At 39.9% G+C, this 134,897-nt stretch overlaps 7 protein-coding genes and 2 long non-coding RNA genes across 15 annotated transcripts in view; 3 read left to right on the forward strand and 6 right to left on the reverse strand.

The window, feature by feature from the left end:
- Positions 1-11,955, reverse strand: part of LOC125557256 — a 24,648-nt gene extending 12,693 nt beyond the window's left edge. The window contains exon 1 of the long non-coding RNA XR_007305189.1: positions 6,939-11,955. This is a non-coding gene — a long non-coding RNA (uncharacterized LOC125557256). The remainder of the gene's footprint in view (positions 1-6,938) is intronic.
- A 2,005-nt stretch (positions 11,956-13,960) lies between these two features.
- On the forward strand, positions 13,961-21,523 carry LOC5503316 (UPF0676 protein C1494.01). The gene is made up of 7 exons (XM_048719790.1): positions 13,961-14,177; positions 14,825-14,940; positions 16,288-16,366; positions 16,778-16,891; positions 17,235-17,411; positions 17,866-17,976; positions 21,113-21,523. Exons 1-7 carry the CDS (start codon positions 13,965-13,967, stop codon positions 21,281-21,283), a joined length of 981 nt encoding a protein of 326 aa, XP_048575747.1. The 5' UTR covers positions 13,961-13,964; the 3' UTR covers positions 21,284-21,523.
- A 3,541-nt stretch (positions 21,524-25,064) lies between these two features.
- Positions 25,065-31,384, forward strand: LOC5516862 (protein singed). Its single transcript, XM_001636847.3, has 2 exons — positions 25,065-26,003; positions 29,938-31,384. The coding sequence occupies exons 1-2, from the start codon at positions 25,214-25,216 to the stop codon at positions 30,612-30,614; spliced, it is 1,467 nt and encodes a 488-aa protein (XP_001636897.2). The 5' UTR covers positions 25,065-25,213; the 3' UTR covers positions 30,615-31,384.
- Positions 31,385-39,224: 7,840 nt separating this feature from the next.
- Positions 39,225-60,274, reverse strand: LOC116620880 (FAD-dependent oxidoreductase domain-containing protein 2-like). Its single transcript, XM_048719462.1, has 23 exons — positions 60,098-60,274; positions 59,608-59,679; positions 57,496-57,558; positions 56,854-56,969; positions 56,560-56,717; positions 56,087-56,142; positions 55,919-55,987; positions 53,985-54,051; positions 53,487-53,534; positions 53,332-53,390; positions 52,937-53,050; positions 48,086-48,144; positions 47,893-48,013; positions 47,744-47,815; positions 47,373-47,488; positions 46,728-46,773; positions 46,094-46,156; positions 45,129-45,201; positions 44,668-44,771; positions 43,843-43,921; positions 43,304-43,400; positions 43,145-43,199; positions 39,225-40,146 (listed from the first exon to the last, which is right to left on the reverse strand). Exons 1-23 carry the CDS (start codon positions 60,216-60,218, stop codon positions 40,079-40,081), a joined length of 1,896 nt encoding a protein of 631 aa, XP_048575419.1. The 5' UTR covers positions 60,219-60,274; the 3' UTR covers positions 39,225-40,078.
- Positions 60,275-64,126: 3,852 nt separating this feature from the next.
- Positions 64,127-77,977, reverse strand: LOC116619737 (FAD-dependent oxidoreductase domain-containing protein 2). The gene is made up of 23 exons (XM_048719457.1): positions 77,709-77,977; positions 77,233-77,304; positions 75,013-75,075; positions 74,002-74,117; positions 73,708-73,865; positions 73,174-73,231; positions 72,744-72,810; positions 72,155-72,221; positions 71,391-71,438; positions 71,239-71,297; positions 70,857-70,970; positions 70,165-70,223; positions 69,973-70,093; positions 69,820-69,891; positions 69,485-69,600; positions 68,589-68,634; positions 67,764-67,826; positions 67,515-67,587; positions 67,251-67,354; positions 66,872-66,950; positions 65,499-65,595; positions 65,353-65,407; positions 64,127-64,713 (listed from the first exon to the last, which is right to left on the reverse strand). The coding sequence occupies exons 1-23, from the start codon at positions 77,827-77,829 to the stop codon at positions 64,646-64,648; spliced, it is 1,896 nt and encodes a 631-aa protein (XP_048575414.1). The 5' UTR covers positions 77,830-77,977; the 3' UTR covers positions 64,127-64,645.
- Positions 77,978-80,273: 2,296 nt separating this feature from the next.
- Positions 80,274-88,826, reverse strand: LOC5516857 (cytosolic Fe-S cluster assembly factor NUBP1 homolog). 4 transcript variants are annotated; one of them, XR_007305178.1, is made up of 12 exons: positions 88,445-88,502; positions 86,946-87,050; positions 85,909-86,042; positions 85,495-85,563; positions 85,381-85,413; positions 84,633-84,723; positions 83,288-83,442; positions 82,453-82,563; positions 82,022-82,124; positions 81,440-81,523; positions 81,052-81,171; positions 80,274-80,853 (listed from the first exon to the last, which is right to left on the reverse strand). XR_007305178.1 is itself a non-coding variant. In XM_048719459.1 (12 exons), the coding sequence occupies exons 1-11, from the start codon at positions 88,485-88,487 to the stop codon at positions 81,131-81,133; spliced, it is 969 nt and encodes a 322-aa protein (XP_048575416.1). In that variant the 5' UTR covers positions 88,488-88,502; the 3' UTR covers positions 80,274-81,031. The 4 variants fall into 4 exon arrangements, 3 of the variants coding, with proteins under 3 accessions (XP_048575416.1, XP_032242691.2, XP_048575415.1); XM_048719459.1 differs by having other exon boundaries at positions 80,274-81,031; positions 81,131-81,171; XM_032386800.2 differs by lacking the exon at positions 88,445-88,502 and adding an exon at positions 88,723-88,826 and having other exon boundaries at positions 80,274-81,171.
- A 46-nt stretch (positions 88,827-88,872) lies between these two features.
- LOC5516861 (ubiquitin domain-containing protein UBFD1) lies at positions 88,873-95,551 on the forward strand. 2 transcript variants are annotated; one of them, XM_048719460.1, is made up of 9 exons: positions 88,873-89,029; positions 89,103-89,372; positions 89,741-89,776; positions 90,484-90,630; positions 91,741-91,772; positions 92,181-92,246; positions 92,844-92,949; positions 93,194-93,276; positions 94,001-95,551. In XM_048719460.1, exons 1-9 carry the CDS (start codon positions 89,002-89,004, stop codon positions 94,109-94,111), a joined length of 879 nt encoding a protein of 292 aa, XP_048575417.1. In that variant the 5' UTR covers positions 88,873-89,001; the 3' UTR covers positions 94,112-95,551. The 2 variants fall into 2 exon arrangements, with proteins under 2 accessions (XP_048575417.1, XP_048575418.1); XM_048719461.1 differs by lacking the exon at positions 89,741-89,776.
- Positions 95,552-97,286: 1,735 nt separating this feature from the next.
- Positions 97,287-127,319, reverse strand: LOC5516858 (polycystic kidney disease protein 1-like 2). 3 transcript variants are annotated; one of them, XM_048719464.1, is made up of 18 exons: positions 126,986-127,319; positions 123,569-123,608; positions 121,230-121,853; positions 119,807-119,973; positions 113,330-115,592; positions 112,281-113,094; positions 111,521-111,812; positions 110,834-111,106; positions 109,445-109,648; positions 108,708-108,833; positions 107,150-107,374; positions 106,379-106,615; positions 104,946-105,563; positions 104,055-104,285; positions 103,431-103,603; positions 101,311-102,631; positions 100,103-100,268; positions 97,287-99,892 (listed from the first exon to the last, which is right to left on the reverse strand). In XM_048719464.1, the coding sequence occupies exons 1-18, from the start codon at positions 127,043-127,045 to the stop codon at positions 98,448-98,450; spliced, it is 9,279 nt and encodes a 3,092-aa protein (XP_048575421.1). In that variant the 5' UTR covers positions 127,046-127,319; the 3' UTR covers positions 97,287-98,447. The 3 variants fall into 3 exon arrangements, with proteins under 3 accessions (XP_048575421.1, XP_048575420.1, XP_048575422.1); XM_048719463.1 differs by having other exon boundaries at positions 119,807-119,988; XM_048719465.1 differs by lacking the exons at positions 119,807-119,973; positions 121,230-121,853; positions 123,569-123,608; positions 126,986-127,319 and adding an exon at positions 118,743-119,795.
- A 3,847-nt stretch (positions 127,320-131,166) lies between these two features.
- Positions 131,167-132,276, reverse strand: LOC116620886. Its single transcript, XR_004297278.2, has 2 exons — positions 131,693-132,276; positions 131,167-131,569 (listed from the first exon to the last, which is right to left on the reverse strand). It is a non-coding gene; the product is annotated as an uncharacterized LOC116620886 (long non-coding RNA).
- Positions 132,277-134,897: the final 2,621 nt, after the last annotated feature.

Raw genomic sequence — 134,897 nt, forward strand, 5'->3', positions numbered from 1 at the left:
GCGTTACCTCCGAAGTCAACAATAATCATATAATCATTATGAAGGTCACGGAAAGTCCAAGGGTAACCCACTGGCATGCCTATGTTGGAATGTCGTTCTTCGAACACCCATTGGCTGAGAACCTTTATCCAAACGAAACTAAACGTTTGCGGGGTGTCAGTGAAGGTCTCTTGTTTGGGCTTGCCGTCATTAGAGAGCATACAAAAGGGGTGCGGTAGAAGCCGCAGTCAGATCTGGTAAAACTCCAGCTGGTAACAGCAAAGTAAAGCCCGGCGGTACCTGTACTGCCCCCAACTACAGTCTACTCTCGTTGTTACACAACTATGTTGACAAAATGACTTTTTGGGATTTTCGCTCAAAATTTAATTCTGACTCTAAAACCCAATATTTTTGGCTGAAATGGCTGAAACCACTCTTACACTTAGAGACCTTGCCTAGGTCTATGAAGTTTTATTGAGTTAACCCCAATGGTAAGGAATGGTAACGAAGATAACTCGTTTTAAATTTTGAAAAAATGGAAATATGCTCCAATATGCTCCAAATCAGACAAACTATACGTTGTTGGAAAGCCCATACCATGGTCTTTCACCTCCCGTTTACTGCTTAGAAAAATATCAAAAAACAAAAAAGTATTTGCGAAAAAAAACAGGTCGGGCGAAAATCCCGAGAAATAAAATTAGGTTTAGCGAGGGAGTTTGGTCGGATTCGAGGTCCGAGCCCATTTCCTTGATGTCCTTGACATAACGATTCCAACGATACCAAATTTGAAGCAATCCAATTTCAAAAAATTCACTTTTTGCAAAAAAGTTCTACACAAGGTCCTGTATGGATTAGTAGTACACATAGTGGGTTGCCGGCCGAAGTGGAACCTCCGCTTCTAAGGTCGTGTTTAAGGTCTGATCTTCGGGTTCCCAAGTATGCTTGACATTTTCTACACGATAAGACAACTGATGTTTGGAATGGACGCTTTGTACCCGAGACCTGGAACAAACCTGGAGAAAGTACCCTTCACTTAAGAGGCTTTACACCAGCTGTTTATGGGGTTGACTCGATGATCTCCCACCGTTGGAAAGAGGAAGGATTGGGCTTCCAGAATACCTAAAAACATTTCTTAGTTGGACTTCAAAAATAACCGGAAACCTTGTCAGAACTTGGCCCAAAAAATGGGATATTTGCCCAGGGTTATAATGATTTTCATCAACACCATTCATGACAACAACGTGAACTTCGATCAAAAGATTAGGGTGGAAATTGCCTTCCTAATCGATTGAAGAATATTGCAGCAAATAAAACAAAATTTCCTTTTTATCTAGCTGCTCTTCAGAGATATTTTCTTTCTATTTACAAACCCAACTTTGAATTACGAGGATCATAAATGAAGGTGCAGAGGAAAAGTTCGACGCAGACAGGTACAGCGGCTTTTCTTTTAGACAAAGGCCATTGTTAGGACTTTTTTATTATAACTCGACCTTCTAACTTCCCAGCTACGGCCCTGTTAATCCAATCCCATATCGACGGTATATGCAATAGGTTATTTTCTGTTTAATTCTAGAAACTCACCCGAAGGACTCGTGTTAAAAAAAAAAATCAATGTAGCATGTTGAAGAAGAGGGATACGGTAGAGATTCTAATATTTAAGTGTATGTCGAGAGATGGGCATCGTTTTGGTGTTCCCTCTTATTCATTTCTTAAAAAAAAAGTGGATTTCTATTCTCTATTGTTTCCCAGCTAGCCTTCCAAAATTTTGCAGTTTTGTTTTAACAAACGTCGAATAATTCCAAGCACTTTTAGCATGCTTTTTTTCAAAATTGTATGTTTCTTTGTATCTATGATATTTCAGATGCCATAGCTGCAATCGCAGCAATTCACTTGCGCGAAAATGTTGTGAAACATTTCCTTCCCCCACAGAAAAAAGAAATGAGAGGGGATGGGATGGGAACGTGACCCACCAAAGAAGACATCTTTTTGATAGGGTAAATTTTTATTATTATAACGGAGCCAGCGAAAGGGGAGGTGGGAGGGGTAAAAGAATTCTGCCGGACTTACCGAGTTTCAAGGATATATTGAAAAGCCACGAAGCTCAGTCAGATGTTTCTTAAATAGGCCCATACTTTACAAATATCTGCATACCATACACAGGAATGTCCTTAGGGAGATGGACGGCAAACTTACTCAAGCACGGTTGCATCTCACGGCATATTCATCAGGAAAATAGAATTTTAGTTGCTCTCACTATCTCTGTCAGGAAAATGACTTGGTTACACGACGGTAAGTTTATTCAATCCAAAACAATTCGCGCTGTTTGAACGATTTTCTGTCACTTTGTCTTAACTGATGATCATTCATTCAAACTGGTGATTTGGTTGAACCAAAACCAGAATACTAACTTGCTACTTTGATTTTCTAGTTGTAGTTTGCATTATCTCAGTCGTGGCTGTGGTCGTGGCTTACGTTAAACCTTCAATAAGCCTCTTCGGCTCTTCTGTCGAAGAGGGAGAAGATCTCCAAGCTATTTTTTTAGAGAACTTTCTATCCGGTTGGAAAACTCTGATGATTTTTCCGAGAGAAAAAGAGAGAATAAAACTGGCTTGTTTGGAGAAAAAACCAAAGAATTATTATCTTGGAAAAGCTTTGTCCATTTCTTCTTTGATGAACACAAAGGATTCTGTCCAACATGTTGCAAGACTCCTTTCAAAACTTCAAGCGCGTTCTCTAGTCATTATTATAGAAAACACATTAAAATAAAAGTCAAGGAAAGTGATACGGGTGCCTGTGAGAGCAACAACAACGTTTTGGTATCTGATCTCAGCGCTATAAGGTATGAATTTGAGGGTTGTTCCAATAGACTTATCAGGAGTTGGAACAACTGCAGAATACCCCTTCACAGATAGCTGTACCCCCTTTTAAACTCATCCACACGTCAACGCGTCAACTCAACAACGCGTAAACTTAGCAATGCCTCAACTCAACACAGTGTCAATTCGTAAATGCGTCATCTCAACAAAGCCTCAACTCAAACAACATGTCCACTCAACAACTAGTCCTATAGTAGGGGGGCTCACTACTACTAGTGTTATATGTAAAGTATACAACTTTGTGGCCACATCCAAAGTAGTACACGAGGTTAGCTTGCCAATTTCGAACAAGCCATTCTATAAAGTTGTGTGAAAACTGTATTTTCTTAACTCAGTTTATTTTTGGACACTCGGTCACTGGAAAAACAACAGCAGAGAGCTGTGCATTTTTTTAAATAAATGAGGCACACCTCGGCCTAACTTCATCGGTAGTGGTGCTCGTAAAAATGGGGAAAGAATTTGAGGGGGAGGGGATGATGGATATAGCCCGCAACTATATGTTGTTTATTGCGGAAACTTTGGCTGATTCAGATCTTAGTCGCAACATACCACATAACCGCGCAAAGACATCTTAGGTAAGCGACTCATCGCACACTACAACAAGTTCACTGTCAAAAACCAGTGACGTCACACACGGTTCTCGAAGAAAAAAAATGGCTTACAAGCAGTTCATTACTATAGCAGCAGACGACTTCTCGTTCGCCAGGAAAGTGGAGTTGCCATACATGAGAGCCCTAATTCAAAATCTTTGACGATTCCAATATACACATACCAGGACATATGGGAAACGTTGGCAACATCAGCGGTAGGCGCTCATTAGTCACGGGTGGATTTTTGCAGACAGTATGGATCACACTAAGATCTGGTACACAGCGCTTGCTCTTAGGATGTGTTTTGGGCCCTCTCTCCATCGACAATATGTTGGACTGAGACGAAATAGAGGATAACCAACAACAAATTTTCTATGCACTGAAATGAACACCAACAAAAGCAACCAAAAAATCTGAATACCCGAAACTGTGAATGGATTTTAAGGCCAGGCGTGGCGCTTTCTGAACTCTCCCAATGTGTAAACGAGAATTACGACCTAATCACTAATACAGATATCTTGCACAAACTAGAATCGATTACTGACAAAATAGAACCTTTGATAAAGACACTGACGAATTTGGACACAACGGACAAACAGTCATCGGCGACTGTAAATGACATATACGTTGCTACTTTCCTTATTTTCACAACAGTGATTATTAATTGCGTCATTTGCATGTACATGACAGATCCTATCAGGATTATATTTTGGGTCTTAAGTCTGTAGCTTCCCATCCCATTTGTTGAATATTCACACATAAAAGACAGAAACGCCACAAGGCACTAGCACAAGCCGTTCCTTAGCTCGATGAACAGAGGCCTGCCCCCTGGAGAGCAACGTTGCATACATTAAAATGATGTGAAAGAGGAAGTAAAATAAATTCATTTTTTCCCATAAAAATGTGAGTATATGTATCTATGGATGAAGGCCCTACGAGTCAGGGACTTTCTTATGTTCAACATCAATATACAAAATGGGAACTGGGCAGGAATTAACAGTCGAAGATGTGATGAAGGGGAGTGAGGAGAGCAAGGTAGTGCAAATGCCAATTACCGCCACAAGACTGCACTTTGGGGGCATGGCGCAACCTTCATAACAGTCACGCAGAAGTTACTGGTAACTGTTGAAGTTATAATATATAAGGTAAAACCTCTTTCCTAATCAACCTCGTGTGTTCTGCTCAATCACATTATATACATAGATAAAGCTTATGTTGCCTTTTTTTAATGCATCCTACAGAAATATCAGACCAGCTCTATCCTGTAGTGATGAGCACCTGTTTATGACAATTTCCGGTGGAAAAATTTGTCCAGCAGGTGTTTGCGTGGGAGCGGGGGCAATAGAGAAATCCAAGGTGACGCAGCTCACCACAACGCTCTTAAGAAAGGTAAGACGAGAACAAGTGTAAATCTGATTTATTCACAATGCTGAGAATCCTCATAGAATCCTTTAATGCCAGAGTATTTCCACAAACTTAAAGATCAGATCAAAGACAGACAAAATAAATAGGAGGATACCTTGTTCGTTTTGAATGAAAAAACACACACACAGGAATGATACCCTGTGACGCTGGAAATACTTCAGTGGATATTGTTACATGACAAGCAATAACTGCCTCTCATGGAAACAAGTAAAACATGTATGCACAGTCGTCAGCTCAGGTTTATTCAGCACCTATACAAACCTGGAGACTTCCTTTTGTATACTTTCTTTCCAATACATTCAAAAATTCGCCCTCTGAGCACCAAAACCAGCATTCAACACACACATGGTATGAGAAGAAAAAAGACAGACTCACGCACAAAGAGTTACTAGCAAACAAACTGTTCATTTATCTTGCTGTTAAATAGAATGGTCATAGCGATGTTAATGTAGACTCAGAATCAACCAAAAATATTTTCCTTGATACCAAGGGCTCTGCATGTGGCAAATGGGTACAGTCCTGTTTGGATATAATGCCAAAGAAGCATACAAGATGAACTGGCTTCGACAATGAGACTCTGTATACACAATGTGTCAAATGTGTAAACTTTTATCATAAAATGATCTACAGTACGCCCAGAAAAAGACCTCACAAACTAACCAACTCGAAGAAAAGGGAGGAACAGAATATGTACTACAAACAAACAGGACTACACCTACTCTTCTTGATACAGAGATAAGTAACATGCCTTATTTGGCTCAGTCCTTTAGCTTAGTGCTATTACAGTTTTATCTACTAATAATCAAGAACTTCAAAATATAATTAAACATGTACCAGTCCGTTTCCGTGTTTAAAAGTCAAACAAAACTTATATCAGGCAGAGATAATCATTTGAACAACATCATGGATCAGGTCCCATTTATAGATGATGCAAGAACTGGCCCAAGGGCACATGTCTGTGTGTCTGTGGCTGGCCAGGGAAAAGGTTATACAGGCTAACCTTGGTTTTCCACCGTGCAACAGTGAAAGCTAAATTCGTATCGTGATTGTAGAAATGTAACCTCTTTCACCCTTTATTCACTTAAAAAACAAGTTTATAATAACACCAAAACTCAGAAAGATTTGAAAAGCGGAAAGCCAAGCAAACGTAACAATGCCACAACACTGGGCATGAGATGAGCCACCTATTTAGATGAGAAACAACCATTTGTATGACCTGCCACCTGGAACAAGGCTACACACAATATGAGCCAGCTATTTAGATGAGAAACAACCATTTGTATGACCTGCCACCTGGAAAAAGGCTACACAGAAATCTTTTTATATTCAAGGATGCACTATTTTTGAGTTTTCAAAATAAATTTATTATTCTTCACATTATCATTTCATCATTATTTCTATTTGACCCTTTCACTATCAAAACGGCCAAAAGCGGCCAAACGGAAATGTGACGTTTTACCTGGAGCGGGAAAACGCGGCCAATTTGCATACAACTCAAAACAATCGTCCAACTCCTCAATAGGGAATTCATGCAGCAGGAAAACACGTGAACTATTGTTCTTACGACATTAGCCAATCGGTGCGTGAGCGCCGACCGAAAACTTATCAGTCACCCCTGTACTGCCAACATGGCGGAATCTTTAGCGATCGATGCGAGCGAATTTAGAGCGATTTTTGGTGTTAATCCTGACGAGAATGATGATGTAAACAATTCGACGAGATCGATGAAGATAGTGTTAAAAATTGGTCGGAGCAACTCACGCATTTCGACCTCGAGGACTTCACCGGGCAACAAAGGTTGAAGAAAACGGTATCAGAAGATGCAAAAGCTGAAGACTATTTTAGCTTGATGTTTTCGGATGAACTTATTGGTTTAATTTCTGACGAAACTAACCGATATGCACAATTTATTATCGGGCAGAAGGCCAATAGAGAGGCACGGCTGGCGAAGTGGAAGGACGTCACTCCCGACGAACTCCGCATGTTCCTTGGGGTAGCGCTCGTGATGGGGATTAATTCCTTGCCACAGCAAGCCCTTTATTGGTCTCAAAACCCCCTATTTGGAAACCTTGGGATTCAGGACGTGATTCCCAAGACAAGGTTTGAAGAGATCGCCCAATTCCTGCACTTCAGCGATTCGAACAACGAGCCACAACGTGGGGACGCCGATTACGACCGTCTCTTTAAAGTTCGCCCGGTACTGAGCGATGTCTTAAAAAGTATCCAGCAAACTTACGAGCCCTCAAAGGACATATCAGTCGATGAGGGATTGATTGCCTTCAAGGGAAGACTTGGCTTTCGCCAATATATGCCTGCAAAGCCGACGAAATACGGCATAAAAGTGTGGATGGCGGCCGACGCGAACAACGGCTACGTGTGCAACTACAAAGTTTACCTTGGGCAAGAAAACAGACAGCGTGTCCATGGACTCTGCTACGATGTGGTTATGGATATGGCTAAGCCTTTCCTTAACAGTTACAGACACATCTTCTGTGATACCTTTTTTACAACTGTTCGGCTTTTTGACTACTTGCTGGATCAAAAAACCTATGCATGCGGGACTCTGCGCGTGAATCGCAGGGAATTGCCGCCATGTGCCAAAGAGAAGTTGAAGCCCGGTGAAATGCTTCAGCGTCAGCGAGGCCAGCTCCTCTTCACAAAATGGCACGACAAGAGGGATGTCAGTCTTCTTTCGACAAATGTTTCCCCTCTTGAGCCGGGTCGCACAGTGAGAAGTATCGCAGCCGCGAAGAAATGGACATCGAAAAGCCGAAGGAGACACGGCGCACATGGGAGGAGTTGACCGCCCGGCCCAGCTCTGATCGTTTTATTCCTCGGGCTGGCAATCGCGTAAATGGTATAAATACATGTTTTGGTTTTTGTTCAATCTGGCAGTGACCAACGCATTCGTCCTTGAAGGATTTAAGCGCCAATTACAAGGAAAGGCGAAGAGGACTGTTATCGTTTTCAAGACAGAACTAGTGCAATCACTTATTGCTAAGTTCAACTCGAGAGAGCGCCCACGAGTCCCTGCTCCCCCAACTCCCCAGAACATCCCAGCCTCAGCTCATGTCGCCACTCATGTAGAAGGAAGGAAGAGGGCATGTGTTCTTTGCAGCAAAAAGGGAAAAACGACCCCGAAAGGCTACAAGATCGAGACGTACTATGAGTGTGCGGTCTGCAAAGTCGGTCTCTGCCGTAAAGGTTGCCACCAGGCATTCCAAGAAATGGACCATGGCAAGGCATAAACTATCATAGTACAGACTTTATGTTTACACTATTTCTTATGACTATATGCTTACAACTACCTTTACTATATGTTCTATTTATATTTTGTGTCTAAGATAAACAATAATTTTGTAAATGATGCAAAATTTGAGATCATTGGTAGATTAGATGGCGCGAAATTTGAATTTTTGTATGAAATTGTAAATTCAAATCATTATAGCTCTAAGCAATAGTGGCAAAAACGCAAATATTTCGGTTCATTAAAAACTTCATTATCTGCACTACTTGTTTCTGTGCTTTATTCTTTACAATCTGCCTCCAAAACCTACTGAGCATGCATGTTTTGTTTTGGTGTGTAAATTAGTGGGGAATGCTAATTAGGCTCCAGGAACAGCAGGATGTGACACACATTGGGCTTCAGTAGTGAAAGGGTTAAGTTAATTTTTCTAATATAGATCTATTAAGCTTCAAAAGTATAAATATCATATATTAACATATATAATGTAATTTAATTGTGCTCATGGCTCCTGCAGATTGTTATCTGCCTCTAAGGCATCTGATAGCAACACCCAAATACTCATAAACATTTTATGTTGCCTGACTTTAACACTTAGTTGGCCAACTATAGGGAAAATATCCTACTAACACAGACCAAGGTTCAAACTCATTTGCTGCAATTTTCCTACTATTTCATATATTGATTGATAAGTGTTGTCCAAGCAATTGTGGTGAACTAAAATGCAAACACATCCACAAGCAGAGGAGCCCCCCAGCTACAAATTCCTTGCTGTAAGATTTAACGTTTTAACCCCACAACCCTGGTCTATGGGTTTATAGTATAGCCTGAGTGAATAGTTTTATTTTACAGATCGCTGCATAGGAAAGCATATGGAAGGTTAGCTGACATAACGTTTGCAAAAAATCATACCCCCAACATTCTGTTGTGTAAAACAGAAGGAACAGAACTGTGCTGTCAATGAACTAGAGTTTTAAAGTGATACATTGCTAAAACTAAATTGTATAGAATAATGTTGCCTTGCTCTACTTTCACAAATTACCATACTTGCAATCACTGGTACAGCAGATGCAATCGCCCTCCAAAAAAAATTGCTGAGGTCCTTTTTTTAAGTCCAAATCGAGTGAATCTGAAGTTTGATGTCTGCAAGATGAAGAAAAAGGACTTGATCGAAAAGCTGATGTGGCTTGTAAAGGAAATCAAAAAAAAGAGCCTGCTACTCCACAAACATTGGGATCTATTACTCCCTCACGACGGACAGTTGCAAGGAGAAAGTGTTTAGGGATTTAAAAGAAAATTAACCTAGATGGAGCTAGCAACAACAGCATTCAGAATGGGAGTTAATTAGGCATGTGATCATGTATGTTCTCCCAAGAAGCTAAACGTGGTGGTAGAGACAGATTGTCGGCCAAGTGCTGCCTAGTGCTAAAGGTTACATGCCTGAGAAATCACATCAAGTTTGATTTGAATATTATTTTTCATCTTTTTTATACAGATTGTAGGCTAGTGAGGAACATTTTTGTTGTGCTTCCTCAGTTTAAAATCAGCAAAAATTATTTATTCTGGGCAAAACGGGGAGGATGCCATAACAAGCCTTTGAAAGCTGTTTGATGATTTCTTCCCAGCTGAGAAACTGATGTAGGCCAAGAATTTTTTGGTCCAAAATCATTCAAGCATTGTGTTAGAGATTGTGCTGATGAGTCTATCAAGATGGCAGCATTTTACTGAGCTTCTTACATTGCAAGCATCAATCCTCTATAGCCATCTTCATCCTATTTAATTCGAGTCTATGAAAATAACATCTCAATGCCGACATCTCAGCTATTAGATAAATACAAGATTAAGACAACTATTTTTATCACTTTCCTACTCTGTGTCGCAATTTCCAAATGGAAAAAAACACGTTTAATCAGAATAAATGCACTCTACTGTATGCAGAAAAGGGAAAACAAGAAAACCCTAAGTATACACGGACAAGCCACAGTAAAGCTTTAAAAAGATACTATTTGCACAAAATAAGAATTTGAAGGCTCAGGAAAAACTAAAAAATAAATAAACTTGATTGATTGACTATCAGGCTGGGGTCATATTATGGAAAACACATGTGCCCATGAAAAGAATCACTTTGGCAAGAAAACCTGAATCCTGGATGAGAATCCTGCATGAGAAAATCACAGCAGAGAAAAATGCTGTATAATATTTTCAGAGATTGTAACTTTGCAAATAAAAAGGACATAATGACTAAAAATGATAAAGAATAAGTGCATCTGATTTTGCAGTTGTCACAAAAAATGCAACTTTTAATTAACTTAAGGTCACACTAGAATAAAGCATTAAGGCATTTCACCTTCCCAATGAGATACAGTGAGCTCTCCTCCAAAGATAGGAAGTCAGCACGCTTTGTCACCCAGTTTGTCACAGGAATGAATTTTGATCTTGCACCAGGATCGAGCATCCCCCATGTAAAGCTTGGGCGTGTCGTCAAGGGTTGGTACGACATCTATGGTCAAGGAGGGATCGTGGCCTACAAGGGTGGTAACTGCGAACGCAAACTCCTAACGGGGCTCGGTATCCCCTTTGTGAACATGGAACTGTTTGGTTGCCCCAAGTACAAAATTAACTTAAGGTCACACTAGAATAAAAATGACTCAGGACCAACAATGACCTGGAGGGCTACCATAATGCCTTGATAATTGTGCTAATGGATGATACCATTCACCATTCTATGTACTCTTCAAGCACCTCGACAAAGAAGCAGAGCTCTGTCAACTACAAATCCATCTTGTAAGTGCAAAGCGAACTCAAGCAGCTCCAAAGAAAAAAGTACCACAAAGTACAATGGAAGTTTTTTAGTGCGTGGGAGGACTACACGGCAAACAAGCTACAGTAGGCAGTTACTTAGAGCATGTAGTTATAATAATAAGCCTTGAACATATACTTACAGTTATCTTTTTACTGGCTTGAAGATTATACTTTTTATTTTTCATGTTATTTGTCATTGTAGAAACTTTAATGTTTTTTTTAATAAGGATATATAACTAAAGGATAAATGGAGACTTGTTTATTATAATAAACTAGAGTTAAAAGTAAATTTGATATATTTACATGAGGAATTCAGCTCAGGTTAAAAATTCACTTAAGTTGATTTGTCAATCAGCAGGGCCCGCAATATTCTGTAATGTTCCGACAAAAAAACTTTGCCAAAGATTTTCCTAGATCCAAAGCGGTCCATGTGGGCGTCCCCTGTTTACCCGACGTAACTAATTGATAAAATTAATATATCGGGTGTCAAATAACAGTTCAGTGCAATTCGCTCAATGAACAAAGAAGAATCCAAAATTACAGGATACACCAGTCCTTCTATCTCCTCTACAAGTGATAAAAAAAGTACACCAAGCACTGTGTTTGTGTTGTGGACGAGCTAACGGGTTCGGTCCGAAGAAACTGATCTCAACGCAATACGAAACAACAAACAAACGCAAAATACACGCGGCTCAATGCTTAATACAAGCAAAAATAGCTTGAATATATTAAGAAGGCGTCGGAAATAGTACACCTCTTACCTGGAGGCAGGTACAATCAGTGGTTCGGTTCCCTTCAACTGGTTTCTCTCAGTTGTGTCCGAGATGTGAAACCAAACTCCGCAATGTCCAACTCGGAATTGAATGACCGATGGAATTTGAAGTTTATCGCTACATTTCGAGGCAAAAATTCAATGCCTACTATCTGCTACAAAGACTTGGCAAAGGAAAAGAGCAATAAATTGGCGAATTCACTTCTTGAATGTTGAAATACCAGCCGGAGATGAGCACCACGCTCTCCTCTTCGCCGTCTTGTGACTGATGCGGCATGCGATGCGCGAAAGCATGGGGAGTCACGTGGGAAATACCGACCGCTGACCAGGAACCTCCCACAGTGTTACACAGGCATACCATCCTTAAATTGTTATTTTTTTTTTATTCCATTTCATTTGTTATTTTAGTTACAGATCGACACATTGCATAGCTAACAGAACATAAGTCCGATTTTCTTTTATAGATTAAGATTAGATCAAGCTTCACTTCGTCGCCTTCAATAAAGGGGGAGGTCTTCTAAATGTACTCGTAGCTACAAGCGTTTTCGCTCACGATTTGAACAGAAAAGAAAAATAAAGAGACAAGACAGCAATTTCCAAAACAAGATACTGTACGCGTTTTGGTGTAGCATATTTCGGCGGACTGTGAAAACATTTGGTTGCTTTTGTCACGCGGGAAATTATCGCAGGGTGTGAGGGATAAGCTAGTACATATCACGCGAGAAATTAACGCAAGTTTATCATTTTAGACAATTTACGGCCAACTTGTGCCGGGAGTTAATGATGCGTTTTTGTTTAGTTAGGGATCAATGGGAGTTGGCCCCTCTCCAATTGTAGGCGCGTCCACATTGTTTTCAAGTGATAGGCGAAAATCGTATATCAAGCGCCTATTCGCGTTTGTACTTGCCGTCTAATGCTGTGGACTTTAAAAGCACACTAGCATACACACATTGGCACCTGTCGGGCCAAGACGGGACGCTAGCACAGTCTATTACCCGTGCAGTTCGGCAACCATAGACAGCTGTTTCGTCCTTATTAGGACTCGTCAGCATGGCATAGCCGGTTTGCCTCAGTTAAACTTCATCGGTTTAAAGCACTTAAGTTCGAGTCGAAGTCGCCCTGCAGTTTTTTTGCTGATGAAGTTAAACTGAGGCAAACCGGCTATGCCATGCTGACGAGTCCTAATAAGGACGAAACAGCTGTCCATGGTTGCCGAACTGCACGGGTAATAGACTGTGCTAGCGTCTCGTCTTGGCCCGACTGGTGCCAATGTGTGTATGCTAGTGTGCTTTTAAAGTCCGCCGTCTAATGCTGCATTCACACCAAAACCATGTTTAGTTAAACAAGGTTTTTTTTTGCCTGATAATTTGCCAAGTTTCTCATTGTGTTGAATTCTTACTAGCTAAATGATCACTTAGTAATATGTACAGCACAATCTATTCAGTTTTGTTCTTGGTTCTGTTCACTCTTGGGAGATTTAAACTGGTTTTTAAACTTGGTATTAGGGACACATAAAAGGGATGCGGTACTATACCCCCAAATCATTATTCTTAAAATCTTATTGTAATCATTTTGTAATCATCTTGTACATCCACACCATGTTTTAACACTTAAAAGTGTTCTTGGATTCGTCTTCTATACACTGTGTAAGGCGTTCAGTTTGTAACAGCGAACAAGTAAAACCGGTACCCCCCAGCATAGTGATTATAGTCGTCATTTAAAGAAGGCCGTTTCAACTGGTAAGAGAACCCAAAAAATAGCTGTTATACTTTTATGTAGACGATTAAACATTCCTTGTGACGATGATGGGTATTTTAGATGAATATATTAATTATTTTTCTGATCATTGCATGGATGGATTGAACTCAAAAGACTCTACTGTCCACGTCCCCTTAAAAAGCACTTCGGATACCATCGCCATCGCGAGGATCGAAAGGATATACGCAAAAATGCCATACGCATCAGTCATTAATTATTCGAATACTCTGTATTATTTTTTAGCGGTCACGGTAACGAATCCTGCATTCTGATTGGCTAATAGAGCGGTCCGGAGACCCGGCAAAAACCCCTATATAAGCGCCAGGGCGCATATTTAATTTTGTCCTTTTTAGGGGGGGGGGGGGCGCTTATTAGAGAGGGGGCGCTTATTCAAGCAGGGCGCTAATATTCGAATCATTACGGTATTTTAAGTACACCGTAACGGCTCGACTAAGAGCCACCGTACTCATCATGTCCCAGGTAAGGCGCAGGTCACGCAATATAGTGTTTTTATCGGAATGACGCACTACATATCACGCTACTTTCCCTTCGTAGACATGTCTGCCGCCACCAAACTACCAGTCGTGGACTTCGACGCATTTAGCATCGCAAGCAGCACAAGGCCTGATGCGAACAGCGATGAGGCCCAGCAACTAGCAAATAACGTGTTACAGGGCTTTGATACAGCAGGCTTTATATACCTGAAGAACCACGGCATACCACGGAACAAGGTGACATATATACAATATAATTTTTTTAAATAGGGAACGAGGCCTCCATAAATATAGCAAAATCCTATCATGATTTCGGATAGAAGGTATTGTGGTCCATGTTTAGTATAATTGTGTTGGCATATATGAAATCAAATATAATAAGTACGGGGGATATATCACATTGCAAAGAAACAAGCGTCAAACTGATCACACACCTGGTACAAAAGGCACCACAAAGATAAATAAATTTAGTATAATAATAAAAAAGATCTACCTTCGCATGAAAGTGATAACATTCCTGTCCATATGTCACTATTAGAAAAGTCTATAGGATAATTTTATTTCTCGATTACCAGGAATGCCTACGTCAACATAGTCGGCTAAGCTGTCGCAAGCGTCAACAACAAAGCCAGTTTTTTTACAATACACTCAATCTTGACTGGTTGCATACTTGTCATCGCCTCTTTCTTAAATAATAACCTTCCTGCAGTGCCGTGGCTTTGAAATATTGGGGGGCACAATACAGAAACATTTAAGACTATACTGTCCTGTCATTGTCATTCTATCATCGTCTTTGTCATCGTCATCAGCATCATACAATAATCTGTAAAGTTATAATATTTTTTTGCGGGCCAGCTTTTTATCTTTATGTTGTACCTCCACAGTTTGATTCAGTTGTCCACGCATGGAATACGTTTGTTGCTCTACCGACTGATGTTAAGTCCGCTCATCAATTGCAGCCTGGCGGTTTCAATGGCTGGGGCAGCATAGAGGGCGAAAGGTTTGTGTTCAAACATAATGATGTTCTTTATAAACAAAATAATCGCTGAAAAACTCCGAATGTGTGTATGCCTGAGTGTCAGGCCCACAAATTTATTAATTACCCACACATGTAAAAAAAACTACAAATGTAATGTAAGAAGTTGCCCACAAATAAACCCACAATTATAATAACATGTTGCCCACAAATGTAATAAACTTACAATCATAATAGCAAGTTGTCCACAAATGTAATAAACCCACATTTATAATAGCAATTTGCTGTACTAAGTACGTATAATGTCAATCAATCTTGACCATCGGGTTCGTCTACACAAGTGACAATCAAACAATACAGTTCAAGAGGATCACCATGACTGTATGTTAGACCAATTCAGTGTATTTATAGCAATTTTTACAATACCCACACTTCTGTTTAAACCGTGAATTACCCTCTTACAAAAAGTGTTCTCAAACACGTTATTACAATCGAGGGTTTATTAAATTTGTGGGCAAATTCTTCTTACATTTGTGGGCTCTTCAACATACTCTATTTAATATAAAAAAAAAGTCTTCCCCCCAAGGGTAATTTCCGAAAATGTACTACAGACGCAAGCTGTAAGAAATTAAGGTTAAATAAATATATTCATATATTCAATGTTATACATGTTCATGATGTCGTACATATCTAGTTCAATATCTAGCTTTTATTGACTAATTGCAAATATCAGCATTATCACCATCAGCATCATTATGACCTCCACGCTACCAGGGGCATACCCAGGATTTTAACATTTTGCAGTCAAAGCATTCAGAAGCTAAATGTGGGCGAGGCCCCTTATCCCGCACCCCCGCTTTTGGGTTTGAAATTGGCGTCAATGCGTCAGACTATATTACTCGATCCCCTGTCATCCTCGATCTGAAATAGGACTTTAGTCGTCACGTGGCACTGAACGACATAACAATGTTTGGAAATCATCTGTAGACTAACATGATTAAGAAAATTATAGTTTTTATCCTCATCATATATATAAAACTACGTACATAAAAATGAACGCGTAAACATTTGATTTTTTCCCCCTCTTAATGCAAATAAGATCGCTAAATTTTTGTGCAGTCCAGTGACTGCAGGCCTATAGGCTGCGTACGCCCCTGGTTACCATTCTCTAAATACACAGGCAAAGTATGTAAGGGTGAGGCCCTCCGTGTGAGTTGTATTAGGGTTTAACTTTCTTGTTGTGCGTTCTTCTCGTTGATATTACGGTGAAGAAGTGTTGAATGTGTCTAATCGAGTACTGTAGTTTTGTTTGATTTGCTTTGTGTTTGTGTATTCAGATCTATGCCGATTATCAGTTTTTCTGTCTTTCAGACACTCCGTACATAGACGTGTGGGCGATTTAAAAGAGGTGTTCCATGTTAGTGCTATACACGATCCTGCGTTTGAATGGGTAATTATTGCCTGATACAGCTACTACCCAGTAATAGCATTCAAAACACGGCAAGACTTGGAACCGCTGAATTTAGAGAAGGGCCAATTAAGAGAAGGGTCACTCTGGAGCTAAAAAATAAAGTCTTCCCTTGACCTTCTACATACAATTTATCCAAGCATGATAAGATTTCTTTTGTGTTGGGAGCCTAGTCTATGATAATACCTGTCAACACTCCGTATTCCTGTTTTCTAGTTCGTTGGTTCTGTCATTGATTTTCCGGCTTTTGGGTGTGATTAACTTAACTATACTCTCCACACACGGCTATTGCGGGAATCTAAAGTGCTTTTATCGATCGCTTAGGCCATGCCATTTTATATCTATTTGGATTTGGGATAATACCCTTGACATATATATCATACTGTGGCATAGATATGGCCAGCAAAGAGCGTACCTGAGTTTAAACCAGCGGTTCGCTCGCTCTATCAAGACTTTCATCTCCTGTTGAAGAGGGTGTTGTCGGCAGTTGCCATCGGCCTTGGCTTGGTAAGTGTTCCTCTTTGCACAGGCGCGTACACAGGGGGTGCGCGCACATCCCCTCCCTGGTTGCCAGGAAGTGGATCGTCAAATACTATTTTTTATAATTAGACCTATCACTGTGTACTCAATCCTTCCCAATCCAGCCAATCCTGGGTACTTGAAGGAGAATTGCTATATTATGGCAAGAAAAAACACCGGGACCATGCATAACTCTCCCTAATGGTGCAAGGGAAGAACGGATGACGAACATTGAATGGTGTGTCAACTAAACAATTTATTTATTCAAGAGTAAGTTACAGTGAGTAATTTGAGGTTCTAATTTATTTCGTTACTTCTAACTTTTTTCCAGCCCCCTGACATCTTTGACATACCTCATCTCAATATTGGAACATCCAAGAATATGTCCGAAATCAAGTGTAATTTTTATCCAAAACCAGTCGAGGCCAAGCCAGGCCAAATAGGATGTGGGGAGCACTTTGACGCTGGGAGTCTCACTATTCTCTACCAGGACTCAGATGGACTCCAGGTAGGTAGTGATGTGCTGAGACGTTTGCATCAGGGGAGTAGAGGGGGATAGGCGTGGCTGTCAGAGAGGGAAAGAGGTAGAGGGTTTCGTGAGCACTTTGACGCTTATAGTCTCACACTTCCTTACCAAGACTCCAGCTGGGCAGGGGCGTGGTTAGAGGTTTGCCTAAGGGGAGGGGAAGTAGAGGCGTAGCTCCATCTCCAAATATCGGTGTCAGCGTTGTTTAAAGTATCGGGATTTTGTGTTAATCTTTTATCTAGTTCCTAGATTTCCTGATTGTGAAACAAATATGGTAAACGGGTTTACATATAAACGGTTTCCCTTGACTTTTTAAAGTATTTGCCAGTTTCCAAAGTAAGAAGACTTGTGTACGATTCTCCAGAAGATTGTGTTATACTAAAGGTCATTTAGATTTTCCTTGAAGGTCCGAGTTAAAACACCTTTATTTATTTAGGTAGAAAAAGAAGATGGAACATTTATCCCTGTTCCATTCATTGATGGTACTCTGGTCGTCAATATAGGGCACCTGATGCAAAGATGGACTTCGGACCGCCTCAAAGCGAATGTAAGCTTTTCCCAAACTGGGCGAATCTATCGTTCATTTTTATGTTATTCCAATGATAAAGACCTTCTCAAAGCAAATCGTAAGCTTATCCCAAACCCTCACTAACGTCCTTTTTTTATGTCTTTCAAATGGACAAGGACCGTTATATAATATATAAGGAGTATATATGTTGTGGGTTTATTATGATATTGGTTCAACAGTAGCGGATTTAGGGGGAGGGTTTGGGGGTTTAAACCCCCAACCCCTCCCCTTTGGGCTGCCAGAAAGCCATATAAAACAATACAAAAATACCTCCCCCATTTGGCACTGAGCAAAAACCCCCCTTTAGCGAAAAGCTAGATCCGCCCCTGTTCAAATATATTCAAATCAGATTCAATATATTCTTAAACCAGCTTCACTATCCCATCAAATTGATGTTCCCATAATTACATTGGTTAAATCAGTTTCAAGATTGGTTCAGCACAGGGTCTGGATGGGGGGGGGGGGGGGGGGTCTGAATGTCGGTAGTCAATTAAAATTTCCATAATTTGTCGGTACTCGTTAAATCTAAGTTAGTGTTCGCATTTGTACCAGATTTTATGTATAAACTAGACTAACCGTTGTTTAGAATTGATTAGTAATTAATGATTTATTGATAATAAATTAATTATGGATTAATAATTGACAGAAAAGTTGATGCAACAGGAAATACATAGTACATACTGAAATGGCTGAATTTAAGAGTAGATTGACCGATGGAAGTAAAACGTAAAAATACGGGGGGAAAATCAAATTTCGGTAATCGGCAAATATTTTTTGTCGCTAGTCACTAGTTTTTCTCATGTTTTGTTGGTAGTCGGTTACTTTTTAAGCCGTTTGTCGCTAGTCGGTTAACCCAGACCCTGTCAGCAGGGGTTAGGGAAGTTTAAACACGGGGTCAGCTTTTTTAAATATGAGGGGATAGGGTTAGTTTAAACACGGGGTTAGCTTTTTTAAATATGAGGGGATAGGGTTAGTTTAAACACGGGGTTAGCTTTTTTAAATATGAGGGGATAGGGTTAGTTTAAACACGGGGTTAGCTTTTTTAAATATGAGGGGATAGGGTTAATTTAAACACGGGGTTAGCTTTTTTAAATATGAAGGGATAGAGTTAGTTTAAACATGGGGTCAGCTTTTATGAATTAGAGTTTTGGATTAGTTTTTCATTGACATCATTATTAAGAAAGTAATACACTTCTTGTAAGGGCGTGCTTTTTTACTGGCTGTTGTAAATAAAACAGACATTTTTTTTAACTATGCGACATTCGTCGATTCGTTCATGCAAATGTTTACTATAAATTACCTCTTTCCCTTTAACTTCGAGAATGCAATAACATTAAAAAATGTCTTCAATAACTGATCTCACTTATTAGGACATAGTCTTTTGACTTTCTTTTAGTTACTTTCCTTTAGTGCGCTAAGAACTCTTCGCAACTTGCGTGTAGTAGCGGATTTTTGTCGAATGCTAACTGTATTTATGGACCATGATTTACATTGAAGTTAGGAAGATCACACATTAAATTCTTTTGAATTTTAACTATAGGAACTTTTAACGCATTTTGTTATGTGCAAGCTTAAAAAAATTGGTGTGTAAAAATGTTGCGGGGGATTAGAAACGTGAGCTCATTTGGTCATCAATCAGTTCCCATCATGTCATCACATGACTTGATGGCAAAGTGGTCTGGACAGTAGCCGATCGATCCGTGGTTATAGCAAAAGAAGATTCTTCCCTATTCCTATGTAGGATTTGGAAAGTATTAGAGCATAAGGATAGTGGAAAGGTTCGTAAGAATTTTTCTACGCTACTTCCGATTAAGTGGAATTTCGCTTAATGTCAGAATGGCTATGAATCTCCCAAAATAAAAATACCTTTTTAGAATATATTAACTAGATTAACTATAATGAAACCAGCACTTACATTGAAACCACAACATATATTTTCTAAAAGGGATGGAGTAAGAAGGTTCGCGTCAGAATTTGTCATTTGTGCAGATTAGGGAGCAACCTAATCTATTGTAAGATCCGTCCATAAAAGGATAGCAAAGTCATTGAAAATAACCATTTTCATATCGCCGAACCTTAATAACTTTTTTTCATAAGCAAAGGTTACATTCCCTATAGAAAGCTATTCCTTGGATAAACTTCAAAGGGCACAAGATCAGGCCCGTAGCAGCGAATGGGGCGCTGGAGGGGCGTGCCCACCCAATATTAAAAAATATGAGGAAATGATGGCGCGGCTGTGCCCCCCCCCCCACCCCCTAGTGTTTTTTAATGTTTCTGTATCGTGCCCTTCCTCCACCCCCTAGTGTTTTTTCAATGTTTCTGTATCGTGCCCCCCACCCCCACCCCCTAATGTTTTCTTAATGTTTCTGTATCGTGCCCCCCCCCACCCCTAGTGTTTTTTAATGTTTCTGTGTCGTGCCCTTCCCCCACCCCCTAGTGTTTTTTTAAAGTTTCTGTATCGTGCCCCCCCACCCCTAATGTTTTTTTAATGTTTCTGTATCGTGCCCCACACCCCCACCCCCTAGTGTTTTTAATGTTTCTGTATCGTGCCCCCCCTACCCCCTAGTGTTTTTTTAATGTTTCTGTATCGTGCCCCCCACCCCCACCCCCTAGTGTTTTTTAATGTTTCTGTATCGTGCCCCCCACCCCCACCCCCTAGTGTTTTTTAATGTTTCTGTATCGTGCCCCCCACCCCTACCCCCTAGTGTTTTTTTAATGTTTCTGTATCGTGCCCCCCACCCCCACCCCCTAGTGTTTTTTAATGTTTCTGTATCGTGCCCCCCCACCCCCTAATGTCTTTTTAATGTTTCTGTATCGTGCCCCCCCCCACCCCCTAATGTTTTCTTAATGTTTCTGTATCGTGCCCCCCCCCCACCCCTAGTGTTTTTTTAATGTTTCTCTATCGTGCCCCCCCACCCCCTAATGTTTTCTTAATGTTTCTGTATCGTGCCCCCCCACCCCCTAATGTTTTCTTAATGTTTCTGTATCGTGCCCCCCCCCCCCCACTCCCTAATGTTTTCTTAATGTTTCTGTATCGTGCCCTGCCCCCACCCCCTCAGTAATTCGGTGCCTGCTACGGCTACGAGTATTATTTCGAGTATTATTCTATCTCCAGGTGCACCGTGCGGTCGTGCCGGATAACGCACGAGTGTCCAGGAACTCCGTGGTGTTCTTTGGGGTGCCTGACGTGGATCACCTGATCACGTGTCTCGACGGGTCCAACAAGTACCCGCCCATAACAGCCGGGGAATATTACGCCTACCGGCTCCATGAGCTATTCAAGTAAAGAGAGAGTCGCATAGTCATATCCCGTTAAAATTTTGCCATTTTCAAATATATGATATGCTCATTATTATTGAAACTTAAATAGAAAAAAACATCATCTTCTTCCCAACTGAAATATTTTTACACATCTATTCATACGATACAATCTGAAAGGTTAGTAAGGGGTGACTTTGACATGAATTGAAATTGGTAAATTCAAGGATGAAAGTTAATAAAAACCAATACTGTAAAATATAAAAAAGTAGAAGCCACACATTAAGGGATAGTGTATTTCAATGCCAGGCAAATGAAAGTCACGAAAGTGCATGCAAAAGGCGCATTACATCCATTTATCTATTTTATATGGGTTCTGCAGTTCTCTCCTGAAAGAAAATTAAAATTCCAGATATTTAGGGGACTCGGAAATTGATCAGAATACCTGTTCAAAAAATCGCAACCCTCTCCCCAAACTTAGCAGCCCTCCCCCTCTTCCCCCGTTAAATAATTACCCTTCCCTAACAACATAAGAGAAAGTTAGGACACAGGACCTCCGGCAATACGAACGCGCGCTATAAAAGGAATCGCTCCGCCCCCTTTTTCGCAAGCTCTTGCGCAGGCCGTCGCCTTTCAAAGCTAGACTCTAATGGGTAGGACCTCTAGAATTGCCAGAAGAAAACATAGCAAAAAGTAAAGCCAACTTCGACAACTTTAAAGTGCAAGAGATTGTTAAAGAACTATCAGGCATATTCGGGAAAGTGTTTGAAGTCAATTCTCTACAAAAACAGGAGCAAAAATCGTCATTGAGAAATTAAACTCAGCGCGCGCTCGTTTGGATTGAAAAGTTGGAAAATAAAATTCAAAAACAGCGTGCGTGCGCTCATTGGAGATGGCGTCATTCAGGTGCGCGCGCGAACAAACAACAAACTTTCAAAATTCATCACTTCAAAAACCTATCTAATCCCAACTTGTTATTCGTTTTGTTATAACAATATAAATAGACTCTGTTTACTTCAATGATGTGTTTTCGACCAATCTTGAGCTCTATTATACCTTTCTGGCTCTTCTCTACGGAGCTCTGCACTGAGTGAAGTCAGATGACGAATGACAGCTTGCCTAAGGCGAGTCCCTTTTATAGTGCGCGTTCGTATTTGTCCTTCTCCGAGAATTCGAGAGATCTGCAGTTTCTAACGTAGAGAGCCAGGATTTTACACCTTTCATAAAAACTTGAGATACGCTTGAGAAGAGAACACTGAAACTCCCTCAGGCCACGTGATCAGATACCAAGACACCATGCTCGGAAGGTCACGTGATCAGATACCAGGAGTGTATGCTCGGAAGGTCACGTAATCAGATACCAGGAGTGTATGCTCGGAAGGTCACGTGATCAGATACCAGGAGTGTATGCTCGGAAGGTCACGTGATCAGATACCAGGAGTGTATGCTCGGAAGGTCACGTGATCAGATACCAGGAGTGTATGCTCGGAAGGCCACGTGATCAGATACCAGGAGTGTATGCTCGGAAGGTCACGTGATCAGATACAGGACACTGTGTTCGGGGACGAAGAGTGAATGAAGCCATATAAATGACTGATATAGCAACAAAGTAATCTCATTTCTAACAGATCAATGAAATCGACCCTCCCATCCCGACTTATCTATTATTCATGTTGAAAAAGTGCGCTAAATCAGTGGTTGATAATCGTTTCAGCTGCAGCATCAAGATAAACCTTTCCGGATAGGATTTGACTGATTTAAATTTTACGTTTCGCATTAATGTGCGGCTATCGACGTTTCGCATTAATGTGGCTACTAGCACTGATGTCTTCAGACATTGCGTTACCACAACATTCCGGTACACGCCCAAGCCTAGAGCGCCGACAAGGAAATTGTGCCCTAAGTTATATCATTCACTAATTCGCTGTGCCCAAATGAGCGGCTAATTTTCCTGCTGTTATACCTTTAGGCGTCATTTTGTGATGATAGACGCATTGTCTGCTGTATCAAAATGGCTTTTATTTATCAGAGTTGGTCATTCGACATAGATGTAAAGTATTTTAGTATAAAGACAAAGCTATTCGCGAGGAAAATAAAGAACAATAATAAAAGCGGTGAATCGCCTTCCTTTCCCGTGTTTTTCTGTTATAAATAGAGCTGGGTAAACCAAAGTTGAATTTGTTTCTAGATCGGTTCAGCATATTATCAGAACATGTAAAATCAATAGGGCAAAACAAAATGGTGCGGTTTATTTGTGTCCAGACTTTTATTTAGAAATGAGAAAAAAAAGTAATGGCATGTAAAAACTAGCTCTACACACATCAAGTTCACTTGGAGTAAAGGATCTAATAATATAGATGCAGAGATGCAGATTTCATTTCTCCACGCGCGGAGTTTTGCGTATTCTCACTTCTCGACATTTTTGCGCGTTTCTACTTTCGATCGTATGCGATCATATGGAAACACCCTGCGATCGTGTGCGATTATATGGAAAACATTTTGCGATAAATTTTTCCTAAAAATTCCCCTATCTTCCTTTGTAAAACTGTATTTACAAACGACATTTTAACATGTACGACATTCTAACATGTATCCATTTCTTACAAGTCCATGCGAGAGAGTGGAGGGTTAGTGGTCACGTGGTAGTAACAAACCAATGGGTGACTCATATCCGGCGGGAAGTTAATCAGCTGACGCGCACATTCTCAGATTAGCCGCAACAATATGTTCCCCTGACTTGCTCATGACTTTTTAAGGGCATAGATTATATGTAAACGCAGCGCTTCCGCTAACGAGACAACAGTAGACAAATCTTATCGCAATAAAACGGAATTTCTTTTGTGGTTTAATCAACAAAATAATAATGCCTTATTATTTGCGTTCACTTTTTTGGTTTAAATTTTCCCTTTTAGTTATCGTAAAAGAGTAGTCAGAATTACTTCGTCACGCAAATATATCCAAATTTATTTTTTCCTGTCACAGTTTGAAGTAATAATTATTCTGTGATAGAAGGCTTCTACACACGTAGTCTTTGTCGAAAGTCATCACGATTGACCAAAACAAACACATATTTTATCATTCTATCGCGAGGGAATTATTTTTGCTTTGTCATTGCCGTTTTTGCTTGGGGAAAACCTAGCGTCGCTTGCTCTGTTTATAGCACTTTTGGCAGAGCATTATTAAACATATTCTCTTATTCAGACAACCCGTTGAAAGGATAATTGCTTTGAATAAAAATCACAAGAAAGAAGGTTCCCCAAAGCCTTGAATGAATGAGTCACCGGGCGACGTGACCAAGTAGCGTGTCGTTTCAAAGAGATTCTCCGTCTTCAAGCAAAGCGATTCCTTTAATGCTGAGACCAATGATCTCTCGGAAGGAATTGAATGAAAGGTTTTCGCACCAGTAAATGTTTAATGACCTGGAAATTATTGATTTAGCCACGTCGTATTGTGAGGCGGTGGTTGCTGAATCACCCGGCTTCAGATTCATACTTTGTCACACAACGATAGCATGTGGAGAGAATTTAGCATTTGGTCAATAAGGCATGCTACATTAAATCGAATAAGCATTGAATCAAAAGAAAGTATCTTTGAGTATGAAAAAAGGCTATGCGACCGATATCATTTTGGCCCAATTACTACTCGTTGTTGAATTTTGCATGAAGCGTCTTCGCTAGTTTTCTAACTTCAGAAAGAATTCCAATTGTTTTCTTTGTGTTATTGTTGATATGATAAGAAGTGATTTTCTCCTAACAAATGTCCCCTCGTGTGCGTTTCATTTCTATTCTTGCCGGCTCCACGCCTCCCTCGGCTATCGTATTTCACGGCTGAGCTCAATAGTTGCGTCCGGTTTCTGTGGTATTTCAGCTCACTCAGGCGGAAAAGAAAGTCCTTGTTCTGTATCGTCCGTGTATCCAAGTCAAATCCCTTCAGTCGTTCTTCGCTCTTGTCTGAAAAAATGGTCGAACCATCTAAGTGGAATATCGGTCTTATGAATGATAACTCGTCCAAGTATCTCACCGCTGAGACATTCGGATTTAAACTGAACTCGGATGGCGTTTCCCTTCGAAAGAAGCAGACATGGTCTCTTGAGCAAGTTGACGGGGAGGCGATCTATCTGAAGTCGCACTTGGGAAGGTATCTGACGGCGGATCCTAAAGGCAATTTGTGTTGCGAGGCGGAAGAAAGAGAGAGCAACGCAAAGTTTACAGTCGAGATAAAAGATGGGAAATGGGCACTGAAAAGCGTCCACGGCGCGTACTTTGGTGCGAACGGTGACCAACTAAAATGCGTGGCGAAAATCGGGAAAACGGAGTTATGGACAGTACATTTGGCCATGCACCCTCAGATAAACCTGAAGAGCGTTTTGCGCAAGCGATACGCGCATTTAGACGAAGAGGATAATGATGTGAAAGTATCCGAGCTGATCCCGTGGGGTGCTGATGCCACCATCACTTTGAAATTCTCGGGAGGAAGGTATTTTCTCGTCACGAGTAATGGCAAATACGTAAGTGCAAGCGGGGACTTACAGGACGAGCCTAATGATGATTGTTCGTTCTCCGTGGAGTTCCACCAGACAAGCATTGCATTTAGGGATCACAAGGGCAAATACTTGACGGCTGTTGGTACCGGTAAACTTCAGTCTAAGAAAGAAACCGCGGGCAAAGATGAGCTCTTTCAGTTGGAAGACAGTCATCCGCAGGTCTCCTTCATCGGTCACACAAACAAGAGGGTTTCCATAAAGCAACGTGAGTTTTATTTGATTTTAATAGTGTTTGTGAAATACTATTACTGTGTCCATGTCTTTGTTTGGGCTGTCTTGAAGCACGTTCATGTTATATGCAAATCGCTAATGTTTTGTTTGCATAAAATCATCTGTGTTTGATCTGCTAAGCAGGTTATAAACTATTCCACGTGCCAAGCACACATAAAACTTTTGTGTCTCACCCTAAAAGTTTTAGTGCATGCTGCTTTTTATTCTTTGTGAATGAATACATCCCCACTACATCGCCTCCGGGAACCCATTCATGTTTACGACGCCGAACTAAAACAGCACAACGGTTTCCTTCATAAACACAAAAAGTCCATTCCGAATATTATAAATTACCCTAAATGCCTTAATTAGCATTTTATATTAAGTCGAGCGCGTGGTTGACAGGGGTACAGCTGTCCTGTGTATTTATCACCGTGACTATATCGATATAGTTCGTCTCGCTTGCTGATTTTACAAGGTTAAATATCTCTTCCTTATAATCACTCATAATTATTGGCTTGTTGTTATCAATATCTGTTACGCTTGTATGCACACAGTTGCTCTCTAATTACTCTACGCATTGTATACAGGTATTCCTATACATACTGATTTTTTACACCCAGCGGAAATGAATTCTTGCTTGCGTTATTTATGCGTCTGGCTTTAGCGCCGATAAGTCGCGATTCACTTACGGCTAATAATCCAAGGCGTAAGGAGTAGTCACGTTCCAGTTTCGGTTGTATTATAAATCATGGTTAATTTCTTGGCGATACAGCATGCTGAGACCACGGATTGCTATTGGATTTTATCAGACACGACATGCGAGATAAAAAGGACATATTTTGTTGACCCCGTGCCTTCTATTAAAAATGCGACAGCTTTAAATTCAACAAACCATTCTTGTGTCTCTCTTTGTTTTATGCCCTTTGAAGATGATATCGCTTTATTCCGAAATTAATGTTAAATTTGCATGCTGGGAGCTAATTGTAAAATTGATGATTAGAATTTAGCATTGTCAATCCCTCCTGCACCCTTATGTAGCCTTGTCCAGATATTCGCTTTTCTCATTTACTGATAAGCCACCCTGAGCCTTCTAGGAGCTTGAAGCACCTTGTAAACACCAACTAGTTATGTCCGAGCCTCGCATTTGCCTTTTACTGAGAAGCCGCATTGAGTCTTGGGGAACTTGAAGCACCTCTTTAAGCCGCATTGTCACCAGTTTACTTCCGGCGATTACTTAACAATCTTCGATGATTTTTAACGGAAAACGCAAAAAATATTTCAAAATATTGAAAGCAGTGTGTCTTTTGAAAGTTTCTTTGAGGATGTGACTGATAATTTAGAGCGGATGGCCTGTTTAATATCTCGGATTCTAATAGATTCTTTTGACGGTTGAGGTTTCCGTCGGACCTCCGGAAGTAAACTGGTGACAATGCGGCTTTAAGCACAATCTACTTATAACCGAAACAAACCCTAGCTAGCTTTGCCTGAGGCACTTAAGAGGCCATGGTAAATAAATGCAGACATTTTTGCCCACACTTAGAGTGTGGTGACGTTTTCATCGGTTATTGCCCAGCCTTTGAATGCTGCTAGAACCCCCTCCTCCTAAGTCTAATGTTTACAGATATTGTGTAACCTTCTTCTATCTGCTTGTGACTCTTGCCATGGCTATGCAGTTTGCCTTATCGTCTGAAATTTATACCCATGTTCCCATCCCTTTCGATCTCTTCTCGCATGAGCAACCAGTAACGTGTAGGAAAGGGGGGGAGGCAAAGTGTGAACACATCCCCTCAACCACCAAAAGTTTTTTTTTTTGTAATAAAGGATTGTCAAACTATTCCTATATGATATCTATGACTACGCGCTCCCCCCTCTAGTTTAGCAACTCCTAGAAACATCCATGTAAAAGACTCCCTCACCCACCCACTCCCATCCCTCATTGAGGCTTGGCTAGGGACTTCACTTTATAGAAGACCCTCCCTCTTCCCACAAACATTTCTGCCACCACTATATCCCTCCCCCCTTCCCCTATGCAGGCTGCTTAGGACTTTGGTCCTCAAAGACCAATTTAAAATAACAGGCGAAGAAACATTAAGATGTCAAAGCCCCTTTAATGAACTAATGATGAATGACAGTCACATTTCTATAAGACTCATCGCTAAGGGCTATCACATGTTTATTATCGCGATAAGCCTGGTATAAGATGTGATCCACTTCACTCTGAAAACAGGGGATTTCATATATGTACATATATGAAATCCCGTTATCACAGTGGAGTGGATAGCATCTTAAACCGGGGCTTATCGCGATAATGTGATTAACACATACTGGGGATACTATATAGTTACCCCTTTCCAGAGAATACTTCAAAGAAAATTGCAATCAAGAATCGTTGTGGTTGGCGTTTATACAGACAAATAAGCAAATATGCTTACATAAAAGGATATTTGAAAATCTGTAACTCTTTAATTTATGGGCCTCTCAATATGGCTTTCCTAGACGTGACGTAAATGTGATTTTAAATAAGATTAAGCACGCTGTAAGGCTTGCAATGAAGATAATACTATTAGGCTGTTTTTTTTAGCTATCATATTTTATTCAGCACAGTTACATGAGGGTACATGTCATTCGACACTAATCATCTCGTGACTTTCAGGTTTTGCTCAAGTTCAATATCAGCTTTCAATGAAAACAAAATACAAAACATGCTTCGACATGCCCTGGCGATTTATTGGTTAACAGATGCGTATCGGTATTTAACGGGATTTGCTCACTTTCCAGATGGAGTACACGGTCCGCAGAACTCTTTTATTTGGTAATCTGTGATTCCCCCAAATTGTACAAAGTTAAAGTTCGTTAATCTGACTTGCGTGACTCGTATGGTTTCATAGGCTATGAAACTCTATGAAAATGCAGGCCCGTACCCAGGATTTTTCTTTTTTGGGGGGGGGGGGGGGGGGTGCGAAATCCGAAAAAGTGGAACTTTGGGGGGGGGGGGAGGGAAGAGCTCTCTGATAAGAATCTGACCATCCCCTAAAGAACATTTATGCCTTTGCAGTATCTCAGCTCGACGGGACGTTTATTGTCGGATTTGGCTACATAACAGAGTGATCTAGCTTATGCTTTATAGTTTGTCTACGAATAGCGAACCGAAAGCGGACCTTCCGCCGTTATGGAGGGGGGGGTACGATCGCACCCCCTGCACCCCCCTGGGTACGGGCCTGAAATGAGATGTTCATCTCAGTAGTGAAATAAATCCGCTTCGATTACTGTAAAGATTAAACCATCCTAAAAAAGACATTATATTTCTTTATACAACGACACTCGTTAATCCTGTAAATCATGCGCTCTGATTGGTCAAGGGTCCATGTGTTATTATAGGACACACGCAAGCATGCGCGCGCGCTCCCCAAAACTAGATTTTAAGACATTTTCATTGTTGTATAAAACCAATAATTTTTTTTTTCTGTGCGTCTGTCCTCTAATAGATGCCAAACAGACGTCACTGTGTGTTATGAACAACAGTCTTGCAGCTCAACTGCGTTTCTTTGCGAACTTGTTTGTTCTTGACACGCTGTGACGTCATCTGTGCATCACTTAGAGGGCAGACGCACTAAAAGATGAGATCTATTTTGTTTTATACAACAATAGAACAATAAGAAAATGTTTTCTAACGTTACAATCTAGTTTATGGGAGCACACGCGCATGCTGGCGCCAAGCGTACGTGCTAATAACACATTAACCCTTGAGTGACGTTGTATAATATAGTGTCTAGCGCTGCCACTCGTAACCCCCCTCCTCCCCCCCTTAAATCCCAGACCATCCTCTGCCCCCCCCCCCCCCCTGCCACGTTATATCATTCTATGAAAGAACCTGTATTTATAACCCTGTTCGTGTTGCGTGTGTAACGAGTTTCTTCTTCCCGCAGACACGGACCTCCGCGCCAATCAGATGGACATGGGAGACACCGAGATCTTCCAGCTCGAGTTCAACGAAGACGGCAAGACCGTGTCCCTGCTCGGTAACAACGGCATGTACTGGGTTGCCAATGGACCCGTCTCCGCCACCGAGAAGACCATCACCCCGAAAGCCCAGTTCACCATGGAATACCATAACAATCAAGTAGCGTTCAAGGCGCATACTGGGATGTACCTGACCTCAAACAAGCAGGGACAGCTACTCGACGGCACACCAGAGCTTGAGGAGGCCGGCAAGTTCTCCATGGAGATCGTCAATCGCCCGCTGTTGATCCTGAAAGGCGAGTTTGGGTTCATCGGGTGCAAGACCTCGACTAACCGCCTTGAATGTAACCGCGCCGCCTACGACGTCTTTACGCTGGAAGTGGAGGAAGCGGAGAGCGAAGAGGAACGAGGGACGTGGTATAAGATTGGATCTGAGAAGGGCAAGTACTGGCGCGTGGAGGGAGATGGGAGTATCTCGGTGTCTGGCGAGGCGAATAGCGCTGATCTGTTCGAGATTTTCCTGGAGCGCAGGAATTATCTGTGCATCAAGGCGAAGAACGGGGCGTACCTCAGAGGCCAGCAAAATGGAGTGTTCAACGCAAACGGAAAGAGCATCGCGAAGGACAGTCTTTGGGAATACTAGAAAGGAGGGGAGGTTGCCAGAGAAACGGCGTATACAATAACGCAAAGTAAGGTCTTGGGACACCTTAAATAGCTATAAATCACATGCCAAGAGGCAGGAGTGCCCAATAGTAAAATTACTTACTTGGACATAGATAGAATAAGGTATAAACGATTTCAAATTATTCCAGTGTCAAATGTAGGCTATGTCTTTAAATTAATGGATCATAAGGGTACATATCTTACTATCCGACTACTAGATAATTATGTTTATTTTCTGTGATTATAACTCAAGAACAAAATAATACCCCTGTTTCGTATCTTTCATTATTTTTGTTATATTTTTGTCCTCTTACAAAGAGAAACCTGAAGAATTCCGTAAATAGAGGTGTTTTGCTTGAAAGAAATCAATTGTTAGATCTTTTTTAATGTGAGTTAAATTATTTGTCTTAGAAATATTTCTAAAAAAAAGTATTATTTTCGTTATCAAATATTTTTGTGATTGCGATTATCTGCTCCTTTCACTAGTCACGTGATCATCAAAATCCGAAATCTTTAGTGTAGGGTATCAGATCAGAGTTTTTTTCCTTTTTTGTCGAATTAAGACCTGCAACAAATAACGTAAACAATTGTCAGATAAATTAAGGAACTCTCGATGTATTCGATATTACAATAGCGTAGTTATTGTAGAATGTTTCAATATCTCAGACTTATAAAAGAGACGAAGTTTGAATTGTGTTTTTAACCCTGTAACCATCACCTTTTAATAATTAAAATGGAGCGAAAAATGAACTAGTGCCAAAACTGGTAGTTTATGGGGGGGGGGGGGGGGATTTATTATAAAGGGGCAAAAGCCTGGTCCCTGGAGTTCTGATTGGGTTATGACGTCACAGGATGAGAGCTCTAACTTCCGGTGACGTGTTATCTGAGAAGGACTAGGCACAAGACAGAGAGAAGTCCAGACAATCTAAGGTTTTTGGTACAACGTATTGTAAAAACAATGGAATTAAGCAAATTAAAATTTTTAGGCCTGCGTCTTTCGCTTGAATTTCTTAGAATCAGATTCCGGAAGAGCCGCTTCTTCTTTAGAAACTGCGAGCTTTTGATCAATGTATGCTTTGGATTTTTCAAAAACGTTAGGGAAATATGTAAGGGGGCTACGTTCTTTTGGGCGCCGATTTAGGGGGGGGTCATTAAAGGGGGGTCACATTTTTTGGGCGCCGAATTAAAGTCTGGTTTTAATATAATACTGAGCAAGAGAGTCATTGTTCAAATGAAAATTTAATTCAGTTTACAATGTTTCCTACAATTTTATATCTAGTTCCATATTGTTTCAGGTACCAATCTTGTCTTTATATAAAATTTTTTTGAGAATCCCTCTCATGGTTGACAGACAAAGCTGCCCGTTCTAATCAGTTGAACAAAACGAATTTTGGTATGCTTACCTTCCCGACCCTCCTATAGAGAAGCATTTGGTGAGCTTGGGCCCGCAATGACCACAGTTATTGCTCAGCAGTCTATCCTAAGGGATTATGCGTGCAACAGGGTGCAAGCAGAGCTACATTTTGCCATTCTTAGCGTGTTTAGAAAACATGTTACGTTGAGCGATTTTGCCTCATTTATTCGCATTTTTCTTGGCCGAAAGCATTCGTATTTCAATAAGACATTCGGTGAAATAATGAAGAGCATTGTACTCTGGAAAGAAGCACCTAAAATGGGGAGCAGAGGAAAGGAAGACAGGAAGAAAGAAGAGTGCAGAAAATAATAGCACACAACAAAGGGGTGTCTACAAAACGAAACCTAAAACCTAAAACCTGCGACCCCAAAAGCTACGACCCCAAAAGCAACGACCCCCAAAATTTTGCCGTTATTAGCCTACCTTGTTTCCCAAAATGGCTACACAGCGTGGAAGTTTCATGTGAAATCAGTGATCCTTATGAGAGAATAAGCTTATTCAATTGTTTTTTTTTAATTGGGAAATAGTGAAATACTTGTGTTTCAAGTGGTCGTTTCTTAAAACGCCAATAAACTCAGAAACCCGGAATGTCACCCGGTAAACTTTTTCGGGTGTTTCCTCCAAAATCTTAATTGCCCGCTAACTTTATACGGGAAATCGCTTCATGTTCTAGTTGTGTCGAGTTGTAGAAAGTTTTCATCACAGAGAAAACCATTCCACTGCCCGGAAAAAGTGGGCCAATAAAGGCTTACATCATTTTATCGGATTTCCTTCCAACCAATCAGGTTTCATCTCTGTCAAATGATTTGACATTGAGCTGTCTACATCTCATCTACATCTACATTTATTAAGTCGGTAAAAATCTTGCGATATCACACCAACCTTAAATAAAAGTATTTACATATAAATAAATAAATAAGGAGATAAGTAAATAAAAATATATACATATATACATGGATAGGTACTAAGTATATATAGAATATATAAAATATTAAATAATGTAAAGAAAATTCAATAATACAATTCAATAATATATAGAAATAAAATTATAAAATTAAAATTCAATTCTTATTATTATTAAGATAGATTTCGAGGTCATGCTTAAAATGTTCGATTGAGCCTAGCTCGACAAGTTCATTAGGTAAAGTGTTCCAATGTCTTATCGTTCGGGGGAAAAAAGAATAAAAATACTTATTCTTTGTAGCTTTTTCTTGATAATATTTAAAATTATGACTATTTCTAGTTCTGAGATCTTGGTGTGGCCGGAGATACATGCTTGTGTCAATGTCAATTTGGCCTCGACTCAATTTGTAAAGGAGGGTAAGTCGTGCCATTGTTCGTCTTAACTCCAAGGTGGACCACTTGAGATCACCTAGCATTTCGGTGACACTTGCAGTAGGGATGTAATTTCTAAGGCAGAATCGTGCTGCTTTCCTCTGAACTTTCTCGAGGGAGGCGATGTCCTTCTGGAGATGAGGGTCCCAGGCGGCGCTTGCATATTCTAACATAGGACGAACTATTGCTGTGTAAGCAGTAACTTTTACTCTTTGGGGGCAGTTCCAGAAGTTCCTTTTTATCATGCCCATGACTTTACTTGCTTTTCCTGAAGTTGATTTAACATGTTTTGACCACTTTAAGTCATCATTTAGGATGACACCTAGATACGTAATAGATTGGACCTGCTCTAAGTGTACCCCGCAGAAAACATATGACCTCTGTGGTGGGATCTTCTTATTGGATATGCAGATGGTCTTACACTTGGAAGGATTAAATACCATTTGCCATTTGCTTTGCCACATTTCTAATCTCTTTAAATCTTCCTGAAGCTGGTCACCATCTTCTTCGTTTACAATCACACCGTATAACAGGGCGTCGTCAGCGAAGAGTCTTATTGAAGACTTCAAATTGTCAGGCAGATCGTTCACATACAATAAGAATAACAAGGGTCCTAACACTGTCCCCTGAGGGACCCCTGATGTTACTAGTGAGGGGCAGGATCGTTTACCATCGCAGACAACAGTCTGGGTACGGTTCCTAAGAAACGACATAAACCAATACAGCAAGGGACCATGGATGCCATAGTATTGTAATTTCTTGATAAGACGCTCGTGGGGAACTTTATCAAATGCTTTGCTAAAATCTAGCACTGCCGCATGGATAGACTTATTTTCTTGAATGGCCTTGGCCATGTCATGGATTGTCAGAATTAGCTGGGTTACTGTTGATCGTTTAGCTCTAAAGCCATGCTGAACATCAGTGAGAATTCCGTAATGCTGTAAATGTTTCATCACATGACTGTGGATAATATGCTCTAGAACTTTTGATGCAATGCAAGTTAAAGAAATGGGTCTATAATTTGCAGGATCTGATTTTTCTCCATTCTTATACACACCACAAACATTAGCATGTTTCCACCTAGAGGGTACAAGTCCAGTGTCGATCGAAGTTTGATAAATAGATGTTAATATAGGACCAATTTCCAGAGCATAATCCTTAAGAAACCATGGGGGTATTTCGTCCGGACCACTCGCCCTGTCACAGTGCGCCTAAAAATATAAACAGCTTTGCGAAATTATTAGAAGTTTTTCTAATGAGACTTTATTTACTTGTTCTTTTTCTTTTTTTTCGAAAAATGTTGACGCCACAGCCATTTTTGAGATGCAAGTTGTCTACAGACATCGACAAAACTTGGATTTCAATAACTATTTAGCCAATCTATTCAAAATTTGGAAATTATAATTTACTTGTCGGGAACCCGTATCGGCACGCTACGCAAAAACTTTGTTTTGATTAACACTCTTCCTCGCCAGGGAGTTCGAAAACTTTTCTGGACGCATTTTTCTAAATTACCGATAATTGCCGGGTCTGTTAGGTTACCAGGAGAGTTTTTGGAAAAATTTTTCAGGCAAAGGAGCGGGTATAAAAAATGAGTGCAACTACGGCGATTAAAATCGTTGATTGGCGCGCACGTGAGAATATTTCCTTCATGAAAAGCACAACAAAATCCGCTGAATTACCTCATAAGGATCACTGATTCCTTTCTCTGGTGCCATCCTGCTGTTAGTACCAGACTTCTTGATCCAGAAGATAAATTAAGGCTAAGGGAATTTGTCAACTTACCCTCACCACCCTATCTGTCATTTATAAGTATACTCAACAGAGTCCTAGGTACACCTTTTGAATAGGGAGTATAGTGCAGTCAACTTGATTTGTTGGAGAGCACTTGGTCATTACCATTGTGCCCTCGTGTTAATTTATCAGATGCAGGGTTAAAAGTAGGGCTTAGTTACGTCCCAATAAAATGCAACACTTACTATTTTTCTGTACAAAACAAGGGATTGGTATACAATAAAAAAAAACATTTGTTTCAATATTTTTTATAGTGCATAACTGGCTCACAGAAACAGCAGAAACCCTTTGTACAATGTCTCAGCTTATATACTTACACATATATGTACACCAAACAACTGAAAGGCTACAAAAGAAATGCCTGATATCCATCTAAGTGAGTCTTTCTACTTTTTAGATCAGAATGCACCTGTATAGTATTTTGTTTTTATCTTGCAATCTATGATGACTACAAATGACTACAAATGATAACAACTGAATTAGCTATGTGTTTCATTTTGTTGAAAAAGGGTCTGGATCCTTAGTTTTATGAAGGGGTTGCCCAAACATGTTTTATACTTTATAAGTTAAATTATACAAAATAAAGACATAACTTTTTCTGTTTTGATTCCATGGATATCCCCCCTGTATCTAAACTTGCTTTTACTGTAAGAATGAGAAGTCTTGAACTGAATGGATAAAAGACAAGGCATTTTGGTTTATTCAAAAGTATATATATTATGCAGTTTATAAAATATGACTGGTAGCTAAACACTTCAGTAACCATAAATCAATTTGATAGCAATGGAACATGTTTCCTTTATAAAGGAATGTCGATGATTTAAAATCACAGGGAAAATGTTATACTGTATATGTCTATGTATCTGCTTTTTCTTGAGGAATATATCTTGTTGATTATTCAGATGTCACTATGACTTGCTTCTTGGGTATAGCTAGGATGAAATCATATAATTAATTAGAAATTTTATATAATAGATTCAACATTCATGTTCTGCACTCAATCAATTTAGAAAGATTTACTAAACTGTTTAGTTAACATTACTAGAATACAAATAATGGACTGCTTTCTCTGATGATTTATGTGTATTGATAGAAAGATCCCAAAAATAAAAAAAAACAACCATTTGAGTACTACATATTTATACTTAAATTCCAACTCATAGTAGCTTGTAAATAGCATTAAAACTTCACAAACCACAAAACAATCTTGTCCGAGCTCGAGGCGATGAAAAAAACAAACAAAACAAACAACAGTAAAGTTAGATTTGATCTACAAGCAACATCTTTTCTATAGAAGGCCTGCATTACTTCTATCGGCAGTTATGTGGACAAAGTCAAGATGCATTTTCTAGCAAAACAGATTTTCCCCGCTACTTTAAGTGCCTATTAACTTTTGATGACTAATTTAAATCCTGTTTTCTGAGTTTTAAAGATATGAAAAGTACATTTTAGGCAAAAAACTCCCCTTTTTCGAGGTTTGCAATCGTTGTTTTCTTGTAAGGCGTTTGCTCCTATTTTTTTCGTAAATCATCGATGGTTTCGTAGCTTTATTTCTACTGAGTTTCGTTATTTACACATTCAATCGGACTAGAAGGTAGAATTGGCGTTTTTATACATCAGAAAGCGCTTTGAAACCTCTCCCCTCTGTGTTTTGTACTTGACTCGGGCCGCCATCACTCCACGGCGGTTGATTGACAAATGAGCCGATGCTTCCCTTTTATAACGCGCCTTCGTGTTTAAATCAGGGCTCACACCAGCACATATGGTTGCTTAAGGGTGGCTACCCTACAATTTTTCAAATAAGGTTGTACTCGAGAATACATTTGAATAGATAAAAGTAGAATGCATCCTGTCAACTATAACGTTAGTCATGATAGTGTAAAAAAAAAAATTTACGACCTCATTGTCACGCAGGAATAAGTCACACATGTAGTGAAGACATACTTAGCATCTAGAAATAATATACTGATTGGCTGTCAGCATATTGAAGTCCACGAAACGATTAATAGCATTTTGTTTAGTTTGCTTATCGCATTTAACAGGGAAATCTAAAACGTTCACATGGAATTTGCTCAGCAAAGCAGTTCATATTTTTAGAAGATTGACCTTTGGCTCGGGAATTTTATAGGCGTACCGTTAGTTCTCAAGTTGTACTCGAGAATAGAGTTTTGAGCATGTGTTTTGGTCATGTGTCCGTTAACTACATAAGGAACGTTAGGTCTGAGTTCACACAAGGTTTACCCTAATAGGCTTCAGACCTAGCCGTTGGTACAATAAAGTTTTGGTAAGTTTTAAGATTTTTGACTGCAAAAATGATTGGAATGCTGTCAATCATAATAATCACGTGTGTAGCTTGACATGCGCACTAGCAGTGTAACAAGTTAGTGTGTGACATTGGTAGTCAGTAGCCAGTCATTCATTATTATTTCAGAATCTGATATCTCTTCTTCAGAACTTTCATAATTTCATTTTTTTGGTGTAAAATCATAAAAAATGGTGCAGGATTGGGTTGCAGGGATATTTTTTCCTTATTAATCAGTTGCTTGCAGGAACTTTTTTTTCAAAATCACTCCCCCCCCCCCCCCACACACAAAAAAAAGTCACATAATCCGCCCCTAAGGACGTCTGTGAAGGAGTATACATTTGCAGGCGCGTACTAAGGATTGTCTGGGGGGGGGGGTGGGGGGGGTGTGCAGTGTCATAGGTATCTCGTGAAAAAAAGCACAGTATATGAAGATTGCTTTACAAAAAAAAAAGGACCCAATTTTTGGCGGCCAAGGGCGCCTGCATTTGTTCAAATTTAGTTTTAAGAATATTTTTCGGTATAAAAAGGGATAAAATGCCTAACGTATAAAATATTGTATGTATATCGTTTTGTGGATTTGCATGCTCCACCACTGTTTAGAAGTTTATTTCCATTTGTTCCTGTTAACTGATAATAAACAGTATCGGTAAATCCTAGTTATATACTGAAAGCTGGAAGTATCTATATCATACGAAGTATATATATAAAACAAAAATATTAATAAAATAAAGTATTAAACGTTGGTCATTTGGCTTAATATTCAATCTGTATTTGTGCTTCAAACTAAATCATATCCAGTAAAACATTAAAGCTGAAAAGTACGTCTCCTAACAAATTCAGAGCCCCCCCTTTAGAGGACCTTTTTCGGAGCCCCCCCCTTAGAGGACCTTTTTCGGAGTCCCCCCTTTTGGTGGTTAAAAATTTTAGGAACCCCCAATATCTCCCCCCCCCCTCGGTGTATTCAATCATGTCAAACATATTCCCCATTGATAGTGTCCTTCGTTTGTATTGCCTTTATATGGGCATTGATGCCCATATTTAGAAGAGCTAAAGTTTTCCCACTTGCAGATCTCCAGAAAACATGGAGAAAAGCTGATTCCTGTCAATTTGAGACTCGCGGCACAAATTTGACAAGAAAAACTTGATCGCTTGGTCAAATCTTTCTCACTAATCTTGAAAAGCCCCTAGACCCAGGCCTCCAAGAGATTGACCGAGCGGGTTTTAAGGTCACCCAAATTTTGATATGGAACACTCCCTTAGGAGTGTGAAATTTATAGCGAAAGGCACGGCGGAAAGAGGAATCCTCCCCCCTTGTTTTTGGCCAACTTATTAAAAAACAATGAAATGAATTCCACGCTTAGTTATATAAGTTCTGCGCAAAGGAGTACGGGAAGGGTAAAGGCTTGAGCAAAGAGTACGGGAAGGGTTATGCCTGCGCAAAGGAGTATGGGAAGGGTGAAGGTCTGCGCAAAGGAGTACGGGAAGGGTAAAGGCTTGAGCAAAGGAGTATGGGAAGGGTAAAGGTCTGCGCAAAGGAGTATGGGAAGGGTGAAGGTTTGTGAGCAAAGGAGTATGGGAAAGGTTAGGCCTGTGCAAAGGAGCATGGGAAGGGTTAAGGTCTGCGCAAAGGAGTATGGGAAGGGTTAAGGTCTGCGCAAATGAGTATGGGAGGGGTAAAGGTCTGAGCGCAGAAGTATGGGGGATCAAACCTTTATCCAATCACACAACATATGAGTTACCAATCACGTCAAACAAACTTTATTCATTTTCAATCTGTAGTACTATGAACTATTCGAACATCTGATTGGGTGAGATTAACTAAAACATATTAAACCTTAAGATATTTTAAAACCACGAAATATTTTTTTCCAGCAGCCACCCTTAATATAACTTATAATTGTAAATAAGCAAATCTTCATCGCTAGTATTAACACTGGACTTAAGCTGTTTTGATAGCATTTTAAGTCTGATGATTTCACTTCTGCACCAAGCAGAAGGGGTGAAAATGAAATCCATCTGTCTCCTACCAATTCCACTCGTAAGAAACAATGGCAACAACAACAGTGGCAAAAATAGTCTAGGTGTGTACAGAAAACTACAAGGCGGCCAATCCTGGGTACGCGCCTATGGGCGTGGTCTACCCTGTGTTAATATCCCCCTATTGAGAGGCGTCTAGCCAGTGTTTCTCGATGTTATAGTTCTGTTGCACACGCAGTTACTAGCGCTGTACTTGGCTCGTTTACGACGCGAAAACCCAAAGACTGCTAAACAGAGAGAGAAAGCTCCATTATTGGTTTATACCGCCTTCGTAATCTAGGTGGTGTAAGCCAATGATTGTTGTTGTTTCATCGGGTCATGGTATGGGTTGGCTCTAGATATCTAGCAAACATAACACATTTATGCTATGTACTTTGCTGTTCATTTTCTATATTTTGTTTAGTCATCAATATTTACTTATTTACTATTTATTTTAGTCGCAAATCAAGTAATCATGTCATGGTGTTTCTATATTATGTTTCTAAATTAATATCCTGGTGTATATTGGGGGGGGGGTAAGATGGTAAGATGTTGGTAAAATGTTGTGAGGTATTTGGTATCACGAAGACAGCAGTTGCCTTTCCCTTGCAGTGTTCAAAAGCAGGTAGGTTCCAGGAAGACTTTGGCCTGAGCAAATAACAGAACAAATGAAGGGTACACAAAGAAACATAGTGCTGATTCTGTACAGGCAACTGAGTCTCTTAAAAAGAGATTCAGTGGCATCGACAGTATCATCATATAATTAACATCAACAACAAAGCTTACTATAATCATCACCATCATCATTGTCATCATTATCATCATCAAGTACCAATCCGTCATAAACATCGTCACATAAAACCTGTAACTGTCATCACTTGGCCATCTTCCATCTTCAACATTTTCATGTCCATCAAACACCATCATATAGCAGTCTTCTCCTATACCCATCTGTAACCGTCGGAACTGGACATTAAGAACCGTGCGGTTAGAAAAATGTAGAAACAAATGCAATACTGAGAGGAAAACTATCAGGTTATGACACCAGCCAAAAAGTAGGCAAAAAAAAAATGAAACGAAACGAAAACGATCGAGCGAAGGCAACATGAGAACGAATACATGATGAAAGGCATGGACTTATAAGTATTTATTAAGAAATAAAGAAATAATACATTTTAAATAATAATGAACGTAGTGTAAATATGAGAAAAGGTAACTTAAACCGAAGGTTAGTTTTGCAAGCAAAGTACTTACAACCGGTAAATCAAACTGAACACAACTAGCATGACAGGCCCGTACGGCAGCGCTCTAAGCTTGTAGCTTATCTCTGCTGACTGTCTTCCCTGAGCAGCTGCGATTGAAGTATGTATGTCGATCTATATTTATAGAGTGCGTTACGTGAAGAATAAGTATGTGACAGGAAATGAGATCATAAGTACTAATCTGATAACAAAATTGACGAATCTTAAGCGTCACGCGTTATGGATGTAACAACAGGAATTAGAAGAACGAACTAGAATTCCAACAAGTGTAACTGTGACAGAACAGCTAAAGGACCTAAATCTAGTTACAGAGCAAAAACATAGTTAAAGCACGAACGTAAAACGTTATTATAACAAAAAATGAAATGGACTCTAAAAGTGATAAAAGATAAACGTGCTACAAAAACAGATCGAGTGTTTAAACTTAAAGTGTTTACTAACAAGACAAACAAACATCTTTTTATCACGATAAGAAAACAGGATATGATTAATTTTAGCACGTTGAAAGTAAATACCTAAATGGGAACGGATCAAATTAGAATCACGTTTGAGAAACAATTGGTAAAATACGTGAAACAATTATAATCGCAATCCAAAAATCGCTGACTCAAAATCTTTGCAAAATCTAAAATAACCAAAAATACCATGCGGTCACACATCACTAACATTATCATGTTACACATCACTAACGTTATTATGTCCATCAGATGCCATCATATAGCAGTCTTCCCCTATACCCATCACTAAAATTATCATGTTACACATCACTAACAGTATCATGTCCATCAGACGCCATCATATAGCAGTCTTACCCTGTACCAATCATCAACATTACCATGTCCAACATACACCATCATATAGCAGTCTTCTCCTATACCCATCACTAACATTATCATGTCCATCAGACGCCATCATATAGTAGTCTTACCCTATACCCATCACTAACATTATCATGTCCCTTAGATGCCATCATATAGCAGTCTTACCCTATACCCATCACTAACATCATCATGTCCCTTAGATGCCATCATATAGCAGTCTTACCCTATACCCATCACTAACATTATCATGTCCCTTAGATGCCATCATATAGCAGTCTTACCCTATACCCATCACTAACATTATCATGTCCCTTAGATGCCATCATATAGCAGTCTTACCCTATACCCATCACTAACATTATCGTGTCCCTTAGATGCCATCATATAGCAGTCTTACCCTATACCCATCACTAACATTATCGTGTCCATCAGATGCCATCATATAGCAGTCTTACCCTATACCCATCACTAACATCATCATGTCCTTCAGATGCCATCATATAGCAGTCTTACCCTATACCCATCACTAACATTATCGAGTAAGTACGCAGCTGCTTTGTCTCCTATTATCTTTCTTCTACAAAGGGGTTCTATTGTCTCTATTATTCTCGTTCTTTGTGTCGAGGTGCGGATATTGTTCATTTGCCCAATCAAATTGCATCTTGTAAGAGCTGCGTACTGACCCACATTATCATGTCACACATCACTAACATTATCATGTCCAACAGATGCCATCATATAGCAGTCTTACCCTATACCCATCACTAACATCATCATGTCCATCAGACGCCATCATATAGGAGTCTTACCCTATACCCATCACTAACATCATCATGTCCTTCAGATGCCATCATATAGCAGTCTTACCCTATACCCATCACTAACATCATCATGTCCTTCAGATGCCATCATATAGGAGTCTTACCCTATACCCATCACTAACATTATCACGTCCCTCAGATGCCATCATATAGGAGTCTTACCCTATACCCATCACTAACATTATCGTGTCCCTTAGATGCCATCATATAGCAGTCTTACCCTATACCCATCACTAACATTATCATGTCCAACAGATGCCATCATATAGCAGTCTTACCCTATACCCATCACTAACATTATCATGTCCATCAGACGCCATCATATAGGAGTCTTACCCTATACCCATCACTAACATCATCATGTCCTTCAGATGCCATCATATAGCAGTCTTACCCTATACCCATCACTAACATCATCATGTCCTTCAGATGCCATCATATAGGAGTCTTACCCTATACCCATCACTAACATTATCACGTCCCTCAGATGCCATCATATAGGAGTCTTACCCTATACCCATCACTAACATTATCGTGTCCCTTAGATGCCATCATATAGCAGTCTTACCCTATACCCATCACTAACATTATCATGTCCAACAGATGCCATCATATAGCAGTCTTACCCTATACCCATCACTAACATTATCATGTCCATCAGACGCCATCATATAGGAGTCTTACCCTATACCCATCACTAACATTATCATGTCCATCAGATGCCATCATATATCTGCCTTACCTTGTGCATAGTGCTCACGACAACTTTCTGGAACTGTGCTGTGTGTCATCATTAACTATAAGCAAAATTCAGAAATAAAGATTTTAGAAGAATGAAGTCAATACACTTCCAAGCCATTGTTTAGTGAACCTCAGACTCGTTTCATCCATAAATCAATACCTTGAAGCAAGAACTTGCAAAGAATTGTCTCAGATCCTGTCCATGTATTGTCTCAAGAAATCGTCGCAAGGGGAGAATATGTGTGAGAGGCGCTTGCCTGGAATGGTCAATAACAAATATCATCCTCATCATTACACCACAACAATCATAGCCACCACAATCAGCACTATAACAATCATCACCATCATCATCATCATCATCATCATCATCATCATCATCATCATCATCATCATCATCATCATCATCATCATCATCATCATTGTCATCATCATCATCATCATCATCATCATTGTCATCATCATCATCATCATCATCATCATCATCATCATCATCATCATCATCATCATCATTGTCATTATTGCCAAGAAAGGACTGGATAATCATCATAAATATCATAATCATAATCCGCATTATTATCATCATGATTATCAATATGAAAATCATCATTGTAATCATTATCATTATCATAATTATCATCAATATCATATTCATCATTATCATCATTTTTAGAATCATCATTATCATTTATTTCTTCTCACCATGAAGTCAAAAAGTCCTCCACAATGTGATGTATGCGGTCAGGTCTAGGTAACCGGATGTCTTTCTCAACATTCATCCCTGAAAACATACAGATATTTCTCATAACTTTGAAAACAATAACAAAAGTTAGAGTACTCACCACCAAGTGGCTATGTTTTATAATACTCACTTTGGGGTCTATGGTATAACACTTATTCTTAGAAGACTATGTCATAATACCCATTTTTAGGATCTGGTACAACACTAACTTGTAAGTGGCCATTTCATACATCTTAAGGTCTATGGTTTAACACTTCCCATGCAGCTATGTGATAATACTCACTCTAGGGGTCTATGGTATAACACTTATTTCTTATGCCATTATACTCAGTCTTGGGGTCTATGGTATAACACTTATTCCTAAGTGACTATGCCATAATACTCACTCTTGGGGTCTATGGTATAATACTTATTCCTATACGTGACTATGCCATAATACTCACTCTTGGGGTCTATGGTATAATACTTATTCCTATACGTGACTATGCCATAATACTCACTCTTGGGGTCTATGGTATAATACTTATTCCTATACGTGACTATGCCATAATACTCACTCTTGGGGTCTATGGTATAATACTTATTCCTATACGTGACTATGCCATAATACTCACTCTTGGGGTCTATGGTATAATACTTATTCCTATACGTGACTATGCCATAATACTCACTCTTGGGGTCTATGGTATAATACTTATTCCTATACGTGACTATGCCATAATACTCACTCTTGGGGTCTATGGTATAATACTTATTCCTATACGTGACTATGCCATAATACTCACTCTTGGGGTGTTTCTTGTAGAAGTAGAAGACGGGGTGAAGGAAGTTGGACATATGGGCCTCTGTCGCCTCCCCATGTGCACGATCTGGTCGAAAGATATCTTTGCTGCATATGGCAAAAGAAAAAATAGATCATCAAAGGAAATATTAATTTTAAGCCAGGATTTGTTGTTGTTTAGGTGGCTGTAGCAACAGATATTATACAAAACTGGGCAAAATCCAGTGATTTTAAGAGCTGTAGCAGGCCTTGAATTATTGGGAGGGGGGACGATGACACAGCCATGCACCTTCTGGTCTGGTCATTTATTTATAATTTTCAAAAATAATAAGGGCTCCCCAGCCCCTGATATGGGAAAAAGTGTATACTTTTCCATAGCCTACTAATAGATCATTTAGTAGTTTGCACTATTTGACACAAAAAAATATGCAGTTCTTAGTTATTCCAAATTGGTACCCATTTTACCCAGCTCCAGAGAAGTTCGGGCCGTACTCCATGTTAAGCACAACCATTGGTCCTGGCTTGTAGCCTGTAATCTCTAGAGAACAAGAAAACAAGATCAGCACTGCATGGTCAATGATTCCCTGTAATATGATCAGCACGGCATGGTCAATGATTCCCTGTAATATGATCAGCACTGCATGGTCAATGTTTCCTGTAATATGATCAGCACGGCATGGTCAATGATTCCCTGTAATATGATCAGCACGGCATGGTCAATGATTCCCTGTAATATGATCAGCACAGCATGGTCAATGATTCCCTGTAATATGATCAGCACGGCATGGTCAATGATTCCCTGTAATATGATCAGCAAGGCATGGTCAATGATTCCCTGTAAAATGATCAGCACAGAATGGTCAATGATTCCCTGTAATATGATCAGCACGGCATGGTCAATGATTCCCTGTAAAATGATCAACACGGCATGGTCAATGATTCCCTGTAATATGATCAGCACGGCATGGTCAATAATTCCCTGTAAAATGATCAACACGGCATGGTCAATGATTCCCTGTAATATGATCAGCACGGCATGGTCAATGATTCCTCTAATATGATCAGCACGGCATGGTCAATGATTCCCTGTAAAATGATCAACACGGCATGGTCAATGATTCCCTGTAATATGATCAGCACGGCATGGTCAATGATTCCCTGTAATATGATCAGCACGGCATGGTCAATGATTCCCTGTAATATGATCAGCACAGCATGGTCAATGTTTCCTCTAATATGATCAGCACGGCATGGTCAATGATTCCCTGTAATATGATCAGCACGGCATGGTCAATGATTCCCTGTAATATGATCAGCACGGCATGGTCAATGATTCCCTGTAATATGATCAGCACGGCATGGTAAAAAATTCCCTGTAATATGATCAGCATGGCATGGTCAATGATTCCCTGTAATGTGATCAGACATACTTTTAAAAGCGTTTAATGTTTTGATCGGGTACTCTTCAAAGTAGTCAACTTTTCCATCTTTACCTGCAAAAGATAAATATGAAGGATGTCAGTGCTTTTAAGCACTTAAAAGAGTGGTGACATATATGGGCGTCATTGCTTGACAAATAAAAGTTCAATAGGTTATTGGGTAAACTCTACCAAGAACAGACTATAAAAATTTGAAGATGTGAAGCGCTAGAGAACAAAACTAAAGAAGTGCAATCTGGATCATGTTGAAGTGATTTCAAACAAAGGGAAATTTGCATACATATCAACAAAACAAGAGAATATTATGTCTGTCTATAACTGTGTAAAAAAAACAAATCCTGAAAATTGCCTGAAACAGGGTCAAAATCACCCTTCCCAAGGTCCTTTGCATAATCCTTCCCATGATGCATAGTAAAGAGCTTTGGTCTATTTATTCGAGACGGCCTGGGACAAGCACTGGAACTTCACTGCTTCACATCTTGTGGGCATGCTCCAAATAAGGAGCTGCAAATAGTACTTAATAGGATGCCTAACACAGGCTTATAACAGGCCTGGTGCATGATGGGTATTTTAAGGTAATAGGTAGTTTAAAGTTACAGTATGATATCTTAGATAAAAAGCTTACGGAAGACAATGACATCGCCGAGGACTCCAAACATCTGGTAGATTCCCTACAAGACCAACAGAATAACATCATCAGTAATCAAGATACATGGAGCAGTCGAAACGTAAAGACAATGGTTATCACGGTGTTCATGAAGTAAGGGGAGACATGCAAGGGGACAGGGGATCCTAGGGGAAACAGTTATCACACACACTATAGAGATTGAAACTTGTAACAAAAAATTGGGGCAGCTAAGGCCAGTCAAGGAGAGATTAGAGGAGAGATAAGAGTTAAGGATACTCTAGACAAACTTATTTTCATGGATACTCTTCTTTGCAACTTGCATGGAGGCAGGTAAGGGGAGTCAAGGAGAGAGGGTAGTAGACAGGGATATTCTTGCAACTGGGAGGGAGGCCAAGGCTGGTTAAGGAAGATAAGAGTAGACAAATTCATTGTGTCAACTGGCAGAGACGGGGAAGGGCAGTTAAGGAGAGGGAGGAGTAGACAATGCCATTAATACACTCGTTTATGGCCATTTTAGGCAGGACATTTTGAGGGGCTGTTCATAATAATGAAGCAAAAGAATAGAAATAAACTCGAAAGGGAAGCAAGTGAGGAAGTACAGGGAGGGGGGAACAAGGCAGGAAAAATGGTAATCATACTCACAGAAGCCTCATTGATGCGTTTTATAATGTGATTCATAAGGTCAAGGTACGGTATAGTAATGTGTGACCAGATGACCTTGTTAAACTTCCACTCAAGATGATGGAACAATGCACGTGCTGGGGATAAACAAAGGTATGTAGGTTGATGAGATCAAGTGTTGCAAGAGACAGTGCAATCCTGTCACTAGCCCAAACCAGAAACCAGAAACCATTTTTTTTCAACATATGATAAAGAGTGAATCTCCCATGTCTTTATTATTAGATGAAGATGTTATCAGATGTTAACAACAATGGATGATGGAAAAACATTTCTATATCTTTTATTCTTGACTTCTTTTCTTACTAAGGTTAAGGATTTGTCGGAATACGTACTGGTGTAGCGGAACCCATGGATGAATCCTCCAGCAGACTTACGAAAATCCACAGAATGAGTGTTAGTTCCAGCTATAAGATAAAACACAAGTCAGTCCAAGTGTTAACTGTTTATGACATCCTTAGACAAGCAAAACCCTGTAACTCACCAAAGAACATCCCAGGAACAGAGACAGACTCGTAGTTCGGATAGACCTCAGGGTATTTCTTGGAGCGCTTGCCCATGCATGGTTTCGGAAGAGATGAGTTGTCAAAGATTGAAAAATCAAACTGCAAGAAAGAAGGAATTTTCAGGTATGAGTTAATCATATAACACTTAAGGAAAATGATTTCTTACGTTACCTTGAATCCGAGACAGCGAATGATGCGGTCATAGGGATCACGCATTGCATAGTTGTCAGCTGTAGAGAAAGAAAATATGGACTATTGATGCTATAAACCAGTTGGTTTGGTGATTGAGAGCAGCGGCAGCACATGGGGAGAGGCAGGGGCGCTATCAGAGGGGGGACGGCACTCCTCACTTCACAGACACAAGGGGTTGATCCAGACCTAAATATGACTGATTTGAAATGGTCACGGTCATGCCCGATTTGGGGCTTTTGCACCTACCCCCTACTTTTGGGACGGCTCCCCTTCCCCTGGAGACTAATGATTGACTGCCTGACTAACTAAATGGCCAAAGGCTTCACTTATAATCATAATTGAATTACTAAAAAACTAGAATACTGACGGACAACAAATAGGCTTTTACTGTAGGATCTGTTGTATTGTGACACCGCATTTTCAAAACATTGATTTGTTTTTGTCTTTTGTGATTTTCTGTTCCGGCAGTCAAAATATTCTAAGCCGATCAGATTCTTGCCATCTCGCCTAGTGCAGTTGCCTGGCATTCTGTCGCGACACTGTCTGGTTTTCGTCCATAGGAAAGCCAGGGAAGTGCACAAGGTGAGACTCTGATTGGCTCAGAATGGTTTGACTGACAAAACAGAAAACCAAAACAAATCGTGTTTTGAAAACATGGGTCGCAATACAATGGATTCGACAGTAAACAGCTGAATGGACTGATGGCAAAACCGACTCTTTGACCGGATAGGTGAACATGCATAACGTAACCTGACTGAAGATGTCTGGCTTAGTTGCATAAACAAAATACACGAAGAAAAAACAAAATACAGGAGAAAATACAAAATACAGAAGAAAATAAGACAAATAAAAATACTGTTTCACTGGTTATAATCAAGCGGCAGTAAAAAGTGACAGACAGCTTAACAGACCGATAGATGTCAAAAGAATGACTGCTGTTTTAAGTGATAGTCTCCTTTATTCCTAAAACTCGAGCCCATGATGTCACAGGACGTCTTACAAATATGGCCAATCATACAACACCTCCCTTCATAATGTCACAGGACATCTTACTAATGTGGCCCATCCTACAACACCTACATTCAAGTTTACACTAGGGTGGTTCAACAGTAAACTTGATAACAAACAAATAGTAACAAAATTGTTCTTTCACTTTCTAATCTACCTTCTCTAATAATAAACCATGTCTGGCCGCTGGTTCAATCTAACCAGTCTGCCTGACTTACGAACTGTTGTAACGCATGGATTGGGGTAGGTAGCAACTGGATAAGGGGCTTGGACGTGGTGTTTCTGTGATGGAACTGGATCTCCGCAATTGGCGGCTGGTAGTGGGTCATTGGCCAAGCTCTTGGTAGCCTCGTCGGTCTTCTCTCCTAGGTGGATGAGATGGCGTCTGTTTCGGCGGACACTGGATCCTGCATCTGTGAGAACCTAGCAGGATCTGGGATTGCTTAGCCTCTTTTGTACTTCTCCAAATCTTCCTTGGTCTGTGACGTACACTTTATCTCCTTCCTCCAGGGCTGGGAGTGATATAACCCGGTGCCGCAAGTTGTAGCTTCTTGTCTAGGCCTCTCTGTATGCCTCTTCTTTAGCTTTTATCTTTTCTTTGTCGATCTTTGTGGTTTGCATTGCTTCTGGAGGTGCTGGCAGTCTGGTACTGAGCTTCCGGTTCATCAGAATTTGACTTTAAGACAGACTCACTTTGCTCCTCAACTTCATCGACAAGCTTTAAATCTTCCAGCGTTGGCTTGCTTGTCAGGGCACGTGACAGGGCGTCCGCTGTGTTCTGGTGGACCCCCTGAACATACTTCACGTCTGGTGCGTAACTTGCCATCCTCAGTCGAGACCTGAGGATTCTTGGCGGGAGCTTTGATAGATCGGTGCTTGAGAGTAAGGTTACTAACGGGCAGTTATCTAATTCTAAAGAGAATGTTGTTTCCATGATGTAATCTGAGAACTTGACACACACCCGTGTGGCTGCTAGTGCTTTCTTTTCGATTACAGCGCACCGCTTCTCTGCATCTGTGAGTGAACGGGAAGCGTAAGCTATAGGGCGGCGGTCGTCAAGGTCATCAATCTGCATAAAGACCGCTCCAAGTCCATCTTGACATGCGTCTGGGGCGACAATGCTTCTCTTTTCAAAGGCATAGTGTTCTAGGACTTCAGTAGATGCCAGCTTCTTCTTGATCTCTTTGAAAGCCTTTTTTTGTGGCTGATCCAAAAGCCATTGTTGCCCCTTTCTTAGCAGCTGGTCTTGGCAAGGTCTGGAAGGAACTTGGCAAGTTGATTGATCGTGCCGTTGAAGCGCTGTAGCTCTTTAACTGTGTTGGACCTTGGGAAGTCTTTGATAACTTTGTTCTTCTCTGGGTCAGCTTCATCAGAAACTTAATCTCGTGCTTCGAAAATTCACATTTCTCGTTCAACATGATTCCCGCCTTGAGGAGACGCTCGAGGACTAGACGTACACGTTTGTTGTGAACTTCTTGCGTTGGTCTATGGATCACGATATCGTCAATGTGACATACGATGCCTTCTAAACCTTCCAATGTCATAGACATGGTACGTTGAAGGACTTCTGGGGCAGAGCTTATCCCGAATGGGAGACGATTGAAGCGGAACCGACCAAAGGGGGTCACAAAGGTGGTAAGGTGAGCTTAGATTCGTCGTCGAGGGGAATCTGCCAGAAATAGTTGGCATCAAGCTTCAAGAAGATCTGGCTTTCTTTCGTTGATTTCCTTCTTCAAGGGCTTGTTAAGCGAGGTGAGGTTCACACAGATCCTGACGTCTCCATTCCTCTTGGGGCAGTGACCATCCCCTAGAACCAGTCAGCAGGTGTGGTTACAGGTGATATGACTCTCTGGGCCTTCCCTCCAGCTTCTGTTTTACCTGGGTAACAATGGATGTGGTATACGGCTTGGAGTGTACAGACAGAATGGTAGTGCGTCTTCTTTCAGCGGTATCTTAAAGGGCTCATCATGCCAAGGCCAAGGAAATTCTTCCCCAAAGTTTGGCACCTTTTCCATGTTATTTACCTTAGGTGCTGGAACGGGTAATCTAAGCGCCTGGATAGCTGATTTGGACAAAAAGTCAAAATCAGCTATCCAGCTGATTAACAAGGTTACTCATGACGTAGACATTCTCGTGGTGCGCCTTATCTCTGACATGAAATGTTGCGTTCGTAATCTGCCCCTTCATGAGGTGAGACAGTTTTACTCCACCGGGACTTCTTAACTTCAGTCTTAACTTCATCGAGCTGCATGTTTTGATCCAAGGTGTTGGGTCGCTGACGACTGTCACCTTAGACCCTATTGACAAGCAATTACACTGACCAGAAGTTCTCGCTGATACAGTTTACTACGCCCATCGTGTAGAAGGTGGCAAAGTCGCTGTCCTCATCTTAATCCACTTCATGGATTTGTTTAGCTGATTGGCACACTGTTGCGAAATGGCCGCTCTTCTAACAGTGTCTTCCACCAGCGGCAACGCGGAATCTGCTGCTGGTTTCTGGCGGTTGTGTGGATTTTCCGAAATGGCCAGAAACTTTCTGTTGCCTCTGGGAGCACCTCTTTTCTTTGCAGGATTTTTGCGCCCTTTGTCTGTGTGGTGGATGTTCGGGTTAAGGTTTCCTGAAATCTCTGCAACTCGTAAACTCTCTACTGCCCTAGCAAGGTCTGGAACAGGTCTTTCTCGCAGTAGCCGCGACAGTCTCGCCTGCAACTGAAGTCGTACTAGTTTTCCACTACATCCCCCCCTAGTAAAGATAGTTTGAGGGGCAGGTATCTGATATGTAGCAATAATTTACAAATAAATGCAGTGCACAATGTGTTAAGCTTAACAAAATCCACGAAACCCACAAATATAGCGAAAAACACTAAAATACGTTTCAGCTGCCGCGGGAATTGTGTTGTTTGTTATTTTAGCGTTGCGTACCTGTGGATAAACCCAGTTCGCGCGCGATCGCTGTATCGCTGTGTCAAACAATCTCGTTCCCAGAGTCCTTATTTCTGCGCAGAAAAAAAGGATTCTGGGGACGAAATTGTCTTTGGCAGTTTACTTGTGTGGCGAAAACGTAGTACTTTTTCTTTTTTCAAACGGCTCTCTTTTCTCGCTTGTTCTTGAATGATGACGATGGTTGCCTTGGTCGTTCGTCTTTCTGTCTCGAAATCGACAAATTTTGTCCTCTTTTTCCACTGTCCCTTCGTCCTGACTCAGCTGTTCCTCTTCGCGGATGTACTGTAAGGTCTTGGGATGATTGAGACTGATTTTGGCGTTAATGTTCGGCGTTTTACGGCTCACAATCCACGGAGCGAAGCAAACTATTATTAGCCTGCGAGGTGGAAAGTCTGCAAGGCTGTCATCGGCGCATAGTAATCTGTTATATAAATTAAAAATAAGAGATAACAGATTACTTACCTTGCTTCGAAAACTGATAGTTCTGAATTTTAGACCACGAAAAATTTTGAAATCCGTATCGAATGCGCCGGTGACAGCCTCGCGCTATAAGTTGTTTGCTTATAGAATAAGCAACTGGATGACATGTATAATGGCAGAAAATGAAGGACAGATAGATGGAAAATATTATTGACTGGCTAAAAAAGTGAAAGACAGCTTAACAGACCAATAGATGTCAAAGCCAAACTGGATGACCGAAGACATAATAATGGGAAAAAATGAAGGACAGACAGATGGAAAATATCGTAGAGTGGCTAACATGACAGATAGACTGGCTGTTTGCTAAATAAGCATGTACAGGGGGAATATTTTATAGACAGAAAGATTGGATAGACTTGACAGACAGAAAGTAATACCAGTTACAAACAAACCACTTACGCAGGATGCTGTTACCATCTAGGCGGTCAAAGCTAATTTGTTCCAGGTCTTCTCTCTCCGTGACATACAGTTTTCCATTTCTCTTGATGATTGTCATCTCTTCTACTGGCGCCCCTGAGACACAAATAATGATACAGTGGTAAATATATGATAAAAATGTGATCATAAGGACAACAATGCATAGCTGTCAACTCTCTCGCATTAGGCGAGAGTCCCAATATGTTGAACCTTTTCTCAAGCCTAATTTTCTTTAAAATATCCATACATTTACTGCATTCTCCAGCATTGGCTATCTTGGTACTTCTGATACATTCACTTTATTTTCTCAAGATTTTTCCTACAGCGAGGTTGACAGCTATGGCAGTGTATGAAGAATATATAATCCATCTCTATACCTAGTAGTGCATCCAATGACTTTAGCTGGTAAGTATCCAGAATCCCATTATTTATTGCTCTGAAATAAATTTTTTTATCAATAAATCAATATAATATTTTCTCATTTTTAAGAGTACTGTAGGTAGTTTTAAAATTGCAATAAAGAAACAAGTACCTTAAATCTCCAACATAATGTGTTTCCCATGACAATCGGACACGTGACCTGAGAGAAGAGTAATTTTTCCATTTTTTTTATCCCACTCAATATAGAACCTAAAAATTTTGTACCCCAAAATACCAACATTGAAACTATAACCATCCCTAAAAAAACAGATTGCAGAATTTCGCAAACAACATGTCTTGTAATGCTAAACTCTGGTGTTAATAAAAATCATATAATATACAAATTTTGAATAGTTAGGGCAAAATAAATCTAAGAACCCTCTCCCAATTTCTTTCTCTGAAACTATTCCCCTGCCCCTAAAATAGTGCTTGTCTGCTGCGCACCTGTTATTGTGCTAAGAGATTAATAGATTATACATTAAAAATTAATGTCCATGTTAACAGCAATCTTACAGATGAATACGCCGGGTTGGCTGAGGAGGGGTTGAGCTGTCTGAAGGAAAAAGGGCTTGTTGTAACCCAATCAATAAACGGCCCATTTTTTACTCACCTTGCCATCATATGGATCAGGTTGGTGGCACCCATGATGCTATCAGCTGTCTCGAATGCTGAGTTGCCTGAAATTAACAGACAAACATTGAAATGGAAATATACATTCATACTTACATGGGTACCACTTACAGTGTGCACAATAAAGTATTTGTTTAGACTGTTAGCCATTAATTCCGGTCGATTAAGTAATAATCACCGATGAGTTTTAATGGATGATGGTGACACAGGGACATTAAGATGACTGGGAGGCACAGCCATGCCCCTGGTCATTCCTTTAAAAAAATGTTTTTCGGCTCTTAGCATGTGGTCCGTGACGTTCTCATCGTCTCTCATATTTAGCGTTGTCAGCTCAGTGTAGAGGGCAACGCCTTTGTCTTGGTAGTGTTCTCGGGGAAGTGCCAAAGCTTTTCTTCTATCGTCTCTTGCCACTAAAAACGAGTGCCAGACTCCTGTCGTCTAGAAGCTGGACTAAATCCGTGAAGGCATTTGCGTTCTTGTCCGCATCGGGCGCTGCTGAATCGCCCTTCGGGATAACAGTGTCGTACAACTTCTGGAGGTGCATATGGCCAAGGAACTTTACTTCCCATAGCTCATATCTACTCTCGTCTCCGTCAAACATGGGCATCCTCCTGGGCCCATAACATAGTATACTATGTCGCCATAGTAGTTACACTAGATGAACGACTTGATATTTCAGGAGGAACAATACATTTTATTTAACAAGCATCGTCACATATATACACAATTGGTAAGGCGTATTGAGGCATTTCCTCAATAATCAATCAAAGTGTCACTAATCCATAGGTGTGGCTAATAATTCATGAGTATGGGTAATAATCTATAAGTCTGGGTAATAATCTATGAGTATGGGTAATAATCTATGAGTATGGGTAATAATCTATGAGTATGGGTAATAATCTATGAGTATGGTTAATAATCTATGAGTATGGGTAATAATCTATGAGTATGGTTAATAATCTATGAGTATGGTTAATAATCCATGAGTATGGGTAATAATCTATAAGTATGGGTAATAATCTATGAGTATGGGTAATAATCTATGAGTATGGGTAATAATCTATGAGTACGGTTAATAATCTATGAGTATGGTTAATAATCTATGAGTATGGGTAATAATCTATGAGTATGGTTAATAATCTATGAGTATGGGTAATAATCTATGAGTATGGGCAATAATCTACGAGTATGGGTAATAATCTATGAGTATGGTTAATAATCTATGAGTATGGGTAATAATCTATGAGTATGGGTAATAATCTATGAGTATGGGTAATAATCTATGAGTATGGTTAATAATCTATGAGTATGGTTAATAATCTATGAGTATGGGTAATAATCTATGAGTATGGGTAATAATCTATGAGTATGGTTAATAATCTATGAGTATGGGTAATAATCTATGAGTATGGTTAATAATCTATAAGTATGGGTAATAATCTATGAGTATGGGTAATAATCTATGAGTATGGGTAATAATCTATGAGTATGGGTAATAATCTAAGAGTATGGGTAATAATCTATGAGTATGGGTAACAATCTATGAGTATGGGTAATAATCTATGAGTATGAGTAATAATCTATGAGTATGGTTAATAATCTATGAGTATAGGTAATAATCTATGAGTATGGGTAATAATCTATGAGTATGAGTAATAATCTATGAGTATGGGTAATATTCTATGAGTATGGTTAATAATCTATGAGTATGGGTAATAATCTATGAGTATGGGTAATAATCTATGAGTATGGGTAATCATGTAATCACGTATGTAACCAGGTAGGCGTGGTCATGAGCTCAGGCCATAATTGTAACATCCTGTCCTATTGGCGCTACAGTATCGTAACCACAAATGCAACTGCATTAGATTAGTAATTCTAAATATATATAGGAAAAATACTATAACAATATACCTCTACCAATTATCAGGACAGACTGCCCTTCATAATCATCAGGATTGGTGGATACGCTGCTGTAGCTTTGTAACAAAAATTTGATGGTCACCACTCAGTCATGCCTTACAAACTTTAGAACCCAAAAGTAAGTGAGTTTATATAAAGCATTCAAAATTCGATTTACCTCAGTGTATTCGACTCCATCAAACTGGGTTGGCAGGTTCTCTACCCAAATGCCAGTACTAGAAAAAGAAAAACATTTCGTCCGCTAAGGTGAGTGTTAAGGATTGGTGGTGCAGTTGGTTGAGCATTGGGTTCTGGGTTTTATATTTAGTTCCGAGATGAGTTTAATAAGTTGATTATCGCATTTCCTTTTTCACCTGTTCATCAGTTTTCATATCTCTACAAAAACCAACAATTTCAATCTAAGTTGTGTTTTGTAGTCACATATATTTATATTGAAACAGAAACAATTGTGAGAGTATGGAGAGCATATGTGAGTCGTAAGTTTAAGAGTTTGCCGCTTCGGTTAACAAATAAAAATGCCAGTGTGAGCTTTATTTCTGCCATGCTTCCCGAGCGATCGTGACATCATTACAACAAGGTTCACCCAACATGCAACTGGGTGCGTGACACAGGGATACCGTTCAGAGGATTACCTGACAACGAGTGTCCTGCACTCATAGACTGTGTCATTCTGGTCCTTAATAAAAAATGACGTTGTTTTGCCCATGACTTTTCTAGAGACATTCCTGATGTTTGTGTTGTACTGGACATTCAGCTTTAACTTGGTGGCATAATCATTCAGATACTTGACCTAGAACCAATATTCCTGTTAGGAAAGAGCTTTTGGGGCTGCATCTTAATTATGAAAGTTTGTGTCAACTTATGGGGTGTGCAATGACCTGTCCAGCTACTGATAGCAGAATGGTACATTGCCATTGAATACATACATAATCATCAGCATCAGGGAAGAACTTCTTGGAGTAATGTTTCATCAGCAGTGATTCGTCATCACTGATCAGCGAATTCCAGTCATGGCGAAGGTTGAATTCTTTATTTGTTTTTCCTGTCAAGAAAATAAAAACTTTTGAATAAATGTGATATTCTTTTTACCATATAAGAGTGAAATGTTGAATCACATCTTGAATAGCATTTCAGGGCTGTGAACACTTCTTTGTAGTCTTCTGGAGGTTTTTTTCAAAGAACTCCTACCAATGATGAACACGATTTTGGGGTATTTTTATCTGCTAGTTGTTTTATGTTGTGAAAATTTACAATTTTTTACACTTGTCTTGCATTCCACAGTGGTAGTAAAATACACAAACATACCAAACATGTATAATTCCCATGAGCCTTTTGTATAACATGGTGAAAATAAGTTTTGAATGTCATTTAACAACTCCTTTTAAAGCAGCTAGACTCCCATGGGATATTTTTGGGGTTTGGATTTTGGGGTCCTTGCCCCCTCTTCCTCTGCACTTGGGATTACCCCCCCCCCTAAGCCCCTACCCCCCTAGGTATACTTATACCCCACTAAAGCCCCACCCAGTCTTCACATTTCATATTTTAGGACATATTAACATCACCAATACCTGTATGTCTCTTGTTAATAGAGATCAGAGTTCTGTGTCTTGGAAGCTCTACATAAAAAGAACCTGCAAAAACAAAAAAATAACAACAACAATAATAAAAAGAATGTCAGTGACAGGAAACCATTTAGCAGGTAAATAGTGAAAATAGTGTGAAGTTTGTATCCACTCACATAATTGTTTTTATTCTAAAATAATAAAATAAATATATGCCAATTGTGTATGTAAATGTGACCTTCATGGCTCCCCCCCATACCAAACACTCCCCATCCTAAATTAGCCCTTTCCATGATTGGAAAAGAAATTAGTAACTACTAATTAGTAATTAGAGAAGGTCCAGTAGTAAAGAAGCAAATGATGCTGTTTCCAGCAATGTTTTTTACATTGTTTTGGCTTTTCAAAGTTTGAAAATGTCAAACCAATGAAACATCTTAAAACAAATATTTGACTCTAAATCAACATTCCCTGACCCTACAGATGTCTTTGATTTATTCATTGAGTCCTGGAGCTTTTAGTTCAGCCATCGCCACTGTACCAGCCAATCAAAGGAAGCCTAGTCTATCCAAACAGGACAAGAAACAAGAGAAAAGATGTCCCTCTGTCAATATAAATCTACCATTAGCATAAACACATGTTTTTCATGTTTCTAGGTTATACCTGACTCAAACCAATAAAGTTGCATTCATTGAATGTTTTTTTTATTTGATAGGTGACCAACGACGATCAAATCGCATACTTTCTAGAACTTTGATTTAAATACCAGGTGTTTTTCTAGCAAAGTTACGATTTGAGTCTGCTGGAGAAGTGTAAAGATGAAGATAAAGTAGACTGCCAGTTTTTGGTGGACTATATTCATTATTAATTCTGGTTTGACAACATGGTTTTGCAAATGATTAAAAATATGTGTTAAAATAATTACATGTAGTAAAAAGTAGTTATGAAAACATATGGTTTGAAAAATAAGGATGATTTAGGCCATAATTCTGATTATTAAATTCTTCCAGAAAAATTAAAAAAGCAACCTGTTTTAATATTTTGCTATAAATTGGTGTTCCCCGCCTCTTTTTCTAATACTCCAAATTAGACAAGAATCAACACCACTTTGCACTTGTTTGGAATGATCTGGGCCGTAGCAGGGGGTGGGGCACTGGGAGCATATGGTCCCCCCTAATATTTTCAAAAATTATAAGGAAATGACCTGAAGGGCGTGGCTGTGCTCCCCCAATATTTTCTTACTGTTTCTGTATTGTGCTCCCCCAATATTTTCTTAATGTTTCTGTATTGTGCCCCCACCCCCAATATTTTCTTACTGTTTCTGTATTGTGCTCCCCCAATATTTTCTTAATGTTTCTGTATTGTGCCCCCCCAATATTTTCCTTATGTTTCTGTATTGTGCCCCCCCCCCCAAATTTTATGTGGGCTGCTGCAGCTCTGATGATTGATAAGAATACTTTCTGATAAGTAACTGGACTGTCATAATAAGAAGGCAAATATAAAATCCATTATTAGATGTAACAAGAGAAACGTTCTTTTTGGTTGGGGTTTAGACAGGTGCTAAACATGATTCATTTATCCCCCTCCCAAAAACATGAAGGAAATGGTTGAATACCCTATCCTCCCACATCCATTATGTAACCACATCTCATAAAAATCAAAGCGTTCATAGGTAATTGAAAGATTGAGAAAGAAGAAATGCGATCTTATCCTAAAAAACTTATCGCAATAAAAGCTTTTTAATGGCACTATCTATTATACCATTGGCTACACTCAGACCGATTATGTTTCATTTAAATTTTTTTTAAGAACTTTAAACGAGAAAAAGAAAAAGAGAAAGACAATGAATAACAGTCCATTTCAAATGATAACAATTAATACAGCAGGACGTCACCGGGAGATTAATAGATAAAGGAAATTAAAATCGTCAGGATAACTTAAGCCTTATATTTAACAACAAAAAAGTGACATGAAAATAGCCGGTTCTTGGTATCCGTAAGTTATGAGTACAGATTATTTTGATAACAGAATTGTGTCAGTTGAAAAGACAGAAAGTCAGAATTTTTTCGCGTTTCGTTTCAGCAAACACGGAAGAGAAATCAGGAGGCTATTCGTTCCTACCTGCAACGCCATTTCGCTCGAAGATCACATAATCTCGAGAAGCTCTTTCAAGAAAGAACCCCATTTGAAGACCTTGGCAAAACCAAGAATGTATTTAATTCATTAAAAGAGTAGAGGGATGTGTTAGACAACAAATATAAAAATAATGTAAGTAAGTTATCTTATATCCTTTAGTCAAATTGATGATAGCTGCATTGCATGATTTGTTCAATGCAGCAAACTTTTAACATACTTTTGAGTAAATCATGCCAAAAACAGTTTGTAATGTTGTATTATATGTGTATTCAAAATGTTTATTTAAAATTCGTTTTGTTATGTAACATGTAGTTAGCTGTGACTTGTGTGTGAAGCAGTGGGAATCCGGTGAAATTGTTGTTATCTGGCAGGACGCGATGGTAAGAAATAAAACACGATTTTTTCCATCTTTAAATGCTTAAATGGTAAAGATAAATGAATGTTAGAACAAAGGAAGTCTCCTTCAAGGACTCACCGGCTGGACCAGCTCCAATCACGCAGTAATCATGATCATTTGAGTTTGATTTCGAGAGAAGAACATGTACACAACAAAGTAGCAGAAATAAAAAATATGTCAGTGAACCTAAAGCTTGCATATCTGCTGTCAGTGCACAGGACAAACCAGGCAAGACACGGCCCCTCGTCTTTCTAAAACGGTGTTTTTGGTTAGTCCGTGGACGTCAATCATCCGTATCCATAGCAATAGAGGTCGAATTTCCCGCGCGAACACCAAACTGCACGGTGCAGGTTTGACAAGGGGGGTTGTTTTTTTTTAGCATTGATTTGGGATAGGGCCTCATTTTATGATACATGGTTCAGGAGAGGGCCTATTGTTTTTAACAGTTATTATGATCGGTTTCCGAACCTCCAAAAATACTGGAATTTCAAATTTTCATTTCTGGGGAGAACCCCAGACCCCCTACAAAATAGATACTATTATAGCGCAACCAAGAAACCCGTAAACACCGGAAATGAATATTTGTTCCGACCAACCACTCGCGAGATATTCAAACGGTCAACTAGAAACATGTCTCAACAAGTTTCAGTGTCCGAATTTTCGCGTCTGATTCGTCAGAAAAGGAATAAACATTCCAAACATGGTTTAGATGTTCACGGTTTTACTGGTTGTGCTGTAATCATTATCCCCTAAAGTGTGTCCTTTTTTTAACCTGTTTTATTAACTTCCATCAATGAATTTACTAAATTCGATTCATGTCAAAGCCACCCTCCCTATTAACTTTTCAAATTTTTGGTATGAAAACATATTTAAATAAGATTTCAGTTGGAAAGGAGCTAACGATGCTTTTTCTTAACAATAATTAGAATTTCATACATTTGAAGATAGGGAAGCAAGCCCAAGACCCCCCTATACAATATTATTTACACCCGTAAAATACGTAAAATGGGCTCAAAATCAATTTTCTCCTTGCTTGGTGGTGTTTAAGGCCAGCTTCTTCGTCCCTTTATGTGCATGGTGTCTAAGCCATTGCCCCACCCCACCCCCCTACTCCCACACACACAGTAATTTTACTTCCTCTTCGTTTTTGGGGAGGGCCTTACTTTTGGTCGCCTTTTTGGGGGAGGGTCACAATTTTTGCGCTTTAGATTAGGAGAAGGGCCGCAATTTTTGAATCAGAAGAAAACTCAACTTAGCAGCCCTCCCCCTCGATAAATAATTACCTTTCCCTTATCAGAACACTTTTACCGAGGAGAAAGGGCAGGCGACGAATTATTACAGGTATTACAAACTTTATAGTTTTGTGTAACAGCTATATTTTTTGTTCTATCAGCAGACGTAACCGTTATATTTTTGGGTTCTCTAACCCCATGTAACAGAACGACTATAACCCACTTAGCTGGGGGAGGTACCGGTTTTTACTTGTACTCGCTGTTACAAACTGAAGACTTTACAAGATCTTTACGAGATGATAACAAGATGTTTTTCTCATATGTTTGTTCTTCATTCTACAAGTGTGTTCTTCAAGTCTGTTTGTGTGGGTCTTCAAGTGTCTCTTTAAGTGACTTGGGGCTTCGGTACGCACCCATATTTATATGCTCCTAAGACGGCATGTCCTTTAGGATAACCGACCATGACATCCAGAAGGGCTTTTAGCACTGTTTGGATAAGGGTTTAACCGATTAGTGTACGAGGGGCGACCTTCCTATGTGGGTGTGCCAGTCGGTTACCCTGGGGCTACCGTGACATGTGTTTACAATGTCGCTACTGACAACGGATGTCACACACTAACTTGTTACACTGCTAGTGCGCATGGCAAGCTACACACGTGATTATTATGATTGACAGCATTCCAATCATATTTGCACTTAAACCGTACTAAAACCTAATTCTATCGACGGCTAGGTCTGAAGCTTACTTAGGGTAAACCTTGTGTGAACTCAGACTCATAGCACAATATTTGCGGATGACTCAACTTTTCCTAACATAAATAAATTCCTCGACTAAACAAAATAGCATGGCTCTAAATATAAAAAAATGCATGCTCCTCGCAACACCTCAGAAGCTCGCACTTTTCCCTTTCGATAATACTTAATGGAACCTTTATTATTGAACAGGCCACCACAGGCCCGTTCCCAGGATTATTCTTTGGGAGTGGGGGGAGGGTGTGAAATCCAAAAGCGTACCTATTTTTTTCGGGGGAGGGTAGGGATTGCGGACTGAAATGGCTAGTTTGCTTACACCCTCCTGGCTACGGGCTTGCTCCAGTGCACATTTCCTGGGCATAATATTCGACGGACATCTTTCTTGGAAGCCCCATGTTGATTTTCTAAAAAAAAAGCAACAGCAGAGTATCTCTTCTACGCCGAATCTCTCCTTTCTTACTCGTGCTGGTTCTCTCTATTATTATTATTATTATTATTATTATTATTATTATTATTATTATTATTATTATTATTATTATTATTATTATTATTATTATTATTATTATTATTATTATATATAGTATATATAGTGTACATATGTATACATTATTCAATTGCTCTACTGCAAGTGTGTGGGGAAATTGCTGCCAGAGTCTTCAATTGCGACTCCTCCGTTCAAAAGCGCGCTGCGCGTACTACTGTATTCTATCCGTTGACTTTAAGACGCCGTCACGTTTCGCATCTCAAACACTCCCTTAGAAGTGTGAAATGTATAGCGAAAGGCACGACGGGAAGAGGTGACCTCCCGCCCTTGTTTTTGGTACAACTTATTGTAAAAACAATGAAAGCTTAACACATTGACCCCTCAACCGGCCTGTACCGGCTTTGGGAAGTTCTTTGACAAATTTCAAATCGAACAAGGAAAGAAAAGCAGAATCACCCCTCTCAATAAAACGCACAAAATACCACACAAGGGAGAGAGATCAGCAAACACAGCTCAAGACACAAATAGATACCTTTATTCTGATCCTCCAGGTTCATTTCCATGGCCTCAAAACACAATGTCCTCTCCATGAAGGCTTGTAAAACCACTTGGATGCCTTTACGGATTGCAAAGCATTCAGGGAGATCCAGGGAAAAATTCACGAGGGGGGGGCCAGTCAACACTCCTCTCCCCAAAGTCAGATGGTTTTTTATAAGTCTTTTCACCCCGAAGCCAAACAAATCAATTCCAGATCATACAGACCCAGAATAGCAGTGTAAACAGTTTTGGAATCAATTTGGTTTCAGAAAAGACAGCATTAAGGAGAGCTGTGATGATTCGTTAAAAAATTATTTTCTCATCCAGGCAAAGCCAAACAAGAAAAAATCACCATGAATCCACCTTCGCTTGCAAATATCCATAAGCAAAGCACTCAATTATGCCACAATAGACTACATGATGTCCTGAGACACTCTTCTAATATGCTTATAGCTGTATTTTTGATGAAAAATACAAGCAACCATCAACTTGTGCTCGCTGCAACACAACGACGAGGGATTAAAAGTGGAGACGGCAAAGCACTGTTGGGAAGCTTGGATACCGCTGACTAGGTGCAGCTGTGTTTGACTTTGACGGGCTGTATAAAACCCAAAATAGGAGGGGGAGGTATCTGTTCTCAGTCTGTTTTTTGTAAATTCAGCTCAGACATAGCCAGGAGTCAAAGGGGTTAATAATATAAGTTCTGCGGCGGATTATGGAAAGGGTTTAGGCTTGCGCAAAGGAGTATGGGAAGGGTGAAGGTTTGAATTAAGGAGTATGGGAAGGGTTAAGGTCTGCGCAAAAGAGTATGGGAAGGGTTAAGGTCAGCGCAAAGGAGTATGGGAAGGGTTAAGCTCTGCGCGCGGAAGTATAAGAGCGATCAAGCCACACACAACATATGAGCCAACCTCGTCCCCAGGGTCTTCTTGGTAATTTTCAATATGGCGTCTAGCTGATTACCCAGAAGACCCTGGGGACGAGGTTGCATATTAGCTGCCAACCACGTCAAACAAACTTAATTGATTTTCACTCAGTAGTAATATGAACTATTCGAACATCTGATTGGGTGAGATTAGCTAAAACAAATTAAACCTCAAGATATTTTAAAACCGCTAAACCTTTTCCCAGCAGCTTTAATACTTTTACATTTTTCATAATATAAATATGCCATTCTTCTTTGCTAGTATCAACTCTGGAAATGCTATTTTGAAAGCATCTCAATTCTAATGATTTCAAGATTAAATGTTATACTTCTGTTACACACGCAGTGTACTCGCGCTGTACTTGGCTCGTTTACGACGCAAAAAACCCAAAGAATGCTAAACAGAGAGAAAGCTCCACTATTGGTTTATTCCACCTTCTTTATATAGGTGGTGTAAATCAATGATTGTTGTGGCGTCTGGTTATGGTACGGGCTGGCTCTAGATATCTAGCAAACGTGTAACACATTTATGTATCCATTTTGTATATTTTGTTTAGCCATCAATATTTACTTGTTACAGCTCATAAGCTGTCGCACACCGTATTTTAGTCTTTAATCAGATAATCAAATAATGTCGTGGTGTTTCTACATTAGCATCCTGGTGTTTATTGAGGGGAGATGTTGTGAGGTATTTGGTATCACGAAGACAGCAGTTGCCTTTCTCTTGCAGTGTTCAAAAGCACGTAGGTCCCAGGAAGACTTTGGCCTAAGCAAATCACAGAACAAATAAAGGGTACACAAAGAAACATAGTACTGATTCTGTACAGGCAACTGAGTCTCTTAAAAAGAGATTCAGTGGTATCGACAGTATCATCATATAATTAACATCAACAACAAAGCTTACTATAATCATCACCATCATCATTATCATCATCAAGTACCAATCCGTCATAAATATCATTACATAAAACCTGTGACTATCATCACTTGTGCCATCTTTCATCATCAACATTATCTTGTCCACCAAACACCATCATATAGCAGTCTTACCCTATACCTATCACTAACATTATCATGATACACATCACTAACATTGTCATGTCCAACAGATGCCATCATATAGCAGTCTTACCCTGTACCCAAAACTAACATTAACATGTTACACATCACTAACATCATCATGTCCAATAGCTGCCATAATATAGCAGTCTTAACCTATACCCAACACTAACATTATCATGTCAAAGATCACTAACATCATCATGTCCATCAGATGCCATCATATAGCAGTATAACCCTATATCCATCACTAACATTTTCATGTCCATCAGATGCCATCATATATCAGTCGTACCCTGAACCCAACACTACCATGTCCATCATACACCATCATTAGCTGTCTTACCTTTTGCATAGTGTTCACGACAACTTTCTGGAACTGTACTGTGTGTCATCATTAACTGAGCAAATTTCAGAAATAACGATTTTAGAATGAAGTCAATACACTTCCAAGCCATTGTTCAGTGTAACTTTACATCCATCAATCAATACCTTGAAACAAGAACTTGCAAAGAATTGTCTAAGATCTTGACCATGTATTGTCTCAAGAAATCGTCGCAATGGGAGAATATGTGTTAGAGGCGCTTGCCTGGAATCAATCAAATAACAAATAACTGATCATTATTATATACACAATAGCAATCAAAGCCACCAATAGGTGATCACAATAATCATCACTGTCATTATCACCAAGGAACGACTTCATTATCATCATTATGATCATCATATTATCGTCACCATAATAATCATCATTCATCACGAAGAACTAGATTATCATCATCATCATCATATTATCATCATTCCCCCTCCTTTTAGCAGTTCCAGCTAACTGCCTAACCATGACAGCTCTGTGATTGACCTTAGCTCCCATATATGGGGTTGGGTAAATAGTTTTTATTTATTTATTTATTTATTTATTTATTTATTTATTTATTTATTTATTTATTTATTTATTTATTTATTTATTTATTTATTTATTTATTTATTTATTTATTTATTTATTTATTTATTTATTTATTTATTTATTTATTTATTTATTTATTTATAAGGCTTCTACCACTATTACACATATTGGAATAGCGGTAAGGTTGACACAACAGAGCACGGCTCCAACTCAAGTGTAACCCTTTACAATAAAAGAAAAAATAATTGGCAATAAGCTTTTATATTCTAAAACACGAGGTATTAAGTTCAGTTTACCTTTAGTATTCGTAAGCACATCTATTTTTTGTTAGCTTTTTAGACGATATTTTCCTTCCCTCCTACCCACACGGTGGCAAAGAAGCTTTATTTGTCAATTAGTTATTTATGTATCATTTTCTTCTATTATCATTTTCTTCTATTAGCCAAATGTGCGAGCAAAGTCTCCTCGATTTTGTTGTTGTTGTCACGGATGGGAAATTATTGTAATAATCATTAATATCATCATCATAATTATAATCATTATCATAATTATCATTATAATCATCATCATTATTTTAACACATTGACGCCTCAACCGGCCTGTACCGGCTTTGAGAAGTACCCACAAACCAAAAAATTCATAAATGCAAAATAAACACAACAAGATAAAAATACTCAGGCATCAGTCTAAGGGATAAATGGTCTTGAAGATATGCATCCAGCCAAGGTGTTGGCAACTACTCTTTAGCCAAATAATAGCACAGGTTCTTTGACAAATTTGACTTTGACTTTGACTTTGAAGGACTGTATAAAACCCAGAATAGGGGGGGGGGGTATCTGTTCTCAGTCTGTTTTTTTGTAAACTCAGCTCAAAAATAGCCAGGAGTCAATGGGTTGATCTTCATCAGTATGATATTCCACATCATCATTATTATAATCACCATTGTCATTTATCTTCTTACCATGAAGTCAAAAAGTCCTCCACGATGTGATGTATGCGATCAGGTCTAGGTAACCGGATGTCTTTCTCAACATTCATCTCTGAAAACATGAAGATATTTTTTTAAACTTTGAAAACAAGTACAAAAAATGAGTGATAGAAAGTTAGGGTGCTCACTATGTCATAATATTCACTCTTGGGTTCTAGGTATAACACTTTTTCCTAGGTGGCTATGCCATAATACTCACTCCTTGGGTCTATCGTATAACACATTTTTCTAGGAGGCCATGCCAAATACCCACTCTTGGGTTCTATTGTATAACACTTTTCCTAGGTGGCTATGCCAAAATACTCACTCTTGGGGTCTATGGTATCACACTTATTGCAAGGTGGCTACTTACTATTAGGGTGTTTCTTGTAGAAGTAGAAGACGGGGTGAAGGAAGTTGGACATGTGAGCTTCTCTGGCTTCCCCGTGGGCACGATCTGGTCGAAAGATGTCTTTTCTGCATATGGCAAAATAAAAGCACAATCACAAAAATATTAATTTTAAGCCAGGATTTGTTGATACTGGAAAAGGGTATCTTTTTTAATAGCCCACTATAATAGACCATTTGGTAGCTTGCGCTATTCGACACAAACAAATATGCAGTTCACCCATCTTACCCAGCTCCAGAGAAGTTCGGGCCATACTCCATGTTAAGCACAACCATTGGTCCTGGCTTGTAGCCTGTGATCTCTAGAGAACAAGAAAACAAGATCAGCAAACAATGGTCAATGATCCCCTGTAATATGATCAACACGGCATGGTCAATGGTTTTCTGTAAAATGATCACCACGACATGGTCTATAATTTCCTGTAATATGATCAGCAAGGCATGGTCAATGATTTCCCTTAATATGATCACCACATACTTTTAAAAGCATTTAATGTTTTGATCGGGTACTCTTCAAAGTAGTCGACTTTTCCATCTTTACCTGCAAAAGATAGATGGAGACATATATGGCCATCATTGCTTGACAAATGGAAGTTGAAAAGGTTATTGGATAAACTCTACTAAGAATAAGACTATAAACAATTGTTGTAAGATGTGGAGCGCTACACAACGAAACTAAAGAAGTGCAATCTGGATTATGTTGAAGTGATTTCAAACAAAGGGGTAGATTTCTAGACTGCCATGGTATTCAGTCAACAGACTGAAGAGTACTTGAAGTCCCTTAATTTGCATACATCTGCATAACAAGATTACATTATTTTTGCATCTATAACTGTTTCAAAGAGAGAAAAATCCTGACAATTGCCTGCAACAGGGTCAAAATCACCCTTCCCAAGGTCCTTTGCATAATTCTTCCCATGATGCATAGTAAAGAGCTTTGTGATACTGATTAGAGACGGCCTGGTAAAAGTGCTGGAAGTTGACTGCTTCATGTCATGTGGGCCACTCCAAATTTGGAGCTGCAAGTGGTACTTAATAGGTTGCTAACCCCAGTTTAAAGTTACAGTATGATACAGCTATTTCAAAAAACATTGTCCAAAAGCGCTCAGCCGTTTGAGCCATACCGTAAATAGACTGTTGTTCTGCTATTCTAACAGTGCTAAACGAGTTTAATCCAGCAGTAAAGAATCATAGTCTGAAACAACATATACTACCCATACTACCTCGCAGTATGGGCGCATGTGGCAGAGCGATCTTGGACAACGTTTTTTTGAAATAGCAGTATCTTAGATAAAAAGCTTACGGAAGACCATGACGTCGCCAAGGACTCCAAACATCTGGTAGATTCCCTACAAAACCAACAGAATAACATCATGTAAGTCAAAGGAAAGATTAGAGTAGACAGATATGAGTTGCAACTGGCAGAGAGGCATTTCAGAGAGAGAGAGAGAGAGAGAGAGAGAGAGAGAGAGAGAGAGAGAGAGAGAGAGAGACAGAGAGACAGAGAGACAGAGAGACAGAGAGACAGAGAGACAGAGAGACAGAGAGACAGAGAGACAGAGAGACAGAGAGACAGAGAGACAGAGAAGGAGTTCACGGGAATACTCTTGCACTGGGAGAGAGACAGGAGGCTGGTCATGGAGAGAAGGAAAAGTGGTCTATTCTTGATAGGGCTTTTTACCCGGGGGGGGGGGGGACTCTCCAGAAAAGTAGACGGGGTGATCGTCACATCTTTTAGGGTGTAAAATTTCGACCAACTGACATCCCTTAGGGGGTGTTCCGATTTTGCCATTTCTTAGAAAATAAAAATAGACCAACTGCTATTTCTAAGGGGATGTTTAACTTGTTTTTTTTGATTTGCTATCTCTCAGGGTATAAAATTCAACCAATTGCTATTTCTAAGTGGGTGTTTAACGTCTTTTTTCGATTCTGCCATTTCGTATGGTTAAAAATTCCTTTGACCACACCAATTTTTCTATCTCTTAGGGGTAAGAATTTCTGTTGACCTCGCCCAAAGTGCCCTCTCTTAGGGTTAAAATCGATTTTTGCTGTTAATCACCCCCGTCTGTTTTTATTGGAGTCCCCGCTGAGCTGTTTATAATAATGAAGCCCAAAGGAGTAGTGAAGAACTTGAAGGGAAACAAGCAAGGAAGGCCAGGGAGGGGGGAACAAGGCAGGAAAAATGGTAATCATACTCACAGAAGCCTCATTTATGCGTTTTATAATGTGATTCATAAGGTCAAGGTACGGTATAGTAATGTGTGGCCAGATGACCTTGTTAAACTTCCACTCAAGATGATGGAACAATGCACGTGCTGGGGATTAACAAAGGTATGTAGGTTGATGAGATCAAGTATTGCAAGAGACAGTGCAATCCTGTCATTAGCCCAGAGAGCCTATCTATACCGTTTTTTTCAACATAATATAATAGTGAATCTCCTATTGTCTTCATTATTAGATGCAGATGTTATCAGATGTTAACAACAATGGATGATGTTATCCTACTAAGGTTAAGGATTTGACCAAATACGTACTGGTGTAGCGGAACCCATGAATAAATCCTCCAGCAGACTTACGAAAATCCACAGAATGAGTGTTAGTACCAGCTATAACATAAAACACAAGTCAGTCCAAGTGTCAATTAACTGTTTATGACATCCTTAGACAAGCAAAACCCTGTAACTCACCAAAGAACATCCCAGGAACAGAGACAGACTCGTAGTTCGGATAGACCTCAGGGTATTTCTTGGAGCGCTTGCCCATGCATGGTTTCGGAAGAGATGAGTTGTCAAAGATTGAAAAATCAAACTGCAAGAAAGAATGAATTTTCAGGTATGAGTTAATCATAATCATATAACACATAAGGGAAATGATGTTACCTTGAATCCAAGACAGCGGATGATGCGGTCATAGGGATCACGCATTGCAAAATTGTCAGCTGTAGAGTAATAAATATCACCAATGTGATACTATAATATATAAACTTTCCAGTGACTGATTAATTGGTTTGGTGAATGAGAGCAGTGGCAAACCATGGAGAGAGGCCGGGGCTGCTATAAGAGAGGGGACAGCGCCCCCTCCCTTCACACACACAAGGGGTTGATCCAGATAAAGTTGACTGATTTGAAATGGTCACGGTCATGACCGATTTGGGGCTTTTGCACCTGCACCCCACTTTTGGGACCGCTCTCCTTCCCCTGGAGACAAATGCCTGATTGACTGTCTAACTAAATGGCCAAAGGCTCCACTTATAAGTATAATCGAATTACTCTAAAACAATTAGACTTTTAAACTTTTACACACCTAAATGGACTGACGTCAAAACCGACTGTCTGACCTGTCAGGTTAACATGCATATAATAACATAACATAATAGTGAAAAAGATTAAAAGACTGAATGTGTCTGCTAAGTTGGATTAAGAAAATACATGGCAGAAGGAAATATAACAGATAAATAAAAATACTGTTTAACTGTATGTAGCATGGACAGGGGGGATATTTTTTTAGACAGAAAGACTGGATAGTCTTGAGAGACAGATAGGTTAATACCAGTTACGAACAAACCACTCACGCAGGGTGCTGTTATCATCTAGGTGGTCAAAGCTCATTTGTTCCAGGTCTTCTTTCTGCATGACGTACAGTTTTCCATTTCTCTTGATGACTATAATCTCTTCTACTGGCGCCTCTGAGACACAAATAATGATACAGTTGTAAATATATGATAAAAATGTTATCATAAGGATACATAGCTGTCAACTCTATAACAATTGGCAAGAGTCTCAATATTTTGAACCTTCTTACATTTACTGCACTCTCCCGTATTAGCTATGGTAATTCTGATACATCCACTGTATTTTCTCAAGATTTTTCTTGAGAGAATACAGTGAGGTTGACAGCTAGTGAGGTTGACAGCTATGGCAATGTTAATGAAGAATATATAATCCATCTTTTACCTAGTAGAGCATCCAATGACTTTAGCTGGTAAGTGTCCAGAATCCCATTATTTATTGCTCTGAAATAAAAATTTTATCAAAAAATCAATACAAACTGTTTAGATTTTTTAGTCCAGTAGGTAGTTTTAAAATTGCAATAAAGAAACAAGTACCTTAAATCTCCAACATAATGTGTTTCCCATGACAATCGGACACGTGACCTGACAGAAAAGATTTTTTCACATTGATGACAAATTCAAATTCAGATTCAAAACAAAAATCTGATCATTAGCCTTAACCAGAATGTATATATGGAGGAGGACTGTACATATTTTCCCAGAAGAAAAGAACTCATGCTAATATCTGCCAACAATACAAATTTTGAATAGTTAGGGCAAAATCAATCTGTCTATAAGAGCCCTTTATATTTCTACTTGTCTCTCTCCCTCCCTCCCTCCCCCCCCCCTCCCTCCCTCCCCCCCCCCCCCCTCCCTCCCTCCCTCCCTCCCTCCCTCCCTCCCTCCCTCCCTCCCTCCCTCCCTCCCTCCCTCCCTCCCTCCCTCCCTCCCTCCCTCCCTCCCTCCCTCCCTCCCTCCCTCCCTCCCTCCCTCCCTCCCTCCCTCCCTCCCTCCCTCCCTCCCTCCCTCCCTCCCTCCCTCCCTCCCTCCCTCCCTCCCTCCCTCCCTCCCTCCCTCCCTCCCTCCCTCCCTCCCTCCCTCCCTCCCCTCCCTCCCTCCCTCCCTCCCTCCCCCTCCCTCCCTCCCCCCCCCCCTCCCTCCCCCTCCCCCCCCCCCTCCCTCCCTCCCCCCCCCCTCCCCCCCCCCTCCCCCCCTCCCTCCCTCCCTCCCTCCCTCCCTCCCTCCCTCCCTCCCTCCCTCCCTCCCTCTCTCTCTCTCTCTCTCTCTCTCTCTCTGTCACCAGTGACTTGTTACTATACCTTGCCATCATATGGATCAAGTTGGTGGCACCCATGATGCGATCTGCCGTCTCAAATGCAGAGTTGCCTGTGAATTAACAGAGACCCTTATAATGGGAATATATTTAGACTCCTCTAGGCATTAAAAGGTTTACCTATAAACTCCTAATTAAGTGTCATTCTCAAACACAGGCTTCGGTATGATAAATTAAATGGATAGTGTAGCATGTACCTAAATAATGTGAATATTACATGGGGATAAATAGCAAACTAATCAGATTAATTATAGGGGAAACAAACTAGACCCTCAAAATTTGCATTTGTTTAAATTTCAGTTGGTTTCTGGTTTTAAGCATTTCAAAGATTATTTATCTAGGAAGCACTGCTTTGAGTGCCCTAATGAAAGGGCAACTCAGGGCTATTAGCAGTCATCTTGAGATAACGAGAGAGTGGGATAGGGGATGGGGGTGTTCCTTATCCTTTGAAAAAACTTGTTTGGAGGGAGTTGCCCTCGCCCTATTGGTGCTACAGTGATGCATCCACAAATACAACTGCATTACAGATAACTTCTAAATATAGGGAAAAAATACTATAACAATATGGAATATACCTCGACCAATTATCAGGACAGACTGGCCTTCAAAATCATCAGGATTGGTGGATATGCTGCTGTAGCTCTGTAACAAAAATTTGTTGGTCACCACTCATGCATGCCTTCCAACCTTTAGAGCCCTTAGTAAGTGAATTTATACAAAGCATTTAATGTAGGTGTCATTTATAGTGAATGTGGTGATTATTAGGGAATTTTCTAAATATGAAGATGCACATGGCCGTAGCAGGCCACGTAAGAAGTGGGGGGAGGCATAATACAGAAACATTTAGAAAATATTTGGGGGGGGGGGGCAAGGGACGCCCCTACTGGTCATTTGATGATCATTTTTTCAAATATTGAGGGTCACACCCCCAAGTGCCCTTGTTGTAAGCACAGCTGGCATCTGGTTTCTCGTTGTATAAGGAATAAGAGAAAACATTTGATTTACCTCAGTGTATTCAACTCCATCAAACTGGGTTGCCAGGTTCTCTACCCAAATGCCAGTACTAGAAAAAGAAAAACATTTCATCCGCTAAGGTGAGTGTTGAGGATTGGTGGTGTGGTTGGTTGAGCATTGGGTTCTGGGTTTTATATTCAGTCCCAGGATTTGTTAAATAAGTTTATTCTCCCTTTTGATCCAAGGGTTTTCACCTGGTTCATCAGCTTTCCTATCTCTACAAAAAAAAAAAAAAAAAAAAAAAAAATTTCAAGCTGTTTTTTGTAGTCACATGTGAGTCATACAGTAAGCTGGATGCCTGAAGCACCTTATATCCCTTTCACTAAACCATGTTGTATCTGCAGCATCCTCATACCCCATAACAGGGCTTGGGTATCCCCCCCGGGCAGATCATACCCCATAACAGGGCTTGGGTATCCCCCCCCACCCCCCGGGCAGATCATACCCCATAACAGGGCTTGGGTATCCCCCCGGGCAGATCATACCCCATAACAGGGCTTGGGTATCCCCCGGGCAGAGGATTACCTGACTACGAGTGTCCTGCACTCATAGACTGTGTCATTTTGATCCTTTATAAAGAATTGCGTTGTTTTGCCCATGACTTTTCTAGAGACATTCCTGATGTTTGTGTTGTACTGGACATTCAGCTTCAACTTGGTGGCATAATCATTCAGATACTTGACCTAGAACCAATATTCCTGTTAGAAAAGGGCTTTTGGGGCAGCATCTTAATTATGAAAGTTTGTGTCAACTTATGGGGTGTGCAATGACCTGTCCAGCTACAGATAGCAGAATGGTACATTGCCATTGAATACATACATAATCATCAGCATCAGGGAAGAACTTCTTGGAGTAATGTTTCATCAGCAGTGATTCATCATCACTGATCAGCGAATTCCAGTCATGGCGAAGGTTGAATTCTTTATTTGTTTTTCCTGACACAAAAAGAACATTTTTTTAATAAATGTGATAATTTTTAACCACACGAAAGTGAAATGTTGAATCACATCTTGAATGGGATTTCGGGGGTGAACACTGCTTTGTAGTCTTCTGGATTTTTTTTAAAAGAACTGTTGCCAATGATGAACAAGATTTTGGGGTATTTGTATGTGCTTCTAATGTTTTATACATAAGTCCAGGCAATCTAGTGTTTTACCCAAAAGTAATTGCAACACAAGTAATTTCGAAAGTTCTCAAGAGTTCTTGTAAGGGAACATCTTGAAAATTCCGAGCAAAGTTTTAACCATTTTATCATATTTTAACAAATAGATATAAACTGGGATTCTACAACCGTTATATAGATTGAATATATTATTCAGAAAATTTGTTACAAAGTTTATTGATGTGATTTGCTTATCCCCCCACTCCACCCCCCTCTAAAATAATCTCCTGGTTTTTCAAGTCTGGCATTGGCAGGTTTGCATTACCTCCCCCCCAGCGCGTACACAGGGGGTGCCCAGGGTGCACATGAACACCCCTTGGTGTCCAAACAGTGGGTCATTTCTTATTAAGGAATCTCCAGATACTGTGGTTTTCCAATATGATACCTATGACTGCACACCCCCCTCAGCCAATCCTTGGTACACGCCTGCCCCCTCACCCGGACCACATGAAACAAGGGTAATTTTTTTTTAAGGATAAAGAAATATTACCCATCATTATTACCTTTTTCCAAATAATACCTATGACTGCACCACCCTGGGTATGTTTATACCCTCCTTAAGCCTCGCCTAGTCTTCACATTCCATTATTTTAGGATAGCAAAAAAAAGTTAAACCTTCCGTGTAAGCTAAGGGTGGTATTTTAAAAACATATTTACAACACATGTACCTGTATGTCTCTTGTTAATAGAGATCAGAGTTCTGTGTCTTGGAAGCTCTACATAAAAAGAACCTGCAAAATACAATAATAACAACAATAAGAAGAATGTCAGTGACAAAAAAGAAAACCATTTAGCAGGTAAATGGTGAAAATAGTGTAGAGTTTGTATCCATACACTTATAATTGTTTTATTTCAAAAAGAATATATGCCAAAGGTATGATTTCTTAACTGTAATGTGACATTCATGGCTAGCCTCCTCTCCCTACCAAACACTCCCCATCCTACAATAAGCCGGTTTCATTTCACAGTTCACTTTCCACGATCCGAAAAAAAGTAGAAAAAAGGAAGAATTCAGCGGAAAAGAAACAAATGATGCTGTTCCCAGGAATATTTTTACATTTTTTAGCGCTTCAAAGTTTGAAAATATCAAACCAATAAAACATCTTGAAAAAATATTTGATTTTAAATCAACAGATGTCTTTGATTTATTCATTGAGTCCTGGAGCTTTTAGTTCAGCCATCGCCACTGTATCAGCCAATCAAAGGAAGCCTAGTCTATCCAAACAGGACAAGAAACAAGAGAAAAGATGTCCCTCTGTCAATATAAATCTACCATTAGCATAAACACATGTTTTTCATGTTTCTAGGTTATACCTGACTCAAAACCAATAAAGTTGCATTCATTGAGTTTTTTTTTATTTGATAGGTGATCAACGACGATCAAATCGCATACTTTCTAGAACTTTGATTTAAATAACAGGTGTTTTTCTAGCAGAGTTAAGTTTTGAGTTTGCCCTGGAATGAAATGAAAATAGAGTAGACTGCAAGTTTTTGGTGGACTATAACTAATACTTGTTTGAGAACATGACTACATAGCTGTCTACTCTCTCGCATTAGGCGGGATTTTTTAAAACTGTAAACTTTTTCTCAAGCCTAATTTTCTTGAAAATATTCATAGATTAACTGTATTTTCCCGCATTAGCTGTCTTGGTTTTAATACATTGACTGTATTATCTCAAGACTTTTCCTAAAGCGACAGTTGATAGCTGTGTGACTTCTCTGGTTTCGCAAATGATTCCAAAAATGTGTAAAATAATATATTAATACACATACAAAAGAGTGGTTATCAAAACATAAGGTTTGACAAATAAGGATGATTAACAACCATAATTCTAATTAAATTCCACAAGAAAAATAAAAAAATGGTTTCTCATTTTCTTATAATACTGAAAAAATAGACAAGAATCAACACTTGATGCACTCTGCACTTAAATGGAATGATTGATAGGAATATTTTCTAGTGAGAAACTGGACTGACATAAAAAAAAGGCCAATATCGTATCCATTATTAGTTGTAACAAGAGAATCGTTCTTATTGTTTGGGTTTTAGACAGGTGCTAAATTCGATTCATTCATCCCCCTCCCAAAAACATGAAGGAAATGGTTGAAGACCCTATCCTGGCCTCCCACATGCCATTATGTAACCACATCTTATAAAAATCAAAGCGTTCATAGGTAATTGAAAGATAAGAAATGCGACTCAAATTACTTTAACAGATTAACATTCTTACCATAAATTTGTTTAATTTCGGCTAAGTATGATAACAGACGCGACATCCAAATTATCGCATTTTTAATCTATTTTTTTTCTTTTCCCATAATCCTGTTTACAACAAAACTATAATAATAAGTGAGGAAACGGAATTTATATATAATGTAGTGAAATTGAGAGTGATTGTGTAAAAATTGCGGATTGATTTAGATCTAATATTTCACTTAACGCATTATTTCGAGAGCCATTTCCATACCGGAAACTCTCAGGATCCGACTCATATAGCAAACTGTTCCTTATCCTAAAAATTTATTGCAATAATAGCTTTTGGCATTATCTATTATACCATTGGCTACACTCCGATCGATTATGTTACAAAAGTTTTTTTAGTACTTTAAACAAGAAAAAGGAAAAGAGAAAGACAATAACAGTTCGGTTTCAAATAAAAACAATACAGCAGGACGTCCCTGGGAAGATTTTAATAGAAATTAAAATCGGCACGATATATCTTTAACAAGAAAAAATAACATGAAAATAGCCGGGTTTTCGCATCCGTATGAGATACAGATTATTTTGATAACAGAGATGTGTCAGTTGAAAAGACGGAAAGTCAGAATTTATACGAGTTTCGTTTCAGCTAACAGGGAAGAGAAATCCGGAAGCTATTCGTTCCTACCTGCAACGCCATTTCGCTCGAAGATCACATAATCTCTAGAAGCTTTTTCAAGAAAGAACCCCATTTGAAGACCTTGGGAAAACCAAGAATGAATACAATTCATTAAAAGAGTAAAGGGATTTGTTACATATAAAAATAATGTCTGATCCTTTAGTCAAATTGATGATAGCTGCATATTGCATGATTTGATCATTGCAGCAAACTTTTTACATACTTTTGAGCACATCATTCCAAAAACAGTTTATAAGTTTGTATTAATTTGTGTCATCAATTATATAACTCTTAAAATTCGTTTTGTTATGTAATATGTAGTTAGATGCGACTTGTGTGTGAAAGAAGAGGGAATCCGGTGATATTGTTGTTGTCTGGCAGGACGCGATGGTAAGAAATAAAACACGATTTTTTCCATCTTTAAATGCTTAAATGGTAGAGATAAATGAATGTAAGAACAAAGGAAGTCTCCTTCAAGGACTCACCGGCTGGACCAGCTCCGATCACGCAGTAATCATGATAATTTGAGTTTGATTTCGAGTGAAGAACATGTACACAACAAAGTAGCAGGAATAAAAAATATCTCAGTGACCCTAAAGCTTGCATATCTGCTGTCAGTGCACAGGACAAATCAGGCAAGAAACAATTTTATCAGCTAAAATTAAGAAAGCAAGCGAATGTAGAATCATTCAGTTGTCTATGTTCAACACTTTGGTCGTCCTTTTTCGCTCCGCTTGTATTTACGCATTGGAATCACCATCGCGTGCTCTGATTGGCCAGGAGAACAAAGGAGTCACGATAGTGACAGTTCGATGCCCAGATCTGTTGAGTAGCTTACGTGTTGGTTGTGAAGTCCATGGTTTATTCACGGTGCAATATGAATAAGATTCAATAATGCATTCATAATATATATTTTGCATTTCGTCATTTTTTTTCTCAGTTTGATTCTAAGCACTACAAAATTAAATTGTTATGCTCGCTTTTTGATTTCTCAACGCAAAAGAATGCGCAAGAGAGCGCAATACCTACCAAAATGCTTTAGTAACTGTAAAGTTCTGCGACTTCCTATTTGTTTAAATTTAAAAACACACACAATCACAAACACGAAAAAAAAACTTTTAAACTGATTGTTGGCTAAACGGTGCCGCAAACAGCGCGAACCCATCAGCCAGTTTAGCTGGCGTAGACTCGCTTGACTACGACCAAAAGTTATACAGAGCATTTACAGAAAATTAATTATCGCTTGTCATATATGTGATGATCCTGGGCTGATGTGGGCTATATTTTTATGATTCTGGGCTGATGTGGGCTATATTTTTATGATTCTGGGCTGATGACAAAAACGAAAATTCCACCTATAAACGAGAACTAAAATGCATCTTTGATACTAGAAAGGGGGAGAAAGGTAGGGTCAGACAAAATAGGCAATATACCCACTTCCAAACTAATTGATATAGACGAATAAAACTAATTGATATAGATGAATAAAAACTAATTGATATAGATGAATAAAAACTAATTGATATAGATGAATTATTAAAATAATTATTGACTATTCTGTAATTAATTCATCCTACGTCGAAGTATAATTTAAAAAAGCCTTAAATGTTGCATTTCACGCCCACAATGTATAGCCTATTGAAAGGTAGGCTATACATGTGGAAGTTGCCCTTATCTTAGCTCGAAGCTATTTTTCTAACGTTTAGAGTGTACTCGGGGCAACATAAATCCAAATTATTCACAGATAAACAATTATCCATATATTGTGTGTTCTGTTATATTTTGTCGGATGACATATAAATAGAAACGCGCTTTAGTCACTAAACAAAGCAGCTTCCAGAATCTAATTTTTCTTTTTAGTTTTTTGTTTACTACAGTAATTGGCATTTTCTGTATGTATGTATGTATTGTTATAGGAGTCTTCCAGAATATAAATGATGTTCACTTTTTAGCATCTAATGCCAAGATATATAGCGGAGGAGGCTTTGGCAACGAGAACGCCAGATATAGACAAAGTGTTTTTGGCTGGATATGTATTGTTTCAAATCCCTCTAAAATAGTAAAGTGAACTAACCAATAGCTTAAAGCAGCTCTTCCATCATAAATATAAAAAAAGTTCCGCCCACTTTAAATAGTCTTCTTTTAACAATAGCACTTTTACCATTACAGATGCAGCTGTGGCATACGCACTTAGCACTCAGATACACACGTTTGGGTCCTGTTCGGCTTTTTGTTTGACCTCTAGTGCGAATGCGATTTACAAGCCAATCGATCGGCCAGGAAAAAAAATCGCTGGCTGTTTGTCCCAGCCAGACGAACTTTATCCTCCTAGTGCAATTAGGCCTTTAGCGCTAAATAAGTATAGCGTAACATTTTAGAAATGTATATTATAGTTATTTTCTTGTGTATTGAATAGAAATTTGTAAGCGCCTAAACCAGAAGCCAGACAAAATATTCAGAGTCTTGGATCCACACAATTTTCAGAAGTTGCTGCAGGCGAAAATAAAAGCGCGAAAATATCACAGTATCCAATGACATTTCATGGTTTTATCACGTTTTTAACATTGTGGTGTTTTGTCTGGTGATTTGTGGGCCAACAAAACAAAGAACCTCCTCAAAACTCTCCGATGTTAGTCTCATGTACGAGCGATATATGTGACCTTCTAGCCTCAGCTCTCAAATTTTCGTACATTCCGTGTGTTTCTCTTCGCAAAATCCATTCTTTGGACCAGGTGTTGTCCCATCTCTTTGATCTTCGTTTTTTCTCGAGAATGCAATAAATACAACGCAACAAGCAACTTTTTTTCGTTTGTTTACATAGGATTGGCTTGACAAACCGCTGTGCAATAGCTCCCGGGCGAAGAATATTCGCTGACGGATCGCCAGGTGTGTCCGCGCAAGCGAAGATTTCGCTGGCGATCGTCGGCGATGCTCATACGAGCGTGTACAAAATCGCCTAGTGTGTCGTGGGCTGAATGAGCCCTTGTTAGACACACCTTTGTTATTGTTTTTATCTAATATTGGAATGTGTAAAAATCTCGAAAAAAAAATCACATCTCAAAACAAATTTTAATACTTCATTTAAAAAATTCAATCAAAAATATCATATTGGTCCCAAAAATTAGCCGATGGAAATGGATGCTTTTTCACACTTACCCAGGCTGACAAAAGATTTAAATGAGTTTAAGATAATGGAAGTTGTTCTCTCACGGCTCTCACTGTGCCTTTCAGCCAGGTTTTCTCGTTCGTCCCTCACCCGGTAATCTCTTTTAACTACCCGTCAGAAATCAAATGGTCGGTCCCTAATTTAATGCCAAATGAAATCCCTATAGTCAAACCTTTAACCCGAGCGCTTGACCGGGTTTCCTGTGGAGGGCATACGTTCATCAGGGACACAGGCGAACCACGTATAACACCACGGACTAAACAAATTAATGGCGTGATATTCTCGAACCCTCTCCTGCCTCTATTTAACAATTAGACTACGGGTTCGAGTTTTCTATGAGTCAATAGATAGTCAACGAGGTGCGTAGCGCCGAGTATTTGGCTTATAGGAAACGAGAACGAGTAGAGCAGTCTTCTGGAATATTGTCAACTGCTATTAACTATGTACTAGCTCTGGTGTGTGAAATGGGTAGTCACGCAATATAAACTCGTTACAGTAGTCATCTATAACCTTGTTAATATTAACGGCTATTACTATGTTTAGTTCTAGCTCTGGTGTGTGGAGGGTAGTCACGCAATATATACTCGTTACAGTAGTCATCTATAACCTTGTTAATATTAACGGCTATTACTATGTTTAGTACTAGCTCTGGTGTGTGAAATGGGTAGTCACGCAATATAAACTCGTTACAGTAGTCATCTATAACCTTGTTAATATTAACGGCTATTACTATGTCTAGTCCTAGCTCTGGTGTTGTGACGCCACGCAGTACTTCACGATTTCTGTCAAAGACAAAACGAATAATGTAAGGGTAAGCATTATTGTGGCTCGAACTATAAGAAAAAAAAAACTAAAATATGAGGAGGTCCTTTCCTAATGTGTAATGTGTAGTGTGTAATGTAAAATGTGTAGGGCTAGATAAGATGATTTTCATAATTTTACATAGTTGTAAGGTATAGCTTTTATGTTGAAAATAAATCGATACTATTTGCATGGCCGTTTTTTTTTTACGTATTACGTATTCTAAGAATGTTACCACGATGTGCGTACTTTCTATGATGTCTTTATACGATGACGTGGCGGGAGAGTCTGGTATTTCACTCAGGAATGACTTCCCCTCATCACACGCACGACCTGGAAACGACAGGCGTGTGAAAACACGCTCGCAAGTCAACATAAGGGATGGTGGGAAAACACGCTCGCAAGTCAACACAAGGGATGATGGGAAAACACGCTCGTAAGTCAACGCAAGGGACGATGGGAAAACACGCTCGCAAGTCAACACAAGGGATGAAGCTGTACTTTAGACGTGAGACTATCACAAAAAGTTGCGAGGCTATCGAGGAAGTTGGCGGAAATAGCGCACAGTCGTCGAGTGATCGCTTACAAGTCGCTAATTGATCGAGCACATGTCGCTGACTGATCGAGCACAAGTCGCTGACTGATCGAGCACAAGTCGCTGACTGATCGTTTAACAGCGGGACAGTGAACAGTGAACACAACCGAGAACGTGTCGCGAGATCTCTTCCATATAAGCAGCTGAATGATCGTGCAAAGAAGAAGTATAGGCCGGTTTAACAACAATATCGCAATGAGATATCAGGACAAATTGCAGGTTTGAATCAGCCTTACCTATGCGAGGATCGAGGGGGATACGCCCAAGAAAAGGAACCTTCATTTCCACCGCCATTTTTTCAGCACCTCCTGTTGTTGGTGGGAATATCTGAGATTCCTTCTGCAAATACAGGGTGTCTTGTGAACGTATGTGGCAAACGGTACAAGGTTTTACAACAACAACAACAAAAAAAAAAATCAAGAAAAAATACAGTTAACCGGTCAAGAAAAAACAGTTATCGGGTCAAGGAAAAAAAAGTAAAAATACAGTTATACGGTCAAGAAAAAACAGTTATGCGGTTAAAAAACAGATAAATGGTCAAGAAAAAACAGTTCTACGGTAAAAAAAAGTTAAACGGTCAAGAAAAAACAGTTCTACGGTAAAAACGGTTCTACGGTTAAAACAGTTATGCAGTCAAGGAAAAAGAACCCAGTTGTACTAGGATTACCTTGCAATTGGGGCATACGAAAACACTCATATTCTCAACAACACCAATAACAGGAAGCCGAACTTTCTTGCAAAAACTGATCTCTTTGCGAACGTCAAGGAGGGAAACTTCCTAAACAGAAAGTAACAGCGTTGTTTTATTTAAAGAAAATCAGGAATCATGACTACACTCAAAAGTACTTTGCTGCAGCCAGTGGCGGATCTAGGGGGAGGGTTAGGGGGTTTAAACCGCCCCCCCCCCTTTGGGATGCCAAAAACAAATGACCACCTCCCCTCTTTGTCACTGAGTCAAACCCCCCCTTAAGCGAAAAGCTTGACCCTTCCAGGCAACAGTATCCCCAAGTCATTGGAAGTCTTACAAAGGACAAAATTATTGTAGAGAATTATCATTACTGTAAATTCACCATTATCATGCCCGTAGCCTGGATTTTGGGCGAGGGGGTTCGTCTACCAATTTAGCGGACCATTTTCTCTCGCCCTAGCTCTCAGTAATACTCAATTTTCCTTCATTAGAGCACACCTTAGAGTCGAGTCTTCCGAACCCCCCTGGCAACGGGCCTGATTATCAACACCTTCATGACCATTATTTATGTTGTTTGAATCATCATCATCATCATCATCTATCAAGCATTCATCATTATCATCATCCTCATAATCATTATAACCACAAGTGGCCATCAATGTCATAACCACCACCACCATCATAATTATCCCCATAACCATCATCACCTTGAGTGGCATTTCTTAAGTCATCACTATCATCTATCTAGTAATCATCATTACCATCATCATCACCACCACAATCATCATTTCTCTCGCATGGTTCCACATTATACCTGTGGAGTGGTAACAACCACAGCCCCATCCACTTCTGTCTGGTTGAGATACTGGATGATTGACAAGTGCTCATCCGATGTGCCAGGGGGGGTGTCCACAACCAGGAAGTCAGCATCACCCCAGTCGACATCTCTCAGAAACTGTTTAATAAGACCTGTAAATAAACAAAACAAAATAATGGCTTAAATCAATATTGTAAATCAGTATTGTAAGCTTATAGAATTCTCAAAGGTCCTATAAACACCCCCTGGGTCATTTTTGGGGATATAATAGAAAATCTGGCGTAGAATACCAATATCAAGGTTTTTTTTGCCCGCTTCTGCCTTTAAGTTTACCATTATACACAATGTATTGCTATGGTGACAGCTTTCAGTAACAGCAAAAGTAACAAATATTGTCAAATTGTAAAGCATCTTTGCTGTATATAAGCCTCAACAATGTCTCTAAAAGATGAATTTAGACCTTTTTTCTGATAAAAACACTGGAAATGCATGAACAGAAAGACAGGTTGTCAGGCTAATTCTATTTAAATGTGAAATGTGTTTTTGTGATGCGATATTTGTGGAGCACTCGATGTGTTTACTTAGAAAGCCAAGACAAGTTACATTGTCACATTAGGCCTGCTAGCTCAACTGGACTGTCATAAACTTTTAGAAGATATCTCTCGAAGCATCCCATGAAATGGCAGCAAAACTAAAATGATCTTCAGCCTTTACATTAAAGCCGCATTGTCACCAGTTTACTTCCGGTGGATTACTTAACAATCTCCGATGATTTTTAACGGAAAACACGAAAAATATTTCAAAATATTGAAAGCAATGTGTATATTGCAAGTTTCTTCGAGGATGTGATTGATAATTTAGAGCGGATGGCATGTTAAATATCTCGGATTCTAATAGATTCTTTTGTCTTTTAATGGTTGAGATCTCCGTCGGACCTCCGGAAGTGAACTGGTGACAATGCGGCTTTAACTGAGCGTAGCCATAACAGGTGCTATGGGGTATGCCACCTACTAACAGCCTTGCTCTAGCTATGTATTATAAAGAATGGATGCTGACATGCTAGGCGAAAAGTGCTATCCATTAATGAAAATCCATTCTGTGAAGTGCATATAATTTGGCTATAAAGACACATTTGTTCTGGCAAGCCTACAATGTATAAAGTAGTCTTAATTGATTAATTTCTATATGTAAGTTTTTGTTTTTTCTGTTTCATTTTATTTAGCAAGTTAGAATATGTACACGAAATTTAATCGCTTTATAAATAAATATATTATTATTATTGTATTATTATATTATTATGCTCAATAGGTAATCCTTAGCAATGATCAAGTTCTTGTTTTACCATTTTTCTTTGGTCCCCTCCATATTACTGCATCAGTTGGTTTGGCGAGAAGAAATCCCACAGACATCACTCCAAGGTTGTCCTCAACATACTAAAGGTTAATGATGAAAAACAAGCTATTATTCAAGTAAATAACTTCACATTAAGGGTGCCATTTTAAAAACACAAAGGACATCCCAACCAGGCATTCCTATTTAACAAATAAATCCCTTTTCTGTGTGCATCTGTCCTCTAATAGATGCACAGATGACACTACAAATGTGTCGCGAACAAAAAAGTATGCAACGAGACCTAATTGAGTTGTGTGAGTGTTGTTCATGACATGCTGTGATGTCTTCTGTGCATCTATTACAGGAAAGATGCACAAAAAATAAGATCTATTTGTTTTATACAACATTACATATAAGTTTTGGGAGTGTGCACACGCTGACACCAAGCATGCATGTGTCCTCTAATAATACATGGACCAATCAGAGCATACAATTTATGTGTGTCGTTGTATAAAGTCATCTATAAAACTAAACACAAATGAATTAAACATATAAAGACATAAATTAATCAGTAAATAATTAAACACATAAAAAAATAAATAAATAACTAAATAAATACATAACATGCCTAATAAAGGCTACATTAAGAAAAAAGGACAAAGGACACCCAAGACATTACTACAAAGTTATCCTCTACAATACTGAACACAGCTATTTCCAATGCACGAAAGAAACCTCCTTTGAATAACAAACCTTACCACAGGGGACCAGCCAGAGCCGCTTTGATGAACCTACGTACATTACAAATATATTAATCATTGTTTCTCTTAACATTGGTGAATAATTGTCACAATAAAGAAAAAAGGTGATACCTGCTCTCCCTGTAAACCAAACACTGTAGGAATTGAAGGACCACAAATATCAATATCCAAAACTGCAACCTGAAAATTAAAACATACAGTGCAAATAAAGATCATATCCTGACATGAATGTGATTGACATAATAACTCAGCCAGTCAGAACCCCTTGCAGATACATGCTGACATTAACTTCCTACAAGCCATTGATTAGGGAAAACTGTCAACTAATACATAATACAAAGCAACCACAGAGTATTTTTTAAATCTGCTAGATTTTGCCATCTTTGTGGATTTTAGTGGAAAAAAGTCTGCATACTAAAAATATGAGAAGAGAAAAAGACCAGAAAACAGCTGGCAAATACCCGCAGTCGGCCGCTATTTTAAACCCTGCAGAGGTTTCTCAACATTTAATGTCTGTCTGCATACCTGTCTGTCCTCATCAGCAGCTAACCCATGGGCCAGATGGGCTGTAAATGTGCTTTTGCCAACACCCCCCTTTCCAGATAGAACCAGAATTTTGTGTTTTACAGAGGAGAGTCTCTCTTTAATTTTGCCAAGGTCTGTATACAAGATAACAGTAAAATTGACAGAAGTACATATCAATTAACAAAAACAATAATAACTCATCTATTCCAATTATAAAATGCTTTAAGATTCAGAATCAGATAATCTAATTACTTGTGGTAAGCTTAGGAGTTGAAAATTTGCTATTTTCTAGGTTAAACTTTACTGCTAATGATCTGAATAAGCCCACAGGGCACTTTAATTTTTCCAGTTTTTTTTGGGGGGGGGGTGCTTATTGAAGAGGGTGCGCTTATTTGGGGAGGGGGTGCTAATTTCATTTTGGCAGAAATATACCAGCACCTGAATCGATTGAAAACAATGGAGCTTTTGTTTGAATATTTTAGGGGTGGGGCAGGGGGCCCTTATTGGGGAAGGGGCACTTACTTCAAAATTTCAGGTAGAAGGGGGGCACTTATTCATACCTGTCAACCTCCGAAAATCTCAAGGCTTGAGAATTTTTTGGGGGAGGGGTGGGGTATATTCATTATTGGGGGAGGGGTGGGTTTAACTTGCAGGAGATTGCTGTATTGAAAGCTCTTACAACAAATCCACTTATAGATCTCACGAGGGTGTTAAATTGCACTATGCAAGGGAATTATTGTTTCAAATATTTTGATAGAAAATAGGCAAAATGACAATATTCTATAGAAAAATCGCTAAAAACCTGGAGATTAGGTGCTCAACGCGGGAGAAGGGGTCCAAAATCTTGAGACTCCCGCCTAATACAGGAGAGTTGACAGGTATACTTATTGAGAGGGCACTCATTACAGTAAATGATAATTTGATATAAAATTTTTCTATATAAGGATATATGCTCCATATCCCTTGTCAGGAAAAGAATAAATCTGGAGATAGGAAAAATTTTGATCTGGGTCTTTGTTCATCTTTATTATTGTTACCTGGGTCTGGAGGTGCCGGCTTGCTGGATGCACAAATTTGTTGGTTTGGGCATCCCTGACATGCTGATACTTTTCCTGCCTTGTCACTCTCTGTACCTGGACAATCTGATGGGACAAGAAACACCATGATCACATGATACCCCATGATCACATGATACACCATGATACACCATGGTCACATGATACACCATGATCACATGATAACAAGATACACCATGATAACAAGATACACCATGATCACATGATACACCACGATCACATGATACACCACGATCACATGATACCCCATGATCACAAGATACACCATGATCACATGATACACCATCATCACAAGATACACCATGATCACAAGATACACCATGATCACATGATACACCATGATCACATGATACACCATGATCACATGATACACCATGATCACATGATACACCATGATCACATGATACACCATGATACCATGATACACCATGATCACATGATACACCATGATCACATGATACACCATGATCACATGATACACCATGATCACAAGATACACCATGATCACAAGATACACCATGATCACATGATACACCATGATCACATGATACACCATGATAACAAGATACACCATGATAACAAGATACACCATGATCACATGATACACCATGATCATATGATACACCATGATAACAAGATACACCATGATCACATGATACACCATGATCACATGATACACCATGATCACATGATACACCATTATAACAAGATACACCATGATAACATGATACACCATGATCACATGATACACCATGATCACATGATACACCATGATACACCATGATCACATGATACACCATGATCACATGATACACCATGATCACATGATACACCATGATCACATGATACACCATGATCACATGATACCCCATGATCACATGATACACCATGATCACAAGATACACCATGATCACAAGATACACCATGATCACATGATACAACATGATCACATGATACACAATGATCACAAGATACACCATATCACAAGATAAAAGATGACGGCACCCATTAAACGTCATGGTCGCTATTTTGTTGCTTGCAGAAATCATGTTTCTTGCAGCTCTTTCGTTCTCTTTAAAGATATCAAATTCTGATTAACATGAATAGTGTAAAGACAACTAAATTTTCAATCTTTCCTGGTGACTGGACAGAAAAGAAATGGGGACTGGAAAGATTTGGAAGCAAAAACGTTTTCAAGTTTTGTTATTTTTATGCTCGCGCTAAAGAATAGCGCCATTTTAAATGAGCGTGCGCATATATTGGATATTATTTTTCGCTGCAAAAATATGCAAATTAAAAATCGAAATTGTGCAAACAGAACAAGTCGTTGTCTCCGCGTTCCTGATATTGTTTTTACTGAGGAAAATACCCACCCACGCGCTCCTATCAGGGAAAATCAAAGAGGGCGACTTGGGGCAAGTCTACATGAGATACAACTTTGAAGTTACAATGACAATTACCAGGAGCAGTTACAGGGTACACTTCCGCACAAGCACCGTACATTACAGCTCGACCAAGAAAACCGTGAACACTGGAAATATGTATGGAATGTTTGTTCCGACCAATCACTCGCGAGATATTCAAACAGTCAACTGGAAACATGTCTCAACAAGTCTCAGTGTCTGAATGCTCGCGTCTGATTCGTCAGAAGACAATAAACATTCACGTTTTAACTGGTTGCGCTGTAATAATATTAATTCTCTAAAGTAAGTAAATTGTAATGGTGTTGACATCTTACGTTCAGGAGCATCTTTCGGTACGTCCGCCATCTTAGGGTCACTCGTGGTCAGCGGAGTACGACCACAGGAAGCCCGTGCCGTACTATTAATCTTGCCAAAATGTTTTTTGAAACTAATGATGCAACAAATTTTTTTTTTTTTAAAGTTAGATTTTTAACACTGTTTCAAATAAGCTTTGGCGAAATAGTAGAAGCTTTTTGTGGACAAGGGCTGTTTTTTTAGTGTGAGATTCTGGGGTTATCTGCGGTACTGTCATGCGCACTGCGTGCTGAGTCAAAATGGCGGAAGAGGAAAGCACTGTAAATGGTAAGTGGTGTTGAAATTACGAGAAAAAGAGAGTGTCAGAGGCAGATTGTGATATAACCACATGTGATTACAGCTTGTTCGATGGATTGCGATACCAGGCAAGAAAATGCCACTTCAAACGAGGCGGCGCTGTCAGAAAATCAAATTACAGATGAAGAAGAAATCGTTTCCCCGAAAGAACAACAAAGCGTCGAAGAAAAAGAGGCGGACACATCCGATAAAGCTAAATCTGCCGCAGAAATGGTGAATTTTCGCGTGTGTTGGAATAAGAAGAATTACGATGTAACCTTTGATTTGGACAAGAGCGTAGACAAATTGAAAGAGCACATCGAAGAGTTGACAGGTAGGTCGCTTACGTGGTAAGCTTTGCCGACAAAATTGTCATACGATTATCAAGGGAAGTAGAAAATTTGCCTTTCTACATTATTTTTCTAAACATTCTTTGTTATTCATCCCTTCATTGTTGTAAATTTTTTACCACCAACACATACTGTTCAGCCAATGTGTTAGATGACGGTACAGTAATGGTGTATTGTGTTATTGTTAGATGACGGTACAGTAATGGTGTATTGTGTTAGTGTTAGTATTGGGGGTTGATGTTATGGGTGGTGGGAAGGCTGTGAGGAAAAAGTTGTTTGAAAAAGACTTTGAGTGACGGGATAAGCAAAACATTTAATAAATAAAACTTTCAATTTAGATTTTTATTCTCAGGTTTACCAGTTGCAATGCAGAAGTTAATGTACAAAGGTAATACAACTAAATCTTGAATTTTCTATCACTGATCTTATCAAGTGTTCCATTAAGTATGTCATATGGTTTAGATAATAAGTTTTGTTTGTGATTTATTTGTGACCAAATTATATTCTTCCTTCCAATTATATTTTCATTATTTTCATAAATTTGACTGTTACCATTCTGAAATGCTTGTCTATTACTTGGTCTACCTGTGGAACAATTTCTTGGACTTCCTGTGGATTTTGGTCCCATGGTTTGGACTTAACCCATTCTTCCCCAGTTATTGAACTGTTGGTTGACAATTGTGTGTTTTACGTTCCTAAGATAATTTTTTTGGTGCTGAAATGTTTTTCAATTTTTTTTGTACATTTGCAATTCTGTCTCTTTTTTACGAAGTAACAGAAATAATTCAGAGTGACTAAAACAGCTTAGAGTAGCAATTTGTTTGGGATTTGAGTAGCAGGAGAGGTTAGTAAGACAGTACACTGTCAAACTACAGTACTGTTTTTTTATGAAGTCAGGATATTTACTTAAACAACATTTACTGTACAGTATTGCAATCTAACGCTCATACAACCGCTTTTAGATCTTCTAACTTCTACAGTTACTTCTAAACTCTGAAATAAAGTAGCCCGAGTGGACCCAAACTAGTGTATGTAGTTTATTTAGTAACTATTTATAAAGCAATTTTATATTTTTAAAATCATATCTACTTCCAGGTCTTTTAAAAGATGGCACAAAAACGCTTCGGGATGTGAAAATTACCAAAGGTACCAAGATGATGGTGGTTGGCTCGACTATAAATGATGTTTTGAAGGTGACGCCACCCTCTCCTAGTCAACTTAAGGAGGAAAAAACAACAGCAAGTAAGTTTTGTTGATGTTTTACCAAATGTATTGAGGTACAGGAAATTTTCTGTGTGAAGCATCAAAATTTAAGTAAAAAAATATTGAAACACCTTACCCCTTATGAGCCTTTTTGTTTTCCGTTCTATACCTCCCTACCCACTACCTCCTTCCTAATCTTCCAATTCACCCTATATGCCATGGTAAGAACAACTGCATCACTATCTTGGACACTCCTCGTAGTCAAACTCCACTGACTTTAGCATTATCCCCACAATTACCCTCTTGCCCTCACCCCTGCCACCTACCTCTACCCGTATCACAACCATTATCCCCCTTTTATGTCCCCCTTCTCCCCAGGTGCCATGGTACGAATACCCGCTTTTAACCAAAAACTAAACCCTGTACTAGAACACACATGAGACTGCTTAACCTTTCAAAGAGCTCTATGAAATATTCTATTCCTTATTTACCATAATTTATTATACATTTATGTGCATGTTTATGAACTTTTGTTGTTTTCATTATATTTTAACTCACTTCTTTCTCCACCAGCATGTACACCTTACCCCTTATCAGCCTTTTTGTTTTCTGTTCTATTCCCCCCTACCCACTACCTCCTTCCTAATCTTCCCATTCACCCTATACGCCATGGTAAGAACAACTGCTCTTAACCAAAAACATGTACATAACAGTCAAGTGGTTAAGTAAAGGTTGATGTTTTATTCAGTAGTATAATGTGAACAAGACAATTAAATAATACATACATACACATGTGCTAAGTGCAAAAACCATTCAAATGTGAAAGATGGCCATTGACAAATAAGAATAAGTAGTGATGAGCTGGTCTGGACTTGTTATTCCTCTAAACATTGAATGAAAATCCACACGAAGTTCATTTGTTGCTCTGAATTCAGTCCTTGGATCATCCTGATCATCGGCAAGCAGATTATGATCGTGTCACCTCTCAGTGTGCAAATGCCATACAATGCAATCATGTTATACCAGCCTCTGTAACTCACAGCCTGTCTGGCACTGATATTTTGTTGTGCTTTAGGTTGACATATTGTGTTTGCATGTTCACAATTTTAAAGATAAACTGGTTTGGTGTTTTGACTGTACCATTTTCAGGTGCTGCTAAAGAACCATTCTGCAAACAAAAGGTGAGGGCGCTTGTCTTGCTAGTTCCAGATACTGTATTTGATTGTTTTAGTGAACTCATTAACCCTGTGTGACTCAGGTTCTTGTATTGCAAGGACTTTGACATCATACATACATACATACTTTTGCATTGACACCTTTGGTGAAGTGGCCGGCACCTGCATTAAGCAGCCACCCTCTATAACACTTTGCGAGTGATATTTGATCACAAATAATATAGCTCGGGGTAAGGATATCTCTCAAGATTTGGCTCCATAATTTGGCCCAAGAGTAGGGAATTTGACTGAAAAAATTACAAAATATCAAATCCTCATCCTTTGCTGTACCCCCCCCCCCCCAACAGCTTAACATGGCTTGGTGCATAATAAAATATTATTTTGCTTTCTCTTAATGATGAATCCTTCTTTCAGATGCACAAGAAAGTATTAGACAAAGGCAAACCTGATGATGTAATGCCTGGAATAAAAAACAGAAAGGTACAAAACCATTACTCATTTACCGGACTCTGAGTACCACTAGTCAAGGATCAAGCACTTTCAGGGAGCAGGCCATTTCCAGGATTGGCTCAGGGGGGGGGGGGGAGGTGCACAGTCATAGACCCTGCTCAAGGATCTAATGCTTTTTCAAGGAGTACCTGCAATGCACTTCACTAGTCCAACCTATCTTTCTCTGGTTTGAGGCAAAAATATATCTAGCAAAATCAAACTCACTACTATATTATTTTTTCTAATGAGCTGAGCATACAAAGTTCTCAAACATTTTTTGATCTAAACATGCCAAAATTGGACCATAAACATTATTTTTTTCATTCCATTTTGAATGATATTGTCGTTTATTAACCATCTCAGTTAATCTCTCAGCAATGGTATAATAATTATAAAAAATAGTATATTTATTTATAAAGAGCTAAAACTATGTGTACATATTGTAAAGCGCTAAATAAAATAAAACAGAGAAAACAAAAATTTCAATATAGAAAAGAAAAATTAAGACTAGCCGTTTTTTTGCAAATTTCAATTAAAATACAATGTGATTTAAGTATAGTTTCTTTTATGTTTTGTGATTTGTTACAGGAAAGCCTCCCAACTGTACCGTTATCTGGGATGTATAACAAATATGGAGGGAAAGTAAGGTTAACATTCAAGCTTGAACTAGACCAGTTATGGCTCGGCACAAAAGGTAATTATTCACTGTTACTGTTAACAGGATGCTGACTGCAGGCAAGGTTTTGCCAATAAGAGGTGCACAGATATAGTTATCTAAGCAAAAATTGTATGGGTGGGCAATTAATAGGAAAGAACGGTTTTCTGTCATGTCTGCTTGAAATTGTTTGCTCATCAAAATGGATTTTACTTTCTTATGGCGTATGCATTTTATTATTTTTATGTTTCCTATAACTCCAGCATCTTGTTTTTGCTTTTAGAACGCACGGAAAAACTTCCAATGGGATCCATAAAGAACATAGTCTCCGAGCCAATAGAGGAACATGATGATTACCATATTTTGGTATGTATGACTTGATCACGTGATAGAGGACGTGATGATTACCATATTTTGGTATGTAGGATTTTATCACATGATAGAGGACGTGATGGTTACCATATTTTGGTATGTATGACTTGATCATGTGATAGAGGACGTGATGATTACCATATTTGGTATGTATGACTTGATCACATGATAGCGGACGTGATGATTACCATATTTTGGTATGTATGACTTGATCACATGATAGAGGACATGATGATTACCATATTTGGTATGTATGACTTGATCACATAATAGAGGACTTGATGATTACCATATTTGGCATTTATGACATGAACACATGATAGAGGACATGATGATTACCATATTTTGGTATGTATGACTTGATCACATGATAGCGGACGTGATGATTACCATATCTGGTATGTATGACTAGATCACCTGTATGTTAAATATCCCTGAATGCTGTGGGAAAGTCACACAAGTGGGATCAATCTTGAATAGAAGCCAGTCTCGGAATGTCGCTCCCTCTTCAGTATTGCCTGGTGCACGCTAGTGACATAACGACATAGGCTTTTATGTCATTATGTCCATGTTGTTATGTCGGAGTTAAAAGACTGTGCGCACATGTTTTTATGTTGTGATATCACTAGTGTTCCCCCGGCATATGCAAACAAAAAAAACGTATAAAGGCCTTATATTAAAAATAGGATAACCGTATATATCGCGTCCCATTCTACAGGCTCTCCAGCTCGGCCCAACAGAAGCCTCACGCTACTGGATCTACTGGGTTCCCGCGCAATATGTTGATGCCATCAAGGATACAGTTCTTGGAAAGTGGCAGCCATTTTGAGAACATTCTAGACAATGTCTGATCTCTGTTAAGAGAAGCGCGAAATGCATTCTGGTAATCAAGCCGCTGGTTGCCATGGCTATCTGCAAAGAAATTTAGCCAATCAGCAAGCTTATCTGAGGCATGACTAGCTTTTATTTTTTTAACCGACGTACTTTGGGCCAAGCCAAAGTAAAACGAGGTACCCGCCTTGAGCACCAAAAACAAAGCTCTCCGTAACACCAAGGAATACCGTTTTAGGCTTTTAGAACTGTAACACCTTTGTTATTGTTTTCAACTAATATTGTAGGACAAAATTGGGAAGAAATCTCAAAATAACCACCTAAAATAACTTATGTTTTATTTACCAAAATCAATAACAAATATCGCAACAACTTTCCCAATTCAGCCGAAGGAAAATGATGCTTTCTTACACTTGGTACTTTGCTAGGATGACAAAATGGCGAAGGCAATCTGGTAAGACGAGCAGGATGCATAGCGCGCATAGCAAAGACAGGTTCACTGTGTGTACCTGTGTCGACCTGTGTTTACCCATACAATAGAAGAATTTACCAGATCTAACCAGGCATCACATTTTCCATACAATGCCGCTGTATTTTTTTAGACAAAATGTAATTCGGTGCAAAGCAAGTTGGTGTCGATGTGAAAGCTTCAAATTGCTTAAAATGAAAAGAAATCTAAAACCAGCTTCTTTAAGGAACAAACTAGCCATTATCTCGGGTATAGTCCCCATTAACTGAAAATCTGACAAGGAAGAATAGATGAGCTTTCAGATTCCGTGTCCTACACTCTCTGACACTGACACAGCTCAAGCTACAGAGTGGTTTTCAAAATCCCGTGCAACAAAATGTAGTTGTTAAAGTGTAATAGTCGAGCCAGAACAAAAGAGAACAAAGACATTACAGTGTATAACTAATAAATAAGCTAAACAATATTTCACGGGTTTTTGAAAACCACTCTTAATACAAACATGGCAAAAAGATTTGAAATAAGATAAGGAAATACGAGCTTCAACGGAGAACACCGAGAAGGATTGAATAGCGCGCGGTGCATTATGGGGTGGATTCCATTCTTGCTACTTGTTGCAATTCTGTTAACTTTTTCAAGGTTGTTCGGTTAAAAGAGAGAAAGAAGAAGGAAGAAGGGTTCTGTAGAATTATTTGATATTTTGTACAAAGTGCCGCAGGAGAATATTTAATTGGCATTTTAGACTCGCTGAATCATCTGTATAACAGTTACAGTTTAATTGCTGTCAATAAATGCGATTAACATCATGTCTATAGAGCTATATAATGTCAAATTGCTTTCGAGAATTGTATTAAAATGATGTCTGTATAGAGAGGTATATAGAGTCAAACTATATTAACCTGATTTCTGTGTTTTGTATCAATAAAAGTGCGGTAAACCGTGGCTAGTGTCGAATAAAATAGGATAATTACATTACACGTCTTTTATTATATAGATTCTAAAATGGCAGCAACAATCTGTTGGAATGCTATGGTGGGAATGTATTTTAATTATCATGTTGGCCCCTCAAAAATTCAGGGCGAATCAAAAATTTAGATATGAAGGAAAACCAGGGACCTTTTGTGGTCTCCATTACATGTGGGACTGCAAAACTATCTGGGACGTGATTCGCGATATAACCTTCTTTTTTTCCAGGCATGAGCTTGTGGTTTCTTATCAGTACCAACTTCTACATACTCGTGAATGAATGAAGATGCGGACTGCGAGTGTGCTGACAAGAGTTCGATTCTCGTCAGCGTCAAAGGTGTATTCAAAGGGCTGTAAAAAAAATGGGTGATTATGGGAAAAGAAGAGAGCATGATGGTCTCTTGAAAAAAACTTAACACCACCGTCTTTGCTCTATCGTTGCGTAACAAGTGTTTTTAGGGCGAAGAAACAAGAAGAAAACGAGTGTTTCGACAATTTGACTGCGCGAAAAATGGGGCCTACTGTCTTTCTTCTTATGTCCGCCCAAAAAACACAGAAAACGTTTGCTACTTAGTGTATACTAGCTTTGCCCAAACTATCTCGCACAGGAGTACAAAGCAAATAATAAAAAATAATAACCGACATTTTGAGCTCAAGAATAATTTTAATCGCTGACAAAATTTTGAATTTTAAAATTTGTGAATTTTACTCCCGAACAGAATGAGTTTCCCACATTCGACAGATTTAAATCTTGTTGGAATAACCGGAAAAACTTCAATCTTTCAAAATTCCTCAATTACGGAAAGCTACAAAAGCAGTAAGATCACCCTTTATTTAGGTGCTTTATTTTAGAGGGGGGAAAGGGTTCATAGCGGAGCCGCGCGCGGAGCTCCATAGGTATAGAGAAATGGGGTCGGTTCCGGGAAGGCCGATTAACTTAACCCTCGATCAGCGCCTAATCCCGGGTTAAAATTCGCTAATCGTAGGTTAGCTAACCGACGGATAACTCGCCTTTCCCGGAAGCCAAGTAATACCCCGATTTACTAGCCCTGGATTAAGCGAGTGAAAAACTGGTTTGACGAATTAAATTCACACAGGATACCCAGTAGATTACAGAGAGCAACTTAAATTTACCTTTGGTGGTTTTATTTTTGCAGAGAAGCCCAAAAACACCTCTACATTGCCTGTTATAAACTCCATTTCATTACCAAAAATGTCATTTGCAGGATTCGAGTTGGTGCGTGACACTAGCGAGACATATTCATTTCAAGTATAAATTTCATGTAACTTTCTGTCTATCCCAGCACAAATTTTAATGTATTTGTGTAAATGTAAATGTGTAGAAACGCGTTGTGTGCTGGTTTTACATGTTAAAGAAAATAACCCATTTTGCTGTAAGAAACTATAATTCATTTTCAATTCTTCAATGTTCCATAATCGATGATACCTCCAAATACACCCAACAAGTTTTCCCGGGTTAAACAAGAACAAAAATATACATACACACATATTCCACTCTACACCTGTGCATCAAGCACTCTATGAACGGCTTCACTCACACATTACATATACGCGTACATATATGTATTAAAATATATGTATTATAATATGGCGTAAATTGATTGTATGCTTGGAGGAATTCGAAATTTTTTCCGGGAAAGTAAGCCTAAGATAATGTGCATTTTGCCCAAAACGGTCTTCCCTTTTCCTGGAGCTGCACTTCAAACGTATACGGGCAACATTTTTATGTTAAATTTCCACTATTTATTGACGTTTATATTTTTTGAAGATATGCAATGATTTCCGAAATTATTCAATATATATGGCGATACAATTAAACCCAAGGATATAGTTTATGTATACCGAGAATCCCTACGAAAATAAATAGTTACTGGGATACCTGTGGTAGCTCAGTGCAACTGTTTTTTACTGTTTGTTCAAATGCAACTGTTTTTTTTTCTGTTCGCGATATGACCAAAGTTGCGCAATGACCCAAGAACCTTTGCGCCATTGTCGATCCCTTCTTATCTTTGATTTTGAGATTCCAGCTCTCAGATCCATGTTATTTGTGCAGTTGAAGGCCAGATGTCAGTAGTCATGTGTAGTAAAAGATATGTTAAACTATGAACATTATTTTGGTATTTTGGTGCTTATTTCTTGGAATTTTGGTCCTTCCTTTAGATAATTTTTGTTTTCTTCCTAAATATCTTTATCCTTCATTAAATGTCATTATCATTTTATGGAACATTTTCAATGAAATATAGAGTATTGTGTTGTCTTTCTAGTGCTGTTAAGAATATGTTTTTGCTATAATTTCAAGTCTGGATATTCTATAGCCCTCTCATTTACTTCAAATTAAAAATGTTTAAACAATTGATAGCATACATATATATTGTTGTTTACTTTGCACTTACATAAATGAGATAATAAATGTTATCTAAATTATATTGTTAAAATAATATGGCTCACTTTGGGTGTTAAAATAAATTTACCACTGAGTGATAGCACATTGAGGGCAGTGAGCCCCGGGCCCTCTGGGCCACCCCCTGAGATTATACATATACTTTTTATATCCAAAGGTGGTGGGCAGTAGCATCTTTGTCATACATGTCACAACACAGGGTCCAAACAAATTGCAGATCTCAGGTATCCCAGTCAACCCAGGAACTAGCACACCGTAACTACAAAAGACAGGGCCGTAGCAGAGGGTGGGGCACTGGGGGCACGTGCCCCCCAATTTTCAAAATTTATAAGGAAATGACCAATAAGGGCAGGGCTGTGCCCCCCAATATTTTCTTAATGTTTCTCTTATTTCGAGGCCTGTTTCGGCCCTGAAAGTTTCAAATACAGTGACAAACAAGAGAGCAAATATCAGTAGTAGCCTTAGTGCTTCCTAGTTCTTCTAGTTCTCTTTGACCTGTTGACATAGTTTCTCGGAAACCTTTCTTAAAAGTGCGGATTCACTCTCTTCGGATTCCCTTATTGTGTTTATACAGTAACCCAGGTTGTCAAGGCAACGTGACAGCTTATCAAGTGCGTGACGTTGCTTCACATTGACCGGGCCCTGCAAATTATTTTCCCTAGCATCATTTGATTCAATCACTGTAGGAGAACTCTCTCGCGCATTGTCCAAGACTTTGTACAATCTTCGAATTCCAAGAACTTCTCTGACACGCTCAACAGTAAATTCCATTATTTCAAATTCATTTCTAGCCAGCTCAGGGGAAAGTTTCACTTCCGTAAACGACTCCACGATGATAGCTATAAACATGTTCAGTAACAAAAAGTTTGTCAGAGTCATGTACAGGAAGAATCCAAATGCTCCCATGATACGGAAAGGATTAAGGAACTCCTCAAAGGAGAATCTTCCGAGAAGAACGTTGATAAGTTTCTCGATAGACTTTACAAAGGTACTGAAGGAGTCATAGTCGCTTCCGAGAAGAAGGTAGTAGAATTGTGCAAATGATAGAAACACTATAAGGAACATTATACCGTAGTGTGCCAGGTCTTTTGCGGACCGACTCAAAGTGTAGGCCAGTAGAAACATCTTTTTGTTGAAGCGCAGAAGTTTTATGAATTTGATTGTAGAGATGAATACCAGAATTCCAAGGATACTCTCGAAAGACATCTGCCAAGCAGATATATACTGGAAGTTTGTGTAGTCATTCGGGTTTTCTTGGTGTAATTTTAAAGTCCATTTTCGAATCCCAAGACAAATAAAATAGTCGGCAACAGCGATCCAAGCAAGGACCATTATTACAATTTCTGCCCAGTTCCAATAATCCCTGAAATAAGAGCATTTGTCCTTGTACAGTTTTTTCAGTTCACGATAGGTGAAATAGCTGGTAAATAACAGAAACACGACGTCACAAACAAGCGTAAAGATATGAAAGTCCCCAACAAGGCTGTATAGCCTGAATGTAAAAAACTCAGGCCTCACATGAAATCCTCCTGTTGGCAGAACCTCAACAAGGACTGTACTCGCTGTAAACAAATTGCTGTAAGGGTTATATAACGTGAACTCGGTAAATAACCCCGCCGTGTAGCGATCAATCCAGAAGTTATTCCTCGCGTGTTTGATTTCCTTCACTGCTTTGTAATAAATAGAGGAGAATGGGACGATGTAGCCGCCGCCGGAGTATGTTCTGATCTCCCCAAAGTAGGGATAACCGTTCAGTTTAGAGGCGGAGTTGAAGCTCCAGATGGTGGCAGGAGATGGCGGGACGTCGCTCGTGTTGAACGGGCGCCATCTTGAATTGTAGTTTGTCTCGTCTTGGGTAGACACGGAATAGGGATCAGTACAATGGTGTATGACTCCACGCATTACGTCAGTGATGAGGCAAGTATCTGAAGAAAATATATTTTGATGGCGTCATATAATTCAAAGAAAAAAAAAATTCCATATCTACTTGATCTAATCCGGTTTTTTTTAAATCTAAGTTCCGAGAGCACAATATCTGAAGATAGGGTGAAGTTGATCGCCGAAAATGTGAAGCCAAATTTGTGCCCAACACATTAAGTATTGTACTTGTATCTTTGACCAAATAATTATCTTACCTTTCTTCTTTCTTAGTTGCCTCCATCTTGCAAACCCAACCACAAGTCCTGCACCGCCTCGGACCAGCTTTGGGGCTGTTTTAGTGTAGTAATACCAATCCAAGTTGTACAGGGCGGGTAACAGTACGTGATTTGTCCAAAGCCAAATTTCAGAATCGTTGCTAATCTGCTTATTATATAAGGAAAATAAAAATATAAATGTAGCTAGATTGCTCGTTTAGCACGCGGAGAAGGTATAATAAGTAGAGTGAAGACAGACACAATAGAAGTCGAGAGATGCCAACGTTTTGGTTTTTACTTGCTTTCCTTCATAGGGGCGGCAACTAAAACCGTTACAAGTATGTTAACGCAGAGAAACCTAACGCGTGAAACCTAACGCGAGAAACCTAACGCGTGAAACCTAACGTGTGAAACCTAACGCGTGAAACCTAACGTGAGAAACCTAACGCGTGAAACCTAACGCGTGAAACCTAACGCGTGAAACCTAACGCGTGAAACGTAACGCGAGAAACCTAACGCGTGAAACCTAACGCGTGAAACCTAACGCGTGAAACCTAACGCGAGAAACCTAACGCGAGAAACCTAACGCGTGAAACCTAACGCGTGAAACCTAACGCGTGAAACCCAACGCGTGAAACCTAACGCGTGAAACCTAACGCGTGAAACCTAACGCGTGAAACCTAACGCGTGAAACCTAACGCGTGAAACCTAACGCGTGAAACCTAACGCGAGAAACCTAACGCGAGAAACCTAACGCGTGAAACCTAACGCGTGAAACCTAACGCGTGAAACCTAACGCGTGAAACCTAACGCGTGTGTAGTGGACATCCCTTTGCAGTCTTAAATCTGAGGTCCGCTGTTATTTCATGAAATAAGCAATATCTCATTACAAAATAGCGGATTTTGTCCGCGATAAGGAGAAAGAAACTTCCAGTAAAGGTGGACCTAGCCATGGTTCAAGGAGAGGACAACATTTGCACCACTAAGGCCGTTTTAGACAGCATGAGTTAGTTGTATGCGACCTGTCTACGACATGTCTTAGCCCTGCACTATACACTACGACTTTCGTAGTCAAGCATCGTAGCTGAGTCGTAGGCTGATTTACACTCGAGTTGTAGTCGCATACGACTAAATCCTGCTGTCTAAATCAGCCTTCAACTTGTACTTGTAACTTATATGCTTTGATTAACCTCAATATTTGCCTATACCTTTTGGAAAGTTTTCGTCAAGCCGCTCTCAGGGGGACTTTCGTAGGTTGTCTTCATCAACACATCGCTGATAGACCTACTTTGCCAATACGCCGCCGAGTCCACCCTGCTGTGAGCAATCACCAAAAGCACCCATAGAAATGTCAGGTACGTCCCTATGTCTGTTAATATGACACTCATCTTACGCTCCTTATCGTTTCTCTCTCGCGCTTTCTCCAGTGCATCATTAGACAACGCGCCTAGTGGAACAGAAGGTGCTTCAACATCTATAACCTCATTAGTATCTCGCTTGTTACACTGTTGTAGCAGCTCCTTCGAGTCAAGTTCATTTGCATTGTTATTTTGGTCGCTGGGTGGTTTCTTGAGGACGTACGCGAAAAAGAGCGCTAGAAGAATCACCTTTAGTGGTTGACTGATGAAGATGTCTTGTGTTACTGATATAAACATAGAGAGAAGCCACTTCTCTGAGGTATGCTTTCCGAACTGGATGCCGTACATTAAGGTTACTACTGTTGAAGCAAGAACTGTTAAAGTAACCAAAAGCCAACCAATGTAGGTCATCCACCATGGTAAGCTCTTTATCTTTTTCGGATTCTTTGATCTCTTGTTAGACCAAAACGATGTTCGACTTGTGTCACTAGGAAGAGATATGTGTGTGTCTATATCTTCATGATGCAAGATTTTGCTATTGCTTGTAACACAAACTCTATTTCCCCCTTTTGGACTTCCCAGTAACCTTTTACCCCTGTTCTTTTTTGCCTTGCAGTTACGGAAGATTTGCACAATGACCAAGTTAATTGGGAAGACGACCATGCTGCTCATAATCCCGATAGAAACTTGTTCCCAGGAAAACTGAACGGGTCCTATATCCACCTGGGTGTTGGATCCAGTTGGGACCTCATACCACATCGCATTCGCCATCATCGTACACAACAGGAACGACAGACAACACGACACTCGCTCTACCCTCGTGAAATTACTATCAGGCGGGCGCCACACTATTGAGAACCACAAGTGCGAGTCTGTCAAATCCTTCTTAGTCTTATCCATGAAAATAGTCTTGAAATGTTTGAGCTCCTCTTGGCTCGTCATTGGTACAACTCTGTCAATCATTCCGTCGCCCTCGTCAACAGCAAACCAGCGGTTGCACAGGAAATGCCATGTATCACCGGTCACATGGTCTCGCACTATGACCTTCTTGACGAAAAGAGCAGGATTTGAGCCCGTGTTATCGTGCCAGATTCGTATGTAAGAGAGCTGTCCGAGTGCTTCTGAGGTAGTAACGATGAATGAGTTGTTTGATCCACGAGATAATGGTGTGCTAGGAACAAAGAAATAGACTTGTTGGAGTTTGGGGGTGATATAAACACAACCAATAGTATGGTGCTTCAGCATGGTCCTGGCACGGATTCCTTGGCTGCCTTAACAAAGCCCTTTAGTTGGCTAGCTAGACGGTGAAATTAAAGGCTGGTTCTCACTAGGACGCAAGCGCTTGCGCAAACGGAAGCGCAACACAAGTGAGTATCGGTACAAGCGCAAGCCAAAGAAAATCAAGCAGTTGCGTTCTCTTGAGTTTGCGTTCTAGTGAAGATAGGAAAATTAGGTGCGCTGCGCTTGCGCTAACGTCCAAGTTGGAACCAACCTTTAGTTAGACAATTACCGTTGGTGAATGAGTCAATAAGTAGTATTACACGACGTTATTACGGCCAGATCAGCTATGGTGTAATTTCAATTGTGTTTTCTGCGATTTTCATGTTTACTGTAAACTCGCCCCCATAAACCGAATAAATTTTGGCTTCTGTCTTCAACTATATTTATTGGCCTACACTTTGATGGCTTATAACCAAGACATGTCACTCACTGATTTATGCTTGACCAATGAGAGGGTACAGAACATATTCCGTTACAAAACTTAACTGACGGAAGTCAGAAGCGGTTTTAGCATTTTTGAAATCGTTTGCGTGAGTTCTCAGAATACTCAATATCGCAATAATTAAATGCTATCATTTACCACCTTTTCCACCCGAAATTCCCCTAAACAACCACTAAACAACCCCTAAACAACCACTACTACTTCGCCAAAAAAAGGGTTAATGCCCCCCCTCCCCCCCTTATTCTACCTGTTCCGATTGCTGTCGTCCAAAAGGAAAGGCTGACTATCTTGCTGATCACCGTACAGCTTTATGGCGACATTTGCCGTAGTACCGGCCCGGCGTCGGGTACCCACACACACTACGATCTCGTAGAGGTACCGGCTACCGGGCCTATTGCTAGGGCTGAAATGAACGCCAACCTAGCAAACGAGATTACATCAAAATTAGTCCAACTGTAAACATAGCAGCATCGCTGGCAAATTGGGTGCTGGTTGCATGGAGGTATGCAAGAATCCAAGCAGGACAGTGCAGCAACGCAAATAACTTGCTTGATGCTCTCGACAATGCTTACATTGTTTTCTGCAAATGGCAAAAAACAATTAACGGCGTTATTTTCAGTACAACAGTAGCATGATTTTACATTATAGTTTCTGCTCGGAAGTGCTAAACATGATATCCATTTTTACAGCGCACTGTCGATTCTAAAAGTCAGCCATGATGCATTCCATTGGCGACCGTGTTCCAGGTTGTACATTTACATCCTAATAGAAGATAATCTTAAAAAGATATACAAACTCTAGGATGTGGATTACTTAGGTTTTCTTAAGAAAACGACTGTACAGATAAGGCTTTTAGGAACCATTCCTGTACCTTCAAAGCGTCGTTCTTGTCCTGTCGCCTTGCCCAGACGACACCAATAGCGTACAGCCCCCAGATGATGCACATGACCGACACCACCGCCGCATACTGGGCGGGGTCTTGGATGTTCGCACGGATCAGACTGAGGTCAATAGCGCTCGGAGGGACGAAGATCTTACTGCCAAACCAGGTGAGATGGTTACACAGGCAGTGAGTCCGGGAACTTGAGGTGTTCGGCCCAACCTACAGGAAAGGTAAGATGAGACGAAACGCGTGCTTCTAGCTTGTTTCATTATCACTTGCCGCATGAGAAAATGAAAACATTGGTACAATGCTAGTGTTGTAAATGATGATGATGATGATGATGATGATGATAAAGATGATGATGATGATGAAGATGATGATGATGATGACGATAAAGATGATGATGGTGTTGACGCTCATGGTTATTAAGAAGATAGTTATATCATTTTGATATGTTGTTGATGGTGGCGATAATTGTCATGAAGATGATTATTGTTTCTTATAATAGTTTTGATGGCGATTCTATGGTAGTGACTACGGTGGCGATGATGGTGTTGTTGTGATAATGACCTCGGTGATGATGGTAGATATGATTGTGTTGATAATGGTTATAATGATGATGAAGATGATGGTGATGATTATTATGATGATAGGGGTGAATGGTGTTGATGATGGTAGTGATGCTGATGACAGTGATGATGTCGTTAATGTTAGGTTATGATAACAGTGTTCATGGTGCTAATAGTGATGACGGGTGATGATGATGATGATAATAATAATGGTGATGACGATGATGATGATGTTGTTGATAATGGCAGTGATGTGGGGGTTAAAGAATAATGAGTACAGGAACGATCAATCAATGTTTTACGCTATTACCCGACATCCTCTGGTGCTCCAGTTCTCCTGCACCTCATCCCAGTACATACATCCCACGACTTGCAGGGATATATTATAAACCACGTGACTTGCCATCTCCATCACGTGAGCTCTATTAGCCACCACGTTCTTATCACGTGATGCATTACGCACATCACGTGTCGCGTTGCGTTCGAAGCATGACAATCCAATGTAGTATACGCCACTTTCGTAAATGACCTCTGAATCCAAAAGAACTGAGAATGAGCTGTTCTGTTGTGTAGTGTTCCACCTCAAATTAAATGCATCCAATGTGGGATGCATAGAATAGCGCCACATCACCGCGCATGCGCTGCTATTCTCCAAACCACTGAAATTAGCCACCATATAAAGAGCTGACTTGGGACTTGAAAAATTGACTTTGTACACTACCATATTTGGCGAATTTAGTGTTAATTCTCCGTTAAGTGACGAGAGTTTATCGATTTGTCCATTGTTTAAGTAGATCGATATTGGCTCGGAGAGGTTCTTGATTGCGATTGGTTGATCTGATGGGTCTCGGAAAGCAAGGCTTGAGACGTGACTGTTGATCTTGGAATTTTCAGCTGAGAGAAACGGGGATTTTTCCATGCTGATAACCTGTGCATACAAAAATTTTATAACATTGCATTATTCCGAACTCAAATGTTAGATAAAAATACCAATACGGCAAATAGAACGGCCACGGTAGAAAACAATGGAATAGATTTGAGGATTCAAAGTCAGCACGCGAAAATGCGTTCTGATCGATAACAACCGTTTTCCGCCTGTAGTGTTTGTCTCAAAGGAGGCTTATGCTGAGTTCATTACAGATCACAATGGCGGCACAACAAGAACTAATTTATTACATACGTCACGTAACCATGACAACTAACTACGTCAGTACAGAGCTGACTGTTGTTTAGCGTGCATACATAACACCGCCAAACCTCGACGACGGTCTATGTCGAGGACGTTGACGCTTTTGAGTATAGACTTGCCTCATGAATCATGCTCGCTATAGTAGAAATAAAGTTTGTGTCTGTTTATGAGTATGAAGGTATTTACATTGAAACTTGGAATTTATCGTTCGGAGTCAAAGGTAATCATACAATAATTAATTAATTTTCAAAATAGAGAACCTAGTATACTCACATGATTCGTCGAAACATGGAGAGATTTGAGCGATTCAAGCAAGAGAGTTGAGCGTCAAGTACAGATTTTTAAGTTTCCTGGACGAATTGTGGTCTTGTAGACATTTTAAGTTTTGGCGTCCAAATTTTGGCGATCGAAAGATATCCGAACAAGCTCCGAGTTATGTTCGACTTTGTTCCGGAATCGATTAGCTGTGCAGCAAAGTTTTTTTCTCGACTAAGTCCCTATTTTCTTCGGAAATCTACGATATCCACAAAAGGCTGAGCTCACATCTAGCCTACCTGCAAGTCCACGTACTCCAGGCTAGACAGTTTCCCAATTGTCACTTCTTCAGGTACCGTGAACTGGGCTCCCTGACTCTCTAGTGCCAGTCCCTTTCCTGCTGCTCGTCTTTCCACGACTATCTCTAGTCCCCCACTAGTCAAGCGGCTCTGTTCGTCCCCAGGCTTTTTACGGGTGGTTAGCGCACGCGCAGTTTGCTCGACTCCTTTAACGCATGTTTGGGAAGCAGCTTCGCTCTGTTTAGAAAAATCATATACGATTGAAATATATACAATGCTCTGATTTTTAAAATACCCAAACATTATGTTGTAATAGTGCTTTGAGTGTTTTTAGGTGATTTTTTTGTTTGCAATTCAGAAGGTCATAAAATGCTCGAGCGCAACATAGGTCTAACCCGACCAAGATGCTGTAACTACGAAACCTGTACAATTCAGGGATTAATTCCGTGTATATTGCGTAGGGTTAGTATTGAATATGCCAATTTTGTGCCGGTATCTTCTTGTAAAACAGCCAAAAAGTACCGAATAAGCCATTCACATTGCTCAAACCATCTCAAGTATCGGTACAACTGATACAGCACATTTTTTAATAAGAAACACTTTGAAGGGTAGAGTTTTGTGAAAATACGCGGACGAAACGACGAAACTTGTGGACGAATCGACAATACTTGTGGATGAACTGGGTGTTAACAGCGCTGAAATGTTGGCTTTGTAAAGCAATGCAGGCAATGTGTTACATGGCTTTGTCAATGTCACGTGGCTTTGTCATACCTTCTGAAGAGCTTCCGTGTTTCTTGCAGCATTACTGTCATCCAACCAATCAATGACTTCACCGCTTCTCATCTTCTCATTTAAACCGCTGACCATGTTCCCTGCAGACTCAAGAACATCGGATAGACCTTCCATAATACCTTGAGCCTCGTCTTTAATCGGCCTTTCTTTATACTTTGTTGCTAGTGTTGTTGCCATAGTTTCAAAACCTTTTGAGCCATAAAGCTGAAAAATAGGATTTTCAGTAACCAAAGCGCGAGCAATGACGTCAAATGTGTGTGTGTTCTCTCACCATCTCGCTATGTAGGATATGGCAAATGGGCCCGTAATTTGGCTTGGCGCAATATAAGACATAAGACAATTGTTGAGGGCCCGTAATTTGACTTGACGCTATATATGGTAAATACAGAAGGCCCTTAATTTGGCTTGGCGCTATATATGGAAAGTGCGAGGGCCCGTTACTTGACTTGGCGCTATATATGGTAAGTGCGAGGGCCTGTAATTTGGCTTGGCGCTATATATGGTAAATATTGAGGGCCCGTAATTTGGCTTGGCGCTATATATGGTAAGTGTGAGGGCCCGAAATTTGACTTGGCGCTATGTATGGTAAGTATTAAGGGCCCGTAATCTGGCTTGGCGCTATATATGGTAAGTATTAAGGGCCCGTAATCTGGCTTGGCGCTATATATGGTAAGTGCGAGGGCCTGTAATTTGGCTAGGCGCTATATAAGACAATTGTTGAGGGCCCGTAATTTGACTTGGCGCTATATATGGAAAGTGCGAGGGCCTGTGACGGTTATGGGGAATGCATGTACCCATATAAACCCCCCAAGCTATGCGCCAGCATAGTTAATGTATAGTCACTCATTTTGAGTGTTTGATTAAATTATTTTGGAATTATTCTGATATCTTATAAACAATAAAGAAAATGAAAAAAAGTAACATTGTTCCTTGCTTGTATTAGCCGTAGGAAATAGGGCCTTTGTGTGTGAATTAACATTGTGCCCACATTTGTGTGGATTTCAATTAAACAAAAACAAAAAAAAAAGCCAAATTCGTGGTTGCCAACTCATCAGGAGATGAATATATTACTACCATCATTACCATATATATACGACATTTACATAAAAATAGTGCGCGAAATTTGAATGGCTGCTATGATGAAATTGAATAGTTCAGCTGTTGCATAACAAGGCTTTGTTCCTGTGGCGGCACGGAGACACGAGCTCGTTACGCTTGTTTAAGGTTGACAGTTTGGGTTGGCGAATAATGATCAGTTTTTTTCTTTGAGGCAGAGATTACATCTTTTATTTGAGCTGTTGTAGGCGGAGTGAGATGAAAGGATTTTCCATGAAATAAAGTGTTCGATGTTGTTGTCTTTGAGGCTCCATACGTACTTGCTAAACATATATATATATAATGCGTGAGTGCAGGCGTTCATATAACAGTGCTCAATACATAGGTGTAGAGCGGGATATATCTTGGTTTGTAGGAAAAAAACACGCGAACTACCGTTTCATATATCTATATCTATATATATATATAGACTGTTTATTACCTGTGAGTTTGCAGACAGCTCTGTTGTCACGCGGGTACTGCTTCCCAGTCCCCCTAAAACTTGACGCAGCCCCACAAAGCTTGAGCAACACGCGCCCGCAAGCTCTCGGGTCAGCGTATCACGCACCTAAAATAACATAACCCTGTTTTTTAATGTTTTTACTTTAAATGGAGAATGAAATATAGAAGAAACCAATCAATTTATAAAAACAAATCCATCATAAAAAGCAGTGAAAATTAACTTCAAATAAACAAGAGACCTTGATTTGGGGCGAGCGTGCGAGAAACCTGTGGTCCTCTAGAACGTTAGGGTCTGGTCCGGTTTTTGAAATAGCGGGTAGCAAAATAGCAGAAGACACGAACAACTTACACTGTCGGGAAACGATTGAGGCGGACTCCCAAATATAGCATGTGATGTCCTAATAAGGAATTGGCCGAGTGAGCATAAAATACAACAGTTTAAATAAAAATTGTTTGATATGAAATATCGGGAGGGAGAAAATATTTTTGAAATGAAAAAAACATATGTAGATGGAAGTCATTGTTGTGACGATGTGACCCAGGAATTGGTGTTTATTACGATTTTGCAGGCCACCATTTTGAAATTAGGCCCAGTACCTTAACCTTTTTTTAGAATATCAAAGGTTTACAGCGCGCCCGCTCAGGCTCTTTTTGAAAATTTAGAAAAAAAAAAGACAGCCATTAATTGATGTGTTAAAATAACAGAGAACCCTCTACCTGCAGGCGATCTTCTTTGCCAGTTCCAGTCCCCGAGCTACTAGCCGCGTCAGCGTTTAACACTGTGCCCACTGTCGTCATGAGTTGGACTCCCTGCTGAGCATCACCCCGCGCAAGGATCTTTCCCAGCTTGCTCGACGGCCCCTGTACAAAGCCTTTTAAAAGTGTAGATACGGGACCATCTTCCGCCGTGAACCCAAGAACCTGTGGGTTTAACATTCACAACAAACGTTAAAAAAAAAAAAGAATACAGGGACCATGGAACAGGGGTAGAGGGAGGAAGGAAGGAGAGACACCTTATCAACTTTTGGTTGTCAAAAAAATAAACGGAAATTTCAAATCCTAAGAGATAGAAAAACAAACGAAGTCACAGGAATTTCATCCCTAAAGTGTTGGAATGTGACACTGTCAATTCGAGCTAAATAAAATGAAGTTTACACTTTTGTTGAGGTCTTTTTCTAGCGGGAGGGGTGGGGGTGGGGGGATAGATCGTTTCAAAGGGATGAGATAACTTATTAGGCTTTCTACCTAGCTCAATGATAATAAACCCAAGCCTGTACTTGAGCACAACTTTGAAACATTAAAAAATTTAGTGTGAGCAACTCTTCTAGCCGAATTCTTTTATTTTTTTTTTCAGGATACGCACTAAAAATATGATATGGTGGAAGAGAGCTTCTGAGGAGAAATGCGACCGAACAGTGCATTTGGGGGTTTGATTTACAAAGTTTGGCGATCAGCTTAGAAACTTTGAGTAAAACAGCCTTCTAACTCAAACCCCTAAATGCACTGTTCGGTCGCATTTCTCCTCAGAAGCTCTTTTCCACCATATCAATTGAGTTTGTGCTCAAGTACAGGCTTGGGATTATCATTGAGATAGGTAAAAAGCTTGATAAGTTATCTCATCCGTGTGAACAATGAATTAATATGGCGTCGCATGGAATCGAGGACGTCGGACAATGGCTTATGCAAATGTGCATCTGTTCTGTATCTGTTCCGTACTGTACATTACTTACCTGTGACGTGTGTTGTAAGCTCGTGTTAGCAGGGTTCTACTGTGTAGGTTTGATAAGCAAGAGGTCATTCCAGCTATAAGCATGCGCACGCACTCACCATGGGAACCTACCTCAACTACCAGAATGCAGCGCGCGCCTTTTAAAACCCGTACCAAACGAAGCGCGCACTGCATGACGGTAGTTGATGTAGGTTTCCATGTCGAGCGCTGGAATGGCTTATTTGATGCATCTGTTACGCTCTCCTGTTATCACATTGCGCGCGGGCAGGTGGCTCATTTTTTCACTCGTCTTTTACTCGCTAAAATTGTTACAGACTAGCAAATCCCCCTCCCCCTCAGCTATTCCACTGCATTTCCACATAATATGAAGAATATACCTTTACAGTGAGGCCCACAATCCTTTTCGATCCGAGAACATCTGTGATTTCCACGTGCAAATCTAGTTTGAAATCATTTGCCGGATCCCCAGGGGGGAGGTAGAGGAGCGATGACTGCTCTTGCCAGCCGTATGAAAGGAGCATTGGCCCAGACTGCGCATGGTCGAAGAAGAATTCATACCACAGAGGGCTATCCTCATCAGCCCATCTAGTGCACGTGATCTGGAAGCTCGTCTCGATGACTTTACCCACTGAAGGCAGGACATCACATGTCTGTAGCAGAACACGCAGTGATAATCACAATAATGATAAAATAGTAATATGGTGATGATAATGATGATGGTAATGATGGTGAATATGATGATGATGAAGATGATGATATTTATAATGACCATGATGGTGGTGGTGGTGGAGGAGGGGACGCTGCAGCTACTGATGCTGACGACGAAGATGATGATGATCGTGATGATGATGATGATGGTCTTGATTATGATATTAATGATAATGATGAAGATGATTATGAGCGTGATAATGATCGTGATGAAAATATCAAGTGATGATTATTATTAAAGAGGAGTCACCATAATGATGATTATCATCAATTAAACATTTCCTTTTAATCATATGGGATATTTTATACCAAATGTTTATTACACGCTTTGAAAATCGTTGGTATCTTTCACTCACCCCTCCCGAAGGCAAGTTATCCGTCTTAATCCCATACATAGCGAAGGTCGTTGTTTCATTTCCGGTAACAACAAGAACTATATTATAATCGGTGTCTGGATTCAAACTGTTTTTGTCCACCACGAATTCCCCAGACACAAGATTCTCTTGCACAGCTCGCCGTGTCACGTGATGCACAGGCGATCCGTGACGTAATGACCACACGCACGTGACATTTGCCACGTTGCAGATGGAGGAAGCGAATATGAGTGGCGCCGCGTGTCGGGTTTTGCTGTCACAGTTGTTGACACATCTGGAAGCGATACAATAAAAAAGGCTTCGCGAGAATGCAACAACTGTAACACCCCCCCTATTACCCTCTCCTCTTCGTAACCATAAACCGTTTTTTAAAACCTTTGCTTTTTTCTCTTTTCGACCGTTTCCCTAATAGGCATCTTTATCTTTCTGCTCCCCCAGCATTCCTCGACTCCCAGTTTCAATTCTTATTCCGCATTTGACTAGTCTTATCTCCTGATGATAAACCCTGTATTAGCACAAAAGTGAGGCTGCTTTACATTCCAAAGAGCTTTATGAACTATCTTATACTCCCTTTAGTTGTCTTTATTTTTGCCATCCTATTCCATCATGCATAATTTACCTTGCTGACTCCTCTCCCTTTCCCCCTTCTTTACACTTTTTATCTCTACCGACCAAAGGTGCCATGGTACCAATACCCACTTCTAACCAACACCTCTTTCAGGAGCACAATCTGTCAACTCACCTCAAGCAAAAATAGGGCAATTCCTCCTCGACGATCTCAATCTTCTGTTGAGCTGTTGCAGCACGCGATCCTTGACTGACTTTCACCACGAATGTGTAATTACCAGCTTTGAGACTGTCTTTTGGAATAACGAGAATCGCTTTCTTCATAGTGACGTTTGTTATGGAACAATCAGTGACATTATCATATTTGCAGGACCATTCAAAGTCGAAGGAAGCAGTCCTACTGCTGGGTGAGCCCGGGTCATATGATTCACCTGCATTGATAAGCACTTCTTTTCTGCGCGACATCTTACGAAAAGAACCGCAATCAATTTTTGCTTCAAGACCAGGCACTCGAACTTTAAGGAATCCGGAGCCAGAGGCGGATATTCCGAGTGGGCTGGCAACTACCTCAAGGTCAATTTTATAAAGCCCCGATGTCATAAAATACCTTGGAAGAGTTAGTTCTTTCGAACCCTGTAAATCTTTCGGTAATTCCATTGATTTCATTGTAGAATTACCTTCAACGTGAAAAAAAGACCAGCGATAATCCACTTTGTTTGCTGACGAGCAGCTAGCGTTAATTTTTGAACTCACGAGGTATTCAAGCTGCGGTGGAACTATCGGCGCATGCGTAATACCGGTGGTTGTTCCGAGTAGCGTGACCTCATGAATGGCACACGGACCATCTTCTACTGTTAGGGGCTTGCTGAGTGTAACGTTTGGTCCGACAAGGCTTGTCAGGTTGAGGCTGATGACGTACTGTCCCCGTGAAGGGTATTGATATGACGTCATGACGTCCGCCGCTTGCGGAAGGAACCCGGATGTGAAACCTTAAAAAGGAAATATTTTGGCCAAATGCATGAGTCCATAGGTATAATAGTTGACTATGGTAACGTAAATGGGCAGAAAAGAGGGATAGTAATCAATGAAAATAATTAAGAAGAAACAGGAAATAAAAACGATAAAAATAATAATGTGAAAACAATGAAAATATTAAGAAGGGCAAGAAGAAGTGATTAAAAGAGGGGGAGAGGGTAAAGAAGCAGCTAAGGTCATTATTTTTACCTTTCTCATCACCGAACACAATTGTGTAAGACACATTTGTTCCATAAGTGAGTTCAAACCTCACGCGAACCGTTCTTTCTTGCAGTAGCTCAGCTTTAGTTATTTTCCCTAGAATGCGGAACTGTGCGGCCACGAGACAATCAAGGTTTGAAGTCCGTCCAAACTGGGTAATGTTGACTTCCACAAGCTTCATCCCTGCCGTTTTAAACACGTGGATAAGTGGAACAGTCGAGGTGATGTTCATGGAGCCTTCAATCACCCACTTGATGGAAGTGGAATCAGCCGGTCGGGGAAGAATATCGAGTGTTACATTCTCTCCAACGTGAGCCACAAACGGACAACGAAGCGTAAAGTTTTTCATATGAGGAAGATTTACTGTGCTAGACGGGAGTACGCTTGTCGTAGGAGTCGCAGAATTGGAATTGGAGCTTAACAAAGCCGAGCCAGTTGACGAAAAGACGAGTGTTGGCAAACTTGTTTGACGAAGAGACGAAGAGAAGTTAATTGAGGCAGTTGTCGAGAAGATAGTTGAGGATGTGAAAGTTGGCGTTGGAGCAGGCAGCGTTGTTGATGACTGCGCCACAGTTTGGGAATCTTTCGTAACATTGATAGTTATATTTTCTGACATCCATGAAACAGGGTTGCTGATATTTACCATTATGTAAACGGTTCCATTATAATTGAACTCATGCCTAACGCTGCAATCGGAATAACGCGTCGCGTTTTTACTGTCATTTATGAGCCAGTTACACGACACGAGATCGCCTTCTTTGTATTGCCCTTCAAAGGAGCAACTGCTGTCTAATGTCACCTCTCTTTCACAATTGCTCTGCAGTGTTACATCCTTAACGGCCGCTATGGCTTTGGTCACGATTGCATAGTTTAGTTCAGGATGATTTGTTGCATTACATCGAATTGTATAACCCGGCTGCAGCTTCCTCGCGTATGACTGCATCGTGTAATTCCTCCCTGACTCAAGCCTCACAGTCCTTCCAGTTCCTAGGTCAATTGTCACGCCAGGGTCATTCTCAACATTTGTTCCTTTACCGTGTGCATCCGATTGGTTAAAAAAGGCCGAGGGAGAGCCGCCCGGCCAGACTGCCTGACATCGAACAACTTGAGGTTTGTTAGCCTCTATGAAAGGCGCCACAAAGATCTTCAATGGGTTGGGAATCACTTTAGTGGAAATATTCACCATTTCGAAGGTCGCTCTATTTCCTGCATACAACATAACAGTCGAATTGCCCGTCTTGTTGTAAGTGTGTTCTGCTATCGTTTCCTTAGTTGAGACAATATTCCTTGGGTTAGCGAAATTCCAGTAATAGTTCATATGTTCACCCTTAACGAAGCTTGTATTGTAACATGTAACAGCTTGAAGGTATGCGAATGTTGCGTGACACAGGAATGCTTGAACACCTGTCACGCGTGTTCGTACCGTGACCTCGTGCTTAAGTAATCTTTGCGATACGAGATTGAAAACGCGAACTTTCACCAAGAATGATCCCTTGATGTCAAAGGTCACATTGAGTGAAGTCAGAATACCATCGCTCGCTGAGTCATTGTATGGGGTTATGACGACTTCCTTATTCGGTAATGTCCAAACACACGTCAGATTTGTTCCGTTAGAAACAGATACCATCAAAATTTTCGATTCTTGATAAGGCTCAAATTCATTGAAATTAAAATAAGATAGTGTTGTGGCTGGTGCTTGTATCGCTATTGGTATGGGAAGTGCGCTGTTTGCTGTGATTTGGTTCATAAGCTCCATTTTCAGCAAAAGCTGATCAACTATTATGTGACGAAACGTTAGGAACATTTTCCGCAATTCTTCACCAATAAGCCTTATGGAAAATGACGCACTCGTCTCAGTATGATTGGCGTTTAGGTCTAATGCAGTAAGATCGCCACCAGGGAACACAAGAACTTTATCGGAGGCTTCGGTGGAAATGTTCACTTCTAAACAATCACTTTTATCAGTTGACAAAGCAACAACGTCGCCATGTTTGATAACAAAAGGTTGTACCAGTCCATTCTTGACAGATATAATGTTGCTTCCAATTGAAACAGCCACATATCTTGCGAAAACTCTGTTATAAGTTTGCCATCCTTTTGAACAAGCCATAGACGTGTTACGGTGACAGTGCGTTGAATGGAGACATACCGAGTCACACGGAGAGCCCTTGGCCGAGTCACGTGACAAAGGGAAGCATTGTTTACTTCTGGTGCAGTTACTTCTACAAAAGTCATATGTTGGGCGAAAAATCTAGAATTGAAAAGTGACAACAACATGCTTTAAAGTTTCCGACAGTTGAACTTAAATCCGTTATTTCTTTACCAAAGCGATTATTCATATGTTGCTCAAAAAAGCAGCATTGTATGTAGTGTATCACCTAAACCGGTCTCATTTTACGAGAACAAGCGGGCTTAGGCTCAATTGAAAGCTTGTTTATTCAGGTTTTCAAAAAAAAAATTAAATTATCTTGGCGGCCATGGGGAATGGTAGCTTTCATGAGAAAATCGAGTTTCAATTTAACTTGGTCGACCTCACACCCGGCCGCCATTTTGTTCGTAATAGGAAAACTCGCGTTATGACCGGAAGCTTATACAAACATTCCATTAAGCCTGAGAAGTGTTCTCTATTCTTATATAACTTTTTATTTTTTTTTAAAGTGTATCAGTAAGAGATTGCTTTAAGTTAACCAAGGCTGGTACTTCATGTATGGATCATTCTGATGTACGGACCACAAGCCAAGTTTGTTATTATTTTCTCGTCGTTAGAAGTGTGTCAGTATAATGATAATGTATTAAAACTGCTGAATTAAACGATACTTCTTGTACATCTGTACGCGATCAAACGGGTGCAAGCATAGTAAATTCGTCGCGATGCTCTCCAGCCCCTCCTCGTACCCCTACAAGCCTCTCCCTTGTATCCCTACAAGCCTATCCCTCGTATCCCTACAAGCACCTCACTCGTACCCCTAAAAGCCTCTCCCTCCCATCCCTACAAGCCTCTCCCTCGTACCCCTACAAGCCTCTCCCTCGTATCCCTACAAGCCTCTTCCTCGTATCCCTACAAGCACCTCACTCGTACCCCTAAAAGCCTCTCCCTCCCATCCCTACAAGCACCTCACTCGTACCCCTACCCCTCTCCCTCGTACCCCTACCCCTACCCCTCTCCCTCGTACCCCTACAAGCCTCTCCCTCGTATCCCTACAAGCACCTCACTCGTATCCCTACAAGCACCTCACTCGTACTCCTGCAAGCCTCTCCCTCGTATCCCTACAAGCACCTCACTCGTACCCCTACAAGCCTCTCCCTCGTATCCCTACAAGCACCTCACTCGTACCCCTACAAGCCTATCCCTCGTATCCCTACAAGCCTCTCCCTCGTACCCCTACAAGCCTCTCCCTCGTATCCCTACAAGCCTCTCCCTCGTACCCCTACAAGCCTCTCCCTCGTATCCCTACAAGCCTCTCCCTCGTATCCCTACAAGCCTCTCCCTCGTATCCCTACAAGCACCTCACTCGTACCCCTACAAGCCTCTCCCTCGTATCCCTACAAGCACCTCACTCGTACCCCTAAAAGCCTCTCCCTCACATCCCTACAAGCCTATCCCTCGTATCCCTACAAGCCTATCCCTCGTATTCCTACAAGCCACTCCCTCGTATTCCTACAAGCCTCTCCCTCGTATCCCTACAAGCCCCTCCTCGTACCCCAACAAGCCTCTCCCTCGTATCCCTACAAGCCACTCCCTCGTATCCCTACAAGCCACTCCCTCGTATTCCTACAAGCCACTCCCTCGTATTCCTACAAGCCACTCCCTCGTATTCCTACAAGCCACTCCCTCGTATCCCTACAAGCCACTCCCTCGTATCCCTACAAGCCACTCCCTCGTACCCCAACAAGCCTCTCCCTCGTATCCCTACAAGCCTCTCCCTCGTATCCCTACAAGCACCTCACTCGTACCCCTAAAAGCCTCTCCCTCCCATCCCTACAAGCACCTCACTCGTACCACTACCCCTCTCCCTCGTACCCCTACCCCTCTTCCTCGTACCCCTACAAGCCTCTCCCTCGTATCCCTACAAGCACCTCACTCGTATCCCTACAAGCACCTCACTCGTACCCCTAAAAGCCTCTCCCTCCCATCCCTACAAGCCTATCCCTCGTATCCCTAAAAGCCACCCCCTTGTATTCCTACAAGCCTCTCCCTCGTATCCCTACAAGCCTCTCCCTCGTATCCCTACAAGCCTCTCCCTTGTACCCCTACAAACCTCTCCCTCGTATCCCTACAAGCCTCTCCCTCGTACCCCTACAAGCCTCTCCCTCGTACCCCTACCCCTACCCCTCTCCCTCGTACCCCTACAAGCCTCTCCCTCGTATCCCTACAAGCCTCTCCCTCGTATCCCTACAAGCACCTCACTCGTACCCCTAAAAGCCTCTCCCTCCCATCCCTACAAGCCTCTCCCTCGTACCCCTACAAGCCTCTCCCTCGTATCCCTACAAGCCTCTCCCTCGTATCCATACAAGCACCTCACTCGTACCCCTAAAAGCCTCTCCCTCCCATCCCTACAAGCACCTCAGTCGTACCCCTACCCCTCTCCCTCGTACCCCTACCCCTCTCCCTCGTACCCCTACAAGCCTCTCCCTCGTATCCCTACAAGCACCTCACTCGTATCCCTACAAGCACCTCACTCGTACCCCTAAAAGCCTCTCCCTCCCATCCCTACAAGCCTATCCCTCGTATCCCTAAAAGCCACTCCCTCGTATTCCTACAAGCCTCTCCCTCGTATCCATACAAGCACCTCACTCGTACCCCTAAAAGCCTCTCCCTCCCATCCCTACAAGCACCTCAGTCGTACCCCTACCCCTCTCCCTCGTACCCCTACCCCTCTCCCTCGTACCCCTACCCCTCTCCCTCGTACCCCTACAAGCCTCTCCCTCGTATCCCTACAAGCACCTCACTCGTATCCCTACAAGCACCTCACTCGTACCCCTAAAAGCCTCTCCCTCCCATCCCTACAAGCCTATCCCTCGTATCCCTAAAAGCCACTCCCTCGTATTCCTACAAGCCTCTCCCTCGTATCCCTACAAGCCTCTCCCTCGTATCCCTACAAGCCTATCCCTCGTATCCCTAAAAGCCACTCCCTCGTATTCCTACAAGCCACTCCCTCGTATTCCTACAAGCCTCTCCCTCGTATCCCTACAAGCCTCTCCATCGTATCCCTACAAGCCTATCCCTCGTATCCCTAAAAGCCACTCCCTCGTGCAGGGTGCGCGCAAACCCTCTGCCCATTTTGGTTGCCAAAAAAGGGTAATTTTGTTTAAATAATCTTCGCGCAAATATTATCCTTTTCCATATGATACATAAGAATGCGCATCCCCCCTCCCCCCTCAGCAAATCTTGGATACACACCTGGTATTTTCCAGCAATCTGGATCTCTATGGTAACGTCCGACACCTGTCCTCATCTGTATTTTGATTCAATTTACCCTATTTGCGTATAAGAAGGTGAGATCTATGTATTGTACTTCTGACTCTACCCTTCTTCCACCGTGGAATTGTGGTATATGTCTTGTTACCAACTCTTTCAACAAGGCACGCCTGCATGGGCGTTTAGCTAGTGTCTGTTAATTGCACGGCTCGGGTTCATCGTTCAGTATGCTCTGCTTTCAGTGACGAGAGAGTTTCCCCGGTGACAGTGGGAGCATGAAGCCAAGAGGGATCTATAATTCGATTACATCTCTCTTTCTGATGAGCTCAGTTTCATTTTCTGTTACAAGGTTATCGCTTACAGGCGCTTACCCAGGATTGGCTGAGGGTAGGTGCGCATCCTCGAGAACCCAGGGCGTCGCGGTCAGCGGACGAGGCGCGAGAGCGAGGTGGCAGAACCGCGACGTCCTGGGTTCCCGAGGATGGGGGGTTTGCAGTCATACTTATCATATGAACAAAGGATGGTGTTTATCGATACTTCAATAATAAATGACCCACTTTTTGTTGGACAAAGGGGGGGGAGGTGGTGCGCGCCTGGCTTACGTCATATTCGATAAAATTATCGTTTTTACAGTGTCTGTGTCTGATGTAAACACGCGAACGAACATAAATACCGATACTCAACTAAAATTCTTTGTAAAACTTCGAAAAGTCTGAAAGGAAGAGTATGATGTGAAATTATTCTTCCTACCACTGATGAAAAATACTGGCATGTCAAGAGAAATTAGGTGTTATTATGCACTTTTCTTAAACGGGCTGTGTCGAAAGCATTCTGCAAATGGGTGCGGGTGTGACATTGACCAAGGTCACTTATAACTCGGTTTTCTACATGAAGGCTATCATTTCACATGGCCGCCAAGATATTTTTGAAAACTTGAATTTAATTGAGCCTAAGCCCGCTTGTTCTCGTACAATGAGTACTCAGACCCAATTTGGGGCTCTTAGACGATGGACTGATGGCCTCTTTGCCGTACTCTCCTTACCTACCTGCAGTTTTGCTCGACAATTCTTGGTGGCAACTATCTGCCAGGCCTGCAGATGCGTAGGCACGCTGAACCGCAGCGGCATCACATAGGTTGTCATGCGCATTGACGAGTTAGTAGGTGATGGATAACAGGATGCAGATATCTTTCCTACGACGACCTTCTTCGCATCTAAACAGCAAAAAACTGAAATATAGCAATATAGCAATATTTGCTATATTGCATGTAGACCTTTTGGGAAGCCTTAATAGTGGAATCTGAATCTTTAATATGATGACCTTGAGGGTCTGGAACGATTTTGTTTTATTCAAACACTTTTTAATAATTGACTTTGATGCAATAAAACAGTATTAAATACAATAATTTTGTTCGTATATAACCACTCCATACATAATCGTTTTATTGATGAAACATATTTAACGTTCATATCGCATTTTTAGACCTTGTGTGCCTTATTGGAGCGAAGAGGACAGATAACAGGTAACTTCGCATTTTTGGAGGAACGTAATCGCAAAGTCTGGGTATCACTGTGTTACGTTACCCTGAGTGTCGGAGGGAAGCTCTACCAAGGCTTCAAATAATACACCAGTCTGCCCTGAAGAAGTCTTATTAAAGACGAAAATTTGGCAGAGTCGAATTCCATCGAGCGTTAGGCATCAAATAACATATCGAGCGTAAGGCTTCAAATAACATAACGAGCGTAAGGCTTCAAATAACATATCGAACGTAAGGCTTCAAATAACATATCGAGCGTAAGGCATCAAATAACATATCTAACGTAAGGCTTCAAATAACATAACGAGCGTAAGGCTTCAAATAACATATCGAACGTAAGGCTTCAAATAACATATCGAGCGTTAGTCATCAAATAACATATCGAGCGTAAGGCTTCAAATAACATAACGAGCGTAAGGCTTCAAATAACATATCGAACGTAAGGCTTCAAATAACATATCGAGCGTAAGGCATCAAATAACATATCGAACCTAAGGCATCAAATAACATATCGAGCGTGGGGTTTCTCGCGCGCGGTGTGGCTCGCCCTCTTGTTGGCATTCGCTCGTTGCGCTTTCGGGATTTTGTCGGTATTAGTTTGTCGCGCTTTCGGTTTTGTGTCGGTAATTGCCCTTTGCGCTTACGGGTTTTGTGTCAATATTTATTCGTTTCGGTTTCGTTCTTTTGTCGGTATTCGCTCGTTGCGCTCTCGGGTTTTAGGCGGTTAGGGAACCTCTGGTAATGGCCAGGGTTAAGGCTCATCATGTGAGGAGTGGGCTCGATGGTATGGAAAAGGGGACTGTGAGGCGATTGTAGGGGGATTGTAGCCTATGTGTCCTATGCCTTGTCAAACGGTCCTTTCGCCAGGTTATCATGTTTATCACCCCGCTCCATTATATTTCTCACGACCTTGACCCTGTTAACCTCCTTACCTGAAACTGGAAACGAAATTGATTGGTTCCACATTGACTCGTACAATGACGTCATGTGCAAGCTAGCTTTGATGTCTGAACCTTGGTTAATATCAATGTTGCATTTGACTGGTTTTTTCACAGCTTGAGCAGGTGAGCACGTGACAGCAGAGACTATCGTTTCTATGGCAACAATTTCACGGCAATGGCTGGCTATCGATTCATTGGTCTTTGATTGGACACATACTTTGAATGTTCCAGTCTCTTCGAATACATGTTCCGCCACAGGTGTACCAACCCAAGTGGTATTTTTACTGCCATCTCCAAAGTTAAATGAGAAGAGAGTCTCGTTGCTAGGCAACGCAAGTAGAAATTTGACTGACATTAATGTTTCAACGAACGTTGTAAAGTTGTATACTTTGTAGATTTTTTTACTATTTGTTATTGTCTGAGAACACAGCGAGTTATTTATTTTTGTCCATATGTCCCAGTTCCCGCATGTGCATTCTGAGCCATTAAACATTAAAGTCAGCGGTTGCTTTGCATTTGCGCATGCTCTCATGCATTCCCGTTCATTTGTAGAATTCTGTGGTATCACATTCCCTTCATTTGCGCTTGCATCGTAGCAGCCAAGGAGAAAGAAATCTAGAAATAAAGAGATTTATGAATCATTGTGGATTTCCCCCTAATCCTCTGCTACGGGTGATGTGCTGCTACGGGTGATGTGCTGCTACGGGTGATGTGCTGGTACGGGTGATGTGCTGCTACGGGTGATGTGCTGGTACGGGTGATGTGCTGGTACGGGTGATGTGCTGCTACGGGTGATGTGCTGGTACGGGTGATGTGCTGCTACGGGTGATGTGCTGGTACGGGTGATGTGCTGGTACGGGTGATGTGCTGGTACGGGTGATGTGTTGGTACGGGTGATGTGCTGCTACGGGTGATGTGTTGGTACGGGTGATGTGCTGGTACGGGTGATGTGCTGGTACGGGTGATGTGCTGGTACGGGTGATGTGCTGGTACGGGTGATGTGCTGGTACGGGTGATGTGTTGGTACGGGTGATGTGCTGCTACGGGTGATGTGCTGGTACGGGTGATGTGCTGGTACGGGTGATGTGCTGGTACGGGTGATGTGCTGGTACGGGTGATGTGCTGGTACCTCAAAACATCTTTTCGCCTGTATGTGGAGGAGGTCGAGGAGGTCGAGGCTTGGAGGAGGTTGGGGGCTGGGAGGGGTCAGGGGCTGTAGGAGGTCAAGGGTTGTAGAAGGTCGGGGGTTGGAGGAGGTCGGGGGTTGGAGGAGGTCGGGGGTTGGAGGAGGTCGGGGGCTGGAGGAGGTCGGGGGTTGGAGGAGGTCGAGGGTTGGAGGAGGTCGGGGGTTGGAGGAGGTCGAGGGTTGGAGGAGGTCGGGGGTTGGAGGAGGTCGAGGGTTGGAGGAGGTCGGGGGTTGGAGGAGGTCGAGGGTTGGAGGAGGTCGGGGGTTGGAGGAGGTCGAGGGTTGGAGGAGGTCGAGGGTTAGAGGAGGTCGGGGGTTGGAGGAGGTCGGGGGTTGGAGGAGGTCGGGGTTTGGAGGAGGTCGGGGTTTGGAGGAGGTCGGGGGTTGGAGGAGGTCAAGGGCTGGAGGAGGTCCGGGTTTGGAGGAGGTCGAGGGTTGGAGGAGGTCCGGGTTTGGAGGAGGTCCGGGTTTGGAGGAGGTCGAGGGTTGGAGGAGGTCGGGGGTTGGAGAAGGTCGGTGGTTGGAGGGGGTCCTTTGACCAAACACAAAGCGATATCAAAAAGAATAAATAAGATCGGGATCCAATGGGTTCTTAGGAAGAAATAGATGGTAGAGGTATCGGGAAAGATAAGTTCGCCCTTGAGATGGGCCTGTCAAAATTGTTGGGGATGTTAAATGGTATTTTCTACAACACTTGCGCGTGATCTCGATTTCCGATTGGTAAATGGTAAATCAAAGGACATACCACGGGATCCGTCATTCACACAATCCTTGCCGGTTCACTTGAAGCGAAAGAGACAAAAATCCTTGATTCAAATTCGAGAAATTTAGTTCTTAATCTTTTCTAGTAAACGTATTTCCCATCCTTAAAAAAGAACACTAAAAGTAAAGATTGCAGTTTTTGAAGCTAAAGTTTTCAATTTTTGTTTATATGCGCGCGCTGCAAACATCGGTTGCATGCGCTCGCGCACGCACTAGAAAATACACCATTTCAAGCGAGCGTCGCTACATTAACTTAGAATGGTTTGGTGGAAAACGGGTGAAATGTATCAGACAGAACACGTGCTGCTATTTAATTCTGAATCAAGTTCCATTGATTTTTTTTGCCGTCGCCTTCGCTTAAGGTCCCCTGTGATGTGCTTACCTGGATCGGTGTCCGATAGCTCTACCTTTGTTGACGCCACCTGCAATGTAAAGAGTTTGAGCCTGTTCATTACTAACAAGAATGCAGGATGCGTGCCTTTCACCGTGCCCCCAGTGCCCCACCTCATGCTAAGGCCCTGTTTCATACGAAATTGATGAAGTTAAATTCCGAAAACAAGGGAAGGGGGGTGGGGGGGGGGGGGGAGAATGGCGGGGGTAGCAATGCGGACCAACTTTTCGTTAATCAAGAAGTTGACTTTTTCGGATGGCGACGAAAATTCGTTACTTTCTGTACTATCCCACATTGCTATACCCTCATCAGCTTTTCTCGTTTTGTTCCCGATACCTCATCCCACCCCACCCGCTAACCCCTTATTTGCTTCACCCTTCATCCTAGGCGCCATATGATAGGATACTAGCTTTTAACTGTCAACCTAAAAGTAGCTCTAGAACAGTGAACAGTGAAGGCTAGCCGTTTCGCAAGCACCACTCCCCCTCCTAAATATGATTTGGAAGCCTTAAACTAATACCCAAGACTACATTAATTGATCAAATAAGGAACGAGAGTTGATAAGAGTTCCACCTCTCAACCTCTTGAAGGGTGGCGGTTTTTGAGATCTGATCGTGTGGTCATGGATAGGAAAACAAAAATATCTAACTAGAGGATTAATTAATAAAGAAACGTCGACGCTATCGAAAACGCCATCTAATAAACTAGCAATCCCGCTTGAATAAACCATAATTGTTCGTATCCTCAGGGTGTAACACCCACGTCTCCTCCAGACACTATGATCGTAAGGCAATCACGTCTCCTCCAGACACTATGATCGTAAGGCAATCACGCCTACTCCAGACACTATGATCGTAAGGCAATCACGTCTCCTCCAGACACTATGATCGTAAGGCAATCACGTCTCCTCCAGACACTATGATCGTAAGGCAATCACGCCGGCCATTGTTTGTGCAGCTGTTTATAGTCATATTCTTTTCATTTGATTTTCAATGAAGTGTTTTCTGAGCTATATACTTACACTATTATTTTTCGTTTATCCAATAGCGTATCTGTACTTTATGTTATATTTGCATTGCAGCATATTTGGAGGAGAGTGTTTGAAACAATCTTTATTTTTATCATATAATCTTTATTATAATCATATATCCAGAAAACGAGATGGATTTAAAAACATTTTTGCACTTCTTTTAAGACAGTCAATCAAATCTTAACTTAGTACGACTGTTGACGTTGACGACTGATTTCTCGTGTTGTAACTATAAATTGGTTTAGAATAAGCCTTATACTCTGATAAAAACAACAACCAACATTGACGTATAACATATGCACACCCCTTTACAAACCTTAGCATGGACCTTAACTCATTCCATAGAAAATTATGTGCGAAAAACCCATCAGAAAAAAGCCTTGATTAAAGCCCGTTAATCCGATTTGCGTGTCACTAAGGAAGCTCTATCCAATAGCAATAAGTATGAGTATGTACTCTCGTGAATGTAGTGACACGCAGGGCGGATAAAGCGGTGAGAGATTAAAAACGTTTCATAACTTGCAATGCACATTGTCTGGTGTGTAAATGACAACATTGGCCTTTTTACACGCTGATTACAAACCTAGTGAAAAATTATATGCCAAAGAACAGACCTTTGACCTGCCTCTGACAAAATGCAAGCAAATATCTCTCAACATGTACACGTTGAACTATTTGAAATATCTGATTTTATCCATTGATTAGAAGATTTAGAATGAGCTTCCGATAATGTAAATCTCCTTTAAAGAATACGTTATCGCTACCATATAGTATCTTTAAGAAATATAGTATCCGTAAAATATATCGATTATTTTGCACACAATAAAGCCGTATATTAGTCGGATCTTGCATGTAGAGAAAAGAGAAGTAAAAGTGATTTTATTAGCATTGCTTATTTTATTAAAGTTATCACATTACTTAGATAAGAGTTATGGTAAGTGTTTTCCTTTGTCGGCTTATCAACACCCTTCTTTTCCATCAAAACAGATAATATTCTATGGTGGCAGTGTAAAATATATTAAAGTGTTTCTTATTCCAAAATAATTTCATCTGAATTTTTCTCGATCATCTTTTCACCCATGGGTGAAGATTAAAAAAAGACAATTATTTTATGTCCTACTTACTCCTTTACAAAGCATTGCATTGTCAGCAGTATTTTTTTCGTATTCGAATCACATTGTTTTTGTGCATTATTAAAAAGTGACCAGCTTGTTTATCGATACATAATTGCACCATTCACCTGACAGATGGCGTTCGCTTCTTGAGCCTCGTTATTTGCAAAGGATTAACTTATTGTCCGTTTTCTAAATAACATTTCTTGTTGTAATGAAACGACATCAACGCGTTCTTTTTACCAACTGTTATCTGGCCCAAGGCAAATTTTAGTTCATACGCACACACTTTTCGATTCAAATGTCTTATAGCTATTCTAATTTACTTATAACATTAGGCGACCAAATGCTTAGCATTTATGAACGGTCAAACTTGACGTGGTAAAAATTTTTAGTTGAAATTACTTAGAGCTCCTTCAATATTGCACCAATAAGCAAGAGTATGTTGAGATTTGTATAAAGCTGTTTTTTCTTAGTTGTGTTTTCTGTGAATACCCGCCTTTCCCATAAAAATTCATTATATGAAATTTTTTGTTTTAACGTTCGCCTTCGTTTTTGTCAAATGTTTTTTGTTTCTTCAAGAATACATGTACCTCTTTTTAAAATCGTTTTTTTTCCAACCAGAATTAATTTTGAGCCCGCTAATTCTATGGTATGCCTTTGCACTTATATGGTCTGGGTATTCAATTAAAAAAAAAACATAAAACGGTAACGGTATCTTAAAATAATAAAATAATATTGCACCACATGATTTCGCCGATGTCTAAAAGCGGTTGTAAATCTTAAAGGCAAGCTGGAAAGAGTTAATAACTGTAAGGTACAGAACTTGAACATTAAAATTACATTGATAAAAACAGATATAGGCAATTCAAGACAAGGTTACGCGAGCGAATAAAAGAGGCAAGTGGGAATAAGAAAATTATCTTTTTTTATGTCACAAATGGCTTAATTTTTTGAAGACCTGCAGGTTCGGAGACAAGTCTATAGCCAAACCGTTCAGGTAATGGCAGTCATCAGTAAGAAAATTAAATATAAAGATAAAGAGGGTGGGATAGAAAGTAAATTGGTGGGACTACATAAATATAAACCTTGCAATAAACTCTCTCAGATAACAAGAGACTGGGTCATATCAGTCTCAGGGAAGACAAAGTTAACGCAGGGTCATTGAAGTCATGTAGTTACCGACTCTGATTTCCTTATTTTTTAACGGCTCTGCGCCTTAGCCTGGAAAATAGAGCCTCGTGTATTAATCACATTGTGGTTTACCTGTTGCGAAGAGGCTCGCAGTGAGAAAATCAAAACAAGGAGAGTCATGATGATCGCCATGGTGGATAAGTGGGTCGTTGTTAGCCTCGTTCACACTCTTAAACTTAGGACTTAAGTCGTCCTGCTCATATCACTCATTAAACACCAGCAGACACAGGTTGGTATTCTATTGGCTGAACACTCGGTCGCTATAGCAATCAATAACGAGCCATAAAGCGGCTCAGATTTGGCAAATTGATGTTTACACTATACAGTCTTTTCATCTTTCACCGAGAGCAACCGGATTAATTAGACATTGTGGCCATTAGGCCTCTTGAGGACTATAACTTCCGTACTTCCAATTGCGGTATTCACAAAGTGAAATATACACAGGAAGAAAGTAAATCAGAAATCACATAAACTGGAAAATTTTTCATCAATTAACATAAACGTAGATATTTTTTCTACTTGTGAAAATTAGACTAAATAAAGATAATGTCAGGATTCTGTCACATGTCTTGCCCTCTAAAAAACTGCTAAATCAAAGTGTCAGGAAAGTGTGGACGTTTTAAATTGGTTGTCGCTTGCTTTTATTCTTTTGTGTGCTATCTTAACACATTCTCATTTTGATCAACTTCAAGTGGGTGTTGATGAATGACCCCATGGGTTGATGAATAACCCCATGGGTTGATGAATGACCCCATGGGTTGATGAATAACCCCATGGGTTGATGAATAACTCCTTACTGTTACTCCCGCAGTTCGGTTACTTCTGCTTGCATCTATCAGTGAAACAACACATGCGGGCAGCGCGTAAGGGGAGGGGCTGGTAGGGCTGAATCTCCATCAATTTTAAAAAAATTGTCATATATTTCTTATATTCACCCCCCTCAGTTTTGTGGTACATTCTTACTTATCACAGTATCAGCCCTACCAATTGAAAGTATGCTCCGTGTTCCCTGAAATGCAGCTTTTCATCTAAAATAACTTGCAGGATGCTTAGTGTAATGTACTACGATATAAAACACCCACAAAGAGAGAATTAATAACTGTGTTTCTAGGTATCTTGAGCCGGTCCCTCTTTTGTGACATAAAATTTAAAAAATTTTGCAGCACATCATGCGGGTAGTAGAGACTTGCATAATAGATATAGGGAAATCGATAAAAACGGGCAAAACTGTTTGTGGGTTTGATGATCAGTTAGATATCAGCTGAATCCATAACCGTTGTTTTGAAGAGAAAAAAGTTCTCTTAACGTCAGCATTGATTGAATTACTATCACATTTCTTGCATGTGCCAGTCCGGGCTTGGGGGTTATGTTGATGTACTTTTAATACAGTGACTTGACATTAAGATGACAAGAAAAATGGAATGAATTTCTTAACCCCCGCGATAAATGCTCGGAGCAGGGAGGAGTCAAATGCCTGATGTACTGGCTTTGATTGTGGGTGTTATTTGAGATTTACTAAGTTTTACAAGAGTGGAGGGGAGTGGGAGGGGTAAGTTAATACATCTTATATCCATTTGCCCCAAGTGCTCCTCTTCCCGCAACCTTACTGTCTCTTCTGCTCGTAACTGCTGCTACCAATATCAATTTTATCCCAATTTTATATTATTATTGTTACAAACCATATATTGTACATAGTTGTTTTAACTATCAATATCCTTATTTTATATATTTGCTCACATCATAGTTTAATTAAATAGTTTAAGATTTAGATTAGATTAGTTATTAATTATATATATATTCTTAGCTAAATCTTAGTCGAAAGGGTGCACTTTATGTGGAGCCAAGCACTGTTGTGTTCCCCCCCCTCATTTATATTTACTTAGTACGATTTAATCTTTTTTTAACGGTTAAAGTTTGTAAATAAATAAATAAATATATAAACAATGACTTTCTCAAAACAAGCAGCTTCCTGATATAGGTGTAAATTATTTTCTCTACAAAAGTTTAAAGAGCCCTTGACACCCACTCCTTTGTAATTTTTTTTATTTAAAATTGGAGGGTATATAATGTGTTAAAACTGAAATAAAACAAACAAAGTTTAATACTTTATTTACCAAATTCAATCGAAAATATCGCACTGGCTTCCGCAAATCAGCCGATGGAAATACATGCTTGCTCACACTTGGTACTTTGCTAGGATGACAAAATGGCGGCTGGTTAAGGTAAAAACCAGGGTCTATTGTAGCAGTTGTCGCCTGAAGTATTGCTAGTGTTCAAAGATCATTTAATGCATAGTGTTATCAACGCTCATTGAAAACAACTTGCCACTTTTTAACACTAACGTTTAATGTCAAAAGATGAAAACAACGAACGCTTGATGGATTTTTTTTGGGCGCCTTAGGTAATAACGGATGTTATGTGATGATGTTTTGATAACGTATCCAGATATTTTATATAGCCCTCTTATTTAGCACCAAAATATTTTTGTCTAAATAATATGATATCATAAATAATATGATATCATAAATAATATGATATCATAAATAATATGATATCATAAATAATATGATATCATAAACAATATGATATCATAAATAATATGATATCATAAATAATATGATATCATAAATAATATGATATCAAAAACAGGTGTTGTTGGTTACTTTGTGCCTACAAGCGAAATGATAAACACCATAACAACTGGAACAATTTTAATTGTTTATAATAATAGCTTGTGCCCGTGAAACATTCACGTTTAAGCAAAAAAGTTACACAGTTTTTTACCCTCTCAAAGCTTTATCGCTTCACCCCTTACTGGACCCCCAACCTCCGAGCAACCCTTGTTGGGCCTCTCTTTCCGAGATTCCTGGATTCTTTGGATCCTCCGATCATGGGAGAGAACCCACAGAAAATCTCTTTTTCTCTCGCCAATAATCAATACTGTTTGTACTTAAATGCACTCTAAATGATTTTATTTGTCCACAATATCATAGTTTTTAGTGTCTGAGAAAGGTAACGTTTTATTTGGCTCAGTTTTTGAGCTGAATTTACCAAAAAAAAAAAAAAACAGACCGAAAAACAGAAAAAAAAAAACAGACCGAAAACAGATACCCCCCTATTTTGAGTTTTATACAGCCAGTCAAAGTCAAACATCCTAGCTTTGTAACAGTGCTTTGCGGTCTCTTCTCTAATCTCTCGTCACTGTGCTAATGCGAGCACAAATTGATGGTTGCTTGTATTTTTTTTTATAAAAAATACAGCTATGAGCATATGTGCCTTAGGATATCCTTAAGTCTATTGGGGCATAATTGAGTGCTGTGATTATGAATATTTGCAAGCAAAGGTGGATTTATGGTAATATTTTCTTGTTTGGCTTTGCCTGGATGAGAAAATAATTTTCTAATGAATCACCACAGCTTTCCTAATTTCCTTTTTTTAAACCAAATTGACTCCAAAGTTGTTTACACTGCTATTATGGGTCTGTATGACCATCCAATCATTTGTTTTGCTTTGGGGTGAAGATTTTTCCCCGGATTTCCTAGAATGCTTTGCAATCCATAGTGGCATCCAAGATTGTTCCACTAGCCTTCAAGGAGTCGACATTGTGTTTTGAGGCCATAGAAATGGACCTGGAGGTTCATAATAAAGGTATCTATTTGTGTCTTGAGCTGTGTTTGCTGATCTCTCTCCCTTGTGTGGTATTTTGAGTGTTTTATTGAGAGGGGTGATTCTGCTTTTCTCTCCTTGTTCGATTTGAAATTTGTCAAAGAACCCGTGCTATTATTTGGCTTAAGAGTAGATGCCAACACCTTGGTTGGATGCATATCTTCAAGACCATTTATCCCTTAGATTGATTCCTGAGTGTCTTTTTTTTGTTATAAAATCCACGTCGATTATAAGATCTAATAAGACATAACATAACTAAAAGCGAAATAACACACTGTCAAAATCAACTTTTTTAAAATAAGAAAAAGTAAATGTGGAGCTCGCATACTCAAGATTCATTTAGTTTCGTTCCGATTGAATAACTCATTCTGCCTCTTCACGAAAGTGATCCTGATGAAATATTATTTAGAAAATATCACTCCTGCCCGGTTAGAATTGCTAATAATCAAACGTGTTATACGACAGGTGAGGTAATTAAGTCCACATACAGAAAAAGTTTTCCTAAAGAAATAGCTTTTTATCTCAAAATCTTAAAAAAAGGAGAGATTTGAGTGCAAGATGACGACGAAAATGTGACTTTTTTCTCGAATAGCTTCTTCTAATGGTCCTTAAGCATGTTATTGATCGTCCATTTTAAAGGATCATGAATTATTTAAAGGAGAAATATGACAACTCTGTTAAGAATGTACTTAAACTTTCTTGACTTAGTAGTAAAGGTATCTAATGCGGAAAATGTGTTAATTTCACTTAAATGCAGGTGAAGCAGTGAATTCAATACTGAAACATCTCCATGACAATTGAAAGATTCTCAAACAAAAGTAAAAAAACAACAACAAACAAAACAGACTGTCTATTTTGTTGTGATGTGTGATCAAGTGGTGTTTTGTAACGTGACTAACGGCGACAATGTCAATGATATTGATGTTGTTCCCCAGTAGAGAGTCTACTAAATAGCATCAGAATTGGATACAATTATTTTCCTCGAAAACCCTGCAATACAATCAAACACTATCATTAAAACAAACCAAAACATATACAGCATCTCCTTTCCGATACCGGAAAATTAAAAAAACTTACCAGAGGAAAGAAAAATATTATTAAATACTGACTTACGATCTTCTTTATAAAAACCTTTTCCACAAGAACGTCCAGCCTGAGATTTCACCAAATTTTAAGAACATGATAAGAACACACCGAGGCTCAGATAGCAGATATTTTTTTCCCCTTTTTAACTCGTGAATGCTTGCAACGCATTTACGAGTTATAGGAGGGACTTCTGTGTCACTCGATCGTCAGATCGTTGGATCGATCATCCGTAAACTTTTTGTGGTCTTTCTGTGCTTTCGCAACACAGCAATTTTTAGATCTTCCTGTAAACTTCCTGTGACCAACTTCCGGTTAAAGTTAAGTACTTTAAAAGAGCCTTGTCATTGGCCTGTGACCGCTATGGTCATTACGTGATATAGCCATAAAGCTAGTTTTCACAGAAAAGTCTTCGATGTGGGTTGAGCGTGCGCATGCGCCTTCGTCACTGACGTCAATCGGTCTTCTACTGTTCAGTCCAATTCAAGTTGTTAGTTTAAAAAAACAAGTAAAATACTAGCAAAGCTTTTAATTCTCCTTCTTCTAGTACTTGAAGATTCGCATCTCTGGGTTTTCGCATTATTTGTTTGAATTTTTGCTGAAAGAGTGATTTTGTGCTGAAAGAGCAGAGCAAAGCTACGACTTTTAAAGTCAGAGAAACACAAGGGAAAAGCCTCTGTTAGCAGGGGCTTTCTTTGCAGGGTAATAAAAGAAAGCCTCTGTTTGCAGGTCAAAAAAAATAGTATGGACTTTCATAAGTTGTTTTTTCCATAATTCATTTTTTATAAATTAAGTGCTAAATATCAAACAAAACTCGTTCAAACGCGCTTATTCATCAAGAAACAATCAATAACGATTTTGCGAATTTCTAGAATGTTGACATGCTTAAAATACATATGACTGTAGCTTGAATAATTATGTCGGGTAGAAGTTAAAACTTCTGTTTCCGGAGAGAATAGGGCGCAATTTGACATGCTAGCAAAAGCAGTTCGAACGGTGAGATACCAATTTGGATAAAAACTAATTTTACTCAGAGGTTACTTCGTCCATGCCTCGGTGGTATAGTGGTTCTGTCGCTTGTCTAAGACGTCAGAGACCGGAGGTTCGATCCCAATATGTGACGTCTAATTTTTTTTATTTTTTTATTTACTTTTTATGATAATAATAAATAATCAAACTGTTCTTGGTGTTTCATCACATCGAAAAGAAAGGACATTGTTATGTACTACCAGCATCTTGGATGTGTTCATCCTTTGTTCAAAATTCATCCTGTATATGTTTTTTTTTGCACACAAGAAAATAACTAGAAAAACAAATTTGCATTCACGGGTTGGCTCACAGAGCCCTTTGATTTAGTCCTGATGCGTTCTAAATGCAGAATCAAATATACTCATAGTAGCAGCCTTATTATTGCTATTGATCATTAGTGTGATTCTCTTCCTAATAATTTATTGGGTATTATATTCTTATATACACTAGAATTTAAGAAAATCGTTAAGAACATATTCAGCCTTTAAATGCCCAGCATCAACTGAAGATTAGTTTTTTTCTTATATAAAAAGAAGAGTGTATTTTGGATAGTTTAGCATGGAACTGCCGTTTGCCTGACTACTGTTTTTCGGCTAACGGTAAGTTTCCGACCAAAAAAAATAAAGCAGCATTTCAAAAAATGTACAAGAAAGCTGAGAGTTACCAGATCGTTTAAAAAACAGAGCGTTATTGCGATTTGCATACTTCTCTCTGTTTCCTTGCAGATAAAGTCATTTTAGACATCACTTTAAGATAACGCTTAAAAAAACTGTTAATCTAGGCTTTGTTTAGAATAATGAAAAAAGCCATAGAATAGTCTAGTTTGTACACTTATCTACAAACATTGAATTAAATGGAATGAAATTAAGACATGAGAAAATGATAAATGCTCAAAATCATAGTTTTGGGCTTGTTAATGAAATTAAGATATGGAAAGTGTGATAAATACTAGAAATCAAGTCATAGTTTTTGGCTTGTAAATGATATTAAAATATAAGAAAGTGTAATAAATACTCGAAATCATATAATAGTTTTTGGCTTGTAAATGAAATAAAGATACGAGAAAGTGATAAAAAGTGAAAAAAAGTGATAAAAAGTGATAAAAGCACTCTCTGTCTCCAGATATTTATATTTACATTTACAGTTATTTCTTTTACGTGTTCCTATATAAATGGGGCAAATAGGGATTTCGAGATAGAAGTGCTATACTTGATTTAACTCTGGCAAAGAAATAAGAGCACTTTGCAAAAGTGCTATCATAACTCTTTTTAAGGACCCTTTTAAAGAGCCCTGGTCAGCCACGCCTTTGTTATTGTTTTTGCTTTGTTCTAATACTTTACTAGGATGACAAAATGGCGGCTGACAGAAGCTGTTTCAGGATTGAAGTAAAGTGTTGGTTTATAGGGAGGTTTATATACATTAGAAGGTTTGCCGTTGGGTCTGTTGGCATTGATAAAAAATGCGTTTCTCTGTGAGGTTTGAGCGCAAAGGTTGATCGCGTTAATAGTCAATCATTAGCTTTTTACTAACAATTTTGAAAAATAAGCTAAGGAAGGATATTCTCTTGAATTATCCCCCTGAATAACCTCGGTTTGCTTCAAAGATGCACACCTCAGTAATAAAAAAAGGAAAAAAAGTCATTTTGTCTTTTACAAAAGGCGTCACGCAGAGAAAGATCACTCACGAAAGTGAATATATTTCGTCCCGTGACAGGTTATCCGGAATCCACAATCCATGAAATAACGGGATTAAGAATCCGTAATCCATGCACTAGGATCCGGAGGCGACATATTCTTTTCGTTCTTTGCGTATTTCATATTAGAAGTAGTATTCAGAGAAACTCAAAATAGATTTATCAAATCATTTAGTCATTCCTATGCTGAATTCCCAGACAAACCCTAAGAAAGTGGTATAAAAAGAAAGACTACAGTCAAGCTGTAGAAAAAACTAGATGGTCTGCGTAGGCGTGGTGTAGACAAGCTTTAAATCAACACAAGGTTGGAAAGGACATGTTGTACGCCTTCCCGCTGATGTTTTGGGCGTTAGCCCTTCGTCGGAGCAAAGTCAAATCAAGACACAGCAAAGAAAAAAACAACAACAAAGAAAAACTTAGCAGCATCAGTAACGCCCGTTTTCAGTCACATGCGCACCCGGTGCATTTCGTTTACGTGTCGCGACATAGTGGATCGCCTTCCCTACCAGCGAT

Source organism: Nematostella vectensis, chromosome 12 (assembly GCF_932526225.1).
Source record: "Nematostella vectensis chromosome 12, jaNemVect1.1, whole genome shotgun sequence".
Taxonomy (NCBI): Eukaryota; Metazoa; Cnidaria; class Anthozoa; order Actiniaria; family Edwardsiidae; genus Nematostella; species Nematostella vectensis.

What these genes read in the sequence shown, in the direction of transcription:
- LOC5516858 (XM_048719463.1), bottom strand. Translation starts at nt 127,045, where the DNA reads ATGGCGATCATCATGACTCTCCTTGTTTTGATTTTCTCACTGCGAGCC. An exon ending in TTGTGGGCCTCACTGTAAAG is followed by an intron (nt 109,649 to 110,833) that starts GTATATTCTTCA and finishes TTAAACCCACAG; the next exon opens with GTTCTTGGGTTCACGGCGGA. An exon ending in GCAAAGAAGATCGCCTGCAG is followed by an intron (nt 108,834 to 109,444) that starts GTAGAGGGTTCT and finishes ATGTTATTTTAG; the next exon opens with GTGCGTGATACGCTGACCCG.
- LOC5516857 (XM_048719459.1), bottom strand. Translation starts at nt 88,487, where the DNA reads ATGTACGGTGCTTGTGCGGAAGTGTACCCTGTAACTGCTCCTG. An exon ending in TTGGTTTACAGGGAGAGCAG is followed by an intron (nt 85,414 to 85,494) that starts GTATCACCTTTT and finishes TAATGTACGTAG; the next exon opens with GTTCATCAAAGCGGCTCTGG. An exon ending in GAGGGGACCAAAGAAAAATG is followed by an intron (nt 83,443 to 84,632) that starts GTAAAACAAGAA and finishes GTTTATTTACAG; the next exon opens with GTCTTATTAAACAGTTTCTG.
- LOC5516861 (XM_048719460.1), top strand. Translation starts at nt 89,002, where the DNA reads ATGGCGGAAGAGGAAAGCACTGTAAATG. An exon ending in AGAGGAAAGCACTGTAAATG is followed by an intron (nt 89,030 to 89,102) that starts GTAAGTGGTGTT and finishes ATGTGATTACAG; the next exon opens with CTTGTTCGATGGATTGCGAT. An exon ending in GTTATGGCTCGGCACAAAAG is followed by an intron (nt 92,950 to 93,193) that starts GTAATTATTCAC and finishes TTTTGCTTTTAG; the next exon opens with AACGCACGGAAAAACTTCCA.
- LOC5503316 (XM_048719790.1), top strand. Translation starts at nt 13,965, where the DNA reads ATGACGCACTACATATCACGCTACTTTCCCTTCGTAGACATGTCTGCC. An exon ending in AGGACTCAGATGGACTCCAG is followed by an intron (nt 17,412 to 17,865) that starts GTAGGTAGTGAT and finishes TTATTTATTTAG; the next exon opens with GTAGAAAAAGAAGATGGAAC. An exon ending in CGGACCGCCTCAAAGCGAAT is followed by an intron (nt 17,977 to 21,112) that starts GTAAGCTTTTCC and finishes TTCTATCTCCAG; the next exon opens with GTGCACCGTGCGGTCGTGCC.
- LOC116619737 (XM_048719457.1), bottom strand. Translation starts at nt 77,829, where the DNA reads ATGCAAGCTTTAGGGTCACTGAGATATTTTTTATTCCTGCTACTTTGT. An exon ending in TTGATCCATATGATGGCAAG is followed by an intron (nt 71,439 to 72,154) that starts GTATAGTAACAA and finishes CTTTTCTGTCAG; the next exon opens with GTCACGTGTCCGATTGTCAT. An exon ending in AGATGATAACAGCACCCTGC is followed by an intron (nt 70,224 to 70,856) that starts GTGAGTGGTTTG and finishes ATTACTCTACAG; the next exon opens with CTGACAATTTTGCAATGCGT.
- LOC116620880 (XM_048719462.1), bottom strand. Translation starts at nt 60,218, where the DNA reads ATGCAAGCTTTAGGTTCACTGACATATTTTTTATTTCTGCTACTTTGT. An exon ending in CTGATCCATATGATGGCAAG is followed by an intron (nt 53,535 to 53,984) that starts GTGAGTAAAAAA and finishes CTCTTCTCTCAG; the next exon opens with GTCACGTGTCCGATTGTCAT. An exon ending in AACATTAAACGCTTTTAAAA is followed by an intron (nt 45,202 to 46,093) that starts GTATGTCTGATC and finishes CTTGTTCTCTAG; the next exon opens with AGATTACAGGCTACAAGCCA.
- LOC5516862 (XM_001636847.3), top strand. Translation starts at nt 25,214, where the DNA reads ATGGTCGAACCATCTAAGTGGAATATCGGTCTTATGAATGATAACTCG. An exon ending in GAGGGTTTCCATAAAGCAAC is followed by an intron (nt 26,004 to 29,937) that starts GTGAGTTTTATT and finishes TTCTTCCCGCAG; the next exon opens with ACACGGACCTCCGCGCCAAT.